Source organism: Poecile atricapillus, chromosome 14, assembly GCF_030490865.1.
Source record: "Poecile atricapillus isolate bPoeAtr1 chromosome 14, bPoeAtr1.hap1, whole genome shotgun sequence".
In the NCBI taxonomy this organism is placed as follows: domain Eukaryota; kingdom Metazoa; phylum Chordata; class Aves; order Passeriformes; family Paridae; genus Poecile; species Poecile atricapillus.
In genome coordinates this window covers 14,387,920-14,527,243 of record NC_081262.1, presented here as the reverse complement: position 1 = coordinate 14,527,243, position 139,324 = coordinate 14,387,920, and the positions used below count along the sequence as shown (strand labels likewise).

General features: G+C 51.7%; 5 protein-coding genes across 13 annotated transcripts; 3 read left to right on the top strand and 2 right to left on the bottom strand.

Annotated features, from left to right (window-relative positions):
- Positions 1 to 21,246: 21,246 nt before the first annotated feature.
- NT5M (5',3'-nucleotidase, mitochondrial) lies at positions 21,247 to 28,871 on the bottom strand. Its single transcript, XM_058849491.1, has 5 exons — positions 27,955 to 28,871; positions 25,189 to 25,289; positions 24,776 to 24,836; positions 24,347 to 24,461; positions 21,247 to 24,195 (listed from the first exon to the last, which is right to left on the bottom strand). Exons 1-5 carry the CDS (start codon positions 28,216 to 28,218, stop codon positions 24,038 to 24,040), a joined length of 699 nt encoding a protein of 232 aa, XP_058705474.1. The 5' UTR covers positions 28,219 to 28,871; the 3' UTR covers positions 21,247 to 24,037.
- A 1,606-nt stretch (positions 28,872 to 30,477) lies between these two features.
- Positions 30,478 to 42,191, top strand: COPS3 (COP9 signalosome subunit 3). 4 transcript variants are annotated; one of them, XM_058849471.1, is made up of 12 exons: positions 30,478 to 30,635; positions 33,406 to 33,535; positions 34,403 to 34,515; positions 34,619 to 34,668; positions 35,519 to 35,611; positions 36,309 to 36,488; positions 37,422 to 37,562; positions 38,584 to 38,757; positions 39,582 to 39,668; positions 39,968 to 40,081; positions 40,637 to 40,717; positions 41,036 to 42,091. In XM_058849471.1, exons 1-12 carry the CDS (start codon positions 30,581 to 30,583, stop codon positions 41,087 to 41,089), a joined length of 1,272 nt encoding a protein of 423 aa, XP_058705454.1. In that variant the 5' UTR covers positions 30,478 to 30,580; the 3' UTR covers positions 41,090 to 42,091. The 4 variants fall into 4 exon arrangements, with proteins under 4 accessions (XP_058705454.1, XP_058705456.1, XP_058705455.1 ...); XM_058849472.1 differs by lacking the exon at positions 30,478 to 30,635 and adding an exon at positions 31,882 to 32,811; XM_058849473.1 differs by lacking the exon at positions 36,309 to 36,488 and having other exon boundaries at positions 41,036 to 42,191.
- A 3,343-nt stretch (positions 42,192 to 45,534) lies between these two features.
- Positions 45,535 to 56,855, top strand: FLCN (folliculin). Of its 4 annotated transcripts, none has more exons than XM_058849467.1 (12): positions 45,535 to 45,556; positions 46,927 to 47,205; positions 48,405 to 48,551; positions 49,198 to 49,419; positions 50,027 to 50,187; positions 50,876 to 50,967; positions 51,688 to 51,875; positions 52,455 to 52,568; positions 52,915 to 53,038; positions 53,323 to 53,454; positions 54,689 to 54,794; positions 55,541 to 56,855. In XM_058849467.1, the coding sequence occupies exons 2-12, from the start codon at positions 46,957 to 46,959 to the stop codon at positions 55,740 to 55,742; spliced, it is 1,737 nt and encodes a 578-aa protein (XP_058705450.1). In that variant the 5' UTR covers positions 45,535 to 45,556; positions 46,927 to 46,956; the 3' UTR covers positions 55,743 to 56,855. The 4 variants fall into 4 exon arrangements, with proteins under 4 accessions (XP_058705450.1, XP_058705448.1, XP_058705447.1 ...); XM_058849465.1 differs by having other exon boundaries at positions 45,545 to 45,671; XM_058849464.1 differs by lacking the exon at positions 45,535 to 45,556 and adding an exon at positions 45,713 to 45,862.
- Positions 56,856 to 57,601: 746 nt separating this feature from the next.
- On the top strand, positions 57,602 to 64,876 carry PLD6 (phospholipase D family member 6). Its single transcript, XM_058849487.1, has 2 exons — positions 57,602 to 59,042; positions 59,150 to 64,876. The coding sequence occupies exons 1-2, from the start codon at positions 58,427 to 58,429 to the stop codon at positions 59,389 to 59,391; spliced, it is 858 nt and encodes a 285-aa protein (XP_058705470.1). The 5' UTR covers positions 57,602 to 58,426; the 3' UTR covers positions 59,392 to 64,876.
- MPRIP (myosin phosphatase Rho interacting protein) lies at positions 64,641 to 138,379 on the bottom strand. 3 transcript variants are annotated; one of them, XM_058849461.1, is made up of 24 exons: positions 137,936 to 138,379; positions 126,977 to 127,054; positions 125,129 to 125,194; positions 106,721 to 106,872; positions 104,710 to 104,794; positions 101,145 to 101,355; positions 100,103 to 100,619; positions 94,036 to 94,177; positions 93,420 to 93,536; positions 91,213 to 91,269; positions 89,991 to 90,059; positions 89,673 to 89,762; positions 89,133 to 89,242; positions 84,292 to 84,877; positions 83,295 to 83,411; positions 76,472 to 80,338; positions 73,682 to 73,829; positions 72,956 to 73,073; positions 71,881 to 72,040; positions 71,672 to 71,791; positions 71,076 to 71,162; positions 70,258 to 70,420; positions 69,842 to 69,927; positions 64,641 to 65,784 (listed from the first exon to the last, which is right to left on the bottom strand). In XM_058849461.1, exons 1-24 carry the CDS (start codon positions 138,053 to 138,055, stop codon positions 65,713 to 65,715), a joined length of 7,338 nt encoding a protein of 2,445 aa, XP_058705444.1. In that variant the 5' UTR covers positions 138,056 to 138,379; the 3' UTR covers positions 64,641 to 65,712. The 3 variants fall into 3 exon arrangements, with proteins under 3 accessions (XP_058705444.1, XP_058705443.1, XP_058705446.1); XM_058849460.1 differs by lacking the exon at positions 76,472 to 80,338 and adding an exon at positions 68,705 to 68,766 and having other exon boundaries at positions 100,460 to 100,619; positions 137,936 to 138,203; XM_058849463.1 differs by lacking the exon at positions 76,472 to 80,338 and having other exon boundaries at positions 100,460 to 100,619; positions 137,936 to 138,203.
- Positions 138,380 to 139,324: the final 945 nt, after the last annotated feature.

Sequence of the window (139,324 nt, the reverse complement as noted above, 5' to 3'; positions counted from 1 at the left end):
GTGTCTCATGGCAAGTCCAGGGGACAGCAAAGGTGTTTCAAAGGTGTCTGGTTAAAGTTTGAAAGACTCCTCCACCGCTGGAGATGCTGCTGAATTGGTCAGATGAGACTGTGGTGTCAGCCTGCTCCAGGGCACAGTAGAGCTGGGGTCTGTAGCCTGACAGTGTGCTTATATCCCTGGTGAGGGCTGCAGGGAGAGGTGAGAGCAGCTGACAGGTCTGACAGGGAAGAGAAGATTTTTGGTGTTGTGGGTGTTCAGACATTGTTCACCTCAGGTGAGAGGCAGTGCTGCTGCACCCAAATCTTCACCTGTCTTTATGGAACTCCAAGCTGTGAGACCTTTGTCCCACGGGGGTAATTTTGGTGACCTTTTTTATTTCCTTGTAGTGCAGTTCCTTCCAAATCCTTTGGCAGTTGTGTTGAGGTCTCCATCTCGGATGGAAGGGCTGTCAGCCCATCTGCTTTTCTCAGGAGGAGCTGGTGATGGGTTACAGTTCTCCCTAATTTTCATTCTGTTTTTTTTCACCCACTATCAGTTCCTCAGCAGAAGGGTTTGAATGAGCAGCCCGTGAAAACTCCATGTGAGGCAGCTAAAGCGTGAACAAAGACACTTAGTGATGAATGAAATGAATAATTTCCCCCAGGATTTGGTAATAAACCTGAAGTGCAAATGATCGACCTGTTCCTCAATTTAATTGCGGCTCTTTGTACAATTCACTTGCTGGACAGGCAGCGTCTGAAATGTGTGAATGTTTCCAAACCATCTGATTTTCTGTGTACATTCATTGCTCACCCAGACATTTCATTAACCCATTATCCTAAAACCCAGCTGATCAAATAATCCGTATCCAGAGTATCTTTTGTTATTGCCTGTTTCTGTGTGATACCAATGCTATTTTTTCTTCTCCTGTCATTTCTGTACAGATTGTACCTCTTGTCCTCTTCCAAAGGGAACTTTTGAGGTATTTACCACCAGTTATTTAATTCAGCACCAGGTGACTCTGTGCCTTTCACTATTTCCTTACAATGACTTGATGTTTTTATATTGATGGTCTGACATTTCACTGGGCTCTGCTTCTTGCTGTTGGACCATCTGGAGCTTGTTGTGCCGTTGCCACCAGCTCTGTTATCATTTTCTACTATGTGGCTATCACCAGCCTGAACTTTATCTCTTCCTCCTGCTCCTGCACTGCATCATCAGCTGAATTTTCTATTTCAGTCTAGCTAAGCTGCTGTGGTGGGATAAGTCTGTATTGCTCAGTCAGTGGGGGGTGTTGTCAGGGTTGTGCCCACCTGGGAGGGGGTGATAGGAAGAAGTTACAGCTCCAGCTCTTGGCTGTGGTCAGGGCACCTTTTTGTTAGGTCATGGCTGTGATCCTACAACTGCTCGTATTTGTGGCTAAGATCTCCCTCATTTTGACCAGATGTGAACTGAGTCTTTGGCTCTGCCTTGTCTTGACTCTTGGGACCATTTCAGGCCCTGTCTCAGTCTTCTCATGGGGGTGCTGATGGGATTGGCAGGTCATAAGCCAAGCTTCATCCTTTGAAACCGTGTTTTACCAGAGAGATTTAGGCCCTGGAGGTCTGTCTGCCCCAAACACTCAGTCCTGCACTCCCACATGCTCCCAGAGCTGCTGGTGCCCCAGGTGCCATTGAGATTTAAGATCCAAACAAGCAGCACCAAAGACATCTACAGCACCCCAGTGCCTCCTGGAGTCACTGGCTGCTGGGGAAACTGGGCTGCTGTGGGAGGAGTGCCATCACCCCATGAGAGAGAGGTGGGTAGGATTTCCCACCCAGGAAAGGCCACCCTCAAGGAGAGCCCAGCATGCAGGACAGAGCCTGGGATAAGAGGTGGCACAGGAGGCTTGGCCAGGCTGCCTGTACCCCACGCTGGGTGTCACTGCAGGGCATTGGCCTGGCCATAGTGGCCAATGCTTCATGCTCTGAGCCTCAGGAGCTGAGTGGGGATGATTCAAGGCCACAGGGAGTGTCCAGTGACCTCACCATGTTCTCCAGTGCCACCCCACTGCTGACCAAACACAGAGGCTGGCTCAGGCCACCCCGGGGAAGGCACCCTTGGCCATTGCATAGGCAAAGGGAGCACCGAGGGCTTCTTGCACAAGATCAGCTACGCAGAAGCACGGATCCAGGAAAACACGCAGCCCCCAGCCTGGCCCAGCTCCAGCTGCAGGTGGCTCTGGATCTCACTGTCTCCGTTGGGCAGCTCTGTGCCCATGCAGCATCCCAGAATGCTGAGTCCTGGGGGCCACCAGTTCCTGCAGAATCCCACAAGATCATCCCACAGCCAGGCTGTTTTCCACCCAGGGCAAAGGGGCAAAAGTCACCTTGCAGGAGGAGCAAGAGAGGAACTTGGAGTGTGAATTTGGGGTGTCCCTGAGGAAACCTATGCCTGCAGAGGGAAGTGCCCTTGTTACCACTGGGCAAGAGCAGCCCTGGATCCCTGCTGGCTCCCGCTGCAGTGTGGTGAGTCAGCAACGTCCCTGCCATTATTTACAAATAATGAGGGAGGCTCCGAACACGTGCCGCCAAAAACATGAGGCAGCAGCAGTTTCACTCTCAATATGCAATCGTGGCCTTGAAGCAATGCTGCAAGATTCTGCACTGGAGGTCAAGGCTCAGCCCAGGCAAAGATTTCTCTCCTGAGCTCCTGGATGCATAACCAGCATGTTGGGAAGGTGTTGGAGTGTGCATCCCTGTGCACACACATCCCTGTGTGCTTGTACATTCCTGGGTGCATCCCTGGTGCATCCTTGTGCTCTTGTGTCCCTGTGCTTGTGCATCCATGGATCTCAGGGCAGCACTGCCCTGCACAAGGACACTGCGTAGATGTCATAGAGGACAGATAAATTTACCTGGGTGCACGTAGCAGACACTCACTAATGGGGCCACATTAAGGATATTAATGAAATCTCAGCTCCCTTTCTTGGAGTCAGTCCTTATTCTCCTAAAGTGGGTCAGGCTTTGTTTGTGTGTTTGTCAGGGTCCCTTCAAGCGTGGCAGAAAAAGCCATTACCTGATGCTGGAGCCCTTCAAAATGTTTCTCTTGGGTTACTTAACACAGAGGGAGAGGAAAGGAGCTTTGTTCAGACTTTGTTTTGGCACCACAGAAAAAGCATCTGGTTAAGATTCTAGCCCATCCTTCACTTGAATTGCAAACAACATTTTGCTATAATTGGCCTAATTACTGAAATGAGACAAAATTTATATGGGCTTTGCAAGATCAGTCAGGTGTCCTTAAAGAATAATTTTACACGGCAGAGCAGTGGGTTTCTGGGGCAGCACTGGCACTGTAGGAGACACATCTTGGGAGGTGGAGAAGTCTCCCTCCAGCTCCAGTGAGGAACCATTTAATCCTTCTCCTGTCCTGGTAATGGTTCGTCTCTACAGGGCCATAGCAAGAGCAGTGTTTTACTGAGCCTTTCTTCTCCTGACCTTGGGTGTTGTGAGCCCTGACCATCTCCAGGATGCTTCCATCCCCCACCTGGAGTAGTCTGTCCCCCTCCTCAGCCACACCAGCAGCTTCCACCCGGTTCTGGAGCTGGCACCCATGAGTGGCTTGTCACAGTCACGTGTCCCTGGCCCCAAGGATACCTGTTTGCCAAGGGCTTAATGTTTAGCCGCTAATAAACAAGGCGTATTGGGGAGGTTTTGATGACCAGGTAGCTAAACTTTCCTGGGAAGTTTGCTGACTCTTGTGGCACAAACAAGGCCAGGATGTGGTGACATTTTTGTCTCAGATAAAGTTGTCATTAGAAGTTTCCCAGAGCAGGCTTCCAGCATTGCTTTAGCTCCTACTCCCTCGCTCCTGGGCATTCCTTGAGTTGGCGATCCAATGCTCAGCCATGTCCCATCCTGCCCAAAAGCTTTCTCTCCATTCTAGCTGCAAACTGATTAATCCAAGGAGGAGTCATTTATTTGGGTTGGATTGGTTTGGAGATTTAGCTCCAAGCAGCTGCAGGGGAATCAAAATAAGGTTTTCAGACAATGTTAAGGGGGAAAAGAAAAACCCTCCTTGTTGTTCTGACTTGAGAAATGAATTAATTTGTCCTTCCTGCCTCTACCCCATGGGCATTTCTCAGCCAAAACCCTGAATTTTTTCCCCAAAGGAATATGCGCTACAGCCCAGCTCAGCAGCTGCTGCCCATCTCAGTGACCATTGGGTGCCCATGGCTTGATCCAGCCTGAAGCCAGCTTTTGCCCATTTCTGCTTTGTGGATTAGCTAAACCCATCCTGGCTTCTCCTCTGGGGGCATCCAGCAGAGAGGGAAGCTGGGGAATCAAAGCATTTCAATCCCTAACACCATCCTCTTACCCCAGTGTGGCTCAGCTTATTCATAACAGTACAAATGCAAACAGATGTCATTAGAGAGGGACATTGACATTCAGGTAAACACTGATGCATCCTCACCCCCAGTCCCATTCAAAACCAGCTCTCCTGGCACTGCAGGAATCTCTTGGGATGCTCCCACTGCCCTCCATGGCAATGGCAGCTGCTGGCAAGACTGGGCACCGCATCTCTCTCACCCAGGGATTACACTGGGACCTGGCTGCTGGCCGGCCCATTCCAGCATCTCTCAGCAACTGCAGAGATAATTGCCATAAGTCTAATTGTTCCTGCTGGATAATGAGTATTTTGCATCATCATGCCCAGCTGCCGAGAGCATGATCTGAGTTGCTATTTCAGGGCTGGAAAGTGGCTCCTCTGAGCCAGGAAAGGCCAAACCAGGCTGGATCTGGGCACCTGAAGCAAAGTCCGCACGCTGAGGGTCCCCTGACTGCAGTACTGGTTTGCCAGGCTGCTTTGTTACTGTGCAGTCGCTGCTCAGAGTGTGGTGAGCTGTGTTCTGGTGGTGTCCCTGGTTTTGGGTAATGCCGTTGCAGGCAGCAGGGTTTGTCACAGCCTCCCCACGCTGTTCCATCAGGCAGCCCTGCTCCATGCTGCCAGCACACGCGGTCAGCCAGGACCGCAGCAGGAGTCACCCTCTGCACCCACGCGATGGGTTGGATGAAGCAGCCACGTGGCAGGAAGCCCTGACTGGGCATTGATTTTTCCTCCACCAACAAGCACTCTGCAAGACCCGAGGATCCATCACTTCAGTTCGGGGCTGCTCAAGTGCACGAGGCTGGCTTGGCAACAGGGACGGCATTTGAACAAGGCAGGAGCACGGTGCTTCTCTCCCTGCGCCCCATCTGGCACCTGGAATGGCTGCTGGTAATTGCTCCATGCTGCAGGATGTATTGAGCAGCCAGCTGTGGCATTCCCACTCTGCTCATGCTCACAAACACGTGGGTTTGAGAGCAGCATCAGCAGAGGCTGTGCATCCCATCCATCCCATCCCATCCCACAGCTCCCAGCTCAACCCTGGGCTCCACACCTCACTTTTCCTTCTCCACAAACCAGCTGCAAACAACTGTCAAGTGCAAATCTTGTTCTCAGAGCACCCCTCGAATTAACCCTCCTGCCTTGGTGGCTGGAAGGGATTTGAGGATATCCATGTGGCATAATGATGTCAGACAAAAGGGTTTGGCTGCCAGGTTGTCACTTGTGCCCCTCATGTAATACACAAGCCCCTAGAAATGAGTTTGCAAAAGAGGGTGCTGAGTTTGCCTTGGGAAAGGTTGGTTTGGGGTTTTAGATAAGAGTCCTACGAGATGGCTGGGAAAGGAGAGAGGAAAAAATGCGTCAGGGCAAGAAAAGGAAGAGATAAGTGACGTATCTGGGCTGGGAGCATGATGCCAATGGCCTTCCTGGCACCATGGGGCTGCAGGGTGGCCAGATCCAGGCAATGACAGCCTTGGATGGAGCTGGCCCTGTGGCAAAGCCTGCTTGCTGGCCAGGAGGGCAGGTAGGAGGCAGCCCCAGCCAGGGACCTGCTCCAGCTCCTAAGGGCTGTGTGGGGAAAGGGTGATGGGGATGATGTCCCCCAAATTCATGCACCTGCACCCCACTCTCTGCTCCATTCTCTGCCACTGCTGCCATCCCGAGGCACAGGATGTGGTCTGCACCAGGGATTGGGTTAGATGTTAATTTTTCACCTTTGGGAACACCCTGCCTGTTGTACCAGCTCCAGCTTTTGAGGGTTGGGGTAGATTTTCTACCGAAATCGCCTCTGCTGCTGCCCAGAGATGGATTTGGGTGGCCAAGATCACCCAAAGCAGTGTCCTCGGGAGCCAGCTGGGTGCTCGTGGCCGATTTTTCACATTGTTTCCTAATTGTAGTTCTTCATGTTCCCTCAAAGCAAAAGGCGCAATTAGCTGGAGGACGGGAAGTGCGGGGATCCGGCAGCAGTCGGGAGCTGCTGGCGAGGGGGCGGCTCCCGCTTTAGCAGGATCCCTTCTCCCCACCAAACCCGCTGCTGGCATTTCTCCTGCCACCATCACCGTCCTCCTGCCGTGGTGCCACATCCTCTCGGGCATCCTGGCAAGAAAACCGGGAGCTGGCAGCAGTTCCACATCCCAGCACCGCCGCACCCCTGCGAGCACACAAACACTTCTCTTCTGCCAGCTCCCTATTTGCAGCACTGTATATACAGTATAATCCACCCACGGGGAATCCAGGCTGTACTTGGCTGGGAAGGACAGAACATCCTTGTGATTTGAAAGGTCAAAATGAATGTCAATACATTGTGAGCGAGAATGCCAAATCCGCCTTGAGGACACAGGGTGCTTGGAGGGACTTGGCTGTCGGGTGTGCTGCTCCCAAACAGGCATGGGGTGCACAAAAACCCTCTGCTTGCTGCAGGGTCAAGCAGGGCAACTATCCCTGAGAATAAGAATCCCATGGTGTGCTAACAGCTTTGTCTGTTCAGCCCACAGCTCCCTGTACCCTCTTTCCACCCCTGGATAGTGAGGGGGTGAGCTAGTCGTGATGTCCCTTCATGAAATTCTCCCAGTCTCCTGCAGTTTCTGACTCTAAAGCCCCAAACTCTGCCTCCTCCACAGGGCTCTGGTGCACAATTTTCTTCCCAGGGCTTGGCTGTGGTTGAGGTCCACGGGCAAAACACAGCTGTTTGCTCTGGTATCCGGAAGGCAGCAAACCCCACTGAGCACTGGACCGGGAGAAACCACCCCTCCTCCTCTGCCCAGATGGAGTGAAACTGCTGTCATTTCAAGCTGGGCTGGAGGAAGCTCGGCTTGAGCGGATGGCTGGGATTGATTTCCAAGTGACAGAGGCACTCTCGTGTCCCTGGAGCTCCCAGCCCTGTGCCTAATGATTTTCCCTGCTAATAATCTCCGCTGAGCAGGCAGCAGAGGTGCAGGCACAGGGCACAGGGAGGAGTGGGATCATTCAGAGCCTGACATGGCAATGGCAGGTCCATGCTACTCTTCCTGACATATGGATCCTTTCCATTCTTCTCCTGGACACAGCATTCCCACCCACAGAACTATGGAATGGCCTGGATTAGAAAGGACTTTAAAAGTCGTCCAGTCCCAACCCCCTGACATGGCCAAGGACACCTTTCATTATCCAGGTTGCTCCAAGCCCTGTCCAGCCTGGCCTTGGACACTTCCAGGAATGGGGCAGCCATTTCTCTTGGCAAGCCATGCCAGGGTCTCACAACCCTCACAGGGAGGAATTTCTTCCCAATATCCCATCTAGTCCTGCCCTCTGTCAGTGGGAAGTCATTCCCCCTTGTCCTGTCACTCCGTGCCCTTGTGCAAAGTCCCTCTCCAGCTCTCTTGGAGACTCTTTAGGCACTGGAAGGGATTTGATGGTCTTCCTATCACCTTCTGTTCTCCAGGCTAAACACCCCCAGCTCTGTCTCACCCCCAGCTGCCCCCAAGGCAGAGCTGCTCCAGCCTTTAGACCATTTTTTTTGGGCTTCTTTCAAGAACATGAACTTGGGCACAAGATTCTCCGAACACAGACTTTTGAGGACACCCCCAGCTGTCGCCATCCTGGTGCTGCCAGCAAGGAGCCATGTCCAGGAGGAGCAGTGGGACACTTCTGTCCCTGCTGGAGCCGAGGTCGGGGCAGGTGACGGGAGCTGGCAGCGCTGCCCAGCCTGGCAAGGCTCTCGCAGCCCGACCTTTCTGGCTTTGAAAACAGGATGGGAACAAGACACACTTTTGTTTTCAGTTTGGGAGCTGGAACAGGACTTTCAGGCTGTTCCTGGGATGTTACAGCCTCCTGGCTGTGGTGGGGGGTGGGGACCATGCTCTGACACCCCGGGCAGCCTCATTGCTTCTTTGCATCCTTCCCATTTTGTCCTTCATCAGCAGATCCCAAAGCCAGGCTGGCTGGGGAAGCTCCTCTGGGAGCACAAGCGGGGATGAGTGGCTCTCAGCCTTCAGCTGGAAACCCCCCTGGCTCTCACCATGGCTCACGTGCTGGGGAGCCCAGGGAGGTCAGGGAGTTTGTAGTGCTGCTCCATGAAAAATGTGACTGTTGCTCTGGGTAGCACAGGGCACTGAACTAGAAAACCAGCATATAAGGAATTCAGGTGCCTGCACCTTGTGTCACCTCTAAAATCCAACTCGTGGACATCAAGGAGCTGCTGGCAGCAACCCTGGACTGTGCTGTGGGGACAAGGCTGGGGACATGAGGGCAGGGAACAGCTGGGGCTTTCAGCAAGGCCATGCTTATGCTCACAAAATGGAGGAAAATGAGGTTGAATCTCACATCCCACCACGAGCAGGGTCAGCTGGTCCTTACTCAGGGACCAGGGAATTCTGAGTCACAGAAATTAGGGACAATATGACCCTGCACCAAAAGCAGGAAGAACTCTGGGCAGTCTCTCCCTGCACTGGTCTGGCAGTGGTTCACTGCTCGATATATCAGCCATGAGGTGGGCAGGCAGCTGATGATGAGGGTATTTTGTTCCTCTGGTGTGGAAAGGGAGATTTCTAGAAGAAAAAGTGAATCACTACAACCCCCGATGGCAAGAGGGGTTCTGGCACTTTTTTGTCACCCACCGCAAGCCCTGGGACAACCCCAAGGACAAAAAACTCAGTCTCTCTGCTTCCTGGCCCTGCTCCTTATCAACCTCTCCCACCCACAAATGGAGAAATAATATGCCCAGTTCCTGTGGAAGAGATTGTGAGCAGCCAGTGATGAGAAATCACACGGGTCCTGCCACGTTGGTTCACGTGCGGGCACACAGAGGCTCCTGCAGCATTTCCCAGCAAATCCTTGGATTGTGCCAGTAACTCCCAGGAGCCACTTTTGCTTGCCCTCCATGGTTTTCTGCCCCTTTTGTGTGCTGAGATCCCATTTAGTCTCTTCACTGATGAATTCATACCACCATTTGCAGTCTTGGGCTTCCTGTGGCAGTTGTCACAGCAGGGAAACAGGTTGGTTTTTTTGGAAGAAAATCAAGATTCCCACATAATTTCTGCTGTTGGGACCTCTACTAGGAAAATTAAACTTGATCTCAACTGCCTGTACCATGGAAAGCCAGGGTAAGGCTATTTGTGTTTGGTTCAAAAGCTCCCCAAATCTCCCCAAATCCTTCGCCTGGCTGAGCTCAAGCAAGACTGAGTGAAGACAGTCCCCCCCGGCCAGGAGCTGCTCTGGGGCTGGGAACATTGGGGTTTGTAAAGCACAGAGCTGGGAAAGGGGCTAGGGAAGGAGCTGGGACACCCAGGGCAGCTCCATCCCTGTCCCCTTTGGCCACAGTCCCTCTGCAGGGCAGGAATATCCAGCATTTCCTTGAACCCCCAAACACGACGTATTCCTGCCCTGTGTCCCCATTGCCCTGCTCAGTTCCTTTTCCTTGTGCTGACATGAGGATTCATACAAAAGTCAGGTCAGGGACCAAATTCATCTGGGAGTATCTGCCCTGCCAAGGGTTTGTGCCCCGAGTTGTCCCTGCACGGGTCTGGCTGGATCGGTGCCTCCCCGAGGTGCTGCAGTGCCAGCACCCCCTGCTCCAGGGTCTTGTTTGTGCCTCTGAGTGATATTGTCCCTGTGAAAAACATGATTCTTGTTTTTGCTGCCTCAGGGCTGAACCGTTGCCCTCCCCAGGGATGGGTCCCTAAGTGCTGGCAGGGATTTTTAGCCTGCCATGATTTATGGTGGAGGTGGAGCAAGACAGAGCTGTCACAGCCAGCACCAAAGGAACCTCGGCATTAGTCCAGCATGACCTTACCTGGTCATGCAGGACAAAGCTCTGAGGTCAGAGAAGTGTCCCCTGAGGACAGCAGTGGCATCCACAGGACAGATGACAGTGTGCATGTGTTCAGTCACCTGTTCCCCTCATGGAAAAAAACAGACATGAGAATTTAAAATGCAAATTTTTGCCTCTAGTTCAGAAGTTTGCTCATCTGCCACATCCAGGAGGGACGTGGTAGGAGCTGGCACTGCCACAGGGTACACCAGATGACCCAAAGACAAAGCAAGTCATGCAGAATGGCAGCAGATGTGGTGTTGGACTCAGGGAAGTTGTTCAGCAGTAACACAAAGCAGAGGAGCTGTGGAAATACAGGGGTCCCAAATAACTGGGATCTGGAACACCCCTGGTGCCTAGGCACCTCTTCTCCTTACACCACAGCCCTCCTCTGCAGGGAGGCAGGGAAGGGAGAGGGCAAAGCCAGCTCCAAGTGCCAACCCCAAATCCCAACCACTTCTCATTCCTCGACTGTCAGTGCTCCCTTCCCATCCAGCTCCTCCTTATCCATGCAAGGCTCTGTGGCCAGACCAAACAGCTGCTCACGGGGCTGCAACCCAGACAATTAAATACATTCAATACAAGCATCTTGTCTTCTGCAGAGTGTTGAAATCCAACCCTGGGTTCTACCAGGCTCTGTCTCTGGCCTCCTCCTCCCCTCCTGGGTGAGAGGTCTGTGGTTGCTCAGCTCTGTTTACTAACCAGGAATTTTTCCCCTCCAGCTGTTTCTTTATTTTCACTGCAAAGCAATGCAGAACCACCTTGACTGAGAGCAGGTGAAAGCCCAGCACTGATGCCTGCACCAGTTCAGACCAGCAAGGAGCTGGGCATTCTCCTGGGGCGTGGGATCTACATGAAGGGACATGGAGAGGTCCGTGCAGTGGGATCAGGTGTGCAGATTTGGGATCTGCTGTGAGCTGGGGGACACTGAAGTGGTGATACGTGTGGGGTCACACCAAAGCCAGCGCTGCCTGGGGAACTGCTGGGGATCCCTTTCCTCTGAGAACCCCAGGTGGGTTCTGGGGCTGTCAGGATGGAGCTGTCCCCCTTCTAAACCTGGGACAGCATCACCAGCATCCCTCCTGGGACAGTTTGAGACAGTGGCTGGCCTTCCAGACAAAGAGCCTTTGGTGATGAAATGCCTCTTGAGCAGCTCCATACCAGCCTGACAACCAGGCATGCTGAGATCATGCTCTTCCAGCTGGGTTGCCACCAGCCAGTGAGTTATTACAGGAGGAAGGAGAGGATTTAGCCTTAGTTTATCCTTGCTGCTGGGTAGCTCTCTCCCAACCCTAAACATGGATCTGAGGCTGAGACACTCACCCTACTCCCTCCATGGCCCCCACGCATCCCTCACTGCCTTGTTCCTGCAAGGCCTCCACAGCCAACTCTGTGTGTGTGAGCTCATGGGATCCCCCTGCACAATACAAGTGTCTTCCAACACCCTCCCCACTCACCAGAGTTTGGGCAGACCCTGGATCACCCCCATTTTGGGTCCACAGGTCTCCAGGTTGGCCTTGCTGCCAAGACTGGCCGGGCAGAGGAATGTCAAAGAGCTCCAGCACACAAAGGCTGTGCCAGCCCCGTCCCAGCCACCGGTTCTGGGAAATACGCGGTGAGCCCGCAGGATTGTACTGGCAGGAGTGAGAGCCGATCCCTGTGGCTGGTAACAGCCTTTCATGGCTCTTAGCCAGGCTCCTTGGGAGAGGTGAAGCAGCTCAGCCTGCCACAGCCCTAAGGAGAGGAAAGGCAGGTACAAACAGCTAAAAATTAGTCTGGGGAGAGCCAGGGCCATGTGGTGCCAAGCCCTGTTGTGTTCACAGTGGGTATCAAAGCCGGTGTTGCACCCCAGGAGAGCCCCTTTTCCAGCCACATACCCCCCACCAACACTTTCCAACTCCCGTGCTCATTTTCACCCAAATTACACTGGAGGTAGAAGTCAAAAGGCAATTTCTATGCGCATCAGGAGAATTGCTGATGGAGGATAGAGAGGAGAGACAGCTCCTGCTGAGAAAAACGCTGCAGCGTGAGCCCAGCCCTCTACCAGACACTGGAGCAGCCGCCCGGAGGCCAAACTTCCTGGGAAATCTGGCTTCCTTGGGCTGGCCGCTCACGGTGTCGCTGGGTTTGTTTTGTTCTGGGATTGAGATACCGGTGGGATGAAAAAAATGCTTTGTAAGTGTTGAATTAAAAGGATGATGCAAAAGCTGCAGGGTGCTTTGGCTGGGAAACGTGAGCGGCTCGCAGTCAGCCCCGACGGGGCTCAGGCTGTTTGGAGAACATGGGGTTTCTGCGATTAGGCTGCTCATATGACTCAATATATAACCACCAGTTACACACTAGATTTAATCTTGGGTCAAAAGTCATGGATAATTCAAACCACGCAGAAAATGTTGATCGCCTGCTTGCTGGAGCTGTTTTTCTCTGCAATTCTTTGTTTGGGCTAAACAACCTCTGCAAAGCAAATGCAGCCTGGCTCAGGGCAAGAGTGGGGCCTGTCCTGGCTGGAGTAATCCCTCTTCTCACTCTGGGAACTGTCTGCTCTTCCTGCATCCTACATCCAACTTTCTGAATCTCATTTCATCTCTTGCATTCACTGTAGGGGAAAAATAAGGATGATTCACGCCCTAAACTTCCTGTTGGAAGCATCACATCAGTCCTCAGCCAAGCTGTCTCACTGTTTGGGCAGTGAGGGTGCCTTCTTCACCCTGAGGGAGCAAGGTTGGGAATGCTGCCTGCCGTATCCCTGTAGCAAGTTGGATATCTGACTCCCAGCATTCTGTATTTCATTTGGTTCCTCTCAGGGGCTGCCCCAGTTTCTTGTTTTGGGCAGTTTCTTTCACGATCAAGTCACAAAAAACTGGTATCTGAAAGATGACAGTGGGGATGGTCAGGAATGTTCTGTCTGGTTGGGTTAATTGAGCAAAGGATTTCCCAGCAGAGTCTTGGAAACATTGATCAGGTCAAAGATGTGTGCCTAGAGTGGCGAGGGAGTGGAACTGGAACAGCCCAGAGAAGCTGCAGCTGCCCCATCCCTGAGAGCGTCCAAGGCCAGGGCTTGGAGCAATCTGGATTCCTGCCCATGGAAGGGAACTAGAACCCCATGACCTTTAATGTCCCTTCCAACCCAGGCTATTCCACAATTCCAGGATCTCGAGCTCTGAGGTTTCAGTGTGTCTGTGGGGAGCATTTGCTGCTCCATGCACCCGTGAACAGATGGTTGTCCTTTCACTGCTTTCCAGAGGCAGCATCCCTCATTTCTGGTGCATTGCTTCTCTGCTAAAAGCTTCACTGGGCAGGAAAGGGAGAAGCCATCCTTCAGCTTTGCAGAACACTGTCTTGCAGGATGGTTATTTGTAGGGAATGCAGCGTCCCTTCTGCCGGTGGCAGCAGACGTCACTGCTCGGTTATTGCACAGGGACAAGGGCCTGTCATGGAGCATGGCTGAGCTCATCCATCACTGAACTCCTCTGCTCCTCAGTCTCCTCTCAGGTCATTAGGAAGGATAAGTGATCCTCCCTTTCCCTACAAAACCCTTTGCCATGTAGTGACAGAGAAGGATGCAGAGAGCCCCTAAGAGCACAGAAAAGCTTTTCCCTGTGGGAACACGAAGGAGGCAGGGAAGCAACATCCAGTCCATTTTCCAATCAGGAGGGGCACTGAAACAACCACCTCACCCAGGACTGGGCAGGATGATGCTAAACCCCATCTCTGGGCAGAACCTCCTGGTCCTTGGCTGCTCCTGCCCTCCCCATGGAGCCGGTGCTGCTGGCACAGCCGGAGGCTTTTACCGGCAAACCAGGGATCTGAACCTGGGGAAGAGCCAGCCAGAGCCTGAGAGGGCTGATTCCTCTTCCCATACATCTGCACAGGAAAGAGGCAAAGCCCTTGGGGATGAGGAGAGAAAGCACTGGAACAGGCATAAACAGCTTAGTAATAATACTAATGATAGCAGTTAGCACGTCGGCAGCGGTTTGCAGCGCAGAGCACTGTACAAACATTAATTAGTGCAGGCAGACAATTCAGCGATATGGTTCCCATTTTGCCAACTACGATGAGCAGAGAACCGACCATCTGCTTAAATCCTCTTTAATTTAATCCCGGGGCCTTCACAGGAAAATCCTGAGCCCATTTCAGCCTCAGATGAAACCACCGGGGAGTGGATGGGCCCTTCAGACTCTCCTGGATCTCATCAAGGGATGTTTGAAGGGTGTTGGTGGATGTGGGCTGAGCCTGGAGGTGGAAAACACACAGCGGCTGTTTTCTATGTCAATAAATACACGTGGTGTAGCCATAGCCAGGGCACCGGTGGTTTTCCTTTAGACACGTGTTGCTGGAGTCTTTGGGGTTTTCAGGTTGGAGATATAGAGTTGGCTTGGGCTATTCTCATCATTTGCTGCCCTACCTGTGGTAGTTTTTATGACCTGTTGGGACAGCTGGTTCATTAATAAAAATTAAAGCAGGTATCAAGAAGGTCTGGGATGTGTCAGATGGTTAAATCTGTAACTGGGGTTCAGCCCTTTGGGGTGTCTGTCCTGGCTCCATAGACATGTGTGGCTGAGACTGCAGGCACTGGACACCAGGATAAGCTCAAACTGCTGAAATTGGGGTATCCAGGGCTTTTTTTCTTTAAGGATGCTACTTTGTACTGCACAGCAAGTACTGACTGCAGCAGGGTTTGGCCAAGAATGGGGGTCAGCACTTGGGGCTTGGCCACAGGGCTGGAAAAAAGTTGAAGCCCAGCACAAGCCAGATGCAGGAGCAGCACCCCAAAAATTCCTGGGGGAATTGCAGATATTGCAGGAGGTGGGTGGGCAAGCAGCTGGAAGCAGAGCTGTGATCACACCTCAGCTCAGCAGCATTGCAGTGCTTGGGGTACAGCCATGCCTGGGGCTTTGTGCAGCCCTCCCTTGCTCCACAGATAACTCCTAGGCAGGAAAAGAGGCAGATGGAACTACAGGGGATGGGAAAGGCCAATGCTCCCACAAGGAGATCCCCTTCTCCTTCAGCAGCAGGAAAACATGTTTGTCTACTCTTAAGCTAATATTGAAACCACTGAGCTTTCCCAAACACTGGGTCTGAATTTCCCACTGCACGTGAACTCATCAGCCCTACACATGAAAGAACGTGTTCAGCTACAGCACAGGCTGGTTTTCCTAGGCTGATTTATCTGGATTAGTGTTTTTTTTTTCACTAGGTATAGATTTAAAAGTCTATAATGGTGGAATTTTCCCTCCTCTCTGGGCAGATGGGTCCTAACACAGAGTCAAAAAGGGTTTGCAAAGAATTTTATTTTTTTTTTTAGACAAAAGAGCTCCTGAATCACTTTGTCCCTGACTGAGCATACCTCATATTTCATCTAAATCCTTCACTGAGCTGAGCTGGACCTGCAGCTACATTGCAATTATGCAGGTGTTCAAATGCTTGGCTAAATCAGGGCTTTCCTCCTCTCACCATCTCCCAGGGCCTTTTCAAATTATCCCCCAGCCCAGCCATGTTTTGAGTCCAGGATGGTGCAAATGGTGCAGATAATGCTGATTTCAGCAAGATCCTCCAAGCTTGGGCTCTCTCTCAGTTTTGTCTTCTGAATGGCATCCCCAGGCAGCTCCTGCATCCCATCTCCACACCAGGTTGCCTAGTTAAGTGTCTGTTTTTAATTTCTCTCAATCAGGAGCTGGGCCCGAGCAATTACGTAGTAACAAGCAATTCATCCAGGGGGAGAGTGTGGATCTAGGTTAATTGGTCTGACAACTGAACCCAATCCTTTCCGGTTTTTCCCAGTTTTCCTTATTTTTCTCTCCTTCTGCACAATCTCTGCAAAGCTCTCAGCCTTGTTAATTAAGGAGGTAGCTTCACCCCAAGGGCTGTTTTGTTCTCCCCTCCCTCCTTCAAACACAAGAATAAAAAAAAGCAGCAAGAATTAGCTAGTTTGGGATGAAACAACCACCTCGGAGCAGGACGGAGCCGGCTGGCTCTGACAGGAGTCAGACTGTGTGGAGCTGTTGCTGTTCTCCAGGGCTTTGGGGAAACAATGGTGCGTGGGGAAAGCAGGTGCTGGGCCAGAAACGCTCCTCCAGGCACGTTTGATGTGTTCCACAAGCACACTGCAAAGCAGGACAAGGTGGAAAACAGCAGGGTCCCTAGGGCTGGGTGGGTTCTGGGTTGGGGCTGCAGTGCTGCAGATTTGGGGGGGGGCAGGTGAAGAAGGGTTTATGGCTTCTTGGGAACACACAACCCAAAAGGTCTGTGCACTTCTGAAACAGTTTTTGCTACAAAACACTGTTAAAAGCTCCCTCCATGGGGGTCTCTGCCCAGTGACTACACCAGGAAGAGTACAAATGAAGCCTTGCCCTTTTTTTTGTGGACTCCTTGTGGTCTCTTTTTATGAATTCCCATTACAAAGCTGGGCTCTGCCCATGCCAGGCAGGGTGGGACACTCAGCTCCCTGTTTTCCTGTATCCCTTAGGTGTGGGTAGTCCCAGCCCCACTACACAGGAAGGAACTAGAAAATATTCTGTGCCTCCATTTTCATAATCTGAACAGTCATGGGTAACCCAGAGATCAGTTTTGGAGTGAGGAGATGCCAGTGACATTTATAGTCAGACATGTTTCCCTGCAGACTGGTATGTCCTCCAGAGAATAAACTGGCCCTAGTGTAGGGAATCAGTCCCAAAACATCCCCTGTGCTCTGAGGGTGGCTGAGGCTGCCACTGGCATCTGTGCCTATCCCCAGGAGCCACCCAGGAGCACTTTCCCTGGGATAAAAAAGGATGTGCACAAGATGCATAAGCAGGAAACACAGCTGTGAGACTGCTCTGCTAGACTGGAAAAGGAAAATCTGTTATAAAACAGGCACCCAAAGTATGAGTTTGCTTTTCCAGAGGCTGTGAGAGCCAGAGGGTCTGGAACTGAGAGCAAAGGAGATGCCTGCAAGAGGAGGGGTGATAACACCTGGAAAGCTTCAGAGGTTGTTCCTCGGGGCTCATGGAGTCATTACCTGGCATGGCTGTGACTGGGAGGGGGAAGGGAGCAGGGCTGGGACATTGAGCCAAGGGGTTCCCAGCTGGTGCCTGGCCAAAAGCCTTGTGCAGGTGGGCACAGAAAGGGTAACACAGGCACCAGGAATCCCAGTCCCACTGAGATGGGGAGCTGGCTGAGAGCTGGGACTGGCTGCTGCCCACACCTGGATGCTGCCTTCAGCAGTGATATCGTGAAATGCTCTGGGTTGGAACCTTAAAGACCATCCAGCTCCAACCCTGGTGACAGCATCGAGCCTTGCCTGGGCAGCACCAGTGCAGTGTTCAGGTGCTCTGCAGCACCAATTCCCTGCCTTTCCCATCCCTTCTCCTGGAAAGGGCTCAGCCCAGCAGGAGCTGCTCCTCATCCTCACACATTCCCTGGCACTGGCAGCAGGGCCCTCTTGCCTCACTTTTACTAAACAGAAGCCAACTCCCAGCCTCCACAGCTGCTGCCAGTGTATTTCCCAGCTCTTTTGGGATTTTCCCTGAGCCCTCTGGTGTCTTGAAGCCATCCCCAAGGTGACTCATGAGATGGATGTGAAGGCAGCACAGGTGCTGCCCTGCTGAGGCTCCCACTGGGATGGCACAAAGGAAAAATGCCATGGGCACACAGGGGCTCACAGGCTTGATTACAGCTCCATAGATTCTCAAGTGCTCTCACCCAGTACCTGAACTACAGCCCTTCAGTAATTGCTGTTCATCTCCCTCCCCTGGATCTCAGAAAAACAGACCCAGCTCCAGCCCTGGTTACCTGGAGATGCTGAAAGCAGATTCAGGGACATGGGGTATTGGACCCAGACACAGCCAAGGCAAGTTCACCTCAAATCTGGCAAGTTAGAGTTTAAAATAACATGTGTTCAGGGTGAGTCTGTTCTGGGAAAGGAGCAGCACCGTTTCTCCAGGGCACCTTCCTCCCAGGATCATTGCTGGCACCCACCAGCTGAGGAGAACTGGACAGGTGAGGGATAGGGATGAGCTCAGGGAGGCTGTGGGGTGTGCAAGCTCAGCTCCACTGGTCTCTGCCCATGGTGTGGCCTGACACCAGTGCCCTCCCCTATGACGGGTGTTTACAGAGCTGGACAGGATCCCTGGAGCCCTTGTGTCCACGTCCCTCTGGCTGCAGGACACCAGGGTTCTATGAGGTCGTGGTCAGACCCTTCCCCCAGCTGCATCCATGAGCTGGGGACCTCCAGGAAAAAGCCATGAGCTGGGAACCTCCAGGAAAAAGGCATTGGTGGGATGTTGCTGGCAGGTTTGGTGGTTGGTGGGAACAGCAGGCGAGGTGGCCTCGTGCTCGGGGTTGCTGGTCCCGGCGGTGCTCCGAGTGCAGCGTCAGCTGGATTTTGGCAGCTCTGAGCCCTGGCCCCTCACTGCCCACAGTCCTGGCCCAGGGAGGCAGGGAGAAGGTGGCATGCTCACGTCTGAATACAACATGTTCCCCAAGCATGTTTGTTAACATAGTCACAAATAAACATTTTGCAAGATTGTTGCCAAGAGGACGGGCTTAATGTGTGTGGAGCCTTGAAGGACAGGAGAAAGCCAGTGAGCCTATCATGTGGGCTCTGGTCTGGCCTCCCCAGCACTGCTGGGGCAAGGGAAGTTGATTTCTCTCTGGGGAGTGCATTACTCAAGTCCCTGTGCACAAACTGAGAAGCAAATCCCATTAATCCAACCAGGAGTGAAATAATATCATGGTGTTGGGGGAGAATGGAAGGGCAAGCAAAACCCATCAGGAACCACCCCAGTCCCCCTGTCCTCCCCACTGGGAGATCTGCCCCCACTCTGCTCCCCAAAATGGGCTCCAGCTTCAGGGTGAGCAAAAGGAAGAGGCAAAGTCACGTTCCAGCTCTTTTGGGGATTTCAGGCTTTCAGGGGCAGGATGAGCAATCTCAGCCCTGGGAGAGCTGTAGGGTCCCAGGGGGAAGCAGGGCCAGAGCCAAGCAGGGAAAGGAGAGATGTCCTGGGCTGTCAGGGGCCTTCAGCCTGTGATTTTTCCATGGATATTTTCTATACAGACCCTATAGGTTGCCTAGTTCATCTTCTAACCCACAAGTTCGTGTTTTTGCCCATTCCATTCTCTGTCCCATCCAGCTGGAGAGAGAGCAAGTGGTTGGGAGGAGGCTCAGCAGCTGGTAGAGGCCATCCCAGCACAATTCCCCATCCTCAGAAGTGTCCAAGGCCAGGTTGGATGGCTCTTGGAGCAACCTGGAATAGTTGAAGGTGTCCCTACCCATGGCAGTGGGTTCCAATGAGCTGGTGGTTTTTAAGATCCCTTCCAGCCCAAACCATTCCTCGATTCTCTGATTTTCCTGGCGCCTGCAGCTGCCCCTCGGTACCCCCTGGTTCATCGGCTGGTCCCGGTGATCTGCCTCGGGCGGGAGGGATGCAGAGGGCATGGGAGCCTGGGCTGGGATAACTGGGCTGGAAGGAGGGCTGGCACACGGTGCTGAGCACAGGCTGGCAGCTCCCACACGCGATCACACAGTCCCCTCTAGTGGATATTCCTCTTCCAGCCACACGGATGTCCTGCCCACACTGCGCTGGCACCACCGGGCTCCAAAGCCTGGCACCGGCAGTGACCCTGAGGCACCGCCCTGCTCCTCTCCTGAATGTGGGCACGGTGGCAGGAGCAAAGCCCCATCCAGCTGCCTCCAGCTGCTCCATGGCTTCCTCCGCTCCTTCTCCTGCGTATTTGTGTGATTCATCCTCCCTCGCCCCGTCCCCTGCCCTGCCTTTGTCCCGCACCACCCGCTGCCCTTGCGTCAGGGCTGGCCCCGCTTGGCCCCTGCATTCCTGGCTCTCCGCTCCGCTGGGATTTCACACCGCTCGGAGTTATTTGGGCAGTGGCCAACGTGAGAACGAGCTAATGAGCACCCGCATGGCGACTGCTGACTGCTTCCGAGGATCCAGGGCCGAGCATCCCTCGCTGCCAGGGTCTGCTACCTTGGTCCAGCTTGGGCTGGGGATGCTTTCAGGTGCGACTGCCCTGAGGGGGGTGGGTGTTTGCACATTTGTCCAGCAGCTCCTGCCCATGGGAAGGGTGCAAAGGTTCCCACCAGCACGGGCTTTGAGCACTGCCCTGTGCTCAGGGCCAGAGCACTACCATCTCCTTACCCCTCCTCTCTGCCTCTGACTGCTTTGGAAACTGGTTATCATCTGGAATCTATGTGATATCTGCAATCTGAGTCTTTTCAAGGGGAAAAAAAAAATAGAGGAAAGCGTGGAAGAACAGACACAGCTGCAAACCTGGAGTTCATCATGCTACATCAGGATTCCATCCCTCCAACTCGCCCCATCTTCTACTGCAATCATGACCCTGGTCCCAGTGCCACCATCCAGCAGCCCCAGGTCAGGGCAGAGCTGATGTCAAACCCTCTGCCTCCATCCCTGGGCCAGGGAAGGACGGTGTCTCCTCTGGGGAGCTGGGTGAGGGTAGTGGGGATGGAGGAGGAGCTGTGGCCCAACACTTGCTGCCAGGAAGCCCCAAAAAGCAGCCAGAAGGGCAGAGAGGTGCTCGTTGCTAAACCAGCCCTGGAACAGCTTTATGGGCCCCACAGCAGCGTCCTGGGGAGGTGTGCACCCAGTGCAGGTGGTGCTGTTTGAGCTGGCAGCTGAATCACCTTGTCTCTGTGCTGGCCAGGAGTCCCTTGGTGTCCCAGCTCCAGCAGGACTACACCTCCAGCTCACAGATGTGATCCTGGTAACACCTTGTGTCATGTCCACAAGGAGCACACAGTCAGGTTCTGTCCTGTGATTCTGATTTTCCCATCCCTGCTAGGATGGTCCCACAGTCCTCCCTCCCTGGCTCTGGTCCCGTGTGTCCAGCTGGGCTATGGCATTGCTCACAGCATGCAAGTTCTGGTCATGCACAAGGATTCTCATGGCACAGCCCCACAGCAGGCAGGGGAGTCCACAGACACCTCACAACCTGGGTGTGTGGATGTGGAGCAGCCAGCAGTGATGGAAAAGGCATAAAATTCCACAGAGAGCCAGCCCTTGATAGCCCCAGCCCTTTTTATAGCTTCTGCTCTGTGGCCCAACAGGACATAGACTTCACAGCTCTATTTATTATAAAAGATCTTTAGGAAGATGAACTCCACCCAAAACCACCCCTTGGCTTTATTTCTGCCCACAGGGTGATGGCACTGCCAGAGCAGCAGGGCTGGTTCCAGGTTTTCTGGACAAGGTGACATTCCCAAAACTGGAGGTGAAACTCCCCTATCCCCACACAGAGCCACGGCTGGGAAATTTCAAACCCCAAACTCCATTTCTAGGCAGCTGGATGCCAAACAACCCAGTGTTTATTGCAGTGCTCCTCATTTGCCTCGGGTTTATTAGATGTATATTCAAAAATAAAAGCTCTGTGTATCTCAGCTGGACACAGACAGGCTTGAACAACGAATGAGCCAATCACCTCCCGGTCCCGAGTGTGGGAGCAAAGAGTCCAGCTACCAGCTCAGGATCTCTGTGCATGGAGTTGGAGCCTCAGGCATGAGAAACTCCAGCTCTGCTTTCAAGTATAGTTGGTGTGAAGCCACATGGTCTCTCTGGCATCACATCTCACCACAGGGAAAAATCCTGCTGGCCCCAGAGAGCCACATCCCTCGGGTCTGCCCCAGCCTCAGGGGAAGATGACAGGATGGGGCAGCTGCTGGAGCAAAGTGCCAGCTTGTTTTGGCTCAGTGAGCAGGGAGAAGGCTCTGGGGAGCTTGGGCAGCTCATATTTACATGGTACCATTAGAAAAAAATCAGCTTGGACCCCATGAAGTCACCCTGGCTGCACAGAGAGGCCAACAGCCAGTGGAGTTCTGGTGGAGCCAAGGGGTTCCTGATGTTCAGCAGCAGCCCATGGTGCTCCCACGCTGTCCCAGTTCCCAGCTTGCAAACCCTCCAGCCAAGGCAGCTCTTGGCCAGAAGGCTGCACCTCAGGCAGCTGGATGTCCCAAATAAACCCCTCCAAACCAAACCTACCACCCAGAGCAGCACACAGTGGTTTAAACAGGAAAAAAAAAAGAAAAAAAAAATAGAAAGAAAAAAAGCATGCTTGTGGTATGTAAGTCCCACTGCCTTGGATCAACCATGCTGACTTTGTAAACTCCCATCCCAAGAAACAGGGCAAGCCCCAAGTTGACACAGGCCCCATCCCTAGCCCTGCAACAACCAGGGAAGGCACAAGTTCCAAAGCACCAACTTCAGAACCCCTCCAGCTCCTGGATACAGGAGGGGTCTGGCTGCCTCTGCTGAATTCCATTATTTGTTGGTTGTGTCGCTTTACGTTCATGTACTTTTGTTGATGAACAGGAGAGGGGAGAGGCAAACCACAGGTGTGAGTATGGAGTGCAGGGTGGCAAACTCCAGCCAAACCCTGGCTGCCACCCCTGCCTGTGGGGCTGTGTGTCCAAGTGGGGAATTTTACTGCTGCAGCCACCAAGTCCTTGGGCCAGGAGGGCAGTGGGATCCTGGACAGCGTGGGGACACACAGCAGTGGGGTGTGATAGCCTCTATGGTGTCAGCAGCTCATCCTAACACAGCTCATCCCTGGGGCTTTGCCTGGGCTGGGCCAGCACCAGCTCCCACTCGGGACAGCCAGGCTGTGGCTGCCCTGTGGCAGTCCCACAGGCAGGGAGGGGATGCCAGGCTCTCCCAGCAGCTGGGATATCTCTCTGAGGCCAGGAGCAGGAGCAGCAGCACTTTTGTTATGCCAGACAGGTCACTGAAGTTCAAGGCTGGACTGGTGTGGGCTTGGTGAAGCAAAAATGAGACAAACAAGGCAGGAAGGGGCTGTGGGCACAGCTATGCCAGAAACATCCCCCTTGGAGCTGCCCCTTGGTCTAAACCCTCACTTTTTGGTGGCCAACTGCAGCTTCCCAGCAGCACTGGATGCTCCCAGAGCTGAGCAGCCCCGGCACTGTACCCTGGCAGAGGTGGCTGGTGCAGCTGCGTGTGCTGTGAGCCCTTTGCACCAGCCAGGCACTGAACACCTCTCTGCAGGGGCCCAGAGCCAGGGTAGTGGGGCTGGAAGCACACTCTGTCCCCAGACATCCAGGGCTGGGACCACGGTGGAGCTGCAGAACAAACTACCCTGTGATGCAGCTCGTGGGCACCTCTCATGGGCTGCCATGCTGCTTTTGGCCAGGGTAGAGTTAATTTTTTTCATAGTGGCTTGTATGGGGCTATATTTTGTGTGAAGAAAATCAACTCTACCCTGGCTGAAACCAGCTCCCCAAGCCTTTAGTAGCAACATCCCCCCAACACCTTCCCTTGCAGTATGTGAGAACTGCAGACAGCATCCATGGATGTGTTTGTGACAATCCTCCACCAACAAAACCCCAGCACAGGGAGCTGCACAGCACCTGCCTGCTCTCCCTGCCCTTCCAGCCACCCCTCTCCCCAGACCCAGGCACTGCCAGTGGGAAGGACCTCCTGAGGCAGATCCTTGGAATGAAGCCTTGCAAGGACTAAACAAACCAGATGCACAATCCCTGACCATGACGCAGAGGGAGGATGGAGAGCTGGTCTGTGCCATGCAGTGCACCAGGCAAGGGCAGTGACACGCTGAGGGTGACCTTGTCCATCAGAAACGCTGGGCTGGCCCTGTGGGAGGTGCAGATGCAGCACAAAGACCCCAGGAGCCAGTGGGAAATGCCCTCCAGCCAGGCTGTCAGGTCCACAGGCACAATCCTGCTGTTGCTCCCTTGTGGCAGGGATGGGCTGGGATCTGTTTTTCAAGTCCAGGTGACTCTGGTGCTTCAGCTCACCCTCCTCCTCCTCTCTGCAGCAGAAACAGCATCTGTCTGTCTGTCCATCCGTGTTTCTGGCCTTCAGCAGGACTCCACACGGACACAGGCAGGTGGCTGCAGCCCTGGGTGGCCATGGGGGCTGATGTTTAGGTAGCCTGGCCGGGTGGGAGGCGTTTGCTGTCCAGAATGGCCTTCCAGTCATCAGACCAGGAGTGCAGCCGGCGGCTGGGGGGCTTCAGCTGCAGGTGCTTGTTGTGGCAGGCAGTGAAGAGCACGTGCTCCCAGGTGGGGTTCTGCTCTGCCCCTGCAAAGAAAAGAAGGTCAGTGGTCTGGAGAACTCTGAGACACTGAAGTTGATTTTACCCCAACATGAAGACCCCAAAGTTACAAAACCCAAACAACACGGAAAGACCAACACCCATCCCTGGCTGCCTCCTTCACCCCTCAGCTCTTACCTGTTATATCAGGTCTGTCGTCTATAAGCAGATCAGCAGAAACCACCGTCTTATCTCGTGTCAAAACAATCTGCTCAAGAAATTCAGGGCCAAAGTGCTTCTCCACCCAGGCATACTGGAAGGCAAGAGATGGCTGGTGAGCTCAGGGAAGGCTGATGGATGGGGCAGAGGGTGCTTGGTGGAGTGGAAGCAGCCCTGGCCCCCACACAAGGAGGATATCTCTCTTAATAAGTTCATTAATGGGATGGATTTGGATGCTGCTGGAGTAAAAGTTCTTTGAAAGCCAAGCAGCTTTTGATGTCATGATGAAAGACTAAGACCAAGAGCCTCAGTGCATGCAAATGGATGGAACAGGTACATTTTACAGCCAGGAGTCAGACACCTTCCACGGGGCAGCGTGGATGGGAGGGGGAGCTGAGATTTGCTCACCTTCTCGTAAGGGCAGTACCGGTACTTCTTGATCGGGCTCGTGCAGATGAACACGTCAGTGCTGCCACGAGGAGAAAAACAGGGCCAGAGTGTCATTCTGGGCCAGAGCAGGCAGCAGCCCAGAGCCAACCCTCCACCACACAAAGATCAAACAGATTTAAGACATTAATCCCCCATCTCACAAAATCCCACAGCACAATCGTGTTCGCCTTTTCACAGCCTTTGCTGGGAGCAGAGAGCTGAAGCAAAAATGTTCTAGGTGACTGCTCCCTCTCTCCCCTCCCTTCCCTGATGGCTAGGAGATATTTATTTTTAATGCTGTTATTGTACCAGCACTTCTGCCAAGAGGTGGATGTGAAGCCGCAGCTGCTCCTCTGTCCATCCCCACACACCATGGGCAGGTTCATACTCACTCTGCCAAATTTGCCATTTGCTTCACAGCTTCCACAGCCCCAGGGAGAGGGTCCAGCTCAATGAAGAAGTTCTTGGATTCCCAGATGCTGATGGCTTTCTCCTGTGAGGAAAAGCAAGCAGTTACTGCACTTCTTGCAATTTTTCCTGCGTGTGCGTTCTCCTCACCCTTTGCTAGGACAGAGGATCGGTCAGGGAGAACAGTGGGAGCACCAGCTCCGGTCCCCTCCTGCTCACTCCCCTTGTCTCTGTGGGTGCCTCTGCTCCCCACCTGCCAACCTGCACCCACCCCATACAATTCAGATTGGAGATGCTCTGGAACAGGCTCGGTTTTGCCTCTGAAGCCCCAGACACGGAGCAGCATGTTCCTGTGAGGCCAAACACCAGAGATTATCCAGATCCAAAGCAAACCCATCCAAAGGGATGGATCCATGTGGATCCAGCTAACGTGGCCTAGTGGCCCTGCTCTACCATGATGCTGTTCAGGCACAGATACTGTCTGGCCTATTTGTCTCCATGAGATCACTTAAAATAGCAGCCAGGCTGCTCTCCCAGGAGAAAGTACATTACAGGATGAACCACATGTCACAATGAGTGCAGATGCTCTTCCTCAGGGATGCCTGGACAAGGACTAGCAGGCAAATAAAGTATCTCCAGGCAAGGATTTGAAGCACAACATCCAGGACAGCAGCCTGTACACTGGTATGGTACAGGGAGAACAGAGAGGAGACCACAGGGAGCAAAACCTTGGGGTGAGAGCAGAGTCCAGGAGCTGCCTGCAATGGGTCCAGCACAGCTCAAAGGAATAGCAGCCCCTGCTCTGCCTCAAACAGGTTAACAGCTTGTCAGGTGCCAAGGAAAGTAATTATTTTGCACAAACACCATGTCCTAGGGGAGGAGAGCTGGGAAGAAGCAGAAGCAGCCCAGCCCCAGAGTTGTGATGTAGCTGAGGAGCTGCAGATGCAGAAATGCCTCCAGGCTCCATGGCAAGAACAACCAGTGTAAAAGTTTGCCACATTCAAACATTCAAACTCAGGTTGCTCTGCCTCAGACTGGGGAGTAGTGATGTTTTAAGATGTTGTCTGTAGTTGCACGAGAGACACCTGAGAGACACAGCCTCGTGCAGCAGAGCACTTCAAACTGCACTGAAGTGTTTTCTTACAGCAGCACTTCCGCAGCTATCCCACTTCCAATTATGTCAAAAAGCATTTTGCAATCAAGCTTGAGGAGGGAAGAACTAAGCTCAACTTGAGGAAAATGCCCAGAGAACACTCCCAGAGCCAGAAAAATTCCCTGTGGCACCACAACCAGCATGCTACCCAGCAGATGGAAAAATCCCCCAGGCTGGGAATCTCACCAGGTGCCAGGACAGAACCTCAATCCCCATAAGGAATTTCCCTGCCTGTCCAGGGCTCTCCATCCTTCCTGTGTGCTCAGTGCATTGCTGAACTTTCTCCCTTTCAGAGCTGGGACCTGCAGCTCGTTGGACTCTTTGGCTCCTATTTTCTGGTCCCTGAAGCAGGTCAGTGGTGCTCTCTGGTCAGAGACTGGAATGGCTCAACTGAAGCCATAGCGCAGCACCCACTCACTTTAGCCCTGCCCTGAAACCACAGGGAAAACCAGAACTGCCCTGAGGTCATTCTGTGCAAGTTTTGCTGCTTGTTCAGCCTGAGGTTTTGGTGGTTTTACATGATCACAGCAGACACGAGATGAGCTCACTTCATTTAACACATCCAAAGTAGTTACGATCAAGAAAGAAAAAAATTGTTATCATGTGTTACCCCTGCCAAACTTTGAGCAGCTGCTTTACTGCACAAATGATGTCCTGCACTTCCCTTTCACCATTCCCAGCCAGAAACAACACTTTATTCCTTCAGCTCATCAAGTTGTTTAGGACTTTGCCCATGGCAGAGCCCTGGACCTTATTCCCACTCCTTTCCCTGTAACCATCATACCCCTAACAACAGGAACACTTTTATTTGCCATAACACATTTCAGCCAGTGCAACTGCAGTCCATGGATGAGACCACAAAAATCCACTGGGATGGGAAACTTGTAGAGGCAGAAAACAACTCTCTGCAGCAGTCAGCCTGTTGCTGAATGATAAATTACAATGGAGAGACAGCTTCTGCTTTTAAGCTTTAATTATTAAACTGAATATAATAATTTCTGGCATGGGAGGGCTTAGGTTGTTTTAATTTTAAGTAAGCCCTCAAATGAAGCATCAATTGCATGGTTTGTTCTGAACTGCTCTGCTGCATCCCACCCCTCATATTGCTCTTGGGGAGATAAATAATCCATCTAGGAATGGTACCAATCCATGTGGCCAAATCAGTGCTAGAAAAACACAGCTATATAAGCTGGGATATTTCAAGACAGATGTTTTGAAATACCCCCTTTCCTTGCATCTGTCTCTGTCCAAGCATGCAGAGGAAAAGCCCACAAGGCCATCTGATCAGCCTGGTCTAGTGGAAGATATCCCTCCCCACGGCAGGGGGTTGGAATGAGATGGCCTTTAAGGTCCTTATCAACCCAACCCATTCCAGGATTCTAAGAAAAACACAGATGTGCACAAGAAAAGCTGGGTTTCTGGGGAAAGATGCACCGCTGGAAGCCCTCCTGTGTTCCTGTGCTTTCATGGGAGCTTTTTGGTGGCCCCCACAGCCCTCCCCAGCGCTGCCCCCATGACCTGGGGGTCACAGGGTCCCTGAGAGCCAAGCTCTGGCCAAAGCAAGCCCATGCATGGAGCTGGGGGAAGCACAACTCACACTCAGCTCGGGTCCCAGGCGCCCGTACTGCTCCGACACCCAGAAGCCCCTCCGGTCCTCCAGGGCAATGTAGGGCTTGTCGGGGTACCTGGCCCTGAATTTCTTGAGGAAGCCTCCCTCGAAGTCAGCCAGCACCCCGTCCATGTCCACCAGCACCCGCAGAGCCCTGCGGGGCCCCGCTGCGGGGCCGAGCCCCCTGCCCAGCCCGGCCAAGGGGCTGCAGCGCCGGGGCCGCAGGTGCAGGAAGCAGCTCAGCAAAATCATTGTAGAGAGCAGGGGATGGGGGGCTCCGGGGCAGAAAATAGGGGATTTGGGGAAGGGGGCTCAGGGGAGGGAATGAGAGGCTCAGGAAAGCAGGTTCAGGGCAGGGGATAGGGGTTTGGGGCAGGGAATGGGGGCTCAAGGAAAGGGATGGGGGGCTCAGAGTAGGGAGCTCAGGGAAGGGGATGGAAGCTTGGGACAGGGAATGGGGCTTGGAGCAGGGGATGGGGGCTCGAGGAATGGGATAGGGGCTCAAGGAAGGGACTGGGGAGCTTGAGGAAGGGGATGGGGCTTGGAGCAGGGGATGGGGCCTCGAGGAAGCAGATGGGGGGCTTGGGGAAAGGGATAGGGGGCTCAGAGCAGGGGCTAGGAGGGCTCTCCAAGCAAAGAATGGAGTCTCTATTTCAAGCACGCACCGAGCCAGCGGGCAGCCCTGTCAAGCGCATCCCTTTGCAGCAGAAGGAAGGAGCGGCGGGGGGATGCAAGAGGGGGAGCAGAGGGGCTACCGGGGGGCGCAGGGGGGGATGCAAAGGCTCGTCCTGGCCCCCAGCGCGTCCTCCCCCTGCCCGCCCCATCCCTCCCCGGCAGCGAGCGCGGAGCGGCGGCGGGAGGGCAGCGGGGGCAGCGGGGCCGGAGCCCGGCGCGGAGCTCGCCCCGACCCGGCAGTGCAAAGCCCAGTTCCTCTTCCCGGTGCCTGCCGAGCCCGGAGCGCCGGCACCGCCTTAAAGCGGCACAAGCGCCCTGCGACAGCGCAGCGGCTCCGCGCCGCCCGCCCGCCTTAAGGCTGCCCCAGCCCCGCTGCCCTTCCCCTGCCTCCTTCCCTGCCTCAGTTTCCCTCGCTGTCAGTCTTTGGGATGCCCGGTCTCCCCGCCCGCTCCATCCCCATGCCCGTCCCTGCCTGCAGAGGTGGTGGGTGTATCTGGGGGCACTCGTACGATGGTGATTTTCTGCGTAAAATGCGCTCGTTTCTGGCCGTTCTTGCGCCGTGTGATAACTCTGTCCCCACGAGTGACAGGAACCCTTAAAAGCCAATCCCCGGACCCCAAAGAAGCACCAAGAAGGGCTCGATGTTCTGACCAGAGACACCAAAGATCTGCTCAAAAACACTTTGGGGGTTAAAACTGATGAAAAAGAGGGAGTTCTCCAAGTGATACTGACAGGATTAGGCAACCGCTGAGCCGGGAAATAAAAAATTTATTTATACAGCAATAATAAGGTTCCAAAATATTTAATTTTTCAAGTCCAGAATGTTTTCAAGTGGAATGTATTGCCCTTGTTTCACAGAGAGGGCAAATTTGCTGTTGGGATGGGGTGACCTGGGGAAGGTCACGGAGGGAAGAAGTGACTGGACACGATGGTGATCTCAGCTGAGGCTGGGAGGGGAATGTGTCAAGTTCAGGTCTGTGTTGTGCTTTCACTTGCACCGCAGGCACTTTGCTTCCTGCAAGGAATGGGATTTCGACACAGCTGGATGTTCCTGACTAAGCAGGGAGGGAATACATGCAAATTTATGGCTCCCCAGGGCAGTGGTCAGGGCACCAAGCCTGAGAGAGCTGAAGGAGCATTTGGATAATGCTCTCAGGCACAGGGTGGGATCTCGGGCTTGTCCCGTGCAGGGACAGGGGTTGGACTGGATGATCCCTGTGCGTCCCTTCCAGCTCTGGATATTTTATGATTCTGTGATCTATGCTCAGGCTTCCATCATCTTCATGGATACTGAACACACTGCTTCAGCTCCCGAGGGACGGAAAATACAGATCCATGTATTAACCTGAGGGATTCAAATCCCATTCCCTGATACCAGAGCAAGCATTCCAGGCAATCAGACAACAGCCACCACATTGAGTCCCCGTCAGAGGGGACAAAAGGGATTAAACCTCTGCTGGTGCAGGGCAGCCATTCGTGTGGGCTTCAGCCCCTGCCCCGCGCCGGCCACCCGTGTCGGGGAGGGCCCGGTGTCACGGATGGCCGAGTGTCGCTGGGGTCCCCATACCGCAGGGGTCCCCATGTCGCAGGGGTCCCCATGTCGCAGGGGTCCCTGCGTGTCACACGGGCCCGCGTGTCGCGAGGGCCCCGTGTCGCGGGGGTCCCCGGTGGCGCGCAGTGGTGACGCGCCACGACGTCACCACCGCCCCCCCTCCGGCGCTGCTGAGTCACGGCCCCTCCCGCGCCCCTGACGCGGGGCCGGCGGTTGCCATAGCGACCGCGCTTCTCGCGAGAGGCGGCGGAAGTGGCGCGCGGGCGGCGGGCGTCGCGCGGCTCCCGCGGCGGCCGCTCATTGGCGGGCGGCGGGCGGCGGCTCCCGGCGCGCGCCGCTCCCCCGCCCCGCCCCTCAGCGCGCGCGGCCGCGGCGCGAGCCGCCAAGATGGCGTCGGCCCTGGAGCAGTTCGTCAACAGCGTCCGGCAGCTCTCGGCCCAGGGTGAGGGGAACGGGGCCGGCCGGGGGCACCGGGAGGACGGGGCGGGCCCGCGGGGCCGAGGGAGGACGGCGGAGACCGAAGGAGGTCGTCAAACCGCGCGGGTGTCGGGGCGGCGGGCCGGGGCCTGCCCGCTCGCACGGCGCTCCGTCAGGCGCGGGTCCGGGGTGCTGCAGTCCCGCGGTGAATTCGGGGCAGCCCCGAAGGGATCCCGGCGGTGCGACAGGGCCATAGGGGCCAGTGGTACTCTCACGGAGCTCCGTGCTTCTCCCAGGGAGTGGTTTCGGTAGTGGAACCCGCACCGCTGATCCTGCCAAATCTGAGCCTTTAAAAAAGGGGGAGGAGCGAGCATCGCTAAGGCTTTAACTGGGATTGTGTGGCCCAGCCTGTCACCTCCGTAATAAACGGGCAGGTTATGATAAGTGTGGTTTAAACTATATTTCTGAATTGTCCAAGTGTCCGTGCTCTGCATTCCCAAGCAGAGTGTGAACAGAGTCCCGCCCCACCACTGTGTGACAGATCTGAGACTAACCACGTGTCCACAAAGGGTTTTAATCACCACAGTTAGAATTCCTTAGTTTCACTGCCAGACTTCTAATTTTACTGTGTGTGGGCGCAGCGTTTCCTGGTTCTTGAACTTTCTCTCTGTGTTGATGCTCTGTGAGATGTGTTCTGACTGGTCTCTGCCTGGGATGTTTCCTCCCAGAAGCTGATGAAAAATTGTTTTTTCCCACCATGGCCCCAGGTTTTATCTCTGACAGTTCTTGGGTTGAGCTCCAGCTTTCTCTTACTCTGGTTTTGCTTAATAGATACCGAGTATTTCTACTTTAGAGACAATTTATATCAGCAAGGTGTGAGTACAAACCAGATGGAAGATGGATCTTTGTTCTCCTGTAGTTGAGCTGGAGAACTTTCTATCACAGAGTTTTGGGGATGCAGAAAGCTCAAGGGGAGACTGGTTGGCTTTATGGAACTTCTCCCATTAGGGGTGAGCCAGGGAAATGTTCTCTGTGAGAAGATCTCCATGGACCTGTTGGAGCAAGTCCAGATGAGGCCACCAAGATAATTGGAGGGATGGAGATATGAGGAAAGGCTGAGAAAATTCTGGATTGAAAAGAGAAGGCTCTGGGATGGTCTAATTGTGGCATTCCAGTATCTGGATGGGGCTACAGGAAAGATGAGGATTTATAAGGGCCTGGAGGGACAGGAAAGGGGGAATGGCCTCATAATAACAAAAAAGTAAAGTTAGATTGGATATTAGGAAAGAATTCTTCCCTGTGAGGGTGGGGAGGCCCTGGCATAGAATTCCCAGAGAAGTTGTGGCTGTCCCTGGATCCCTGGAAGTGTCCGAGGCCAGGTTGGACAGAGCTTGGAGCAACCTGGGATAGTGGGAGGTATCCCTGTCCATGGCTGAGGTTTGGGATGAGAGGAACTTTGAAGTCCCTTCCAATCCAAGCCATTCTGGGATTCTGTGAGAGTAAATCCAGAGCCAGACAGGCTCAGGATGTGAGAGCACTCAGGAGCAATGTGCGTACTTGTGGTGGTTTCTGACTGTCATTTGGCCACCTGGGAGGTGACTGAAAGGGACATTTAGTTGGGCCTGGTACTGGAATTTCTGCTTAGATTGTAAAGTTGTTGGATGTATGTGTGTGTAGAAGATTAGGTCGCAGAATCCCAGAATGGTTTGGGTTGGAAGAAACCTCAAAGGCCATCTCTTTCCATCCCTTTCCATGGACAGGGACGTCCTCCACTAGACCAGTTTGCTCAGAGTCTGTTTGGGGTTTGTATTATTTTTTTGTTTTGTTTTTTTAGGGAATGCTAAGTGATACAACTGTAGGAGGGGTGTTTTTCTGGAATAGGGAGGACACCAGAACTAGAGGTTTGCAGTGCCTGAGCACCGTTATCAAAACACAGAGGGTTTTACAAGCCCCATTCCTTCCCATGCTTATAGCTTTTATTTTTTTATTCCATATGGAGGGGAATAGTTTTGGAGGCGAGTTTCTGGGCTCTGGTCCCCCATTTGGAACTTCTGATCCCTCTGTCACTTCAGAGCTAACATTGCATTGCTAAAACTTTCCAGCTTTTTCATTCTCAAAGGAAAAAGGCAGAGACCTGAGGGTAATGTAAATCTTTCTGAATGGAGGCACTATTCCTCGTTTTATGAAGACTTTTGTTAAGGGTGAGAGAACCTCTGTTTTTTCTCTCTAATCTGCAAGGATTGAACATTGAAACAATACTCTGCTTGAAACAATACTCTGCTTGAAACAATACTCTGCTTCAGAAGGACGTTGAATTCATTCAATTAATTGTGGGGGAGGAAGAGTTTGAAAGCAGTTCATGGGAATGGATCTGCTTTCTTTATAAGAATTTGGGGGCTTACCATACCTTCCTCATTCAAAGTAGTCATTTTTCATGCTATATTCATAGCTCACAACATATAGAATAGCATTGTAGCTTTAATTATACAAAGTAAACTTAAGGACAAGTTTTTAAATACTTTTGTTGTAGGTACTTAGTTGTAAATTTAATGTCTACTTAAAAAAAATACTTGAGTGCTTGAGGACCAGCAAGGAACAAGCTCGGTATTTGTTTTATTAAAAAAGCGAAACATGTGGTGGATAGAAAATTAATGCCTGTGTTATTAAAGAAAATTAAAACTTCTGGTAATACTATTATTTCCTGAGGGTACATGGGGAAGCAGGCTATAATGAAGTGTAGGAAAGGTCGAATGTTCTCTAATTAGGCTTTGACAACAATGCTTTTTGTTTTTCAGGGCAAATGACCCAGCTTTGTGAACTGATCAATAAAAGTGGAGAGCTGCTAGCAAAAAATCTTTCCCATCTGGATACAGTGCTCGGTGCCCTGGATGTACAGGAACACTCACTAGGTGTTCTTGCTGTCTTGTAAGTGTTGCTTGCTTTTAATTAAATCTTAAAACTTCAGGCAATGAGCTGAACTATCAGCCAGGCAAAGTGTTTTGTTCTGGCACTGGCACAAGAGAAGCTGTGGCTGCCCCTGGATCCCTGGAAGTGTCCAAGGCCAGGCTGGACAAGGCTTGGAGCAACCTGGGACAGTGGAAAGTGTCCCTGCCCATGGCAGGGATTGGAACTGGATGGGCTTTAAGCTCCCTTCCAACCCAAACCATTCTGGGATTCCATGATAGGTGTTTTTCCATATGTGTTCAGCAAAAAGAGAATGAGCTTTTAAAACTTTATTTTCAGGGCATTAATACATTGAACTGTAAGCATGGAGCAAGACGTTTTTTTCCAGTAAAAACCAGGCTTTTATTGTGGGTCTTGTGTGTTTGTCTTTAGACAGCACTGAGGGTTTTGCTGCTGTCTGGAGTTTAAGATAAAACTTGAGTTGCCTTGGGGGTGCTGACCTAAAGTAGATATTTAGTCTTGAAGTTCAAGCTGGCTATATCTGACTTCAAGTGAACTATCTGCAGGTTCCACTGCTGTTTTTAAATTATCTTTTAAGGAAAAGATCAGAATTCTAGTACTTGTTCTACTGCTCTTTTGAAACAAAATAGTGATAATACTGAAAGTGCTCTTTGCCATTGTAGTTTGCACTAAATTGAGAATTATATTGTTCACAGAAAGGTGTTTTCAGGTGTTGTTGTGCAGCTACGGGGGAAATCCTGTGCCATGTCTCATAAGCACTTTGGATTTGTTTGCAAGCACCTACATGCAGAGACTTAGCAGTGAAAATGAATCTTTTGTATGAATCTCCAAGCAATAAATGCTAAACCTTTTGTTTCTTTATTTCAGGTTTGTGAAGTTTTCTATGCCCAGCATCCCTGACTTCGAAACGTTATTCTCACAGGTGCAGCTTTTTATCAGCACTTGCAATGGAGAACACATTAGATATGCAACAGACACTTGTAAGTTAAGCCTAATTGCAGACTTGATTTATTTTTGGATAGTTTGGTAATACTGATTTTTCACTGAGGTGGTTTTTTTTTGTTTGTTTTTTACTGTGTTTAGTTGCTGGCCTGTGCCACCAGTTAACAAATGCCCTTGTGGAGAGAAAACAGGTGAGCAAGTATCATCTAGTACAAATAAGCTACTCCATACCCGAGGCTTAAAGGGGGTGTTACCAGCCTCTTACTCCATATTTGCCACTAACTTCACACCAAGTGTTTCTGTGCAGCTCTTTTTGTTTAAAGTTTACTGAAAGGTAATGAACCAAACTCAAAATTCTAAGATTTCTCTAAGGAAAACCTAAGGAAGATAATTTTGCGGGGAGAAAAGTCACCTAAAAACATGTTCTCCCACACAAAATTGAGATCTCTGGTACCAAGAATGTTCTTCAGACGATGTGTGCATGAGTAGAGGAGAGAGCTGCAGGGGTTATTAACACTGGTGAGTCAGTGATTTTAGTTTCAGTGTTATTCTCACTGGTGTTATATAATGTTCTTAATGAAATGCCTTAAAATGTACAGGAAACTTGATTAAGAAATATTTGACCAGTGGCTTTGTTGCTAAAATCCTGACTTTTCCAGGCCACTTGGGTGAAGTCTAGCCTGAGACAGACCAGATTTGATCTCTACCTCTAAATGGACTGAAGTGAGAACCTTGTCTTTAGTATTTGTTGGGAGTTTAGATGCAGTCAAGGAAGGTTTTCTTATTGACACAGATTACTGTATTCCTGGTGAGATCAGCTTTGTGGAGCAGAATTGATGACTTTATCAGGAGAAGTTGTATAGCCAAGGTTAACTTTATTTTCCAAGACACTGCGATATTCTACAAAAAGGGAACCTCAAGTTAACTATTACTTAATGGAACCTGTCAATTAGTGTTATTTTTCATTTGTAAGTGTCAACATAAGATCCAATGTGCTGCCATCTATGAGAAATTATCTGAAAGAGATGTAATTTCTGACAGCCCCTGCGAGGAATTAGCATTCTCAGACAAGCCATAGACAAGATGCAGATGAACACAAACCAGCTGACCTCAATACATGCAGATCTCTGCCAGGTAAGGGGATCAGAAGGGCTTTTTGTGAGAAAAAAAAAAGCTTATAAAATGCCTATATATCTTCAAGGAAATGCATGTTCACATATTGTAGTGTGAGAATGGATTTTCAACTGGATTTTTGTTTGGCTTGTTTTTTTTCTACTAGTAAATAATACGATACACTGAAATTAAATCAAAATGTGATACACAGATTAATTACTAATTTTAAGTGTTCAGTGCATGTCCTCAGATCTTTGATTTTGTTGATGACTTCAGAAATTCCTTTGACATCCCTTCTGAACTTATCTTAGGTAGTATCAATGTAATATCCAGCTACTGTCTGCTCAAGTCTGACAAGACATGTTTGTCTCGGTGTCTTTGGCCTGGATTTGTATTTCTGTCTCATTCTTGGCTCCTGGGATTAAGGGTCAGGCAGGAATGTTTAGAGCAATATTTAGTGCTGCCAGCACAGTAGTCTGGCAGTCCTGGAGCTCTGTCAGAGTTTATTTTCTTTAGAAGTCAGATAATTTTATAACAGTTCATAGTCTGTGTTAAAGATTTTCAACCTGTGTTACTCTACTACTGACATGCTCTGTTTTTTAACTCAGGGGAGAGTGATATTTATGCAGTAGTACTAATTAATTTAGTTTCAATTCCTTCTCATGGAAACTTGAATGGAAATGGCTAATTTATGAAAACTTGATTTATTTTCTTGTAGCTCTGTTTGTTAGCAAAATGCTTTAAACCTGCCCTCCCGTATCTAGATGTGGACATGATGGATATTTGTAAAGAGAATGGGGCATATGATGCGAAGCACTTTTTATGTTACTACTACTATGGTGGGATGATATACACTGGGCTAAAGAACTTTGAAAGAGCACTCTACTTTTATGAACAGGTAACTTGAAATGAAATTATGAAATGTGACCTCTGGAAAGGCAAAAGTAGATGTGTAACAGTGCTGAGAAAACACAGCACTTTTGAACTGGCACAAGCAAACTGTCTTTGGAGGTGTTTTCCTTTAAGAAAGTCTCTCACAGCCTCTTTGCACCAGAAAGCTGTGCAGTTCAAAGGGTGATGTTAAATTTATCTCACTATAAATATTTTTCAGCTGCCTGCTTAAAACTGCAGCACAGAAACAGGTCGCAGGCTGACACACAGTTTTGTGTCCTTAAAAAATAGTCCAGTGGTTTTGCTAAGGCCTTTGCTACTAAATGAGAGGAGTTTTGCTTCTTCAAGGCTGTTATAATATTTGCTGGTTTTGCTTTATCTGGGAAGGAAATAAAAATAGTAAAATTGGGAAAACTTTGTATATGAGGGAAGTGCTGTGAAATGTGCAAAACAAATTGGTGTAACATTTTTCTTTTTTGTAAACTAGGGTCAGCTCATTAATAGTTCCAGTATCATAGTGAACTAAAATCCCTTTTCCATATTCTGCAGACCTCTGATAATGTAATAGCTTTATAAAACCTCTTTGAGGATCTATGTAAATCTGGGTTCACAAGTAGATACAGGTGATTTCTGGTACAACTTTAGATATATTCCAAAGAAGGAAGTTTTCATTTTATCTGAGCAGGTCTATTTTAAGACAGGCACCACTCTAATGTGATATGTTTTGAGTAGCTTGTATAAAGTCTCCCTTTTTTTGCGTATGTCTGGATAATTAATTTTGACAGAAGTTAGTTAAGCTTCAGCGCTCAAAGGAGAATTTCATATGTCACTGTATTCTTTCTCCATGCAGCTTGAAATTGAGTTTCTTGCTCATGCAGTAGCTGCCAGGATCTACCAGTAAGCAGACTAAATTTCTGTTCCCTTTCTTTCTCTTGTTTAGGCAATAACTACTCCAGCAATGGCAGTCAGTCATATTATGTTGGAATCATATAAAAAGTATATCCTAGTTTCTTTGATACTACTTGGTAAAGTTCAGCAGCTACCAAAATACACTTCCCAGATAGTTGGTAGATTCATTAAGGTAAGTATTGCAAATGCATCTAAATAATAGATCAACAAATCTGAATTTGTAAATGTGTAACAGTGGAAGGTGTCCCTGTCCATGGCAGGGATTTGGAGTGAGGTGAACTTGAAGGTCCCTTCCAACCCAAACCATTCTATGATTGCATGATGTCAGTGATACGGGTTTTTAAAATTTGGGAAAACTTTGGTGTTGAATAGTGCTAATCAATATTCCTTTGGCTGATACTGCACATTCCTTTATAGCTTTTTATGTTAGAATTTAAAAAATACTCAGATTCAATTGGCTTTCAAGCAGCAGTGCCATTATGAGAAGATTTGACCTGTTAACCTCATCTGATTGAAGCACAAAATGTTAAACAGTCCATTCCCAAACCCAAGCTTTTTAAAGAATAAAATCTTCTGAAAAAACTGTGAGTTTGGAGTCTGTAAGCATTCAGATTATGAGGTATAGGGTGGGAGACAAAACTGAAACTGAGAGAGTTCTGATCCTAAGTAACACATTTCTAAAAGTTAGTTCTTTTTAACACTGGGCTTGTTGATTTGTGACCAAAATTATTCTAACTTCAGAATCTAACAAACAAGCTGAAAACTTTAAGGTAGTTTAGGTGAACTTGTTTCACCCTCTGCTGTCAATGCTGTGACCCAGTGTGGTCAAGGATGGATGTCTTAGAGGACAGAACAAATATAATGGATGGGCAGTTACTGGCAATACTTACTCAAACTCAGCTGGTCAGTTGAGAGAGTTTTTTCACACTGCTGTAAGTAAAACTGTCACACAGATGTCCTGGAATGATGTTTATTAAGTAAATATTATGCAGTAATACAGATTTAGTGTATGAGGGTCTGTCATTGCCATAAAGGCATGTATGGGCACTCTGTCTTTTTTAAGAGAAATGCCCAAGCTACTTAAATTTATTTCAATGCCTGCATAACTTCTAATATTGGAGCACTGAATAGGCTTTGTGAGGCTGGATGAACACTGTGTTCTTTAAGAAGGGTTCTCATTTTTCTAATTGCAGCCTCTTAGCAATGCTTACCATGAATTAGCACAAGTTTATTCAACCAATAAACCCTCGGAGCTTCGAAATCTGGTGAACAAACACAGTGAAACTTTCACAAGAGATAACAATATGGGGCTGGTTAAGCAATGCTTGTCATCCCTCTACAAAAAGAATATTCAGAGGCTAACCAAGGTAAGAAAAACTGGGCAGTTTTCCTCTAAGAGTGTATTTCTGAAATATATTCAATTTAGAGCTAAATGATAACAGTAACGTGGCAGAGAAATTACTGGAACTGAGATTTGTGTCTGAAACAAAGGAGACTAGAACGCCCTGTATAGGAGAACAAATCAGTTGGCTGCTTATGCATTATTTAAAAGGTGATTCAATCTGTCAGGGGGGTTTGCCCATGAGGTTTTTGTAGCTAATCAAAAAAGTGAGCACTGCAACCCAGTGACCTTCATCCCTATCAAAAAAATAGGAAAACTGAACTTTACAGGCCACTTCCATAGAAAAGAGTGAGTGAATAGGACAGATTTTGGAAGTATCTGAAATAAAAGGAGAAACAGAAGCACTGAAGTGATTTGCTCCTTCTGCTGAGAGTTCAGATCAGTCCTGAAAAGTGATTGGGGAAAGCTGCTGTTTTGGCAAGCTCAAATGATATTTGTAGTAGGAAAAAAATCTTACAAGGAGCTTTATATTTTCATCTCTTGAAGGAAATTTGAGGGGTGGAGAGTCACCTTTTTTGTATAAAAAGGTGAGAGAAAGAGGTTGGACATGGTCAGGAGTGTCTGGTGTAAAATTGCAGGAATGAGTAATGACTCCATACGTGCTCAGTGTAACAAATTAATGTCTGGAGGAAGAACTGACTCACTTTCATGAGCCCTTTAATAATTGTGTGTTCTACTTGTTCCTTCCCATCAGACTTCCACAGTCTGATAGGTTACATAGGCCATGAAGCATCAAGGGGAAAATCTTTAACATCTAGTTTTAACACTTTAAAACTTTATAAATTTCAGACATTTTTAACATTGTCATTACAAGACATGGCAAGTCGAGTGCAGCTGTCGGGGCCCCAAGAAGCAGAAAAATACGTCCTCCACATGGTAAGACCTCTGACTTGGTTAAACTATCCCAAAATTAATGTTTGGGTTGGCAGTACACATCCTGAGCAGCTATTTTTCAGGGTGGAGGAAATGCTGGAAGTCTGCTGTGCTGTTGACACTTTTCAAAAAAATCTAAAAAGCTATTCTCCATGTAAGATAAGGCTTGAGTTGTGTTTTTGGGAACCTGTGGGAAATAAAAGCAACCAAGTTAAAGACAATTCCACAAAGAGTCTGTGTGTTGTAGTTACCTGAAATTCTGTTCTTGGTGATAACTTCTGTTAAACCCTCTGTCATTTCAGATAGAAGATGGTGAAATCTTTGCAAGTATTAATCAGAAAGATGGTATGGTCTGTTTCCATGATAATCCTGAAAAATATAACAATCCAGCTATGCTTCATAACATTGATCAGGAGGTAAATCTCTTCCTGCTTTTGAAATTCTTACCAAAGAACCTTAGTCTGTAATCAGAGAGCTGCTGGCAGAAGCCAGTGTCGTAACTTAGATATAGAGAGTGAGGACTGTAAATCATTATTTGACTATTCCACAGTATTTTCATGGGCTTTGGATTAATACTGTCTGTCAGTGTGTTCCCTACACATATTGAGCTGTTTCAGGAGACTGACTGCTATTGGTGATGGGAAGGTCCTTGAATAGATTAGAAGGATTGTTTTTAGAGTTTTAAACTTCAGGGATTGCTTCAATTGGCTCTCAATAACCTGCCTGTAGGTTAAGGTGGTTGAGCCTCATGAGACTCAGTGGCCTTAAAAAGGGCTGTTAGGAAGACAGGGATCAAATGAAGGGAATAAAAAATGGTCTGACACTTTTGTTTGGGAGGTGAAGGATGGGAACATTTTGATGTGGAACTGTAGTGGTGGCAAAGTTATTTGTTCTACATGGTACAACCATGAAACGTTCTGAAGATCAGGTACAAGCTGGACAAAGTAATCAATTTCATACATATTTTTAAGATGCTGAAATGTATAGAGCTCGATGAACGACTGAAAGCCATGGATCAAGAGATCACTGTGAACCCTCAGTTTGTGCAGAAGGTAATGGATTTAATGTCTTGTAAGAGTATGTAAGAGATTGATTCAGTGTGGTGAGTATGTTGTACTGAATGTCAGTATTCACAGTGTTGTTATTACACATTATTAATAATATGTGCATAAACATCATAACACATCATAAAGATAATTTATTATTTTTGAAAGTGCTTTTTCCTCATTGATCCTGCAGTGATTTCAACGAGAAAATTAAGTGCATGTTATTTCATAGGCACTTTATTTTCCTGCCTGTTCACTTCAAAGAACTGTCTTTCTTAAGCCTGCAGACCTGTTTCTGAACAGAACTAACTCTCTCCCTTTCAGAGTATGGGCTCTCAAGAAGATGACTCAGGGACCAAACCATCCAGTTATTCTTGAAATTAATGTTGCTCACCACTCCGCTTTCAAGTAAAAGCTTATGAAAGAATCACGCCTGGAACAGGGCATTGAGGAGTTCCACGAAGAGAGCAGAGAGAACTGAGCTTTGCTTTTCACCTGGACATTAAGAAAATAAAAGAACACCCTCTCAGTACTGTATAATATCAGAAATATTCTCTGCAAAGAAAAAGGAAATCTCAAAAGAAACTTGAAAGTCTGTTGTGGATTTATTTATCTTCAGATTAACATTGTTAATGCATTAAATAATCTACCTTTTGTTTTAAAGGGTTTGAATGTTGCCGTGTTTCTGTAGCAGTCCTCTTCTGCAAAACAAGAAGTGTTATTCAGGGAAGAATACAAACTAGTGTTGGTTCACTTATAAGATAATTATTGGTTCATTATTCTGTATGTAAAGGTGGCTCAAAGAGCAGATTTATCATATGTGTGGTGGGGGCAGAAGGGTGGAGTTGAAGCAAATCATAATGTAGAGAATTTGCATATGCCCCGTGTAGCTGTTAAATGAGGAAATAAGAACTGTTCTTCCCAAAAGGATGAGGATATCACATGTCCTTGTGAGGAAGTTTGCTGCACAGTAGGAATCATATATGGAAAACATACATGACAGCTGTTTATGATTTTAAGTTTCTGGTACAAAATATCTGCTAATATTATTTGCTCTTAGATGAAATTTATTAGACCTAAACAAAAGGATATTTGGGAAATGTTGGTGTTCTGGAGGATTCTAGACAGGAAGTTGTTTACACTGAAAGAAATTTGTTTGTTGCTCTGCAAATGGCATGAAGGTATTCAACAGGCTGATAGCTTCCTTGGTGGAAACCAGCATTTCTGCATGGAACATAAATAGAATTCTATACAGCTCTCAAAGTGCAGGATTTTATTCAGCTATAACATGTTGGAATGGTACCTGTTTTTTAATTTACTATTTTAAACTTTAAAACTTTGTTATTGGATTTTTTAAAAGTGCTTCACCCCTTAAATCAATAGGCTGTTTAATTTTCTGTCATTCTCTTGTATCTGAAGATTCTCACTGTTCAAACACCTTCCTGTCAGGCAGAAATAAACCTGTCATCAAGTCAGAAAACGAGAAGCTCTGCTTCCTACTCAAACACCTGACCAGGAGCTGTTTGCTCCTGCTACCCTACCAGCTTGTTTCCAAGTGGTAGCTGAGCATTCCTGGCTCTTGCTGTGTGAAGTTTGTATGTATTGAGGTCACCTGTGGTTGAAAATATTCGATTTGTGCTTCCAGTGTTGATACAGAAATGGGGTTTTCATTTAAAACCGGTGTCAAGTCTAGCAGAGCCTCTGTGACAGCAGGGTGCTGCTTTCTGGTGAAGAGAGGTGTCCCAGGTTGTGGTTGGTGATGAAGGATGTTTTTAAAAGTATAAAATAGCAGTTTAGTATTGAACACAGTGGAGGTCCATAGTGTGAGCAGCTCATCACTTCCTGCCAGAGAGAATTCCACTGGGACAACTTTGATCTTTAGGCAAAATCATAGGGTTGTTCATAAATCGCCTTATGGGTCTTGTAACTAGAAGAGATCTATGATTTTGAAGGTTTTTATCCTAATTAATCCTGCTGTGATTTTAATGCTGAACATACACCATTTTCCCCCCTGGTCCCATGGAAGTGTTAAATGAGTAATTAGCGATGCTGTGCTGGAGCCCAAAAAAGGGTGGTTGTTACTACCACGTGTGGCACTCACAGAAGGGACTGCAAACAACTGACCCCAAACCCCACCCATCCAGAAATGTGCCTGGCTCAACTCTCCTTGCCACTGGCTCCCTTGCCAGGGAAGAATGTATTCAGGATGTTGTCATGGAGTTGGAAAAAATCCAGGAATGTCCATTTTTACATTACTAGTTCCTATTAGTGAGCGTGGATTTACCTGTTGAGAGCTGCAGGATAGTTTTCCAGCTGTGGAATTAGAAGGAAACTAATCTGTGCAGCTGGTAAATAGCTCTAGATTTTTATCTTCTTTTTTCTTGACTGAAGTAGATAAAACAAATCCTTGCTCACATCAAAAGGATGGCAAAAATAGCTGTGCAATAGTTTCAAGTGATATATTCCATTATGTATCTGATTTTTAAGAGAGCAAATTTTAGAGAACTGCTGAGATTCCTTTTCTGGGGTGGATAGTTGTGCTGTTAATGTCTGAATTCTGTTATAAATTCAAAGTCAGGTCCCACCTGTAGAATCAGTAGATAAAGCATTCACCAAAAGTGCTCCAGGGAAGGGCTTTTAAGTCCTAGTTTGATAATCACACATGGTCTGGCATCTGCATATCTTGAGATAGCGCTGAAATTAAGTCAGATTTTTAATGAAGCAGTTCCTTTTAAGTCTTGGAACTAATTGTCTGGGCTGTGGTCAGCTGCAGGGCTTTGAGAACACTTGGGCTTTCTGGTTTTAATTTGTATTTACTGCAGGGAAGGACTTTTGCTCAAATCTAGGAACACTGCGTGCTGTGCTGCTCCCAAATTGGACTCTCAGAGGTCCCGTGGCTGTTTCTTCCCATCGTATACGGTCACAAGATGTGTCCAGGGAATTCTGAGTGCATGCTTCGATATCTGACTCCAATTTTGATGCATTTTAATAAGCAAAGACACAAAATGCACTTCTGAAGGCAGTGTTAGATGTGCAGCTGCAGATCATAGCCACAGGAGGGGTCTCTAGGCCAGTCACTGAGATTTTGAAATGTTTCTGAGAAGGAATGGTTGGAAGTTGTTTGTGTACAACCCCCATTCCTGTTTTCGTGCCACTGAGGAGCCCCAGTGCGTGACCTCCGCTGAGCCATCGCTCCATGGCATAACTCCAGCTGCCTCCTCCTCCACAACTTCCCCGTGTGTCCCACAGCACAGCCACAGCCCCGTGTTTGTGTTGTCGTAGGCGATCTGTTTAACCTAGGAAATGTTCTCCGCATGGTCACGCTGGCCTGGGAGCTTAGTCCTGAGAACTTGTTTAAATGTACTATTGAAAAATAAAGATAACAAACGAGTCATTCTTAGTTTGTCTTAAATGAGATTGTAGGTCTTTTGTATTTGGGGTTCCCTTCGTTTTTTGGGGGGATCTCTTCTGGTTGCTTCTCAGGAGGTGATTTTGGCTGACTGGGGAGGCTGCTGGCTGCGTGCTGTGTGTGGCAGTGCGCTCTGCTCCAGAGGTGTTCCAAGCCCTGCTGGTGGCTTCTCAGAGCTCTCCCGAGCTAGAAATCCCAAGTAGAAATAATCTTCCTTTAGTCTCTTTCTTGAGAAGTGCTGCTGCAGGTCCTTGTCTGAGATGGGCTTTGGGATTTTGGATGGAACACACTTATTTTGAGCAACCTGGTCTAGTGAAGATGTCCCTGCTCACAGCAGGGGGTTGGAATGGGATGGTCCATGAGGTCCTTCCAACCCAAACCATTCTAGGATTCATGTCTGAGCTCTGTGTTTCTGTAATAATCTGTCTTGCTGACCATCTGGCTATTGTTTTAATCAGAGACATAATTATTAGTCTGTGTGTGGCTGCTTGAATCCAGAGGTGTGTCTTGTAGTGCTATCAGCAATAGCTGCTCTTTCTTGGGATTAAAATACTAATTTTACTCCATTGAATAATCTATGCTGTTACCTTCTTTAAAATTTAATACTTTTGTTCAGATTCAGGTATTTAAAACTCTGTACGGGGCAACTCCAAGGGGCAGGGAGGTATCTGGTACTTTATTATTTTGAAGCCTAATAGTTCACATGGAATTTGCTTTAGCTTTCCATCATAGACTCCTAGAGGTAAATAATCCATTACTACTTAAACTTGATATCTTGAAGAGAAACAGGAGTAGTTTAATGAAAATGAAGAGCCTATACAGGTTTAACTTGGGCTTTTGCTCCCCTGCCCTTCCAGGGCTCTGCCTGTGTGAACATCTCTACAGAGCTGCTTTATAAATCAGGAAAAGACAATAATTCGAAACCTTCACCTTCCATAATCTTACATTCTAAGCACTTTAAGGAATTAAGACAGACGGTGGGTGCTGAGTCTCCAAGGGAGAAGTAGCGCCGAACCTGCGGAGAGCACGGCACCGCCCCGGGGCGAGGGAAAGTCCCGGGAAGGGGCTCTGCGGCAGCCGATAGCGAAGCTCGTTAACGCGGCAGACTCCAGGCCGGTGCCGGTGCCGATCCCGATCCCGGTCCCGATCCCGGTCCCGGTCCCGGGTCCTGCGGGGGCTCCGCCCGCGGCCACCCCGGGTCTCCTCCCAGAGCCCGCAGGTCACGTGATCCACCACGCGGCCCGTACCACCCTGCGGGGGGAGCACGGCCTGCTCCCGGTGTGGTGTCCGCGGGTCGCTGGCTGCCGCTCGTCCCTTCTCGTGTCCCCGGTGATCGGACAGCACAGTTCCCATTCTGCGCTGTGACAGCTGGGCAGATGTAGCGCAGGAGGGGAGGAGTCGCGTTCCACACCTCCTCATGCCCCCCCTTCCTTGAGGTAATGACTCCGCCCGGCCCCTGTGGACAGGGCGGTGCTGGGCCGAGCCACTGCGGCAGCCGGGGGGAGTGGCGGCTCCCCGGGAGAGCGGCGGGACGGCCGGCTCAGTCCCGCGGTACGAACGGACTTCTTATTCCTCTGTCCTACCTTGTTCTCCATCTTCTCGCTTCTCCGCGGTGGCGGCGGGAGCGCGGGCGGGGAGCTGCCTGCCCCTGTTCCCCCCCCAGCTGGCGGTGGAGGTGGTACGGGCGGTGGGTCAGTCGGTGTCAGGTGCCCGCGGACACGGGACGGGCCGGGGGAGCCGCGGTGAGCGGGGGCTCCGGGCACGGGGAGCCGGGACCGGGCCGGGGTCACCGGGCACGGGGAACCGGACACTGGGCCCGGCGGGACGGGCCGGCCCGGGTCCGGCAGGGCCTGAGGCGTTCGGATCCGTGGGTGCTCAGTAAGGCCGGCCCGTTCCGGCCTGAGGCTCCGGGCACGGGGGTCCGGTCTGTGCGACCTCAGCCTTGATCCAGAGGAGGCCACCAAGTTGGTCAGAGGGGAGGAGCTCCTCTCCTTTTAGGAAAGGCTGGAAGAATTTGTATTGTTCAGCCTAGAAAGGAGAAAGCTTCGGGGCGACCTAATTGTGGCCTTCCAGTACCTAAATAGAACTTACAGGAAAGATGGAACAAGACTATTTACAGGGGTCTGGCGTGACAGGAGAAGGGGGAACGGCTTCAAACTGACAGCAGGGTTAGATGGGATATTGGGAAGAAATTTTCCCTGTGAGGGTGGTGAGGCCCTGCCTCAGGTTGTCCAGAGAAGCTGTGGCTGCCCCATCCCTGGAAGTGTCCAGCTTCAGGCTGGATGGGGCTTGGAGCAACCTGCTCTGGTGGGACGTGATGGCCATGGCATGTACTGGATGATTTTCCAGGTCTCTTCCAACCCAAACCATTCTGGGATTCCCTGAACCTGTCCCTGTAAGACTGGAGGTATCTGGGCACGAGGAATTGGTCCAGTCACCCCTGTGGGGCCTGAGGTGTCCTGGCTCAGTGTCCAGGATCTGGGCATGGCAGGTTGGGTTGCTCGAGGCCATCCCATCAGCAAACAGAAGGTTGGTGCTGGATTAGTGGAATGCCCAGGGAGGTGTTGGAGTCACCATCCCTGGAGGTGTTTAAGGAAAGACTGGACATGGCACTCAGTGCTCTGGTCTGGGTGACAGGGTGGGGATTGGTCACAGGTTGAGCTGGATGGTCTTGGAGGTCTCAGGCTCAGGCTGAGCTTAAGGCCAGCTGCTCGCGGTGGGATGCAGAGCAGGACTGGCACCAGTGAGGCCTGAGAGATGCTGTGATATCCCCTGTGCTGACTGTGTGCTCTGTCCCTGGCTGCAGGAGGCCTGGCGGCTGTGCTGAGCCCTCACTATGAACGCTATCGTCGCCCTGTGCCATTTCTGTGAGCTCCACGGCCCTCGCACCCTGTTCTGCACCGAGGTCCTGCACTCGCCTCTCCCGCAGGGCGCTGGCAGCGGGGACATCTCTGGGCAGAATGAGCAGGCGGAAGAGGAGGAAGGTGGGATTCAGATGAGCAGCCGGATCCGCTCGCACAGCCCGGCTGAAGGGGCCAGCGCCGACTCCAGCAGCCCAGGGCCAAAGAAATCAGACATGTGTGAGGCAAGTGTGCAACTGTGTGTGTGGGCATCGGTGTCCTTGGCTTGGCTGAAGGGCTCTGGGATTCTCTGATGCAAGTTGAATTGTTCAGAGACAAATAACAACATGAACAGCACTTGTTTTGTATGTGTCAGTGCCAAAAGATCTGCAAGTCCTCATAAACTGCAAGCTAGCCCCAACTCTAATCCTAGTGATCCATGACAAGAGGATGAAGGAGCTGTTGTTGAATACATACACCTTGACAAAAGGACCTTGAGGTCTCTTTAAGCTGTGTGATCTATGATTCTCCTTTGGCTGAGAAATGCTTTTCTCATCTTCTACGACTGTTCACTTTGCTAGATTAGATAATTTATTAATAGTAATTCTAAAAGCAGTATTGGTTAGGAAACAACAACAAAAAAAAAACCCAAAAGCAATTAAAACTATAGGAAAAATGTACATTCTCAGTCGTTCAGGGCTGTTTTGCCTGGAGAACAGAAATTTGTGTGGAGACCTTGCAGCAGCCTTCCAGTTTCTGAAGGGGCTGGCAGGGAATCCAGAGAGAGACTCTTCATCAGGAGCTGCAGTGACAGAAAAAGGACTAGCATGTTAAAACTGAAAGAGGGGAAATTTAGGTTAGATACCCTAAAGAAATTATTCCCTGTCAGGGTGGTAAGACCCTTGCACAGGGTGCCCAGAGAAGCTGTGGCTGTCCCTGGATCTCTGGAAGTGTCCAAGGCCAGTTTTGATGGGGTTGGAACCTGGGATAGTGGAAGGTGTCCCAGGTGGGAGCGTGGTGGGGTGGAATGCGTTCCCTTCCAACTCAAACCATTCTGTGATTCTCATACTTGTCTTCTATCAGTCCTTCCTCTGACATATTTATTATTTACTTTGCCTTTGGTTGTGGCCAGTTTTGTTTGGCCAGTTGGTTTCACAGCTGCTGTAACTGAACTTTGCCAGTTACAGAGCCAGCACCAAGTTTACAGTGGAATTAAATTGTGGAAAATGAGCTTAAGAGCAGAGGAAGTATATCAGAGTTTTGTGCGAGGAGCTGAGTTCAGATCCTGACCCTGACTCACCTTCCTTGCCTTCTGAGTCTTTGAGTTCCTGTCTGTGTGTGTAAATAACATTTTATGGTGTTTTGGAGTGAACAGTCAAAGCTCTTTGGAAACCTGAGATAACTGCACGCTCATTTATGGCTGGATTTGCTTTTCTGCCTTCAGGGCTGCCGCTCTCTTGCAGGAGGACACCCGGGGTATGTCAGCCACGACAAAGAAACCTCCATCAAGTACGTCAGCCACCAGCATCCAAACCACCCCCAGCTGTTCAGCATCGTGCGCCAGGCCTGTGTCCGCAGTCTCAGCTGTGAGGTACCTGCCTTGGAGGACAGGGAAACGCTATTTATGGCTCCTCTATCACTTCAAACCCAAGACATTCCATTGCTGATCCCAGCTGCTCTGTGCAGACTGAAACATGGAGGGAACCAGGTGGAAAGACAGGCACAGAAGTCTGTTTATTCCAGGATTGGTGGTGTTTTTTAGGCTTGATCTTTGATGGCCTCAGGGGTTCCTTCCTCTCACCTTGTGAGGCTAAAAATATTCCCTTCTTGGTTTGGTTCCTTGTGCTTATTATTTGTCGTTGTAAGATAACCTGTTTTTTGTAAAAACCTCTGAATGTGGTGTTGAGTGCCCTTTGTAGACCATTAATAATCATCCTCTAACAGACATGAAGGAAAAACCTTACAGATTAATAAGCATTTGTGTGTCAGGATCAGCAAAATTCCTTCTGGGTTCTCAATATTGTAGTTGAATGGAGCTGAATTCTTAAAATGTGGTTAAATTGAAGGATATGGAGTGTTTGTAGGATACCTCTGGAGGGCTGTTTGACCACACTTTTGGAATAGTTGTGTAAAAGGGTTTCATTTATTCACCAAGTGGGTGTTAAAGAGCAGGAAGCTGTTCAGTTGGTTACTCTGTGATGTGTTTAATGACTTTGGTGTGTGTCCCTTGCCTTCAGGTCTGCCCAGGACGTGAAGGCCCTATTTTTTTTGGAGATGAACAGCATGGTTTTGTGTTCAGCCACACCTTCTTTATCAAAGACAGCCTGGCCCGAGGTTTCCAGCGCTGGTACAGCATCATCACCATCATGATGGACCGGATTTACCTCATCAACTCCTGGCCTTTCTTGCTGGGAAAAATCAGAGGCATTATTGATGAGCTCCAGGGCAAAGCACTGAAGGTGGGTCAGTGCACAGAGTCCCTGTCACTCAATGTCAGTGTCTCAGTCATGATCCCTGATTGACAGCTGAGTCAAAAAAGCTGATCCAGCTCATGCCAGGGTGGTCATTAAGATTGACACAAGGCCCAGCAAGATGGTGTGTATCCCCATCCCTGGAAGTGTTCACAGCCAGGTTGGACAGGGCTTAGAGTATCCTGGTCTCGTGGAAGGTGGCAGGTGCCTGTGGCAGGGGGGTTGGAACAAGTTGATCTTTCCAACCCTAACCATTCCAGGATTCTGTGTCTGTGGTAATGTAGGAGGGAAGGAACACAGGGTGGTTTTGTCATTTGAAACACTCAGTGCTTTTTACAGGCCTTGTAGACAACAGCTTTGTTACAAATGTAAGTAAATCTAGGAAGGACAATGATTTTGGAGCACTAAGTATTACCTAGTGATAATTTTAGTCTACCTGGGAATAAGATATCCCTTCTCTTTGTTTTCCCATGGTTGGATGAGTGTGTGTGACGCACCCTTTTCACTTGCTAGTTTTGTTGTGGTTTTTTGCCTGAGCTCTATGCAAGCACTGAATCCCTTTCAGGCTGTGACACTGCCCTTGCTGTGTGTGCAGGTGTTTGAAGCAGAGCAGTTTGGGTGTCCCCAGCGAGCCCAGCGCATGAACACGGCCTTCACCCCCTTCCTGCACCAGCGCAACGGGAACGCCGCTCGCTCCCTGACATCCCTGACCAACGACGAGAACCTCTGGGCCTGCCTGCACACCTCCTTTGCTTGGTAATGCCACTGCTGTTCTCAGCTTGGACAACTCCTTCCTCAGCAGGATATTGCCATATCCTGAAGGAGTGGGAATGTCATTTGAGTTTTTAGGTTTGGGGTTGTTTTTTTTTTTGAGTTACTACTTAGATTTTGCTAAGTAGCATCTGAATTGGAAGGAGCCAACACTGATGTCTTTAGGACAAAAAAATGTCTTTTTGCTGTGAAGTAAAACTAACATGGCAGCTAATGGAAAGGTTTTGAGGTGTGGAAGAAAGGAATAAAAGATGTTTCTACCCCTGGTGTGTTGCACCTCGGATTCACACGTGACAGACTGTGATGGTTCACCTGGGAGTGCCCCTGTGCTGGAATCACTTGGAGCTTTTGGGCTCCAAGAGAGTCCAGTTGCTCCAGTGCTTGACTGGCTCATTAAACTTCCCAGGAAAGACACCACAGGGAGGGTTGCAACACTGTCATGTGATTTGGATGGGGGATAAGTGTGCTGCACAAAGAAATTGCAGAATGCTGGGATCTGGGTGACTTTGCATGGCAGGGATTGCAAAATGGGCAGCACAGGGATGTGCTGCAAGGTAACAGAAGTGGTTAGTGGTTGGATGTTTTGTTTGACATCATGACATCAAGTTTCTTACTGGGTTTTTGCACCTGGCAAGCTGCATGACTCTGCTTCTCTTTCTTTCAATGTCTCCAGGCTTCTGAAGGCTTGTGGTAGCCGGCTTACAGAAAAGCTTCTGGAGGGAGCACCCACAGAAGACACCCTAGTTCAGATGGAAAAACTTGCAGGTAAGACAGAGGTTTCCAGAGCTGCAAAGACCCTCTGAGAATGCTTTAGATGATGAAGCACTGAGTGCTTTGATCAGCATCTTAAACACAGCCATTGCTCATCAGCTTTACCTTCCTGGTAGTCTGTGCAGCAGCTGATGCACTCTGGAGACAGCTCTGACAGGAATGAAATCCAGGCACCTCAGAGGCTCTCTGCACATGGTGTTTGTCACTTGAGTAGCAGTGTTGAATCATCACCATTATTGTTCTTTGTGGCTGGGCTGGCCCTCCCAGTGAATCTCTACAGCCAGAATGATTTGCAGTCACAATATATGGATTTCTTGCTTCTTTTTCTACAAACATTCTAAAAGTAAAGGATCATAGTTTACTGGGTTTTTTGGGCTTTTTCCTGGGTTGAATTATTTTATTAACCATGTAGACTAGAATCTACAAAGCTTTGTCCATAATCTTTAAAACAAGAATAAAGAATAGACCAAAAAATACAACTTTCTGTTCCATAGAAGATGAAAATTCCTTCTTGACCCTTCAGTAGTTATTTTTTAACTGAATTAACACTTAGGTGTGTCTGTGCTGCTGCCAGTACTTTCAGTTACTGTGTTCTGAACTCTCTCTTCCCACATACACCCAAAATCACATGGCTGCAGCATGTGAGCACTTTCCAGTTTCCATTCCTAGAGAGCAGCAGTTTTTATGACCAATCTGCCTAATTTTTTTTGCTAGATCTGAAAGAAGAGTCAGAAGGCTGGGATGGTTCTGAGGAAGAGAAGCTTTCTTCCCAGCCAGACGTTGTGGAAGGGCAGGAGCTGTCCAAAAGCTCCCCTGAAACATCTCTGATGCCAGATTGCAACAGCTGGAATGTAGCTCACAGAAGGTTGTCTGTCTTTCGCTCTCTCAGGCACATGAGACAGGTAAGAAAGTCTGCAGAGTTCACAAGCTCTTTTCTCCTGATAATATTTTTTTTTAAAGATACATTTATTTCCTGCAATCTGCACATTCCCTGGTGCTGTGTTCAGCACAGTGCCTGCCCAGCCAGGAACATGATGTGAACTGCATCTCTGGGCACGCTCCCTTCCTCACATGGGCCTCTGGTGATCATCAGTCATGTGGGATGGGGTCAGATGATTTCTCTCGAATTCTGCACTTCTCCCCAACAGCAGTAGCAGTAATTTAATACAGAAGTTGTGCAGTATCTTCAAAGCCAAGTAATATTTGCTTTAAAAAATAGTGTTTCAGAGGGAAAAATAATTTACAAATGGAATAAATTATTCTGTACAGATCTTGCTTTTCTCCTATACTCCCAGTGACCTGGCTGAGGAGGAAGGTTCATGTGCCCAAGATTCATGTGCTAAATTTCCACATCCATTCCTGCTGTTCATATCTAGCCATATTCCTACCTGTCACTCATGTTTTTAACAGGGCAAACTAGACATTTCACATATAGGCATTTTCATAACCAATGGAGAATGGTTTGGGGTTGTTTTTTCCAGGTTCTCGGGGCATCAGCATTCCGAATGCTGGCTTGGCATGTTCTGATGGGGAACCAGGTCATCTGGAAAGCTCGGGATATGGATCTTGTCCAGTCTGCCTTTGATGTCCTACGGGTAGAAACCTTTTCCTTTGTTTCTTGGCTGCATATTTTCACATGTATTTCTCTACTACTCCAGCCATTATAGTGATCTGCCCCTGACATGTAATCTTGTGAAGAGTGTGCTCTAAATTACATGGTTTTGAAAAAAACAGCAACCAAAAAAGCCCCAAAAACAAAATCCCCTCCACCTTTGGATGTACTGCTTGTCCTCAGCAACTGCAGGGGCTCTGAGCTGAGCAGGTTACTTTGATCCCCCAAATCAGGAGCATCTGCCTAAGCAATGCTCCAGGTCTTGGTTATCCCTGGAAGTCAGGGAGAGAATTGTGCTTGTTTAATTGCAGGTTTCTTTCCCCCTGCAGACGATGCTGCCCATCGGGTGTGTGCGGATCATCCCCTACAGTGACCAGTATGAGGAGGCCTATCGGTGCAACTTCCTGGGCCTGAGCCCACACGTCCAAATCCCACCCCACATCCTGTCATCTGGTAAGAACCTGTTGCAGAACCCTCTCCCTGTCATGTCATGTTGAAGGACACTAAATTTATTTATTTTTTTTTTAAATAAGTATTCATATTAAGGGTTCATTCATAATAAGGGTTGCATGAAACAAAGCCCGACCCACTTCATTTTGTTTTCCCGGTGTCTTTGCGTGGTCAGTGACTGAAAGGTGTGACACCTTCTCTAGGCATTGACCATAGCAGGGTCTGTAGCTGTGTTTTGGAATCTGGGCTAGCACAGCTCATGCTCTTTTGGGCTCTTGTTGCTCCAGAGTTTGCAGTCCTTGTGGAAGTCCGTGCTGCCACCCGCTCCAGCCTCTACCCAACCCTGTTTGATGATGAGCAGTCCCTCAACAAGTACGAGTTTGTTGTCACCAGTGGGAGCCCCGTTGCAGCAGATCGAGGTGGGTGATTTGGAAGCAGAAAAAACCTCTGTCCCTGAGATTAAAAGAACATCTTGGTCTTTTACTGGTTTTCATGTCCTGCCCCTTAAGGAGGTTTGAGTAGAAGCCAGCTGGGGTTTAGCTGTTTGAGGTGAGGTTTGCCACAGATTGCTCAGTAATAAAAGATTTGCTCTACCGGGTCAGCATTTTGCCTAATAATTTTCATAAATGAGAAATGGATTCTCTAACATAGGTATAAGAAAAATTGTAGGGAAATTCTGTAACCCACAGTGAACAGTTTCAATCCTGGAATACTTGTGTGTTTATTTTGTATAAGACTAACTTGTAAGGATCATGACATCACTAATTTTCCATGTTCCATTTGGTAGCCAAATATGACTGATAAAGAAAAAATCAGATTTCTTTATTTAATTTTACCTGCTTCCTTCCAGCAGTTGAACACTTGCACTCAGAGGTGATTTGAGTCAGGTCCATCAGTTTTGTCTTTTCTGGGAAGTCTTAATTTAGATGAATTGACCTCACTGAGTGTCTCAGAAGACATGCCAGATGGCTCATCCTTCCTCTCTGTCCCTGAAGATAGAGATGCAAAGGCTTGCTCTTCCTGTTGTTGATCCACATGTATAAATACACCAGTTTATTTTCCATCCAGTCAGTGGCATGTCCAGAAACTTCTTGACAAAAATAGTCACTGGAAGGTCTTTTCTCCACCACAGCATCAAACTTACTAGGCCATGGACTGGGAAAAAAGCCTCCCAGGGACTTCCAAAAAGTGGTCCAGGAATGCCTTGGGCTGGTTGCTGGTTTATTTATTCACTCATTATCCTGGAACTTCCCTTAACAAGAGGAACATTCAATCAAGAATAAGTTGAGGGTTTATATTTTTATATATGTTTGTATATTGTACAACGAAGCATGAAAGTTTTTCCATAACCTTGTGTTTTTAATGATATTTTGATAAGGTCACAACAAAAGCTAAGCAGGAGTTTAAAAGTGGGTCTGAAGAAAAAACAAAGGACCCTGTTTGGATGTCGCAGGGTCCTTCACTAAATTCCATTTTGCTTCTTGGATCAGGTATTTTTCTAATGGGATGATCTTTAGCTCTTCCATGGGGATGAAATCCCAGCAGGCCACTGGGGGATATATTTAACAATTATTAGTAGTAAAGATGTAAGCAGTAACCTTTAGCTTGTGCATCCTCTTTCTCACCCTTTCCCCCTTTTCTCTGCTCCTGCAGTTGGCCCAACAATCTTGAACAAGATTGAAGCTGCCCTGACCAACCAGAACCTCTCTGTGGATGTTGTGGATCAGTGCCTTGTTTGCCTGAAGGAGGAGTGGATGAAGTAAGTACAGCTGCCTTGCTTTCAGAGGAGCTTTGGTGCTGCTCCTGGAGCAGGAACAGCAGAGTGCAGGACACACTTTAGTCAGGTGACTTCTGCTGCAGTTCAGCAGTAGTTGAATTTACAGGAACAAATTAAGTCAGGAGTTAATTTTCTACTCTAGTCCTAACTCTCTTTTTGGCTTTCAGCAGTTCTTGACCTTTATGCTTGAGCTCACACATCTGTAGGTTACCTGCATGGCAACACCTGTCTGCCTGTCCTTGGTGAGGAGGATTAAATATGCAAATCCCTCTCTGCCTGTCAGTGTGGCCATACCCCAGCACAGGTAACACCCAAACACATGCCTGGGTTCTGCCTTCAGGCACTGCATTTCAGAGGTGCAGGTAGCTGTAAAGGAAGACCAGTCAGTCATGTGAAATAATTCATGGATCATCATGACTTTGTGAGTTTACCTGAAGGCAGGTGGGCACTGGATTTGTCTCTCAGTTGTCACAATTAATTGCTCTGCTTTCTGCTTGAATGAAAAAATCAAACTAGAAATGTGCCCATTATTACTGAAAATGAGTCATCTCCCTAACTAATCACCCTCCTTCATCAAAGCATGAGAATAGTCTCAATAAAACACTGGTTGAAGCTTTTATTAACATTTAGTTGCAGCAGGTGCCAAGAGAAGCTGCAGTTCCTCCTTGTTCCCTGTCTTACGGCACGTGAGCCCATTTGATAATGACAGGAATCTCTTGTTCCTGCAGCAAAGTGAAAGTCCTCTTTAAATTCACTAAAGTGGACAGCAGACCCAAGGAGGATACCCAAAAACTGCTGAGCATTCTGGGAGCTGCAGAGGAGGACAATGTCAAACTTCTCAAGTTCTGGATGACCGGCCTGAGCAAGACCTACAAGTCCCACCTGATGTCAACAGTTCGCAGCCCGACGTCCTCAGAGTCCCGGAATTAAAGGGTGCCCAACCTCCCCTGCTGCCTTCAGAGAAGGGCAGGGAACCCTGGTTACCTCTGCTGAGCCTGCAGCATGTGCTTTAGGTGGATAGTGAGGCTTCATCACTATTCTCCTGGTCCTCAAACCAACTTGAAGAGTGACTTGAGTCTTTTCTACTTGCTGTGAGACTGGACTAATAAGTGCTAATCCACAGTGCTGCTGTCTCTCCTGGAACTCAGCTCTCAATCTAGACGTGCACACTCAAGACTAAAACACAGCAACGCTCCAAGAATCAGTTAAATTAATTAAAATCCCGTCCTGTCCTCATTAAGCATCATGGTGTGGCAGCTGGCCTCACCTTTAGATTCCTTGGCAGGCCTGTGACAACATCCAGAACTCCAGGGAGTGGATATGGTTAATCTCACTGAAATCCCACATAAATCTCCTAAATGCTTGAGAGAACAAGAACCAAAAATAAGAGGCACGTCACAGGGTATGGATCACATGTAAATTATTTCAAACCACTTCGTGCTCAGATTTAAGAGACTATTTTCTGCTGTAGCATAAGTCAGGATATCCCATGGGAGTCCTGTCACTCCTCTTTATTTATTTATATCTTAACTTGAGACGGTTTTAGCATTTGCTTTGGAAATCTTGTCTGGGAGGGCAAATTGTAAAATAAGAAGCCTCAAAATGCAGCCTGCTTGCCTCTCAGAGGGGAAAATACTCGCCTTGTTTTGCCTGTGGTTGCAGAACTTCCAGGTAATGAAGATAACCTCGCCAGGATAAGGTTCTCTTCTGTCTTTTTTAGCTTCCTAAGTTAAGCAGAAGAGATTCAACCTGTAGGTGCTCCCTTATATAACTCTATAGTAGCCATTTTTGCTTAATAGTTCATGAAAACATTGGTGCATTTTTTAATTACCTAACCAGATATTCCTTATCTGTACTGTAAGGAATCACTGTTTCTGTTGTGAAGTCTGGGGTTTATGTCTTTTTTTTGGTTGTTTTTCTGGATCATTATTGGGAACACTTGACATTACTTTTGAACAAGCTAAAGGCAGGTTTTACCCAGGTGACCTTCTACACTCACTCAAGCTCAGAGAGAATGTTCCAGCTTGTCACGAGTTCTGTTCTTATCTATAAAATACGGAGGTTGAATTTTGTCTGGAACATCTGTGAAATGGCGACAGGCATTAAATCTCGTAAGAGCTATTTTTGTAAAATGAACAAATCCTGGTTTTGTGTATATTTTCAGTGTGTGTGTGTGTGTTGTGGTAGGGGAAAGCAGCAACTGATCCACAAAATTCCTGCATCCTTAGCCTAGATCTAATGTAGAGAATTCAATACAGGTCTTTTCCTCTTATCTTTGTATTAGTTTCTTGTAGACTGACCTAGTAATCTTTATTTTAAAATTATTCTGGTGCAGTCCAGAGCTGTGTAACAGAGCAGGTGAGACATCATTTGGCATTGAGACCTTCTTGATTGCTGAACTGGTTTTGTCTTTTAAAAAACACAGCTCTCCCAAGCAATCCAGCATCAAAACCTAACCTAGTGCTTCCTTCCAAAACAGCAAAAGGGTTGGTCACAAGGTCAAGCGCGAGGCTGCTGCTGCTGCCTTGCTCTTGGTGAGTTGTTCACGATGTTGATCCCTCTCCATCCTGACCTCAACAAGGCTGTCATGGACAAGCAGACTCGGTTTTGAGCCAGGACAAGGAAACTACTAACTTAACACTTATAAAATGCCCACAGGAAAGAAGGGGGAGAGCTGAACCCCAGCTGTGCTTGCCTGCCAGAACACATCCAGACGTGGGATTACAGATGATTGCCTGGGCAGGTTCCTGCAGCTCGCAGGTGAGGCCGCGGCTGCTCCCTTTGCCGTCAGCGAGAGCTGGAATGTTCACAACTTAATTAACAAAAAAATCATGTCTGCAGACATCTTTCACCACGCTCCTTCCCTCCAAACGATACGCCTTAGAGACAAACTGATTGAGGCAGGATAATTCTTTATTCCAGTGTGGTTTCTGCCTGGCTGAGCAGGGTGTAGCTGCGAGCAAGGTGGGAGCGGTGAGTGCTGCAGCTGCCGTGAGATGGCTGCAGTTACAGACAAAACCTTTTTTGTGCCAGTTCTGCCACCCCTGTCCCCTCAGCCAAACCGGGCCCAGCAGGTGATTGTCCCCCTCTATTCTGCCCTCATGAGACGCCACCTGCAGAGCTGCCTCCAGCTCTGGAACCAACAATATCACAAGGACATGGAGCTGATGGAGTAAGTGCAGAGGAGACCACAAAGATTCTCCAAGGGTTGAAGCCCCTTTGCCCTGGAGCCAGGCTGGGAAAGCTGGGGGTGTTCACCTGGAGAAGGTTCCAGGGAGAGCTCGGAGCCCCTAAAGGGATTCTAAGAGAGCTGGAGAGGGACTTTGGACAAGGGCCTGGAGGGACAGGACAAGAAGGAATGGCTTCCCACTGCCAGAGGGCAGGGATGGATGGGATATTGAGAAAGAATTCCTGGCTCTGAGGGTAGGGAAGCCCTGGCACAGGTTGCCCCGAGAAGCTGTGGCTGCCTCTGGATCCCTGGAAGTGTCCAAAGTAGGCTGGACACTGGGGCTTGGAGCAACCTGGGACAGTGGGAGGTGTCCCTGCCCATGGCAGGGGGTTGGAACTGGATGATTTTTCATCCCTTCCCACCCAAAGCGTTCTGTGATTAAAGGATGTGTCGCATCCGCTGCAAGGGCTCGGTGTGCGGTGCAGGGTTCGCTGTCAGGGTTGCGGTACCTGGGGAGGGGTCGGGGTTCGGGGAAGGGTTCGGAGCCTGGGGCAGGGTCGGTGCCGGGATTTCGGAGCCCGGCCCAGCCCCGTGTGGCGGCCGCTCCTCCCCACAGGCCGCTCCCGCCTCAGCCGCGGCTGCGCGGGCCGGGCCGGGCCGGGCCATGAGGGCGGCGGGGGCGGCGCTGGCGGCGGCGGCGGTGAGCGTGGTGCTGCTGGCGGTGGCGGCCTGGCGGCGGGCCCGGCCCGTCAGGGAGGTTCTGTTCTTCCCTTCGCGGCCCTGCTGCATCGAGGCGCTGCTGGCCGAGGCCGCCGAGCCCGGGGCGCCCGTCCGGCCCTGCCCGTGCCCGCTGCCGAGCGGCGACACCGCCCTGAGCCGCCTGGTGCGCCGCCTCCTCTCCGCCCGCCGCTCGCTCGACCTCTGCGTCTTCGCCTTCTCCTGCCCGCAGCTCGCCCGCACCGTGCAGCTCCTGCACCACCGCGGGGTCCGTGTTCGCCTGGTGACGGACGCGCAGTACATGGGCATGCACGGCTCCCAGATCGGCCGCCTGCGCCACGCGGGTGAGCGGGGCCGGCGCTGCCGGGACGGGCGAGCGGCCCCGCTCCGGGGGTGGCCCCGGGTCACTGCGGGGCTCGGGGCCCCCTGAGCAGTGTCTGTGTCTCTGCAGGGATCCAGGTGCGCCACGACCAGCACAGCGGGTACATGCACCACAAGTTCGCCATCGTGGACCGGAGGATGCTCATCACAGGCTCCCTCAACTGGACCGCCCAGGCCATCCAGAGCAACCGGGAGAATGTGCTGGTCGTGGAGGACGCCGAGTATGTGAAGGCTTTTCAAGATGAGTTTGAAAGGATTTGGGAAGAGTACAATCCTGCCAATTACAAGTTTTTTCCCAAAGGCAGTAAATAATTGAGCTGCCTTACAGGGCTAGTGGAGCATGGTAACACCCACAGATTTTATTATTTTGTATAGACACCATTGTTTTGTCTGTCTGGGTGTAACTTTGGTAAATGTCTCCAGAGAAGTGAAGTGTTCTCTGCCCTAAAATGCCACAGATCCCTCGCTGTGGGTCATTCCCGTGCTGGAGGGAATGACACAGTGTTTGGTTGTGAGGGTGACAATGACAGAGCTCCATTCATAGGCATTAACACTTGGGCCAGGCTCATTGCTGTGCCCTGGTGCAGACCGGGTGTGTTCATACAGAGCATGTTTCAGTGGTAAAAGGAACATTTTCCAACTCATGGGATGGAACTGTAGCCTATTCCAAAAGGAATTGTAGCCCAAGGGCTCCTCTACACCGGTTACTAAAGGACATATAAGGGGGCTACAGCAGAGTTAAGAGTTTCTACAGATTAAGTGCCTCAGTTACATTTCTTGTTGGCATTAATTGTTGAAAGTTGGTAAAAGGAAATTCGTGGGAAATAGCAAAAAAATTTTAAGTTTTGATTGCGTACGCGTTCCTTTTGGTTAAAGGTTAGCAGAGCTCCGGTGTAAAAGCTTGAGCACCGATGGCAATTACAGCTTTTCTTCCAGCAAGGAAGAGTAGGGAAATCTGTAAGGAAATGAGAGAAATGGTTCTCTGGGATTAGTGTTTATCTGGAGAGCAGACACAGCTGGAGTTGGGTTACCTGCTTCAGGTGAGGTCTGGAAAGCCTGGTTCTTCCAGGTGTTGGGACACCTTGTCACGGGCTCTGCCTCGCCTGGTATCACCAGCCTGGGGACAGCGAGGGGAGGGAAGTGACATCTCTGTCCCCACAGCTCAGAGTGGAACAAAGATAATGTAAACCTAAGAATTTCAAACTCCAAATAGTGTCTAAGTAAGAATTACCTTACACTGAATAGAAAGTGCCTTAATACAGCTCAAAATGAAATGAGCTTTGATATTCTGTTACCAGTAGTGCTGTGATTGCCACTGTTAAATAAACCATTTTTCACAGAAAACATCAACAGCCTCATCTGACTTTTGCATTCCAGTTCCTGTTCCTTATTAAGATATTTATGCTACATGGACATTCTCAGATTTTAATCTATTCTGTAATGAGAAAGTTTGCATGGGGAAAAGAAAATTATGTTACCTGTATGGAAGCACCTGGGAAAGGTCATTCTCCAGTAAATCCCATTCAGCAGCACTAAACTACTTAAAATATATTATTGCTGTCAAAATTCTGCCTGCTGCATTTCCTTTGTGAAGTGCAACTATAAAATCAAATCTCCCTTTTCATGCTCTGACCCCTTTTTCTTCTTTTTTAGAAATAAACCTGTCACACACGGCATGCAAAGGGTGGTGCAAAAATAGTTTATTACCATATAGTTAATGTAAAGTTAGGTAATTGTATTTACAAAGTAAAAATGATCAGCTACATCTTGGGGAGCCTAGCATGTCACACAAGGTTTGTAAGGAATAAATACAGTGAGAAAAAGTGACGTTTCTATTACAGCGAGCAGTTGGTCAGGAATGGTGGCTCTTAAAAAAGCACTGAAATAAACTGGGAGTGGAAGGGAGAGGGGACAGGAACTCACACACATGGAGAAACAGGAGCCTTCCACACCCTTCCCCTTTGCAGGGGGGAAAAAGTGATGTGTGAGAGCCCTGAGGCTGCAGCACCCCAGCGCTGCTCTGCTGCTGCTCGGTCACATCCTCACAGAAACCACTCTGGGACATGACTCCTTCACCCCCAGTGCTCACAGCTGCCCTGGGCTGTTCCCAGACACACAAGGCAGAGCAGAGTACCCAGATCTGACCCAGAATTGAGTCCCCATCATTGGTCAGTTGGGTGAAGCTCTGCTCAGACATAGCCAGGGCCAGGTGCTGAGGGCACTGGAGGAAGACTGACCATTCATGAATACCTGCACTGCCACATCAGACACCACCCACAGCCTCACAGAGCTTCCTTCCCTCCCCCCAAACCTCCATCCTTCCAAAGGATTCTTTAAACTCTCAAGCCATCCAGAACTCCAGGAAGGTGGACACAGGTCAAGTCAGAGCATTCCTGCTTCTTACTTACCACAGTCTCTAGCATTTCTCATGCTTTGCTTTCTCTAGGTGAGAACAGTGTTCTTGTCCTGCATGCAGGGTGAAGAAAGCATGAAGAAAATAATGCTAATTGCACCCATTATTGTGAATTCAGGGCCCAGCTGGGTTAGTTCAGCTGCTACCAACTTGTCAGGTTTCTCTAGTAAATCCCACACCTGGTTTCCTCAGCAGCCTCACACTGAGCTTGTTGTTCCCAGCCTGGTGCTCCCTCCCTGTGTCTGCAGCACTGCCTCGGATCTTCTTGTCGTGGTTCCACTGTGTTTGAGGTTACACAGTGAGCCACAGCTCGTGGATGTGCAGGGGAGGCTGTGGCTCCCTTGGGAAGCCCAAGAGCATCCCAAATGTGCTGCACAGCGTTCCTGGTGTTTCCCAAATCCAGGGCTCACTGTGCTCACTGTACAGCCCCGGGTGGCTGTGCAAGGAGAGCTCAGCAGGGAGATGTTGCTGCTCTCTGTAGCAACAGGGCACAGTTTGCACATGCACAGCGTTGATCAAACACGAGATTATTGAGTCCTCTGACTGGAAAAAAATACCCCAAATTTATAGCAAAGTCAGTTACAGTGGTCAAACAGACTGTACACAATCTTTGGACAGGTACTTTCAAAGCTGAAGGCATAGATCAGCAGAAAAGGTTTGAAAAGGTATTTTTAACAGTCCTCAAACCCCCAAAAAAGCAGTTTATCAGGGCAGATGGGGTGGGTTGCTCCTCTCCCAACCCACATGTGGGGCCTCTGTTCTACAAGACAAAAATCAAACCCACAACTCAGTCACAAAAGAGAACCCTCTGCAAACTGCTGAGGAATAAATATTTACACTGCACGCTTGGAATACTATACAGATATTAAATTACTTTTGTTCTTAAAAAAGAGAAGAATAAGAAAGCTTTTTTTTACCTAAAAAAAAATGGAAAAAATTACAGAGCAAAGGCAAACCACAGCAAGTGCTTGAGTATACACAACAAACTGAGTATCCAAACCAGGACAAAAATGCAAAGATCCTGTGGAAGTGCCATCAAATAGAGTTGATACAAAAGTGACATATTTTGCAGTGTGACCACTTTTACTATAGCCCAGTTCTCTGGTATCAAATAAAAAATAAAAAAATAAAAAAAAAGAATTTTCTGGTTTGCAAGTCAGCACTAATTCTAAGCAATTCTATTTTTGAAGCAAATTAACACAATTTGCTTCTTTTTTAATACATGGGCAAAGAAAAGGTGACATTTAAAGAAGGATTCAGTCTGGCTAAGGGGAGATGGTGCAAATGGAAGGAAAATTTTACTCAGGAAAAATAAGATTACTTGGAACTGAGGAGACACCTGTGCCTTCATTGCACTTGACTTTGCCTAAACCTCCCTTTTTGGTGTTATCAACAGTGTGGAGTGATGCAGAATGCAGCAGCTTGCCCACACACTTTCTAATTTAAATAGCCACTGATTAATCCCAAAAGGTGGAGGAAGCCTGGAGCAGGAAGAAGCAAGAAGATAACTGAGGATCATTGCTATGAGTAAAAGGACTTGTCCCTTTATTTTCAAGTACTGGGCTCTGCAGGAGTATTTCAGTTTGGGGATGTTTGGGTGCTGCAGGTTCTTTTTCTTTATTCTAAAGGCAGGTAAAGTGCTGCCCCTTGCCCTGGAGAGATGCTCAGATTCACCAGAATGAGCCCAGAACCCTTAGCAGGGGCTCAGAACATTTGGCTGCATAAGGAACCTTCCTCCCTCCTCTTCCTCTCAGTGACCCCCAGAATTCACAGCTCCCACTGTAAACACACCCCAAACATCCTTCCCAAGCACTGCCCCAGAGGGTGCAGCTGATCCTGACAATGTCAAGGCCACTGCTCAGCCCTGTCTGTACAGCAGACCAAGATTCTCCATTTATTTTTCCAGAGGAGCCCATGGAAAATGTCTGCTCCTACAAGCCAGAGCATATGAGCAGGGGAATCTAAGGTAGGTCAGGGTCCACATGGCAAGAAGGAGACCAGAATGTTCTGCTTGGTGGGCTAGAAAGGACAAAGTTCCATCCTAAGTCTAAAGAGAAGAGGAGGAGGAGGAGGAGGAGGAGGAGGGTGTTCTCCTAGAGCCAGTGACATCTTGCAAGGGAAGAGCAATGGCAAGGCCCACGTGCCATCCCAAATCCATGCTGCCTCTCATTGCTGGGAGATCAGAGCTCACCACAGACCTGGAGCAGGCAGGGATGAAGTGGCTGGAGAGGTGATGCAGGTGGGTCACGGTAGGAAGGTTCCCAGGTCTCAGATGCTGGGACTGGCTGCAAATCCACACATCCGCGGGCACACGCTGCTGACGAGGGAAAGGCTTTGTATCTGACAGGCTGAGCATCTTTCCTACCCTGCTCCCATCTCCAGGACCTCCATGCACACCCAGGCACACAGAGCATCCCAACAGGAACAGGTGCTCTGGCCCCTGCAAGGTGCTGGCATCCTGCCTGGGCACAAACGGGGCTCCTCCAGCCAGGACCGGCTGCCAAGTCCTGCTGTGAGGTGCCAAGCTGGACACCTGGCCATGGCAAGGCCACACAAGAGCCTGATTCCCACTGTGGTTCAGTGACACCGTGTCCTGCTGAGGCTCTGGCAGCTGGAAAAGAGATTCTGCTCCCAAGAGGATGAAGGTAACTCTGAGAGCTGCTGTGGTCCAGCCTGGCAGGACTGGGGGTGGCTTCACCAGCCCCGTGGGCTCTGAGAGCTGCGCCTGTACCAAGCACCAGACCCAAAACCAGCAGGGAAGCACCGGGATCTGCTGGCCTCAACCTTGGCTGAGTGCCCAAAGCACAAGAGGAAGCTCTGCTCCATTCCACATTCCAGCCTGAAGTGGTCACTCAGCACCTCAGCAGGCTGGGGAGCCAACGTGCCAGTCTCCTTCAGCCTTGGTGACCAGAGAGGCAGGACCTGGGATCCTTCCAGGTGGCATCTTGAGATTTATCCTGGGATAAAGCCCCACATCTTCAAAGCAGCACAAGCTTCATCTAGGAAGCCTCTGCTCAGCTGGCTGTGACCATCTAAGTGCTACCAGTTCCTCATCCCTTGGTTTGTATGCATTTATCTGCCTCACGATGCTAAATTATATGTTTTAAATAGAAAAGCTATTAGGACTGAGAAGGTCTGAAGCACATACTGGTTTTGAGATTTTTATTTCAGGAAAAGATTAAAGAATTAAAATAGGAGCTGCCCTGCTGACAAGAAGAGTTGAATTCAAGAAGCTGGTAAAAAAGGAGCATTATATGCATTGAGCACTGTGCATTTTCAGTCAATATTGGCTCTACTTTCTACTCTACTTTCCTTTGACTAGGAAAAGGGAGTTTCACATGCGCACAGACCCTGGGATACACAGGATTCAATGAGAGGAAGGGAGTAACAGCAAAAGAAAAAAAAAAAAAGAGAGTGCTGGGCTTGATCTAACAGAGGCAAGAAAGTGATCTTACAGCTCGGCCCCTGGAACACCAACTCCGACCAGCAGCGAGACGGGAGCGAGGACGCGCTGACGGGGCCGACTCGATGGTGCACGTCAGTAGCTGCAGCTCCCCATCCACAACCACCTGGGCAGCCACCAAAGCTTGCCAGGCTTCGGTGGCACCTACATTCAGGATACGGCACAGTCACGGGGCAGGAGAATCACTTCTTGCATCCTTCTCCAGCGAGATGTCAGTGTTGTACCTCCAGGCTGCGGACGCCGGCACGGACTCGCGCTCCCCGACAGCTTCCCCCGGCTTTCCCCCCTTGCAGGTGCAAGAAATGCAGTCGAGATCAATGGTTAGATCAGGCTCCTGGTGTGCTCTGAGCACGGGGTCTCTAGACAGCAGTAAGAGCTCGGTCTGGCTGACACCACCCAGGCCCTGCTCGCTCTTCCCGACAGAGCTATAGCTTATTAACAGGCTACTGAGCCTTAATACTGACACTTAGTGTAATGGTTTACAGTAAAGAAAGGATTCTCCTACAAAGCGCCGAAGAGAGGGGGGGAAAAACCCCACTCCAATCCCTTCCTCTCCCTCTCAGAGTCTCTGGAGCATCTCACAAGCAGGGAAAGGAGCTGGGGAGGCGAGGGGGGGCACCGCCACCGCGGCGCCGGGTCCCGTCGGGGCGTCAGGACGAACGACAGCGAGGACATCGTAAGGAACGAGAGACAAACGGTGCTGGTGCTGTGCTGCCTCAAGCTGGGAGGTGCGCGTGGTCAAGCGGAGCGGGGAGAACTAGTCTTTCTTCAAGTCCCTGGATTCAAAAAGCTTCAGGCGTTCTTGCACAGTCAGGCCTTCCTTCAGACTCTGGGAGAGACAAAAGACAGAGAGGGTTGGGGCACGGGCCTGGCGCGCGGGCGGGGAGCGATGCTCAGGCAGAGACGTGGCAGCGAGGAATGGGCTCCTTGGAGGAGGATTAGTGGGACATGCTGAGAGAACACACGGTTATGGTGCCTTGAGACAGGGTGAGATTGCAAATGAACCAGGCAACGAACCAGAAGCGAATGAGAGGCACATCATGCTGCAAGCGGGATTAGCTGATTTGGGAATGACTCTGGAGCTCACAGGGCACTGCTGGATGGGGCAGTTCCAGCTGTGGGAGCCCTGGGCAGGCCAGCTGGGATCTGCTATGCTGAAGCCCCAGGGTGCTGAGCAGGACCTGCAGGCTGGTCCTTCTCTGCCTTCCACACCACTGCAGCATCCATGGGGACAGTCCTGCCTCCACTCTGTGCAGGATTTGCTCAAGAAACCCTAAAAACTGCTGTGTGCTGCCAGAGACCATCCCAGCCCTTCTCTCAGCCCACCCTGGACTCTCCCAAGCCAAAGATGTCTTGATATTCCAGGTTTAGACAGAGGAGTCCTAAATGCTGTTCAGGTCTGGCATGCTCTGATGGCTGATCCAATTCAGATGCAGCATTCAGATTTCAAAGCACAACTCTCAGCTGGCCAGGAGCCCCCTGGCATTTGGAATTGTAAAACCCATCACCTACACATGGGGACTCAGTAGAGGGGGGCAGAAACCCAGAAACAAATTGCCTGAATCCTGTAGGACAGCTTTAAATTGAAAGCAGCCTGAGGGGATGCACCAGCCTAAAGCCAGCACCCTCCTTCCTGCAGCCCCAAACCTGTGGCATGAGAGATTGAGGAAAGCAAGGCATTAGGTGGTGAGTTGTCCCTGTAGATGAGGAGGCACAGCCCACCTCCCATCCCTAAAAACAACCCCCACAGCCAGGGCTCTGCCCCTCTGTGCCCCACTGCCTGTCCCCACCCCACAGCTCTGCCTGCCAGCCTGGTCCTTGGAACTTGCAAGGAATTCGTGCTGCAGCTGCATCATTTGTTTGCTTTACAGACCAAGACTTGGCACCTTCAAAGGCAAAGACTGAAGGGATGGAAATCAGCTCCTAGGAGGAAAGTCTGAGGGAATTGGGATTGTCTGGCCTGGAGAAGAGAAGGCTCAAGGTGACCTTAGGGCCCCTTCCAGAGTCTCGCTTCCAGGAGAGCTGGAGAGGGACTCTGGAGTGACAGGATAAGAGGGGATGGCTTCCCATTGCCAGAGGGCAGGGTTAGATGGGACACTGGGAAGAAATCCTTCCCTGGAAGGGTAGGGAAGCCCTGGCACAGGTTGCCCAGAGAAGCTGTGGCTGCCCCAGGATCTCTGGAAGTGTCCAAGGCCAGGCTAGACAGGGCTTGAAGCAACCTGGGACAGTGGAAGGTGTCCCTGCCATGGCAGGGATTTGGAACTGGATGACTTTTCATCCCTTCCAACCCAAACCATTCTGGGATTCCATGATCCTACTATCAGGCAGCCAGCTCCCCTTCTCCTTTCCCTTCCCTGGCTGTGGTGCCAGAGGACTGTTCTATCACAGCAGCAGGTTGGACTTTCGGGCTGAGTTTTCCTTCCCATGTATTTATCAAGGCAGAACTCCATGCTAAACTTGCCCCAAGGCCGTGCAGATTCCCATGGTTACTGTATTTCTGGAAATGTTTTTCCTCCCACAGGCCCACAAACACAGAAGGGCTTTGCCAGGCAGCATGGAAATGAAAGCACTAAATTGGACTGAATTTCCAAATGCTGTGTGCTCTCTTTCCAACGGGCAGCAGAGCCTCCTGGGAGAGTTCTGAGCACACACTTCCTAAAGGAAGTTTACTTTGGGCCTCTTTAAATGGGAGCAGCTCGTGCATTCCAGTTCTCGCATTTGATTTCTCAGTGGATGGAAAGAGACACCAGGAATCATCAGACTGTTCTGCCTGATGGCACAAATTCCAGCAAATTCAGCCCCCAGGCAGTCCCACAACCATTTCAGTTGCTGATGAGGAGAGCCTGATGAAGTGAGACTAATACAGGATGATATCTGTGATAAAGGGATTTTCCAACAGACTTCCTGGGGCTCTCCACCCAGCGTGCTGGGAGCTCCCCTCTCCTAACCTGCCTCTGCAGGTGCTCCCACCTCAGTCTTTGCCTTGGGCCAGGAAATTCATTATTGCTCCAGGTAATGGAGGTATCTGGCTCATTAGAGTCAGCCCTATTTCTTATCAGCTCCCTCCTTTTGCTGGATGAGCTTGGAAGCCTTAGAGGCTCAGGGATGGAGAGCAGGAGGAGAAGGTTACTGGGCAAGGAAGATTCTTGCTCAGGCATGGATCAACCTGGAAAAGCAGCAACTGTGGGTAAAGGAAATTAGGGCAGTCCAGGATATTCCCTCTGCAGCTGAGGTGGCTGACACCATTTTCTATGCTCTGGGCTGTTATGGGAAGCACACTTAAAAGCATCCCTGACTATTCCTGCACCTGGCTAACAGCAAAACAGGTGTTTTCCTACGAGACCTGGACGGTGCTGGAGTTTAGTCTGAGGCATGCAGAGTCATTCAGGCATGCACACTCAGTGTCCCACGCTCCCAACACAGTAAACAGGAAAACGTGCCCCACCATGTCCAAATCCTCTCCAGGACAAGCTGTGTTGGTGAGGGTGGGAAGAGGAGAAAGACAAAAATCCACATTCCCAGGGAAGAGGCAGACAGACTGCGTTTCACATGGATCTTGGGTACACTAACTTCTCCCCTCCCCTTTGCTCAAGAGAAGAGTTAGCAGTGAATAAACCCATCAGTCAGTCAGTCAGTCATTAAGAGAAGGAGGGCTCTGGTTTGGCAGGGAGGTGTGAGCAGTGCATGCAGAGGTTGGGCCGCTCCCGTGGTGGCTGCGGCGCTGGGCGGGTGCCGGTGTGTTTACCTACGTGGCAGGGAACCTGGACTCGGGTTCATTTCAGTTATCCCATGAGACCTGCTCAATAACGGACTGTTGAAGGAAAAAGCAAAATAAAACAAAAAAAAACAAAAACAAAAGAAGCTTATAAATCCCAAATGAATTTGCGCTGGCGCAGCCCCAGCCCTCCCGTCCCACAGCGACTCCCTGGCACAGCCCCTGCTTCCTCTCCTCTCCTTCCCCACCAAGCAACACACATGGGGACTACACAGAAAGTGATCTGAGTTGAAGTGGTAAAAGGAAACACAACATCAGAGTGGCCCAGAAGGTCTGGGCTGCCCCAAAATGTGCAGAAGTCTCCCTCTGTTCACTGGGTGCAGTGCAGACACCCCGAGCTGAGGAGCTGCTGCTCACAGAGCTCCGAGTGTTTCCCCTTGTGGGCACTGAGCTCAGAGTATTTTGCCTGCCCTGCAAGGGTCCAACCACTTCAAACATCAGCACGAGACACCAGGTGAGAGGCAAAGCAGGTTTGCTCATGCTGAGCTTCCTCCCAGCTGCCCTGTGTTTAATGCTGACTCCTGATCAGCATTATTTGCCCTTCCTTATCCCTGTGGTCCCACATGATGTAGCTGGCTGCCAAGGAGAGCTTAGCACAGCATCACTGGGCTTTGGGACCAACAGCAAGCACAGAAGGACCACAGAAGCACAGGGCCATCTGCACTATGTTAACACAAGAGCAAAGCGTGTGTCACATATGCCCAGGACTCAGGCACTGCTGATACACATGAAGACAAAAAAATCTTGCAGTGATGAACACTAAAAGTAGAATGATGTACACATTTCCACCTATATTTCAGCTGAAAAGAGGGAGCAGATACTGGGATAGTCCTCCTGTGAAAGACCAAAGAACAAGGCAAACTTCAGCCTTTTTTCCAACCAGGGAGCGGCTTCATGCCTCCATCTGAGCAGGGTCCAGAGCTGGGGAGCAGACCCTGCCTGGCTGCACAGTCAGTCCTTTTGCAGTAAAAAAATATCCAGGCTAGCACTAGTGGCTGGGAAATTCTTAGTTTTGTTCTCTTGCCCATTTCTTCCCACTTGGGGTCCCCACCAAAGAGAAATGCTGGGCATTCCTCATTCCCATCCCACTGGGCAGGACATCTGAGCTCACCTTTGACCTGATATTCCTTAGTTGCCGGCTAACACTGGATCTGTCTTTCTTCAAGAAATCAGGGTTGCTTTTTGATTTCATAATATCTGGGAAGAAGCAAAAGAAGTGGGATTAGCCTGGTGCCCACTGCCTTCCTGCAAGGACAGGGCTGGGGCTTTGCCCTCCCAGCCCAGGAAAGTGCCCCGATGAGCCCGGCTCTTAGCGCTGCCCCAAGGGCAGAGGGGGCTTTTGGGCATCCCTGCATCACGAGGTTTTCCTGATGCAAAATCTCACAAGGCTTTCAAAGCTCATCAGCTTTGGGTTGGAAGGCCAAGTCCTACACTCAGACCCATTACTGCACAAGGGTTTGTACTCTAGGATTCCCGTGTTAGCTCGGGACACCCAGGACTGCTTAGAGCTGCTGGAGGAGGACTGACCATATCCCGATACAGTGGTGTTCACAGGGGATTTCTCTCCCTGAGCTTCTGTGGCTGCTTTCAGCTGCTCTTTCAACCTGCTGATATCACAGTCTGCCTTGGCCTTGACGATGCTCAGCTCCGTGTAGATGTCTTTGTACTTGTCGCTGGCGTATTTCTTATCCTGGCAAGGGAACAAGAACAACCCGATGGAGCCAGACAGACAGCTGGAGCCGAGGGGTTTGTGGATGCACTGAAGAGGAGCTTGGCAAATGCCGACGGAAGAAGCGCCGGCAGCGGGAAAGAGGCTTGGCCAGGGCAACACACGCCCTCGGAGCTGCTTCCAACAGCGATCCGGGACTGCGGGAATGGAGACAGGCGGAGAGCTGAGAGCCAAGGGCCAGCACACGGTGCTGCCCATGCGTGCAGCCCCTCAGCTACAGGGTTGTTTGTGGCTTTTCATTTTAGCCAAGAGACAGAATTCAAGCAGAATTCCCAGAAATGGCCTTGGCTTGTCCAGAGCAAACCAGTTCCACCGCTGCGAGGCTGGGCAGATCTCTAACACTGATTGTTTGTGCCATTTAAATCTGATCTGATGTGACAGTAAATGGGGAAATCACGCTGAAGGGGATGTTTTCCCACACTGTCTCCTTTGTGGGGTAAGTCTTAAGTTGATACATGAAGTGCTTTACTGATGACACCAAAATGGGGACGGAATTACATTCAGGGGAAAAATTAAATATGGTTTCAAATCTGGGTGTAAATGGGCTGGAATCTAAGCACAGACACTCAGGAGCAGAGCACAGCAAGAGGATTTGCAGAACCACCCCTGGCATTACCCTCAGTGCTGTCTGCAGCTCGTCCTTGAGGGAGCTGATCTCCTGCTTCAGGTACTGGATTTCAGATTCTTTGACCCGCAGCAGGACCTGTGGGAACAAAAAACAGCATTTTTGCACCCGAGCAGATACAGTTTTACACCTGCTGTACTCAGTGGTAATCAAGTACAGGGCTGGAGACTCAGCCCCATGCCAGCACAACAAGGCCTCTGGTGCACTCTTCTGCTTCTCACAAGAAAACTCCTCCAGGTTCTCTTGGGAACTTGCCCAAGCTTGCAGTGCTGGTATGGTCCCTGCACACGCCAGTTTCTGTCCCCAGTGCTCTGCATGGATTGGATCCCTGGGACAAGCAGGGGCTGCAGAAGGAAGAGTGAGTGTCTGGCACGATGTGGTAAGAAGATCAGGACACCAGAACCTCCTGGCCTCATGCAGCCCATGACAACAGTGCTGACCAGCCATGAGAGGTGACTAGGGGACAGATGGCTACAACACCTCCTGGGCTGTGACACCTCCTGGGCTGTGACACGTTCCCAAGCTGTGACACGCTCCCAGGGTAGGCAGCACTTGTGCCCCACCATGTGCCTCCCTGCAGAACTCACCTCCAGCTCGTAGGCGTCCTTGCCCTGCGTGAGAGGCGACCCAGCAGCCTCTCCCCCGCCCTCCCCGGTCAGCAGGGTCCGCAGTCGCGTGATCTCCGCAGCCAGGCGGTTATTCAGCTCCTGGGAAGAGGAGGAGAGCCGTTGTGGGAAGGGAGAGCATGGCCACAGCTCAGCATGGAGCCCATTGTCACCAGGACAGGGACCCTCACCTGGTTGTGGGCGTTGAGCTCCTGGTTCTCCCGCTGGCACTGGCGGAGGGCCTGCCTCTCAGCCTCCAGCGCCTGCGCCAGGTGGGCGTTCTCCAAACACTTCTGGGAATACTGCTCCGAAAGCACCTCCAGCTCCCGCTGCACTGACTGCAGCTCCTCCCTGCAGAACACACATGGGGGTAGTGCCCTCTCCACACACACACACACATCCCCATGCCCATTCTTCCTTCAGCATCCCAGGACAACCCATCAGGGAGATAAGCACAGATAATGAGGATTGTGTTTCCCTTTGGGAAAAAAAACCAAGCCCAGAGCAAGTCAACTTCCATCTCCTGGCAGAGCCATGCTTGGGCTCTAAAGGGGACAGGAGGTCATTCTCTCAGAGGTTAAGTGGTAGAACTTTCTCAGGTTTCCAAATAACTGAGCTGAGATCTATCAAAATCTACCTATGAGAAATTCCTTCCTGTGAGGGTGGGGAGGCCCTGGCACAGGCTGCCCACAGAACCTGTGGCTTCCCCATCTCTGAAAGTGTTCAAGGCCAGCTTGGACGGGGCTTGGGGCAACCTGGGATAGTGGAAGGTGTCCCTGCCCAAGGCAAGGGGCTGGAATGAGATGAGTTTTAAGGTCCCTTCCAACCCAAACCATTCCAGGATTCTAAGTTTGCTCTGGACACCTGAGACCAGCTGTATTTGCACACCTCCCCAGCTTATACAGATGTATCAAGGTTGATAAAGCTGACAGGCTGCCCTGCTCAGTCCCCACGGGAGGACAGCCTTGCCATGGAAAGCTCAGAGCTTCCTCCTCACATCTGAATGACCCTGCTGCAGGGTACTGGCTGCTCATCTGCTACTTCTGGGGACCATAAAGCAGCTATTCTGGGTAATGTGGGGACATCGATCTGGAGCCTGGAAGACCATGGGCAACCAGGAGGCTCTGATGGATGCAGCTGAATCAGGACCAAGGGAAGAGGACCCTGAAATAACCCCAAACTCATTGCCAGAACGAAATGGGAGAGAAGGGTCTCCCACACATGATCTCCGTGCAAGATGGCAACAGAGGACAGTGATGGTCTTACAGGTACTGCCTTCGGAGGGCCTCGATGTCGGCGTTGACGCTGCTGATCTGGGAGCGCTGGGACTTCTCCAGCTCCCGCTCCAGCTCCTCCCGGTGCGCGTTCTTCATGGCTTCGATGGCTGTGAGGGCCAGCACAGTGTTAGCACCCAGCACCCTCCACACACGGGTGGGTTTTTGAGGTTTTGTTCATTTCTTAAAGGAGCAAAACCAAAGACATCCCTGCAAATCTCCCACTGCTTCACGGCCCCCTTCAGTCTGTGCCCCAGCTGTAAAGGGGCTTCTGGAAATCCCACTTTTTAACAGAGTCCAAATGATTGTCCACTTCACACATTGTTTCCTGGACTGTGGGACTCCTAATGCAGAGCCACTGAACTCCAGTGTTTTAAAATTCCCTGTGCCCCTGACAAATGAATTCAGTGCGGAATTGGCAATCATTTGACAACAGGAATGACTAATGCCCTTTGGAGTTGGAATGGAAAACAGATCAGACCGTGTAACAGCCAAAGAGGGGTATCTACCCTGGAGAAGGACCAGGAAATGGGCACCAAACCTGGATGACCAGGAGATAGCCCTCCATCTAAAACATCTTTCCCACAAGCCCATTCCCATCTCCCTGTGCAGCCCACCCAGCCCTCATCCCATCCCTGCTCTGCTCCTCAATGCAGCCAACACCACCCCCATGTCCCCATCACCACTGACCCACCCCACCATGGGGACCCTCTGGTACCTGAGATGGTGGCAGCCGTTTCCTCTGCCAGCAGGCGATCCTTCTCCTCCCGCAGCTTCTCCAGCTCCCGCTGGTGCTGCCGCTGCAGGTCCTCGATCTTCTTCTGGTGTGTCTCCTCCATGGCTGCAAAGCCTCTCTCACATGTTGCCTGCAAAGGGAGAGGGGAAAGGGTCGGCCCAAGTTCACAGGGCCGGTGCCACAGCGGTGGGGAGCCCACCAGGAGCCACACACCAAGGGGCAGCTCAGCTCCCCAGGTCCAGCAGGGATCTTCTGCTTCCCCAGCCATGGAGCAGGATGGACCTCGCAAAGGTCAGGGCTTGTCCTGTGAAGGGATACACAGGGCAGACCCAGTTGGGGATTGAAAACATATGTCCAAAAAAACAACCAAAAAAACCTTCTGTGCCCCTTCTGTTCTTTTCAATGCCTGTTTTTTCCAGCCTCTGAGTGGAAAGAAGATGACTTAACAGCAACAGGATCTCAACTCCCAACCGAATATTGCTACAAATGCTGCAGGGAAAATTACTTGCTAATTGAATTACTAGGAAAGAACTTGGGCCAGGAGCAATTTGGGGAGTTGGGATTCACCAGGGGTGAGGTCCTGAATTCCTGCCTGGTCCTTCTGCCCCTGGCACAGCCCCCACTCCTGCCTTTGCAGCAGACAAATGCGAACGCCTGTTCCCAGCTCAGCTGCCAGCCCAAGCATATCGGGATCCTGGATGGACACACGGCTGCAGGGCACAGACAGGACCAGCAAAGCCACAGGCAGGCCCAAGCCACGAGGGAAGAAGAGGCACACAGTGGGGACAAGGTGCTGAGCCCCATCAGGCAGCTTGGGACAAACCTGATGCCAAACACTGCACAGGGCTTTTCCCCTTAACGACACAGGCTGGCTTTATTCCCCGATTTCAACTGAGCTCACCTTGATTAACACCAGTGTTTTCTGTGGAAAGTGAGAACTGTCACCTAGAGACCTCTGGGACCCCATGGGAAATTTTAGGGGGACAGATTCACTCCCCCAGTGGCAAAAGTGCTCAGGACAGTCCAACACCACTGATCCTCACTAACATATACCCATCAGCATCAATTTCTTGGCTAATGCTGTGTTACCTACACCTAATCCTCATTCCCAATTTTCAGCTTGGTGGTTTTTTCCCTCCCATTTAATTTTTAATCTCGAGGCATTTTTCACTTTCCCAGCCTTGTTTGTTTATTTGTTTTTTTAAACTCCTTACTCAGTGCCAGAACCTGCCTGGACTTGGCTGTGGCACAGAGCAGCCCTGCAGGATTCTTCATTACACCCAGAATCACAGAATATGCTGAGTTGGAAGAGATCCACAAGGATCATCAAGTCCAACTCCTGAAACACCTCTAATTTTGGAAGAAAAAGGTGCATACTCTGCCACAGGTCTGGCTGTAGATTCACTATTTAATGTATTGTAAATGCATTGCCATAAATCCACATATACAATTCAGTATCTCATAGAATCACAGAATGGTTTGGGTTGTAAGGGACCTTAAAGTCCATCCTATTCCAACCCCTGCCATGGGCAAGGAGCCCTTCCACTATCCCAGGTTGCTCCAAGCTTTGAATCTGGCCTTGGACACTTCCAAAGATGGGTCAGCCACAGCTTCTTGGGGCCACCTGTGCCAGGGCCTCACCACCCTCACCAGAATGAATTCCTTCCTAATATTAAATCTAAATCTACCATCCTTCATCTAAAGGCCATTCCCCCTTGTCCTGTCAATTCATGCCTTTGTCAAAAGTCCCTTTCAGCTCTCTCAGAGCCCCTCTAAGCAATGGAAAGGGCTCCAAGGTCTTCCTGGGGTCTTCTCCAGGTTGAAGAGTTACTCTTACACTACTGATGTCATATTCTCCATCAGGTTCTTAAGAGAAGAATGGAGCACACTTAAACCTCTAGTTTGGGCAGGTTTCCAATCCCTGCATCACTGCCCTTTTGGCTTCCCCTTCAACCCGGCAGCCTCCCTTGGTGCTGCCAGAGTCCTCTACAACCCTAAACTCACTTCTGAACTGGGAATGCTCTCCTAGGAAAAGCAAACCACCAAACCCATTTTTTTTTTAAGATGCTGGATGATCTCAAACCAGTTTTATAGCCAGTCTGACTGGTGGGGCAATTTGAATGGTGGCATTTCATTGCCAGTGAGTTTCTCTGAACCTCACCTGGGTGTTCCGTAACTGTGCACTCTTTGTTGTATACAGAATTACTGTGTCCAACACCAGCATGGTCCTCACAGCCTCCTGCAGAGGAGCTCTGCTTTGCTACAGAATTTGGCATCTGTTTGCAGCTACTTTCCCTAGGAACATACATTTTGAGAGCATCAAGTTTCCATTTCATCCTGCATTTTTGAAGGCAGCAGAGACAGACTGGAGATTTGATCAGACTGGAAAAGACAGAGCTGAGGAATGCTTTTAAAGGGAAGTCACAAACAAAATATCTGTGTTGGGTACAAGGAGAAACACTGAGGTTTTTGTGTTGAAGGAGAGCGTGATGTTATTGAGCTACTTTGGAACTCTCTCTCCCCTTCTCCACACAAAGATCACCTCCAGAAATCCACCCTCCCAAGCCCTCAGCAATGCATTTAGAATACCCCAGCAAGGAGTAAAAAGGAAACATCATGCTTTACAGAAGCCTGGCTAATACTTTGGGGCTTGTTTCAGCATGCTAGCTCTTTTAGGGGATGGCCCTTGGTTCGGCAAACAGACCCTAGGACTGCATGCGCCCTCCCGCACGCTCAGCAGCAGAAAGCAGAAAGTGTTAAACATATCAAGACCTTTAGGTTTTCAAAGTCTTTCTGGTATTTTTCCCTCAAAGTGGAAGCGTTCGCCTCCAGATGTTTGTTCTCCAGCTCATCCCTCATGACATTCATCTGGGCCTCCAGCTCCTGGATGCGTTCCCTCAGGCCGTGCATGGAGTCCGGGTCGCTGCCGGGGTCCTGCCCGGTGCCACCAGCCTCACCGGCTGCCCAGGTGTCCCCAGCGCCTCGGGTCACCGCGGGAGACACCTCTGGGTGCTGCCTCTGGTACTCATCGAGGGTCTCTTGCAGGCGCTGCAGGTTCTGGCTGTAGTGCTCCTGCAGCGCCTGCAGCTCCTCGCCGTGGATGACCTGCAGCTCCTTGATCTTTGCCTGGAACTTTTCCTCCAGAGTTTGCATCTGCTCCAGGTGACACCGCTCCATGTTCTGCTTGTCGCGGACAACGGCGTCCAGCTGGTTGAGCCCATCCATCCTCTCAGCCTTCAGGGCATCCTCTGTCCTGTTGAGCTGCTCTATCACGTTCCGGATCTCCTCCTCGTACCGCCCCTGCAGCTCGCTCAAGCTCTTGCTGTGTTCATGCCCTTCCTCCTCCAAGAGCCTCCGCTGGTTGTCCAGCTGGGACACCTTTGCCTTGAGGTCAGCGTTCTCCCTCTCCAGCACGGCGATCACCTCGCTGTACTCGCCCTGCTGCTTCCTGAGCAGCTCCTCATACTCGTCCCGCAGGAGAGACACCGTCTTCACGCGCTCCTGGCACAGCGCATCCATGCTCTGCAAGGACTCCTTGTAGGACTTCATCTCCCTCTCGTGCTCCAGCCGGACTTTGCAAGCGGCGTAACAAACCTGAGCCTGAACAATGGCATCGTGGACTAACAAAGACGAATACCGCTCCAGGTCTCCCATGCACGAATGGTAGGAAAGACTCTGGGATATCTTCAGGAGCTTCTGACAGTCTCTCATGGCCTCCTCGGGAGGCAGAGAGAGTAAGGCAACAGATATCTCCTTCAGAACATTGGATTTGTCCTTCAGTTGCTGGGCAAGATCTTCCTGAATGGAAACAAGAGCTTCACTACTACAGTCTGGTGCGCTGCCAGTCTCCTCTACCTTGGCTAATTCCTGGCACGGCACCATTTGGAGACGGCTCCCATCCCAAGAGATCTGGGTTCTTTCCGAAGCATCTTTTTGTATTTCAAGTGCTTCAGAAATCTGGTGCATAACTCTGTCAAGCTCAGGAGTCCTGTACGCTTTGATGATCTCCTCCAACATGCATTTGTGCTGCTGGAGAGCTGTTTTGGTATTATGGAGCTCTTCTTCGATTGTTTTTAACCTCTGATGAAAAGATTCTCTCATTTTCTCTGCAACAAACCCAAGTTCTGCCTTGATCAATGTAGCATCTGCTACAGCACTGAGAAAACATGGGGAAAAGCCCAAATTTGTTTCTGTTTTACCCTCAGCTTCTCCTTCTCTAGTGCTCAAGTGTGCTCTCAGCTCCTCTACCTGGCTCCAGAACTCCCCCTCCAGCAGCAGCTTTTTAGACAGGACACTGGCCAAATCATTGGCTGTATGAGAAACACTTGCTGGCTCCAACAAAACCACCTCGGTCGTTCCCTGGATCTCTCTCAGAAGCTGGGCTATCTCAGAACTTGCATTTTTCAAAGACTCTGCTATTTGGTTGATGAGAGAGGCCTCAAATGCCACCCTCTCAGAAAGCCACCTCAGCTGGCCGGTGTCAAACACATCTGCTTGCTGCTCCTTGGGGATGTGCTCCTCTTCCCCCAAATCCCCTCCTTCAGGAGCGGGGCTCTCCGTGGTGAGGCTTTCGCTCTGCTGATACTCTGATGGGACTGGCGCCCCGCTCAAGGCTTGGATTGCGTTTGATAAAGTTGTTTCCATGCTGGACAGAGTAACAAGGAACAAATCACCCTCTTTTTCCTTGTCTGATTTGGGCAAGGATCTTAGCTGCTCCCTGCACTTCTCTAAGCAAGTCAGCGCTTGATCGTTTTTCATCTGGAAACCTCCCAGCTCGCTGACGTGACTTTCTATCAGCTTGAACTTTTCCTGCCTCTCACTCTCCAGCTGTGAGATCAAAGCATTGACTTGGGACAGGCTGGTCTGAAGCTGTTCCCGCAGCTGGGACTCCGTGCTGGCCCACTGATGGTGGAGGGCGATGAGTGTCTCCTGGTTATGGCCGTGCTGGCTTTCAAGCTTCATTGTCACATCTTTGAGCTTTTCCTCTGTAATATACAGTTTGGTTTCCAGGGAATGGATGATGGACAGATAAGTCTCAGAATCGCTCGTCCCTGATGAGGGGTAACCCAGAGCTGGCTCTGAGGACATGCTTTCTTCAGACAGAGATCTGTCCTGGCTTGTGTCTGAAGACGTACTGCTGGTCCAGTTTTTCTCTGATCCATCTGGATGGATGTATTTTTGACACTGGATGCTTGAAAAACGGATCCTTTGCCTCTTGGCCCCCATGATTCCTACATCAGGCTTTGCTAAGGCTTTCTGAATCAACTCTTGGTCCTGGAGCTCTACAACTTTAGATGGGGAGCCAAATTCCTCCGCTTGCCTCTGACTGGTCTCAAGAACCTCCTCCTCCTCCTCCTCCTTCAGTGCATAATTCAGAGCTGGGAGGACATCCTGAGTTTGCAGAGCCTGCCCCAGTTGGGATGGATGACTTTCGTCAGCCTCAAGACTGGGGCCAAGGTCTTCTGCCTCCTCAGCACATGGCCCTGTGCCCACACTAGCTAATTTCTTTAAAGCCTCCTCCTTGGCCTTTAGCTTTACTTTAGTCTCCTCTAAACTGCTATCTAACGCAACCATTTTAACCAAAGCCTCACTGAGATCTTGATCTTTCTTCTCCACAATTCTCAAGTGCATTTCCTTAACGTGTCTCAGCTCTTCTTCTTTCTCTTTCAGGACCTCCTGCACCCCCCGGAACTGATCTGACACCTCCTCGAACGACTGCTCCAGATTGTGGTAGTTGGTCTCTTCCATTTTCAACTTTGCTTGTAGCTTCGCAACTTCGTTATCCGACTCGGCCACCTGATTCATGAGCTCTTGGAACCGGCACTTGATCTGATCCCTCTCTCTTTCGAGCTCCTTGATGTGCTCTGCAAGTTTTTGGATGCTGGCCTCCTTCATGGCCAGCTGCTCCTCCAGCTGGTGGACGAGCTCGCTGCCTTCGAACTTGGCGCTCAACTTCTCCTTCTGCAGAATCTCCATCTGCTGCTCGCTGTTCTGCAGCTGGTTCTCGTACTCATTGGCTTTGTCCTCCACCTCCTTCAGGCTCCGTATCAAAACCTGCTTCTCCCTCTCACAGCTCTCCAGCAAAGCCTCATAGTTCTTCTGCAGCTTCTCCTCCATGAGGACCCGCGCCTGCTCGCTGGCATTCAGCTGCCCGCTGAGGTCTGCGATCCTGTCCTGGAGCCGCTGCACTTCCTTCTGGTGGTCCCGCTGCAGAGCCTGCTGCATCTCCAGGTCCCGCAGCTCCTGGGTCTTCTCCAGCAGCAGAGCCTCCGCGCTCTTCAGCTTCTGCTCGCTGGCCTTCAGCTGGGAGCTGAGCGCGGCCTCGCCGTGCTGCCACTCCTCCAGCTGCTCTTTGGCTTTCTCCTTCTCGCTCCTCAGGTCGCTCTTGAGCTTGGCCAGGGTCTGCTCCTTGATGGCGAGCTCGGCCGCCGCGTTACTGAGCCTCGCCTGCAGGCTCTGAATCTCGGCCTCGTGGTGCCGGATCACGTCCTTGGCCTCGGCGTAGCTGCGCTTCAGCGACTGAATCTGCTGATTGATCACCTCTTGACGCTGGCATTGGGCTTCCAGCTCGCTTTGGAGGTCTTGGTTGACTTTGTGGAGCCTCTGCCAGGCACCTGATGGCGAGGCGGCCACCTCGGTCTTAAAAAAATTGATTAAATACTAGATTAGTAACACTCTTGGCTCTCCCTTCTGAGTGTCACACCTCTGGCCAGGCAGGCCATGGAAAAGCTCCTCGCAGCGACTTGGCTGCTACCCACTGCTCCAATTGGGATGATTTGTTCTTGGCACAATTTGGTTTGTTTAACCAGCTTTTTTTATTTGCTTTTTTTTTTTTTTTTAAATGAGCGACAACTGCTTTCCAGTAACAGAAAACACTGACCACGACATCAAAACAGCTGTACAGTAACAGGCTAAATGGAAAAAAAAAAAATAAACCCAAACTCAAACAGAATCAAAAAAACAATGAAAAAGAAACACCGGCAGTAAAACGGAGACAGACAGACAAAAGAAAAATGCCAAGGATGAGGAGGAGATGGAACAAGGTGGAGGAGAAAGGAACTGGTTTGTTGTTTTTTTTTAGCGAGTTTGTTTGTTTGGTTGTGAAACAAAAAGTGCACAGTTCAGGTAACACAGTCCTACCAACCAAAAGCAACAACAGAAAGTGAGGTGACAGCAAATGACATCACATCCCACCCAAGCACAGGGCGACCGGCCAGCCATTGTGGTGGCGATGTCATTTCTGTGCCTGCCAAACAGGACTGAGTGGCTGCTCATCGCATTAGAGAGATGCTGTTATGCTAAAGCTTAAGGCTAGGGAGGATCTAATTTATCTACCTGCAAAATAAACCAACAAAGGACAAAATAAAAAGCCCGACAAATGGAGGGAAGGAAAAGGTGTGATGAGAATGTAAAAATGAAAGAAACCAACCTTTGTGAGATTCAAACCAAAGCAATGGAGCATGCAAAGAGAAAACTCACAGAAAGCGTCATGCAAAAGGCGACAGAAATTATGTATCTTAAAAAAAAAATAAAATACACAGACAGGAAGAGGCGAGAGAAGCACAGCGTTAAGCCTAGGAATTTGGCCTGCCTTGCTGTACTCTGGTTGCTGATTAAGGAAAGCCCACAGATGTGACACTCAGTTACGTTAAGTTAAATTTCATGCTTTACACCAAAAACATGCAAGAACATCCGCCCAGGACAGGTTAGTACGTGCCCCCTCCCACCCACCGTGGCCAGAGCTGGGGGATGGCTCCAGCCCATTTGCCAGGAGCAGGAGCTCCTGGTGTTCCTCCCAGTAGGGATCAAGGTTAAGGGTGTCCCATCCCAAGTAAGCTCAGAGCAAGAGAGGGGTTACACGAGGCCAGAGAGGCTTCGGTGCACGGCACATGCATTTGGAGGGGTGGCTCAGCACTGCCTCACAGAACAGGCGGTGCCTGGGGGTCCGTGTGGGGCTGGTCAGGCTGCCAAGGAGGGGTTGGTGCCTCCCAGGCAGCTCAGGAGGGAAGGGCTTGGCAGCAGTCAGGCTTCTCCATCAGCACTCCTCATAGACAATGCAGGAACCTCCCCAGAATCAGGCATGATGGAAGGTGGGGGGGCACATGAAATTCAGAGGGTTTGTCCAAGAAAATGCTGTGATGTTTGTCTGCAGTCTGGGGCTGCAGAATTCACCCAGCAGCTCCACTCCCTCCACCCCAGCAGGGTTTGGTGGGGTTATTGCCTTCTACAATAGGACTTTAATCCCTCTGGCTCCCAGAAAACACAAGGGAAATCCCCAGAACAATTAGACTGGAGCTGGCAAAAGCCTCCAACCTTTCCAAAAACCCTCTCCAACTTCCAGGTCCAAGTTTGGGTCACTTCTCACTGCAGCTCAGCCTCTCTGCAGGGCTTCCCCTCTTGCCACCCCTCCTCGTATCGAGGCACTGTGGCCAACTTCAATCTGATGGTGGATTCAGCATCCAGCTTTTATCCTCATTCCCTGATTTTTCCAGGCTCCAGGCAAAGGGAGGTCAGACACCTCTGCCCCAGGGAAGTGGGAGTTAGTTACTCTTCCAGCTCTGCCAAGTGAAAATGGAACTCCTCCAAGCAGGCACTGTCAGCTCGGAGACTTCAGAAATGAATTAATTGCTCCTCCTGGGAGCTCATGGGCAAGGAAGGCAAGATGTCCCCCTCCCTGGGCTGGCTCCACTGCCTGTGCAACTTCTTCAGGGAAAATTTTCCTGTGAGAAATAAGGATGCAAGGTTTGGCATCGACACTGGATTTGCTGCCACGGGAGTGCAGCGTGCTGCCACACACGTTGACTTTGATCCACAGCCAGTTTGGTCACGTAGATTTGAGCAGGTCAAAATGCTGCCCCTGCACAAAACAAGACTATGGACCCCTGAGAGCAGCCAGAAGCTGCCCTGTAGGTGCCATGACTTCCTCCAGGCATGGATGTTCCCAGAGGAAACGCTCGGAAAAACCTGCTTTGTATGGACAAGGGGAGGAAAGGTTTCCCCAAAGACCATCTTGTCTCTTTTGCCAGATCCTCCAAAACTCATTTCTAGGCTTCGCTAAGAAATTTAGTGACGGCAGAAATCACCAAAGTGATCTGAGGCAACAGGTCATTCCAGTGAAAATCCCACTCTGGCTGTAAGGAACGTGCTCAGGAGATACATCTGAGTGTCCTGTGTTTGCCCATGTAACACAAAATCCACAGCCAGGAGTGACTGGTGAGCTTTAAGATGCTTGGAAAGCTTTGTGTACACCCCACCGCCTGAGGGGAATATCTGGGGCACAGAAAGGGGGAAACAGCTGTTGCAAAGGCAAACACAGTATGGGATGGATCAGAGGTGGACTTTGCTGAGGTCCTGTTCTGTCTGGCTCTGTTTTGGGAATGCTAACCTTCTATTCCATCCCAGATCAGAGGTTTCCATAAGCAGATGACTCTGGTAATGCTACAGAATTAGCCACATTTGCAAGAAGGTCGAATCTCTCGGAGCTCAGTGGTGGTCACCCAGGATGTCCCCACGAACACCGCAGACGGAAGCCCACCAGGGATCCCTCGGGCACAGGGAAGAAAGATGGATCTCCCTCTCCTCCCTGCTCTCCTACCTGCAACACGTAGCCCTCCCGGGCGCTCTGCTCCCGGCCCAGAGCCACTTTCAGCTGATCCTGCAGGTGCCGGTTCTGCTCCAGGAGCTCCAGGGCCTCCTTCTGCTTCTGCTCCAGCTGGAGGGACACGAACAGAGACAGGGTCCAGGGAGTGGGCAGAGGATCAGCCATAAGGAACAAGTGACTCGGAGGGGACACAGAGCAGAATTAACGGAGCTTTTGATGGCACTGCTGCTCTGCTCTGCTCTGGGACCTGGATTTCATTTTTCAAAATCCCTCCCCTCTGAAAGAACTTATTTATGCAATAGTGTAATTAGTAAAGCTCACTGCAGCAAAGGATGAACGGTACCAGCTCATTCCAGGCACGACCCTGGCAAATCCTAGCCCAGTTCAGCTTGGTGATATTCCTGGTTACTCCATAAGAAAAGGTTACCCCTTTCATTCCCACTAATACACCTTAATTCCGACTCACAACAACCTTTGTTACCCCAGGCACGGAACTCTTCCAAGTGAGCTGAGTCTCCTCCATTCTTTTCCAAAAATCTTAAAAGCTATTTTATGTAGGCTCCACAAAAAGTGAGCCTTTGTGGTGTGTGCTGCAACTCAAGGCAGTTTGTAACTGCAGACACAAATCTCCACAGCTGCAGAGACACAGAAGATTAGGAGCTTGAATTTGTAGTCTGATTGAAACACCTTGATTGTACCCATTTTGTCAGAGACAGGCTGGCTACAACCACCACAAATCAGGCTGTGTTGGCTGGGAGGGGTAGGAAAGTACCAGGCTATAAGAACAGCCCTTTCTGCAGCTGGCAGGGCTGAACAGGAATGGATGCAGATCTAATGCCAGCTCCAAGGAACCTATAGCATCCCTACTAGCTGCTGTTATGAAGGAGAAATATTTATGGCTATTTTTAAGCCTATCTCAGGCTCCCTACAGTCACCTCAGTGGCCTGAAGGCCATTCTGGCAGGCAGCCTGCACCATACACACCCCTTTACCTCCTTCTCCAGCAGCGTGGTCAGGTGCTGCTTCGTCAGCCCCTCTTCCCGTTCCTCGGTGTGGGCGAGGTGCAGGGGTGTGATGGGGATCTGCTTCTCTTCCCGCAGAGGGGTGGTCTCCACCTGGTGCCAGCGCTGCTCAATCTCCACGTGGACGTTCTGTGGTTTGATGTCTGCTGGGACGGGCAGGATCCTGTCCACCTCCATCCTCAGTGCCTCTTCTGACCCTGCCCCATCCACGGCATCGATCATCTCGAAGCGTTTGCGCCGCTCCTCCCGCCGCCGGGCCCGCTCCCGCTCCAGCTCTCCCGGGTCGGCGTCGGCGGCTCCGGTGTCCCTGGGGAAGGCGGCCGAGCTGCTGCTGGAGGAGTCTGCAGCGTTTGCACGCTCCTGCACCAGGGCCTGCTGAATGGGGCGAAATTCAGCCCAGTCAAAGGTCTTGGACCGTCCTTCTCGTCGGCGTTCCCGGGCACGGCTCCGCTTCTGCTCCGTGTCCAGCTCGGCTTGTTCCACATCCGGCTTCTCGCTCGGCTTTGGACCGGTCTCGAAGGAAGAACTTGTTTTGCTTTTCTCTTCCGGCAGCGAGCTGCGAGGACAGAGAGAGGGTGAAGGAAAGTGTCAGTGGGTGCTGGAGACAGCCAGGCGCTCCCATGCATGCCTCAAAGAGCCGGGTGGAAAAGGGCTGCTGGAAGCCCAAGCCAATGCCACGTGGGTGCCCCCTGCCCCTCCGTCTCCCCTCGGCCCTCGGGTGCAGGAGCTGTTGCTGCCCTTCCCCAGGCTGTGCTGGTGTGCAAAGCCTTGGTGCAAGCGTTCCCAGCTGCTCCTGGGACACCCTGGCACACGGAGAGCGGCTGATCCCAACCTTGTTCCTCCTCAGCAGCCACACTGGGGCCAGTGACCATGACCAAGCAGCAACCCATGGCTGAGGCAGCGACCCCAAACTGTGCTGTCAGAGGCTCCAACAGCTCCTCCAGCCCCCCGGCTGTGAGGCTCCATGCACTCCCCGGCTGGCACGGCCACAGTCATGTGCTTGTGGGAAAGATGCCACCAATCCCACCAAAGCCAGGCTGGCTTCAGAGGTGTGGGGCAGAGAAGCACAGAGCAGCTCTGAGAGTCTTGGGAAACAAGGGTAAGGTTCCCCTTCAGCTTGGAAAAGTATTAATGGGTCCATAACTTCTCTGTGCCACTATCTGCACTGAAGGCACAGACCTCCGCAGGGCACCCAGCCCCCCTGGCACTGGGCAGCCCCCTGACACGGGCAGGGGTGAGTGCAGCAAGGAGAGCACGTTACTCAACACACCACAGAAATCACTGAAAATGCCAATTTCTCAAGCAAGGAATTATTTTTAATGCTGAGTTAGAGGGTGGTGGGTTGAGGGGGGAGACACTCATCAAGCAGGGGAAGTTAATACAGGAAGGCAATACCATTTCTAACCTATAATCCACAATGCAGTATTAGCTTTTTAAATACAGACATGCCAGCCCTGTAACATGCAGATCAAAATTAAACCAGAAAACAGCAGTATGCTAAGTCTGTGGAGGAAGCCTGTCCCAAGGGAGTAGTGGGCACTTGCTGAACTCTCTTTGCTACCCAAAGCTCCAAAAGCTGCCTCCCAAGGCACAGTCCTGCTGACTCCTGTCTCTCCCTGCTTCCAGCACAACCACAGCATCCCCAGCCTCCAGCAGAGACTCGACAAGCTTTCTGCAAGAGCTGGAAAGCAGCTCACTGGGCCCTTCACTACAAGCTCTGACCCACGGGACCACATGCATGGGGACTGCCGTGATCAGGAACAGCAGCAGCAGCAGCAGCAGCAGCATCACGGCTTCTCCCACCTGAGAAACACACCCCAGCCCCCAGCCAAGAACCTCATGGATGTGCACACGCCCAAAACAAAGGATGGAGCAGAAGAGATGGCTCTGCATGGGCTAGTATCTTCCGATGCACTGTCATCCAGCAGCAAACCACACACTCAGTAGAGCTGGGTTTTGAGAGACTCTAGCAGTTACAGGCTAAAACCAGCTCAGAGATAATTCCTTCTTCAGTGCTGTCACTTGCAGCTAATAAAATAAACCCAGAAGGCACGACAACAAAATGTCACTGCTCCTCACCCATGATACTGCATGACTCCAAAGCCGGGCTCTCAATCTGGAGTCAGTTAGTCATTACAGCTGCATTTTGAAGTAAAGCAGGGATGAGATTGACTCTTAAAATGGAGAGGAGTGACAGGAAAGAAATGAGGGTCCTGGGGCCTGCCATATGGTGTTGGGACACAGAAATTTTGTCTCTTTAAATCCCACGTGGGAGAATCTTGGCATTTCTAGAGGTGACATCTCTCATGAGCTCATTTCTCCTCTGCTCCTTTCCTAAGGGCAAGGGATGTGGGTCAGGGAACAGACAGCTGCTGGGAATGAAGACACTCAGAAGGTTGACCCAAAGTTTCTCATTTCATCTCCTGCAAGTGCCCCATGGCTATTAATTCTGCTCAACCATTTCACATCTCCTCCACCACAGAAAAATTAATTCATATCACACAAGAAGGGAGTGGTCTTTGCCTCCAAGTGGTATTTATAGGTCAAAATAAAAAGGCATTTTTAAATAGGGGTGGGTGTGGAAGTGGTGCAAGCTGCACGCTGAGCACGATGCGGCAGCAAGGGCACAAAGGTTGCAGGGAACTGGGGAGCACTGGGGAATCCAGCCTCACAAGGGCTGTGAGCTCAACATGTATCCAGTTCTGAAGCAGCCCCTTTGGTTCATGGGGGTATTTTCTATCTGCCCCATCATCATTAGCGGACTGTAATTAGTGCCTCTGCAGACTGCAGGGCACTGCTGAGGGCAGGGAGCAGTGCAGCATTTGTTCCCCATGCCAGGAGCTGACACATGCAGCAATGTAAACCATCATTAGGGCTCAAGAAACCAAGACAAGGAGCTTTGGCTGGGTGGAGCCACGGCAGCAGGTTAATGAGACACGGCCAAGGGCTGCAGGGGTGTGTGGGGTGGAACCATCCCCGGGGGTGGGTGAGCACCGCTGCCCTCCTGGCACACCGAGCACAGCACCCCGCCTGCCCCCGGCCACACTGTGCCTGGCACCCCTCCACACTGAGCCTTGGGCAGTCTGTCCTTCAGCCTTCCAGCAGCCCCCTTCACCCGCTGCTTCCCGGCTGAGGAATGCAGTGACATCCCAAAGCCAGGTGGGATGGGCTGCTGCACACTGCCCACACTGCTGCACAGGGCTGCCAGACAGGCACCAGTGAACACAGCCCCGCTCCACACACAGCACAAGACTCCTAACCCACGCCAGCCTCTACCCCATCCGACACCAGCTCGGTGGGAAACGACAGAAGCACACACATCATTCACTTTTCCCAGCTCAGGACTGGTTCAAGATCTGTTTGTGCAGCAGAACAAGTTCCTGCCCAACCAGGACCTGCGCCTGGACCCTCTCAGAGAGAAAGCCAAGTGAAACCACTTTGTGTGGGCTCGGAGCAGGTGCAGACAGTGAGCACAGGGCTATCGTGCTGCAGTAACCTGTGAGCAACCATAAATACATCTGGCTCTTTAAAGGCAGAGAGGTCCCCTCAAATTTCCTTGGTCTTCATCTTCGTATCTAGTCACATCGGAAGATACCAGTGGGGGGAAATCAAGGGTCAAGACCAGGTTGCTTCTTCCCTTCTCTCTGGCTTTTATTTAAAGGAAAAAAAAATTAAAAAAAAAAAAAAGAAAGGGGGGAAGAAAAGAAAGAAAAATAAATGGAAACTGCAGGACTTCCCATCCGAGGTGCAGAAAAGGAGGAGCATGCAGTGAATCACGAGATATACAAACCACAGAACGTTAATACAGGAGAGAACACAGTTTTCCAACCTGGGCTTCAGCACGGATAGTTTCAAAGAGAAGTTTTTCCTGGGATTGCATGGAAATCAAACATACACAGGAGTAAGGAGAGAGGCGGCTTCCCCGAGACCCCTGTGAGATCCACCAGAGCTCGGGCAGGGCTGGGAAAACAGTAGCTGAGGGCTAAGCAGGATGGGGAAGGAGAGGCTGGAGCATCTCCAGGTCAACAGCACTGGGTGAGAAGAGCCATTCCATCAACACAGGGACAAACCTGGCAAAAATCTGCTGGCTGCAGCTACAATAAGGACAGGAGATGGAGTTAGTGGTGCAGCCATGTCCACGCAGCCTGTAAGAGGTGGCCTGTACAAGTGTGGCCAGCACAGACAGCTGTGAGGAGGCCAAACACCCTGTACACACAGCCAGAAGCGCCCACAGAAGGTACTCTGTGACGCAGCAGGTCCCCTTCCTCTGGCACTGACGCAGAAAGAGACACCAGCATTACTACAGCTTAAGGGGATGAGCTGCAGCAGCTTTCTGGAAAATCAGAAGAGGAGGGAAGACGATTTCCTGGCTGGAGTTTAAAATAGATCAGAGCCAAACAGTTTCTAAACTGAACCCTGGGCTCCTGCTGCTGTGACCCATAGAGGGGCAGGGCAGCTCACACTGAACAGTAGCCAGAGGAAAGGGTGAACCCAGCACAACTGAATCCAAGTGGTTTCACAATACCTGGTGGGAATCCAGAGGAGCCTTGATATAGAAACAGTATTTCATATTCCTATGCACAAATTAAAACCACATTTTCAACCCTCTTGGAAATCTGCACACATAAGAATTACTCGGCATATCAGTGTCCCCACAAAGTGTATCCAAATTAAGCTCAGAGAGGTGTGAGAAAGAGCTGCAGCTTCCAGGAACAGACAGACTCAGAAAGAGGAAAGAAAAGGGATGAGGGACGAGCTACTCCTGCACAGCAAACCACAGAGCTGCAGGGGCTGCTACAGCCCCTCCTCACCTCGTTACATCGGGAGCAGTGGTGGGGCGAACGTGTTTCATGATGGTCTGGATCCAGTTGCGGCGGATGCCCGATGTCATGGCAGAGAGGGTGAACTCCCCTTCCTTTGTCTACAGAGAGAGAACAGTTCACAGCACGTGATTGCACCCACCAGCAGCTTCTCAACTCCCCAAGACCACCCTGCACCCATCCCCAAGCCCCCAGTGCTGGGGCACTGCTTGCTGGCTACACAGAGGTCAAACCCAGCCCCTCCATCCCCCAGCACACTCCTGGTGGGAATTGGCATTTCTCAGCAATCAGGCTGATTCTGCCAGAGGTGAGACCCTAAGGCTGTGACAAAACCTTCCCTTTCCCCCTTCCTTTTCTGACAGCCACAAAAACTGGCTCACAAACCCAAGGCCACAGCTCTTCTGGAGCACTGCAGGGGGATGCTGAGTGGTCTCTCTTGGGTGTTTGGGGAGATGTTCCCCTTGTCATGGACAAGCATCCCCATCAGCTGTCCTGCAGCTAGACTCCTCCTCCTCTCCACATTCTCCTTACATGGATCTGGAAGCCATAGTTCCGCTGAACTGGGTACTCAGTGACATCGTAGCACGTGGATAAATCGATTTCTCCATCCAGGTCAGCTGCCTGCAGAGGGAAGAGGTAAAATAAGCCACAAAGCTTTGCAGCCCCAAAGCATGGTGGGCTCACAGGGAGGTACAGCAGGTCCCTGAGAAGCACAAAGCCCTGAAGGGGCTCCAGGACTTTGGCATCTGGGAATGGGGGCGCTGAGGGAGGCAGTGACCTGCCCAGGGTCCATTTGGGAACACCAGGAGCTGCCCTGTAATGGGTTGAACACTGACAGAAGACACTGACCTCCTCTGCCACTGAATCCCTGTAGTATCTCAGGCTCTGGTCAGTCAGCACAAACCAGTGCTTCTTCCACTAGGAAACAAAAAAATGGAACAGTCACAATCCTGCTCCTTCCCCACCACCATATTCATGGCTGCTCATCACAGGTCGACCGGCAGAGACGCCGTGCAGGAGGCATCTCAATGCCTGCCCCTCCCAGCTCCACACATGGCTTCATCAAGGCCCCTCCATGGGAAAGGGAGACCCAAACAGGCAGCAGCGCAAGGGACAGTGATGATTTGCTGCCACCCTGCAGAGTACCAGACCCTGCATGTGACAGTGACACAGTGAGAGCCACGGGGCAGTTGCAGCCTCCCCATTAGCTCCACTGAAAGATGAGGCTTTTAGGAACTGCACTTAAAGCCTTTTAGGACAAAAAAAAAAAGTAGTAAAGCATTCATGTTTTATCTGCAGTACCTAGGAATTGAGCTGGGAGTCTATTCCTGGCCCTTGCTCTATATAAATCTGCCTCCTGAACGCTTCCAGCACTGGCTCACCCAAGGCAGCTTTCAGTCAATAAAGCACTTGCTCCAGCTGCCAATTCCCCTTTGGCTGTCTATGGATGTGTGCTGGGACCCAGGGGTACCCACAGCAGAGCCTGGGCCACCCACAGCCACAGGCAAATTGCCCTCATTTTCCCTTGACAGCTGAGTAGGAGGGAAGGAAATCCAGGGAAGGGGTGGTTTGTGAACAGCCAGGACCATCCACACTGCCTTGGCACCAATGCCCACTCCTAAGGCTCCAGTAGAGCAAAGCATCCTGGATCCCTCTGGGAACTGGCAGCAGGAAAGTGGCACCAGCTGCTTTCCTCAGAGGCATTAATTTATTTATTTATTGTCATTTCCCTGGCACTCAGGAGACTTTACCTGAGCCTCATTTCTGACACCAAAGAGGGCGCTGGGTCACAAGGGAGACGAGGCTAATAAATATGGAACAGGAACATGAAACCAGTGCTGTCATCCAAGCTGCCTTGGCTCCCTAGAAACCCACGATATTATATCCACCTTTGAAACATCCCCAGGACAGAGCACCAGCAATTCCCACTTCAAGAGAAGCCCAGTACTGATCTACCCAGGACACTGGGGTTCCATCAGCACAGCCAGCACGTTGGAGTGAGCTGCCAGAAACCAGGACTGACCACAGCACCAGACACTGACACAAAGGGCAGAGCGCTCTCCAGACTCACCTGCCCATCCTCATATTGCTTTGTCAACCAGCCCTTCTTGAAGTTCAGCAGGTCAGGCTGGAAGAAAGGAGAGAGGGATCAAGAGAGGGAAGAAGTGTCTGCACCCAGAAGGCAACAGCAGTGAGTTGATAAAACCAGCAGAGCAATAAAAGAGACCAGCAACAGTTAAATTCATAGAATCATAGAATAGTTTGGGTTGGAATGGCCCTTTAAAAGTCATCTAGCACAAACTGAATTATTACACTGCATGGTGGCTAAATGTTTGCTCCCAGGAGGAACGGAGACCTCTGCAGTTTATTCAGGCTGTTCCCTTCCTACCATTTCTCCTGCAATTTCCTACTGCTACACCAACATTACAGAGAAAGGACAAACAAGGAATTAGCAAGACTTCAGGCAGTTTTACCTCTATTATATATTATGAAAGAAAAGCTATGTGCTATTGATGCAAAGCTGCAGGGCTCAAAACAGGCTGAGTTCCCAAGGCTGGAAATACAGGGAATCCAAGCCCTGCACCACCCAATTGACACCTGCTTTTTCCTTCAATGTGGGTGCATGGGGATGTTGAATTCCTGAAAAAAAGCAAGCAGGACAGCGTGGGATAACTGCTGCCAGCCCCTCCTCCCAGGCCTGCCGGTGTGCAGGGAAGGATGTGGTGGAAATGCTTTCACTCCCCCGAGGCTGAGCTCCTCCAGCTGCTCCATGTGCTGCAGAGTGGAAGAGGAAAGCACAGCAGTGTGTGAAATCCAGCTGCAGCATCTGAAAAGGGCTACAGCAAGGGCAGCAATGGAAATTGGGTCTGGGAGCCTATTCAATCACACCTGTGGGGCAGCACATCCCACATTTGAGTGAGCCCATGGTGGTGGGAACACAGTCCTGCTCCACAAAAACGCAGGGGAAAGTTAAGTACTGAATTATAGAATGTTTTGGGTTAGAAGGAACAGTAAAACCATCCTGTTCCACCCCCTGCCATGGGCAAGGACACCTCCCACTACCCCAGGCTGCTCCAAACCCCATCCAACCTGGCCTTGAACACTTCCAGAGATGAGGCAGTCACAGCTTCTCTGGGAAACCTGTGCCAGAGCTTCCCCACCCTCACAGGGAAGAATTTCTTCCTAATATCTAATCTAAACCCACATTACTTTCTTCCCTTCATTGGATAATGTGCATTGCCACTTCATATGTACTTGCACTTTTTATTCCCACCAGGAATTTAAAAATCACTCTTGTGGCTGTACAAGTCTACAGGAAAAGCTCCAGAAAACACCAAGCTACTGCATTTTTCTGATAAGTCCTTGAATAGAAGCTGTCCATCCACAAAAAAATGCAACTTGTGTTTACAGTAGCTCTGTAATCTATTTGAGAGATTAGCAAGTGTATTTATTTTGTCCCTACAGAAGGGTGATGAGGGAGAGGAGAGCACGTTGTGTTTATTCTGTACTGTTTGCCTCCAGGTCTGGTGAGCATCTCAAATATGCAAAGGGAGGAAAGCTCAGGAGGAAGGTTCAGCCCTTCCTTGCAGCCTTCATCCCACTCACACCCACTTCCAAATGCATAAACATCAAGGAAATGGTATTAGAAAACTGGGACATGTGTTTGCTCAGCCTGGTCTGCGTCCCTGCCCCTGGCAGGGGAGTTGGAACAAGATGATCTTTAAGGTCCCTTCCATCCCAAACCATTCTGGGATTCTGTGATCCTATGAAAATACCTCAGTCATGATACAGCAGCTGGTCTGAGTCCAGAAACTGCACTGACCCTGTGCTGAGCTGGAAATGCCCTGCTGCAGCCTCTCCTGGGGGACACCATGGGACAAAAAGGGGCTCTGAGCAGCTGAGGTGACCCCAGCACTGCTAGGGTGACCTACAGCATGAGTGTCTGACACATCACACAAAGCATTGAGGAAAAGGGGTATTCTAGGGGAAAATAACCAGAACAGGGTTGGCTTCTCAAGCTGCTGCTGTACTTTAAGGAAATGTGCTCCTCACAAGACTCCTGAGTTTTAATTTCTGCAACAGGCAAAAGGTGTGGCCCTCCTCCAACTGAGCCCCTGACACTTCCAGGATTGGTCACACCTGAGCACACAAAACTCCAAGTCTGAATGCATCCCATATCCTACGTGCTGGCTGTGAGGAAAGCAGCCAGCAGACCAGTTTTTGTGGGACCTTCTGGGAAGGGCCTCTCATGTTCTCCCCAAGGTCCTGGTGGCTCACCGTCATAGAGGACTCTGTGGACCTTCTGTCCAGTGACTTTGCCCGGCGGTGTGGGGACAGAGGTGACGCAGACACATCCAGGATGGAGCCCACAGCTGCTCCTTCACAAGTGAAGTCCTGTGTGAACAGCATTAGCCCAGATCAGTGCAGGAACTAGGACAGAGTCCTGCTCTCTTGGCTCATGGCATAAAAATCTGCTTTATTTAATGGGCATCTCAGGCTCAGAACAAGTGTCATTTCCTTGGCAATACATTTTTTTGTCCTTTCAGGCATTAATTTGTTCCCATTATATCCAAGCATATCTGGGACTCTCAAACTTGTTTCTTTTGTTAGTTCACCCTATCCTGATGTGTCCTGCCGTGCCAGATCTGAAATTTCCCTTTGTATTATGGAGAAAGAAGAGACAGCCTGGTTTTCCACTCTGATCTACACCCAGGCCAAGGGAGCAGAGCAGGAAAATTTGCACAGACTGAGCACACACAGAGGTTTGGCTCCTGTGTGAGCTGCCTGTGACTTCAAACCCACATCCAGGGACAAAACCTGTAGCTAAACCCTCTATCCTGGGCTGCAGGATTCCAGGTTTCATCTTCCAGGAGAACTTGGCTGAGCATCTTACCCGTTTCCGTGGGAAAACCCTCTTCTCACTCCTGCCCTGCCGCGTCTCGCTGGAAAGGGCAGCACCTCCCGACGCGTTCGTTTCCATGTGCTCCGCGTTCTCAATGTCCAGTGCCTCGAATTTCTCAATCACCTGGGATCTCCTAGAAAACAGAGACAAAAGAAAAACCAGAGATGGTTTAAACACAAGAGCAGCAACTCTGTGGAGCTGTACAACCCCACAAATTTAAGGTCGCAGAATTGCTCGACCCAGAGTTCATGCACACCTGGCTTTTGGTCCCTGTTTCTCTGTGAGATCCAGCGTGGCCAAATCCAGAGTAAGAACCCTGATCTGACATCATTTTACCCACAAAGTGGGAAAAAACCTCACATTATTCAGCTCTGCACCTAGCATCTTCCTCAGTAACTAGAAACCCCTCACAAAACCAGCAATAACTTTTTATTTGTGAATTTTACAGCCCCTTGGGAAGCAGGAATTATGGAGCAGCTTTGGCTTAAGCTTTGCCTCTACCCTCTAGCACTGGAGCTCTCAATTGCTCCCCAGAGCACTGATACATCAGACCAAGTTGGGGTGCAGAGGTAATGGGTGGGTCTGGGTCCCCCAGTGTGTTCACTGCAACAGGAACCCTCTGAAAACTCAAGCCTCACACAGGGAACAGCCACAGGATGGCACAGAGCAAGGGGTGTCCATAGGTGCCCCCAGACCACGGTTCTGGCTCACAGCACGCACCAGCTGAAAGGGTGTGAGGAGATGAGGAGCACCTTGTACCATGGCAGGACACTCCCTGAAGAACCTGGGGCCTTTCCCTCCTCTTAACTGGGCTGAAAATCCAATCTGGACATCAGAGGGCACAACCTGGGCTCTCTGACACTGCCTTGGTGGCCCATTGCACCACGGCACTTGTGTCCCTGAGAATGGAGAACTATGAAGAAATGGATGGAGAAGGAACCAACCCTGGATCAAACCCCAAAGGGATTCTCTTAAGGACAAGCAAACAGGTGGAATTAGAAGTGCTGTTTCAGCATGAGAAGCTGCTCTCTGACCCACAGGAGAGCGATTTCCAAAGAATCTGCTCGTGTCTAAGTCTGCATTCCCGGGGCTTCAGGAGGAAAGTATCAGCCTCAGGTCTTCACTCACAAACTGGGAATATAAAGCAATAACCCACCACCAGCACATGCCAGCTGTGCTCTGAGCTGTGAGGCTTAAAATTTCATTTCAAACCTCCCCAAAAAGCTCTGTCCAGGTGGTTTCTTGACACGAAATTTGGACCCACATGTGCCACATCTAAACTTGGGGCTGCTTGCTCTGTGTGAGCCTCTGATGTGCATGAAAAATCACAATGGTAACCACATGAGGGAGAACAGGTTATCCAAAATAAAAACATTTTTAACACTTCCCACAAAGAGGAACAGCAGGATAAGGGTTCAAAAACCATGAGATGTTCAGTATTCAACCAATATTTGCACCAAATTCTATAAAGGAGACAACCAGTCTGAGCACATCCCATGCCCTAGGGGGCTGGGGCCTCCCACTGCTGCTCAGAGCCAGGCTGCCAGGACACAACCAAAGAGGAAGAGGTTGCTTTGTAAATTTAAAGATCTTTGATGCTTTTAGGGGACATCAGTTCAGCACCTGGTGCCTCCCAGTTTGCAAACTGGGAGTGGGCAGATCCTGGGCTCATGCAGAGCTCCCAATTTCCCTGGGATGTTCTGCTCATGAGATGCCTGACATAGGCCAGGCTGTGGAGCATAAATCCATGTTCTGTATTCATTGACAGACATGGAATTGTTTTGGAATCACATTTTTTTAACCCTTTTTATACTGGCCCAGCCTTCTCTGAGTCTCAGTTCAGGAGGGAGGAAAAGGTCCACGAATTAACATTGTCTGTGCCCTATTAGGTGAAGGTCTGAAGAAAAACAAATCAAGAGAATAAAAAAAATAAAAAATAAAAGAACAAAAACCCAACCAAAAAAACATATAAACAAAATCAAAAGCAGGTTGATTTCTCATGAAAGGGGCTGCACCACCAAGTTGTTCTACGGCTTGAGATTGAGATGAGATGGTAGCGAAGCAGGCGAAGTAAAGGTGGACACGTCACACAGCAACACAGCAGGAGAAGGTGGAGAGCAACAAGACCTGGAAGAAAACAAGGCTGGAAAATGAATGAACAGAAGAGGAAATTATATATCTGCATCTACATACAAAACAAAATCAAAATCATTCCAGTCATTCGTCATTGAAAAAGGGAGGAGAAAAATAAATCACTGCAACCAAATCACAGCCCCAAGGGTTAATATCATCCGGATTACAGGAAAGAATCTTTTTTTTTATCCCATTAGATCAACATTTCAGAGAGATTATTGCCAGAGATCCTGGAGGGATGGGGAAGGAAGGGCTCTCCTCCCCTCCCCATGTGCTGGATAGAGCTGCTCCCTCCATACAGCAGCTCTGTATGGACTAAACAAGGCTGGGACAGGTACGAAGAAGCTTTATATAAAAGCTGCAGTGCCATTTAGTGCTTTTCAACTACAAAAGCTCATCCCAAGGAATTCCTTGGCCATGCAGGCTGTTAATCTTTTCCAGGCCACTAAACCCAGGCTGCAGATCTCAGCTGTTAGTGGAGGGGGTGTGCAGTGGGAAGGAAAGCTCAAAAGACCAGCACGAGCTGTCATTAAAGTGATTTTCTTTGATTGGAAGAAAGGGCTTTGTTTTTATTGGATTCATTCATTATTTAGCATCAAGAAAGATAGCAAGTGTCAGGAAAAGGAAGAGGAATTTCCCAAGAGGTCCACAGGAATTATGAGGATAGTTTTACAAGGAAAAAACCTTTATTTGGAAGAGCAGGCACTCTTCTGTATAGTGAGAAGCAGAATTCAGAGCAGAGCTTTACACCTCAAAAAGTTCCAGAGAAGGAATTTGAGTGAGAAAAGTCTTTAAAGCAATTTCAGGCAATTCTGCTATTAATTGATGCTAGAAATAGACCTCAGCCCCTGACCACACTCCTCCAGCAGATCTGGCTGACACCACAGTGAACTCTTGCCACTGTGAGAGGAACATGGGGTCAGCTGGGAAAGCTGTGGCTTTACAGGCTGTGCCCCTGCAATTGTGCACAAAAAGCCAAGTTTGTCAAACAGAAATCCCGAGATGTGCAGAGATTCATCCCTGCAGCTGCAGAGTCCCTCTGGGACATGGGGACTGCTGTCTGAGGATGTTCCTGCAGCTCTTTTCAGCTGTGATTTCTGTGTGCAACACCTCGAGATTCATCCATGGGCTTTCCAAAGAGCTGCCCCTGCCCTTCTGCCCTAAGGACAGGTCTGAAAGGGGAGACTGCAGATGGCTCGATCTCTCTGGCCTCAATCCCTGTCCCCCAGCCCAGTGTGACATCCTGGTGGGTGCCACAGCCCTGTCCTGCCACGTGCCAGCAGAGGGAACTCGCACTCTGCTGCTCTGCCAAAATCACGGAGATTATCTCCTGTTTCCCGATTCCTGGTTCTGAGTGGCTGCAAGCTCCGACGTCTGCATGGGGCGTGGAGGCGGTGTCAGGTATAAATGGTCAACACAGAAAATTCCTGGACATGTAATTCCAGAATTCCAAATCATGTAATATTTCTTGTGGTAAGGAAACAGGATGAGAAGCCTCGACAAACGGCTTTAACTGGAGCTAAGCCTGCAGGTGCTGCACTCAGTATGCAACACCGGGTACCTAAAATAATTCTTTTCAATCCACAGCTCTGACACTTGCACTAATTTACACAAAAAGAATGGGAGGAAGAGTTGAAAATACCAACAGAATCTGAGTGAGTTCATTTGGCTGCACTGAAGGGCAGATCTGCATCATGCCTGGCTGGTGCCTGTGGGGTTGGCATGGGACAAGTGTTCCCAGACATGTTAGTGGGTTACTGAGAAGGATTATTACAAATGGTGTTAAACCAGGGGAAAAAGCCAACCACACAGCATGGAAATTAATTATTGTATCTGCCCAGACTCAAACAGCACAGTCTGAGCTCAGAGGAGAAAAATGACGGGGACATGGGGACTAAGTAAACTCAAGTTTAAAAGGCAGCCAAGCCAAGCTGAGCAGGGTGCTGGGGAATGTTAATTCTCTGGTGCAACACTAGACAGTGTCTCTGTGCCCTGTTGAGTCCACTGAGCTCCAACACGGCTGTCCCAGATCCAGGGCACAGGCGCTCTCCACCCACAGCACCTGCACCGAACCAATTCCCAGGTTACCGGAGGAGAAAACAAACGTGCCCATCCCTGAACACCACTGAGCCATCCCTGCTCATGGCACACTCCTCCAGCACAGGGCTGTGATCCATGGCCAAACCCTCTGGCAGGTGGGGATCCCTCCCTTTTCTCTCTGCCATCACCTCCCTCCCAAAAGCTGGACCAGGTTCAGCCCTGTGGGCAGGAAGACCCCAGTGCCTGGTGCAGCTCCTGCTCCTCTCCCCTGCACCAATTCTGCTGGGATAAAAGCCCTGGGCTGATACAGGGGAATTGCTGCCAATACTGATAAAGCAAAACAAACTGTTAACAGCCCTAGCCAGGCTGGGGAAAACAGACTTTCCCTGGGAAAAGGCACCCACCAGCAGGCAATGAGTGGAGCTGACATTAAAAAAGGACAGACTCTGGCAGCAATGTCCTCTCCCAGGCCCTGTTATCTGTTATAATTCTGCTCCCCAACTCTGTGCAGGATGATCCCAGTGCTGCAGGACTGGGATCCCAGGGCAAGGGTTTGTTGGCACTGGAGGAATGCACTGTCTGTTCTGTCACTCTGGGGACAGGCACTGGCCAGGGCATCCTGTGCAAGCAAATGCAGCAGGGACACAACCCACAGGCAGTACCAGCTCAGCCTGAAAACCAGAGCCACCAGCCTTTTCTCAGCCCTGTCCCCAGCCAGGATGGCCAAGGTGGTATCTTCCCCCTCCATCCTGGGGAAAAGCCAATTCCCAAGGCAGACAAAGCCAAATCCAAGCTTTCCTCATTTATTCCCAGCCCAGCACTCCCTGCACACACTGTGGGCCAGGTTTGGGATCCTCCTGCTGACTGATGGTAGCAGCACAAGGCTGTGTTGCACATCCCAGACTGCTCCCAGCTCTCGGAAGCCAGTCTGGAAAACAGTCCTTTAGGGGCTGGGAAGAAACAGAGGAAAAGCTCCTACTGAAACTGTGCGAGAGAGAACATGCCTGGAGGAGAACCAGGGCAGGAAAATCAGACTGGCAGGCAGCCCTCTCGCCCGGGGCCTGTCTCCCAGTTTGCTCTACTGCCCTCACTGCACAAATGTGTCTCTCCCAGGGCGAGTGGAGCCCGTCCTTGGCCTCGCCCAGAGGGCACCCGGCGTGCGCTGCGGACGCCCTCCCCGTCCTCCTCCTCCACACTAAGCTGTTTTGCAGCCCGCTGAGCTCTGCCTTGGCACTGCACCCGCCTCTCCCTCCCCTCCCAGATTAATGCCGTGACATTTTGAAACCTCTCTCAGCTCATTAGGCAGTTGCGTAAGGCACCTGGCACTAATGCCACTAGGAGAGCTAACCTAATTAATGGTGCCGGCTGCCAGCGTGTGCCGCGCCGGGAGGGGCCGGCAGGGCGGGCTCGATGGCAGTGAGAGCATCCAACACCACCCAACACCAGGCTAGGCTTAGATTAAATTGTAGGAAACATTTCTTCCCTGTGAGGGTCGTGAGGCCCTGGTACAGGTTGCCCAAAGAAGCTGTGGCTGCACCATCCCTGGAAATGTCCAAGGTCAGGTTGGACATGGCTTAGAGCAACCTGGAATATTGGAAGGTGTCCCTGCCCATGGCAGAGGATGGAACTGGATGAACTTTAAAGTCCCTTCCAACCCAAATCATTCTATATCCCCAGAGCAGCCAGGCAGGGTGACACCTGCCCACTACCACTATTAAAGACATCCCACCATCTGCTCGGCATGGATGGGCACCCTTAAACCCAGGAGCACTGAAAACAAAGAGGATCCACCCAGCAAACTCCACCTGCTCCATCCAGGCTGCACTGGGGACGCAACCTCACTGCTGCTAGAAGCATGCAAGGAGATGAGCCACTCATCCCTTACCTTCTCTCATTCCCAAAGAGTCGGGCCACTTCTTCTCTCCCAGGGCTACGAGCCCGGGTTCTCCGCTCTAGCCGTTTCCTCTCCACCTGGAAGGCCTCACGATTACTGATCCTAATGGCCTTGGGAACGTCGGCCAGGGTGGTGTACTGCCGGCTGGCTTTAAAAGAAAGGGGACGCCCCGATTTCTCAGCTCCCCTTCCTACATCTCTGTTGCTGGAGTCCTTGTTCATGGGACAACTGCTCTTCGAGTCCAAGGAGTTCAGAGAGGAGCTGTGAATCATTCGGTCGCCTGATCGGATACCTGGGGAAGGAAAGGGCTGGGCATGCTCCTCTGAGGGCGATTTGGGATAACTGTACCTGTTGTTCGGGGTGCTGGGGCTGGGTGGGCTTGGTGGGGGTGGCAGTTGCTGCTCTTCCAGCTTCGAGTCTTGTTTGGTCTTCTCCAAGGAGAAGTACCCGCTCTCGACACGTGTCTTCCGCCCGCAGTCTATCCGGTCTCCGTTCATGGAGCTCTCCTCTAAGGGACAGAAAAATCACCGTGCTTGGTTTCAAGTCCAAGTTCTGCTTTTAAGAAACAAACACCCTGATTCCACCCAGGACAGGGGCAGGTGTGAGAGCAAAGTTGGTCTTGGCAGCAGCCCCATGAGGTGATACCTCTCCTGCACCCTTGGCTCTTCCACCCTGACCAGCCCTCACACCCATGGAGATGGTGGGATAGTCTGCAGAGAGCTGGGGATGCTGATCCAGCCCTTGGGCCAGGTTTGTAGAGGTGAAAGATCTGAACTTTCAAACTAAGAAAGGGGCAGCTGCAGTCACAGCTCTGCATCCATTTCCATCCCTGTCCTTCCCAGCCTGGCAGCAAGCACAGCTCCATGGGTGCAAGGCAATGGACACCTCACTGCAGAGAACATTCCCCATCTGAGTAGCAAGATAAGGGAAATGTCTCCAGCACTGCGACCTGCCCCCAGCTCCAAATGTTCCAGGGAGAACAACAGCATGACCACCACAATGTTACAGCAGTGCTGGCATCCCCATCTCTCACCTTCCTTGCTGTCCAGCACAGGATCCTTCATGGAGCTGGCAGCCCCAGCCTGGCCTTGCATAGGGCTCTGGGCTGGGCCAATGCCACTGCCCCCATCTGCTTGGTCCTTGCCCCTCATTTCTTCCTGCCAGAGCGTGGACTTGGTGGCAGGGATCTTCTCAGCGCTGGGAATGTTGCTGCTGGTCACAGCCATTTTAGCAGGACCAGGCTCCTAAAAAAACAGGAGACACAGAAAGTTGGAGAGTTTTTCCCAACTCCATACTCAGGGTCCCCAAGGGCTTGGCCCTGAGGTGTGAATTCCACATAGGATGGGTGCTGCCCACGACACCTCACAGCGGGACAGGGATGGGACAGTGACATGAGTCAGTGCTTTATGCCCTTTTAAAACATTCCCCATCATCTTCAGTGCTTCTCTGCTAACAAGGAGCTCTGAAGTCCATCAGATGATGGATGATGCCCCTCTGGTGGCCACAGCCCAGGCAGCCCAGGTTCAGAGTGTGACCCAGAAGAGGCAGCAGCTTTCTCAACTCCTTCCTTGGCTTTGTTCATTAGCAGATGTTTTGCTGCTGTCATATTAAGCTTCTGCATTCACAAATTATTTTTCTTAAAGCCACCAATAAATCAGTGACAATTAACTCCCCTTTGGATTGTGGGAAGTTTTCCAGCTGCTTTCCAGGGAGCAGGGGGGAATACAGGAACTGGTAACTGAAAGCTGGGAACAAGGGCTGCAAAGAGCATCCTCTCTATCCTTTCCTCCCACATCAGGTGGGTTTTGGCCCTGCACCTCCACTGGCATTTGCAGGGCTGTGCTGGAGCCACCAGGGATCTCCCAGGGGGTCCTGGCTCCACGAACAGAAATGACAAGCAGCAAATGACCTCCGTTTAAAAAAAAATCCCCTTGGGAAATTTCACACTAAAGGAATGCAGTGTTGGAGGTAAATGATCCAGAGTTCATGGGCATCTTGCTCAAGGGGACCCTGCTCAAGCAGAGGATCAGGCCAATCTCCAAGGTCCCCTACACCCGCCTTCATTGATCCAAGCCCAAAGCTAATCACCAGCTCAGGATATATATCTTTATATATCTCTTGTACACACCCCCATGTAATTATTTGTAGATATATATTTAATTAGGCAGAGATGTGGGCCAAAAAGAAGTCTGTGAGGAAGCAGAGACATTAACTCTCTGCTGCTCAGGGGTATGAACAACTCCAAGAGGCACAATGCACCAAAATCAGCAAAACCAGCCTCAGGTTGCATGAGGTGTGTCTGGGCACGCTCTGCTTACCTGAGCCTGCCACACCCCTGTGCAAACCCAGGGCAGAGCCTCAAATCCCACATTTCAGCCCCAAACCCTGTCTCAGGTTCCCATCGGCAGCAGGCAGGCACACAAAAGCAAGGAGCACAGCAAAAGCTGCAGAAGAAACCTGCCTTTTCCCCCCTCAAACTGCAACCTGCTTGCAAAGCAAAGTGAAAACATCTAACACTCCCTGTCCAAAAGTCTGCAGCAGGAGTGGCATTCCCTGCATTGCTCCTACCCTGCTGATTTTGCAAGGGGATGATGCAAAATGATGGGGGGAGTTGGAAATTACCTTGATGCTCTGAAAGCATCCAGTTGTAAACAAGCTTAGCTCTACCACAGGCAAGCAAAAACTATGTGAGAGTGAGAAAAAGCAGGAATATCCAATTGGTTTTTTAATATCACAAAGGTATTCATCCTTCCCTAAGCAGCTCTCATGATCTCCTGACTGATTATTGTGTGGCCATCTTTAGGAAGAGTGCAAGCTTTCTCCACCAGCACATGGAGAGCAAGCTGAACAGCAGCCAACTTCAGGAGAGGCCATTTCACAGAGGAGAATTTAGTGCTGATTTTCTCCTCAGCATCCTCCTTCCTTCTCTGGACCAGCCACCTGCATCAGCAGGATCTGGGAGACAGAGGAAAGATGCTGCTTCTGCCTTTGCAGGTTGCTCCTAAGTGCCTGACACAGCACAGCATCCATCCAGCAGTGGAGGAGGTTGGTTTTGCAAAGTGAATTTGAGCCTTTTTCCAGCACCATGGGGCTGGAAGCTATGGGATGGAGCAAGTGGAAGGAGGATACCAAGCAAGACAGGGTGGTCTGTCCCAGGACAAGAAGGCAGTGTGTTACAAGGGTCCCTGGTCCCCATCCCCAAGCACCTGGGGAGCCCATCTGCTCACGGGGAGCCAGCATCCTTCCCACAGCCGCTTCCCTTATTTGGTGCTCAGGAGCTCAGATCCTGTACGGTTTCCAAGAAGTTGCCATGGTGATGAAATGTAACCCAGAATGATGTTTTTCTGGCTCTGCGCCTCTTCTCATCTCCACCCCGTCCCCCTCCTGAACCCAGCCTGGGTTTAGTGGTGCACTCCAGCCAGGGTGAGCATCCCTGCCCTGCTGCATCCACTCCCTGGGGTACCCCAAATGCAACAGTCCTCTTCTTGAGAACTGAGGACTGACAACTCATAACGTGAAGGGAGGAGACATTTTCCCTGGAGCATCATCACCAGAGCCAGCACTTGAGGGGCTGTTCAGGCTGTGAGGACCCCAGACTTTGGCAAGGGGTGGCTCAGTCTTACAGCTTGGTATGCAAAAAAGGATCATCTCCCCACTGACTTTTTTTCCCATTGCCCAGAACATCTTTATCCAGTGGAGTGATGAAAACTTATTCAAACAAACACTGTACAAAACCCATCCATGCCCCAGTTTGCACCAGAGCCATCCTTGGAACTTTATCAAAGAGGACCTGAAAACCAAGGCTCAGGGGAGCCCTGACAAGGCTCAGAGGAGCCCTGATGCTGGTTTTGGTCGCCGGCACGGCTGGAGGAGCCCTCCCAGCCAGTCCCCTGTGGCAGTGGGATGAGTGCTCAGAGGTCAGGCAGCCTCAGGGACACGGCTGTTCTCAGCCTTGGCGAGGGACAAGGGTGGCCTTGGGGTCACGTTCCCCATCTGTGGGATTCTCCCCCATTCCGGCCACGTGGGAGCCAGGCAGGAACGAGTGAGTCACGGCCGGCCCCACTTTTTACCATTTATAGTCAAAGTGAGCACGAAGCCACTGTTGGGTCCCTGGAGAGCCCAGCTCCGGCCCCCGGAGCTCCCAGCCTGGCCCTGGCCTTTAGTATTTTCCTTTCATTCCCATTATCTCTGGGGTCATCTCAAAGGGAGTAACTGGAGCCCGATGGAATTTCATCCTGTTTCTGACGAAATGGCCCATGAACAGCACCTCTCCATGGTCCCCCATGGGGAACATATGGCTTTGTGGCCACTCCCAGGACTGTGTGCAGGGGTGGCACCACAAAACAGCACACAGAGGGCAAAACATGTCCCAAAGCAGACAGAAAAGCAGGAGTGTGTGACCCTGGAAGTGAGACCAAGAATTAATTTGAACTGATCTGCTGCCCTGGTTTGCCCCAGCTCTCACCCTCCACACAGGCATCAGAGGGCTGCTGATCCTGACGCCTTGGGGGGATCTACCCCAGGACCAGAGCAAGACCATGGCCCTGAGAGGGAGGCAAGGGACTGGGTGACAGTGTGTGTGTGTGTTCCTGGGTTACCTGGGGAGTTGGGGGCTCTACCTTCCTCTTCTTCTTCTGATTCTGCTTGTTTGTCCTGGGATAGACGATGAGCATCTCCAGCCACCTGCAGGCAGAGAAAGCAGAAGGTGAGGTCTGTGCCACAAGGATAGGAGTGATGCTGACCTGGTCAGGGTCAGCTTGGTGAACAATACCCAGAAACCATCCCAACCAGCTCCTGGGGGCAAAATACGGCAGGAGAAGAGGGATGACCCCAGGGTGCTCTGTTTCAAACCCCACACTCTGCAGAAGTGAGGCCACAGCCAAGGCTACCACAGGGCAGGGATTCAAGGATCCTGAAAGACACTGGAGAGGGACAGAGCCTCCAGCAGGAGCGTCCCCCCTTGAGCAATGCCAATACCCGCACACTGCAGACAAAGCGCTTTTGTCCAAGGAAGAGCAGCATGAACTCAGCATTGAGAAGTCCTGTGTCCTCCCACCGTGGCCTGACAACCTGCCCCCACATCTCTGAGAACTCCACAGAGATCCCTGGACCACTGGGAAACATTCCTGCTTCAAATGTCCTTGCTCTCCTTTCCTTCTCCCCCGGCTTTGCACGCTGCTGTTGTAAAGCGTTCAGAGGTGACCACATCAAGTGGGGTTTGGTTAAGCAATAAACGCCAGAAGCACAGAATGAACGTAAAACAAATTCTCCCCCAGCCAGGGAAATCTTCCTGTCGTGCTGCAACTGCAAACGAAACCAGCCTGGCTCAGCCCCAGAGTGGGACTGCTCGGGGATGATTAATGCCTGCAGTCAGGAGCAAACGCACTGCTTCAAAACCCATTGCTGGGCTGATGAGCAATAAATCAGCCCCACCTCACTCTGCAATGCCTCTCCCTCCCACGGCAGGCAGGACTGGCAACAAAGGCTGAGCTGGGAACTGGAGAATGGGGAGAGGGTGGAGAGAGCAGACCATGGGGGCTGGCCACGGTTTGGGGCACAGTCACTGCTCCTGCCAGGAAGGAGAGGAGCTTGCTCCCCTGTGCTGTGATTCCCACATGGCTCTGCATCCCCGCTCCACTGCAACACGTCGCTGTGAATGGGGTTGGGGGGACAGGTTTGCCAGCCCAAGGTTCACCTGTGCTCACTTGTCTCAGCAGGGCAGGGAGGTTTCAATGTGTGAAAATACTCATCTGGACAAAATCCCAAGCTCTTGGTAGAAAAATGTCTATTTCAACAAGTATTTACAAAACAAGGGGAGTCACAATGAATGCTTGGAACCAGGAATCTCAGCAGAAAGTGCTGACTCTGCTGCTGCCACGGCTGGGGGAGGCAGGAGATGCTGTGCCTTGGGAACAGTGGGAAAGAGTAAGTGTTCATCCCTTTAACTTCCTGCTGGAGTTTCAAATGTTGTCAAATTCTGGGAGGGAGGCACTGAGCTGTGGGCATTCCGTGTGGGAAGGGCTCTCAGGTGAGCAGCAGCACAGCCACATTCCGTCACTGTGTGCTGGCAGCTCAGCTCTCTCAGGGTTCTGTACCTTCACCAGCACCAGCTTCAACCCCAGCTGGCATGTGGGTGATGGAAAAGGATGTTTCTAGGTCACCACCCAACACCTGGAGTTGGGAAATTTACCCTGATTTGCTCATTTTAGTGGTCAAATCTTCAGTGTCACTGAGCCACTGCATTCCTGTGATATATTAATCATCCTTGGAGGAGAGATGCTCCCCAGGGACCAGGGAGGTGGAGAACATCCACCCCAGGGTTCCACATCTGCCCAGGGATGGATGAGCAGAGCGTGTACGGCACTCAGGGTCGGACATGCCAGCCCCAGAATTATGGGACCTGCCACTGGTGTGGGGACAGGACCTGTGCCAGTGGGCTGGGTGCCAGAAGGGATCCCTAGAAACACTGTGGAGTCACCACAGCAGCCACCATCAGCCTGGGTATGCACACCCATAGCAGCCAGGCTTAGTCAAGGTCCTACCCACCTTCCTCTTCCTCCTGGCTAATGGAAGAGCCTGGGAGTGGCTCAGCCCCAGATCTGCACTCACCCACTGATGATCTCCTTGTTCTCAGCCCGGATGAAATGCTCCTTCTCCGGCGTCAGGATGCACAAGGAGAACTTCTGCCCTGTCCGGCTCTCCCCATCCACCACATCCGTGCACTGGTTCATGTTGATGGTGCCCTGTGGGAGGGTGGTCGGCTGCGAGGGAAAGCAGAAAGGAGCAACTTTAAGGAGAGAAAAGCAGAGGAGTGCAGAGCTGAGCCCTAAAACCTCTCCTGGAAGACACCAGGATCCTACACACCAAGATGCTTTGCTCACAGGTAACCAGATCCATCTGTGTGCCAGTGTACAGCAAAGCTCTGTACCATACATGTGGGGACACAGACCAACAGGTACAACTCCTGCCAGACCAGTCTGGTCCACTGCTGCCAGTGAGGTGCTTCTCCTATGCCAAATACCCAGGGAAGGATGGCTGCCCTGCTGAGGCACCCGGACACCAAGGAAGGGCACCAAGTGGCCAGCTTTGGGTCTGCAGCTGCAAACCATCTGGGCTGGTGGGGTGGCACCTGGGGACAGGGATGACAAAGTAGCAATCCACTGCCCTCAGCACAGGATGGCTCAGGGATAAACAGACAGACACAGCGCCAGGTTTTTTTCATTACAATTTTTAAAAACCCATGCAGTTTGCCAGGGAGGGACTGCAGCATGGAAGGAACCTTGCCTGGTAGGTTTTCTGAACAGTAACACCTCTCAGCCCCATAGCTCCAAGGAGACCTGGTGAAGTGGGACAGGTGCCGGCCCCTGTGGCCCAAGGAGACATTGAGGGACACCCAGAGGGGTGTCAGCACTGACAAGAGCTGACAGCTCCATCTGGAGCAGCGCTGGCTCATCCGATTACAGCGTATCCACCCATCCCCAGTGCCTGCAGCCCTCCCCCCTGAGCAATTCCACGGCTCCCATGTCCCCAGCCAGGCTCGGTGACACCAGGGTCCTTGCAGCAGGGTAAACCTGCACCTAGAACATAAATGACTAAGGGAGAGTTCCCTCCAAGCTGCCAACAGCACCGAAGGAGGACCTAAAGCAGCCTGTGGACACCTCCTCACCCTGCCAAAGCCTCCTTGTGCCCTCCAGATGGCAGGGCCAACAAGGAGACGGATTTCTGGCAGATGCTGTTAAGGTTTTTACCATGGAAACCAGCTCCCCTGCCAGTAAAATCCCTCCAAAAGCAGCCTGTGCCATGCAAAGAAAGGGTGACAGGGGACAGCTCAACGGCCCCAGCCTACAAACCCAGAAAATTCAGATCAGAGTCCTCAGTTTAGCCATCTGCAGGTAGTGGGAAAGAACCCCTTTCCCCAGGAAAAAGGCTTCCCCTGCAGCTGTGTCCCTGGGTGGAAGCATCCTATGACAGTGCAGGGGTGGCAAGGAACCATCACAGGTGCTGCAGCATTGGGTACATGAACAGGACCAGCTGTACATCAGGGACACCAAACCCTTTTCTTTTCCTTGTGAAAATCAGCACCCAGAGACCCCCCCAGGATGAAGGGAGAGAAAGCAAAGGCTGGCCCAGACCCCCAGCACAGCGCATGCCCAGCCTCCTGCCCTGCACACCACGGGTAGTCAGCTCCTAAGAGGATTTTTTGTCTTAGACAACAAAAATAAAACCCCGCTTTCCGGGAGCTATAAAAACCCAACGGAAAAACTTTCTCCTGTTCCAAGTGGAGTCTTAGAAAAGTTTTTGTCTTGCTGGCCTCAGGCACAGACAAGGCCTCCAGGACTGTAAGATCCAGGTCCAACCTCCTTCCCCTCCCAGAGCAGTTTTGCACCAGGGAATTCAACAAGGGCAGGGGGGTGACGAGGAGGGAGGGAGCCCCAGTCCCACAAGGGGATCCTGGATCCCACAGGCCACTCAGTCCCTTGATTCACTGTAAGGCCCCAGAAGGATCTGGCAGGGAGCTGGCACAGGAGGAGAGGAAGAACCAACACCCTCCAACCCCATGGCAGTTCAGGGCGGCTGCTCCTGCTGCCCACACCCAGCCCTGACCGAAGCGTGCCGGGAGCAGAGGAGCCGGTTTGGGGCCCTCCACTGTCAGGCTGGCCCTGCAAAGTGGTTTTGCCACTCAGCCCTCCTTGTGAAGGGTGAATGCTGGCATCTTGTACAGCCTGACACATGGGTCTACATCCACCACTGCACCTCTGAGCCAGGACACCAGGAGAGAGCTGGGAACAGAGCTGGGAATGACCCTCTTCCACCTGTGGCCCTAGGGATGAATCCTCCATCCCACAGCAACTCCCCTGCACCTCCACACCCCTCAGCAGCAGATGAAACCTGACAGACCAGCAGCCTCACTCACTTGGGATGTAAATTCCTTTACACCATTTCTTTCCTTCCTCAGAGGCAGCACAGGCACTTTGAAGTGAAGCAAAATGCAAATAGTGCCTGGTGGAAAACCATGTGCACAAACACAGACTCCACCAAGGAAAAGGAGATGGCTTGGACCCCTTCTTCACCTCTGAGCACCTGTTTCTGGGCTGTGGGTTTCTCAAGGCCAGGAAACCTTGGAGAAGGATGAGCAAGGTCGCTCCCTGGCCAGGTGAGGACTGTGTGGGTCCAGCAGTTGGAAGGGAATAAACAAATGCAGAAGCAGAGGCGTTGCATGGCAGAGACACCAAAACAACAGGGCTGGAATTTCAACCAGGCCTTGGAAGAGCAGAGGCTTTGATACAAGGCTGAATTCAGCATCAGACCCCAGGGTGGCTTCGTGTCTGGGTGAGGCAGGAGTGGATGCTCAGGCTCGGCTCCTGCTCCAGCTGCTGCCAGTCCCCAGCTGAGGGACAGCCTGGTCCCCTGGCACTGGCCCTGCCTTTGCCCTTTCCCATGCTGCTGCCAATGATAGCCCACAGCTATCCCAGAACGGGATCTGGTGGCTGGTGTGTCATTTAACTAGGGGTAGGGGTAGAAACACAGCAGGATGTACCTCTCTGGAAGTAGAGGACACCATTACAGCCACCATCACCAGCAGCAGCTCTCCTTGATGCCGCCAGTGCCACCAGGTGCCTCCAGCCCAGTCACTCGAGCAGTCCCCATCCCTCAGCAGCACAGGAAGAGGAGCACTTGCATCACACGAGCAGCTACAGCTCCCCAGGCTGCCAGTACCAGCAGAGGAACCAGAGACAAGAAACAATTACATTGCTGTTTCCCTCTGGAATGACAGATCCCTATTGACACACACACGTGCTCACAGCGTCCCTCTCCATAACACACAAAGCCTGTAGAGCTCTCTCCTCCTCCTCCTCCTCCTCCTCTCCCTCCCTGTGTGCCCAGGGCGTGAGTCATGCCAGGCTCTCCACATCAACACCAGCAGCAGCCTCTGGATGAGATGCAGGGATCTTTGGATGGATGCTCCTAGGATGCAGAGCTCAGCAACCGCAGCAGCCCTCTCCTTGGGCAGTGGAAAGGAGGGGAAGAAAAAATGGGGACCTCTTAGAAGCTTGAAGGAAGAAATCTCAAGCAGGGCATTACTGCATCCTCCAGCACAGTGCTGGATGCTTCACAGGTGATGAACTCCCGGATACAGGAGTTGATGCTGTAAATCGAAAGGGTTTATCTGCAAAGCCCCTCATTTCCGTAAGACATTGCAGGGCTGAGGCAGAAAAACAGGATTATTTGAGGTAGAAAAACAGGATTATTTAGATTCAAAAATTTCTGAATTTTTTTCCAAGGATCTTCCCTATAATTTCTAACACATGGGGATCATGTCAGTTTGATACAAAATACAAGGGAGCTTTGCTCAGGAGCTGTACACAAGTGTTTTGGAGCAGGTAACCCCATGGTCAAGCTCATGGGGACTCTGCCATGGCCTCCATGGGACATGGCCAATGCCCAACCCGTTCTCTGGGGCTATTACACAACGTGGGTTGATGAAATCTGGAACACAACCTTTAGAGAAAGGCGATGGGGCAGGGGGAGGAGGAAACCAAACAAAAGGGACATTTTACTTTCTGCCAAGAACCAGGAGGGGAAGAGGAAAAAAAAAAAAACAACCCACAACCATTTGTCTATCTCACATGGCGGGCTGGTTGCCTTGGCACCAGGGCCTGGCTGTCCCAGGGGAGATCACAGCTCTGCTGTCCCACTCTGGGCTCAGGATCTGGCTGGCTCTGCCCTGGCTCCCAGCACTGCCCTGGAGCAGCAGCGAGCCTGCGGCGCCTGGGGAAGAGACATCCGTGCTGCCTCCATAAATGTGTCTTGACAAATGTTCATTCTCCCAGCTAAAATATTCATGAGGGTGGCTGCCGAGTGCTGCTCACTCGCAGCACTCCCCCAGTGCTCTGCAAAGGCAGCTCCTGTGTTTGTTAAAAGCTTCACCCAGCCCAGTGCCTGGGCTCAGCTGATCACAGTGCTCCAGGCACGGTGCAGACAGAAGGCAGCAAGGCCTCGCTGTCCCATCATCACATCAGGGCAATGTGGAGACAACCACGGCTTCAACAAGGGCACAGACAGAGCTTGGACACGCAGCTCCCAGCACCAGCATAGCACTGGGAGCCCAAACCAGAGCCACATCCACCATTCCCACTTGGAGGCCATCAAGAAAGCACCAACTCCTTGAAAAGTTAAAGAATTGTAGAAACACCTCCAATCATTAACCCAGGGCACTGCCAGGTCCTCCACTAAACCATGTCCTGAAGCACCACATCTGTGTCATTTTTGAACACTTCCAGGGATGGTGACTCCACCACTTCCCTGGGCAGCCTGTTCCTATGCTTGACCACTCTTTCATTAAAGAAATTTTTCCTGATACCAAACACAAAACTGCTCTGGAGCAACTTGAGGCTGTTTTCTCTTGTCCTATCACTTGTTAGCTGTGAGGAGAGACTGACCCACATTTGGCTACCACCTTCCAGGTAGCTGCAGAGGATCCCTTTCCAGAGGCACAGTCACCCCTTTCCAGCCATGCAAAGCGAGACATGACCTCCTAAATCCCAGCAGGGGATGCAGTTTCCAAACCCCAGCTGAGGATGCTCTGTGCACACACCCAGGGCTGGCTCAGCCTGCCCTGAGCTGCCCAGGCACCAGGCAAGCACGGCTGGCACAGCAGCAGGGCTTTAATGAGCCTTTTGGGCTCCCTGCCACCAGGCACGAGGCTATCGATAGGGCCACAGCAGGGCTGGAGCGCTGCGGTGGGTGGATTTTATTACACTTATAGATCAGCTGGCAGGCTGAGCATCCTGGATTTATTAAATTAGACAAAGGCACTTGAAAACAACCTCTGTGAGCTCTGCAAAAGGATGGACTGGAGCAGTCACCCATCAAAGGGCAGCAGGAGGTTGTGCTCCCACATCCCAATAGCAGCTCTGCTTCCCCTGTGCCATCCAAGCAAGAGGCAGGTATCTTCTGTTGGCCACCTGAGCACACCTTTCTCACCTGCAAACATCCTGTATCAGCACCTACTGCTCAGTGAAAGCCACTGAGAAACCTCCAGCCACGCACCAGGTGATGGAAAAACAGGTTTTTACCACTGGCAGGGGAAGCACAGAATCATAAAGGTTGGAAAAGACCTTTTAGATCATTCAGTCTAACCATCAACCAAGCACCACCACCATATTCACCATTAAACCACGTCCTCAGGTGCCACAGCCACAGGGTGGTATGAAGCAACACACATCCCCTGCACTTCAGTACTCACACCTTGTATCCCTGTGCAAGAAACAGGGGAAGATGCTCCCAGATGTCACCACTGCCTGGATTCACCAGCCTGCCAGAAGCCATTGTCCCTTTTCACAGATGGAGGCACAAGCAATGCTCTGCAGATGTGGCCTTGTCACCTGCCAACATGCCTCTGTACTGGCAACAAACCTGAGCCAGCACAAGAAGGGGATACAAGAAGGACACTTGCCCTGGTGTGCAGCTAGCAATGCAGAACATCCCCCAAATGGATAAATGCCACAAATGCCACTTCCCCCAGCCCCATCACAGATTTCCCCACTGTTCACCCTGGGTTGTTCATCATAGGTGCTGACAGCCAGCTCCTGAGATGTGTTTTGCTGAAGGGATTCCCCATAGCCCCAGATCACCCACCCCAAGGAGGATAGGGTTAGGGATAGATTAGCAAGTGCCACACACTGTCCCTGCATGCCAGCCCCTGAAGAGCCCTCCTGAGCCTCCACCAGGACATAAAACAACATCAGCTCCCCTTTTGCCAGTGGGATGGAATTTTCTTCTCTCAGGGAACAGTTTGAGAAGGGGGTGAAGAGCAGGGGCTGGGCAGGAGAGTTCAGCCAGGGGCCGCTTTTAAGCAGAGTCGGTGTTTATGTCCACAGACAGCGAGTCTAAACACTGAGCGAGGCCGGGAGCTGCCTGCGAACTGGCTGGGTGCACCCTCGGGCTCCTCTCCCACCCAGTGCCACCTCAGCCAGGCATGGGCAGCACCCATCCCAGGGGTGCCCAGGCAGCAAGTTTGGGGCCACACATGGCATTTGTAGCCCCGTGCCCACGGGCACCCATCCGGCGAGCGGGTGCTGGAGCGGAGCGAGCCCGGCTGGGGCTGTGCAGAGGCTGGAGCCGGCTTGTCTTGGCCTTATAAGGCTATTTTCGCACTGCTCTTGCTGCTCCCAGCTGCTCCCCACTCCAAAGCAGGGTCGGAGTTGGCAGCCAGAGCCTAGCCTGCCTCCTTCCTGTTAACCTCTTTCCTGCTGAACGGCCTCTGAGGGGTCTGTGCACGGTGGGAACAGCCGTATCCAGTCCTGGCACACCACCCGTGCCGGGCAGGGAGGGGGAGCAAACCGGGTGGTGGTCACCAAGGGAGTTCAACCTCCCTCAGCACTGGTGTCTGACCCTCCAGGTCCTCAGCAGCATCGACAAATCCAGGAGCCAGCCTTCCAGGGAAGCTTGCACCCATGGATACGCACATTCCACTTCCAATGCTGCTGGAGAGGAAGAGGGAGAGAGACGCAGAAAACGTTGGCATCATGATGGGAAGGACAGCAAGGTCCCACCAGGATGGGGTATCCTGAGGTTTCTCTGAGTTGCCATCCTGGCTGTTTGCAGACCAAAGCAAAAGCCAGATGTACAAAGAGCTTGGAGTATCCACTCAAGCCTTATCCCAACTCTTTGGGGACCAAAGCAGAAGCCCAGAAATGCACAGGCATTTGTCAGTCCTGCAGTGCCAAAGGCACCACCTTGCAGCCCTGTTATTCTTTCCTTTTGCTCTATGGGATTTAGATGCATTTAAAATGCAAAATGTCCTCCTCCCCTCTGAGGAGGGGGGTGGGAGGAATACATGATAACAGATCCAACCCCATCTGCTTGCAGCTGCCAGCGTGGCATCTTCCCTGCTCCCGGATGGAAACAGCCAAAGGGGAAGCAAATATCTGCAGCCTTCCAGCAAGCTGTCATGGTAATCAGCCTGATGGCAAAAATCCGGCAAGACCACGGACAGGGCAGAGCTTGGTGCAGGGATCATGACAGGAGTTTCCTGGAGAGGGAACCACAGTCGTTGAGGGGTGGGAAGGAAAAATGGGCTTCATTTGCATCTTGATACTTGAATCTTAAATTGCACTGTTCCAAATTGGCCTTGTCAACTTTATCCTCCACCCCCTCGGTGTAGGAGACGAGTCCCAGGTGGTCCCTGCACGGCGTGCCAGGCACACATGTGCAGGAGCTCACCACCACCTCTGAGCTCAGGGCCCTCCACAACAGCAAGGGGCTTCACCAAACACCAGCAACCACATCTCCCTAAGGTCACCCACACACAAAGATGGTCACACACACAGTGATGCCAGTCTTGGACACAGCTCAGGAGGAGGAAAGCTTGGATAGAGGCAGGATGACCTCTAACCATGTTGGCTAGCCCTGTTCCACCACAGCTGGACCTGGATTTCTTCTTCATGGGGATGAGGGAACATGACCAAGGTAATTGTCATCCAAGGAAAGCAGCAAATTAGATCAATCAAATCCCTGTACCTCCCACTAAGTAAACCCATTTCCTTTCCAGCCTAGAGGGGAAGGAGGGACATGTCTCATCTTCAGCCATCCCACAACCTCTCCTGCAAATGCAACCAAGCAGAGGAATCAGTGCAAAGACACAGGGACAGACCAAGACATCAGCAGCATCACAGCCATGAAGAGCCACCTCCAACAGCCATCATCTGGAGCTCTGGATAATTTCAGGTCCTGCAGCCACCATGGTGGGGTATCCCACCTTTACTCCCCACGACCATCAATACAGGGTCTTCTACCAGCACTCAACAACTGCAGAGGAGGAGAGGACAACCCAGGGGATCAGCAGCACCAGATCCACCGGAGGCTCGGGCAACTCCCACGGGCGCAGATGCCTCAGTGGAAGTTCTTAAATCCGGCCAAATTAGTCTGGAAATCCCATTATTCCCCAGCACCGCTCTTATGAGCTTTGCAGAGCTTCCTGCTGGGCTGGGAATACCAGGAGGCTGGGCTCCCAGGGTGCTTGGGGTCTGCAGCTGGAGGTGCAAGGGCCAACCCAAACCAAAGAGCTTGGCTTGGCTTGTTCAACCAAGCAGCAGCCACATCCTGCGCCCCACACCCCTACAGAAAACTCCACGCCCACTCTGCGTTGCTTCCAGCAGGTCTGTACCCTGCAGACCTTCCCAAAAGCCAAGGTGATGGCTGGAAAAGGTTTTCCAAACTTTGGTCATTGGCCATCCCACCGAATGGCAAAAAATGGGAGCCTTCCGGGCAGTTCCAAGAAGAAAAGTTCCCAACAGGCACACATGGAGAAAAGAGATCACCCAGCAGTTGCTTGAGCTGGGCTTTGCTGCTACAGGCACAATGTGGTGGAGGCACTGACACAGACAGCAAAAAGCCATCCTGGCCAGGCAGGCACCACCAGGTTCACAGACAAGTGGTACCTGGGGTAAAAAGTGCTTTAAATGCCCAGGAAAAAATTGCCACTAACACACGAGGCTGCTGGAACTGTCCCATGGTAGAAGCATTTTCTCCCTAAACCTGCTGCTCACGTCTGGCTCCTGTAGAGGAGTACAGGGAGAGGAGCGAGCTCACAGCCATGTGCTCCTTTGGGAGCAGCTGTGCAATCCCAGCAGAGAGGAGCAATCTGGGGCTAGTGCACGTGAGGGAGACGAGCACAAGAGGTTTCTCCATCCCCTGGGATGATTTACTTCACTCCCCCCAGCATTGGCCTGTACATGGCATTAACCACCCAAGCAAGCCGAATGTCCCCTCCCTCCACACATCTGCTCCATCCATAATCCCTCCTGTCCCTCCCCTAACAGGAAAGCAGCCAGGAAAGTGAACCAAAACCCTAATTATATCCCAGTAGCTCCCCAGCGCCCTGGTGATCCCTGTGACTTTACTGATGCGATCGCAACAGGGCTGATGAAATGTGGAGGAAAGGGCCAAGGCTGGGTGTGCTCCAAAACCCCACCTTTCTCTCCAGTCACACCATCACAACAGGTGGAAATCCCGTATGAGCTCAGGATGCTGTTGGGACACTTCTAAAACCACCCTGTGTGCCTGTTCCCTCTGCCTCCTCTGCCCAAGGACCAGTCACCCACAGCAAAGGGAACTGGGAGGAGAGTGGTGACAGCCACGGGTCACAGTGGGACAGCAGCCCATGGCCTCACTGCAGCTTCCCAGGGCGATGTTTGGCCATAAAATCACAGAAAGCCACAGCTACGGCACCTTGAGCCACAGCACCCAAGGCTTGAGGGGGGTGGTGCAAGAGCCAAGACCCCCAGGATCATGCCACAGAATCCAGAATGGTTTGGAAAGAACCTTAAAGCCCATCCAGTTCCAACCCCCTGCCATGGGCAGGGACACCTTCCACTCTCCCAGGTTGTTCCAAGCTCAATCCAACCTGGCCTTGGACACTTCCAGGGATCCAGAGGCAGCCACAGCTTCTCTGGGCAACCTGTGCCAAGGCCTCCCCACCCTCACAGGGAAGGATTTCTTCCCTACAGCCCCATAGCAAGGAGTGCCATGGCAGCAGAAGACAGGGCACATGTGAGGCACATGCCAGGCAAAGACAAAGGGAAAAAACCTCCATGGAAGGTGGGACCTTTCCTGCTTTCCCCAGCTCCTGGAGCACCCAAAGCTCCTCATGCAGCACCTCTGTCCCTGGACCTGCTCTCCTGTAGCAGCACAAGAGGAGCTGCGCTGCCTGCGGCGGGCGGCAGAGCACAAGCCTGTTAACACACTCCCACAAACCAGCTCCTGGATCAAATCCTGCAGGAAGGAGGTGAAGGGTAAGTGAAGTTGCTGCACACGTGATTTACCTATGGTAATTTCAACTTTCTGCAAAGCTGTCTGGCTGTTTTATCTCGTTACCTACTTGCAGTCAGACTTCAGTGACTGCAGGGAAGAGCCTCCTCTGTAGCTTTGAATAAACAGGGCAAAAAAAGATCTTACAAAATACACATTACCACAAGCACATGAACACGCTGTTACCTGGTCTAGCATAAAGGAAAAACAGTATTTTGATGGCTTTTCTTTTTTTTTCTACTTTCGTATCTTGTAGCCCGTGATAAGCAAATGAGCAAGACCAATAATCAAATCTGCCTGGAAATTCTCATTTGAGAATTTGCCTCATTTGAGAGATGTCTCAAAACCTCAAAACAGCAGACAAAAGGGGGAAGACTCCTGCAAAATCCCTGCGCTTGGTAACCCTGAGAAAAGCTGTTTACAAAACCTTACTGAAGACCTCAGCATGTCTCCACGCAAGTTTTAACCTGACGTCCCTTTTACAGCCTCCAAACCTGATGAATAATTCATACCCAGGATAAAGCAGAAATATCATATTCACCAATGCTTACCTAACAGAGAAACAAGGACTGCAAATAAGTAATTTATTAACCCCAAACCGTGTTGCTGCTTGAACAGAGGGCACACCTCAGCTTTTGGTGGAAAAATCGCTGCTGAGCCGAGGCAAGAGAACGTTGAGACCCCAGCTCTCACCACAGCTCCAGCACCAACACGCCTTGTCCTGGGCTCAGGGAGATGCCAGTGGGGGGAAAACCTCCCAAGAGCAAAGCTGGGAGCTGCCACCCTCCCTCCTCCATCCTCCTCCTCCTCCTCGGGGGTCGCAGCTGCCCCTTCTCGGTCGGGTGGGAAGCCCACAACCCTGCGCTCGCCCACGGCTCCAGCCGCTTTCTCAGGCATTCCAAAATTTGGCCGGAGTCTCTTTTTGCAGCACGCCCCCCTCCACGGCTGGACGCCTGCCTAATTGCGTATTTATTTATTTCTGCATTTTCCCAGCTCCCTGCACACACTGGCGCAGGGTGGGGGGGGGAGAAGCCAAGGCCGGCTCCCAATGCGGACCCAAAAAAAAAAAAAGAAAAAGAAAACCAAAAAGGAGGGGGTGCAGCTCCCCACATTCCCCGGAGGGTGGGAGGAAGCCGGGAAGCGCAGGGCTGGTTGGGAAAGGGGTGGGAGCGGGGGGCAGGAAGGGGGGACGCCGGCGGCATCGCCCACCCCCTTTGCTTTTGTGCGCGCTTGGGGAAATTAAAAATAGCTGCGTCCAAAGAGTGGCTGCAAGCGCCACAAAGAGCGTGTTGAGCGGAGGCAGCTGCAAGCTATTTGCTGGCCCTGGTAATCAGCATCTCGGCTTGCAGAGCCCCTCTGGCCCCCCCAGCCCCTTCCTCCCCTGCCAGAAGCTGCCGCTGCCTTTCTCCAACCCACATATGTCATGTCAACAATCAATGAATGCGGGATCTCTGCCGGGGAAAAACAGGGGGAACGCGCTTTGATTTTTGGAGCAGCTTTGTTGCCTTGTTCCATTCACGTCCTCGTCCTCCTCTCTGAGCTGTCACTGAGGGGTTTGCAGCACTGAATCCCACCAGTCAATGCCAGGATACCTCATGGCCCTCAGCAGGAACAGGGATGTGCCAGCTGCTGGGATGCTGCTTCTAGGAGCAGGGAAAGGGATGCTATTACCCAGCATCACCCAACCTGTAGCCCACAGCCCACTGGTGGTCCTCACTGACCTGATCCGGTGGCCTACGACAGGGCTGGAAAGAATTAAACCCTACTCCAGCCCCACCACATGGCTACAGCTGTTGGGCTCAGGGTTGTTCTGCAGGCACCTCATTTCACATTCCCTCCCTAGCACCAAGCAACAGCAGGGAGAAAAAAATGGTGTTTGTTGGTTCCTTGGGTGGTTTGGTTGTTCACGTGTGGACTGGCACGGCCACCCAGGAACTGGAGGATGCTTGGGAACCCAGCGTTGCCCTGGCTTGGGAAGAGTTGGGATCAGGCACCCACTGCTGCAGCCCCTTCCTCTTCTGCCTGGGGGGACCACAGGGCCCATGTGAGGGTAACTGCTCAGCCTTAGCTGTGTCATTTCACTGACAGCCCTGGCATCTCCCCTCCTAAATGCCATCAGTGCTCAATTTCCACTTTAACCTTTTACAGTAGGTACAACTTTTCCTTCATCAAAACCACAGGTCCAGGAGTCACAAAGGAACTCCAGCTGCTACAAGTGCCTGTTTTGCTCTGCCCCACCATGAACAAGATAAATGCAATCTAAACTCCAACTCAGTTCCCTCGCTGCTCTGGCACACACCTACAGAAATGTCTTTGCTAGGTCCTGAGGGACGAGGAGTGGGGAAAAAGCAGAAGGATGGAGCCACTTGAACCTGTCCTTGCTGCTCAGCCTAAGAGCAATTCCAGCTTTGTGGCTCACCCCGCAGAAGACAATAGAGGCTGTGTTTTTTCCAGGAAGGAAGCACCTGGGCCAGGTCATCAAAGCAGCTTGTGTTAGGAGGTCACTGCCTGCATCGAGCTTTCAACTCCACTTTCATCCTCTTTCTGCCTGTTAACTCCCAAACCTCCCACCACGGACTATTTCTCACTGGGGCCTCTCCCTAGAGGGTCCTGCAGCCACAAAATATCCTTCTTGGAGGGCTTGGATGTGGACAACGGTGTTCTCCAAAGCTCACAATAAACTCAGGCACTTTTGGGGCCCTGATGACAGTCCCTGGCCATTGCCAGCTGCCAGGACTCGTGATGGAGCCAGCCCTAGAGAAGACCTTCCTGTTCCCTCAGCCCCCTCCCAAATCCTCCTTCTGCAGCTCAGCAGTTTTACCTTCCCAAACACACTAAGCCAAACTAAAAAACATAAAACAGAAGAGGGTTCAGCAAATGAACTCCTCATTCCTGGAGAAGCCCACAGGTCTCCTTACAGCAGGACCCACCTCATGCATCAACTGGGGCCAGACACTTAGAGCAGAGAGAAATGGGAAGACATGAACCCCCTAAAGTCACCATTATGGGATCTCCACACCCAACCCCAGTAATGACCCTTGCATCAGCATCAAGACAGACATTAATATAAAACCACAAGTAAAGATCTGTGTATCTTCCTCTCACCCCCTTCAAGGTTTCAGCAATGTCCTGGGGAATTAATTCCCAGGGCACCCTGTAGGTTCTTGGATATTTTTCCCCCAAATCAGTATTGAAAATAAAACACAACAAATTCATCAAAGATCTCTGAGCTCTGTAGAGAGTCACCAGCACTTATGCTGTTTCTGCATCTTTAGAGCAGTCACAAGGATGTATGTGTCCCTTCTCCCTTGCACCCTGATTTCAGATGTCCCTTTCCTGCCCAGCTTCTCTGAAGGACAAAGGATCTCTGCTTCCAAATTTTCCCATAACTTCCTTATTGCTAGTGCATCTTCTGTGAGATACACACCAAACATCCCACATAAAACCTCCTCACAGATCACTGCCCACCCTGACTTGACTACATCCAGTCTTGGAAAAAAACTGGGATAGGGGTCCCTGTTCATCTGAGTCGCACGCAGCCACTCCCACCCAGCCTTCCTGTCCCTGCTTACTTTAAATTTCAAACATGCTTTGATTCAAGCAAAAAGCTTTTTATGCTAAACAGAAACTGAAAGTCTTGATCTGGCAAACAGAGGCACTGGCAAAATTGTGTCCATGGGGGGAAACCACTGGGAATGAGGAGAATGGGGTTTGTAAAGCCTGCTGCTCCCACGGAGGAGGGGGCAGGGAGAGCTTGGAAACACTAATGGCAAAACGTGTGGAAAAAGTAAGGACAGAGAGGCCAGGATGTTTAAGGTTCGTTTTTAATCCCTGCCAATGAATTTCAATTCTGTGCCAAAACTGAAGTAAACTGCTTTGATCTAAAAAGGAGGAAAAAACCACACACACGGGTTCTTGGCTTCTTAAAACAATACAGATGACAAAGGAGGTAACTACAACGAAAATTAACGCAGCACAGCTCTGCTGACAGTGACATTTTAAAATGCCCCTTTCCTCCACATAAAGAGATTTTTGGAGGGGGGTGAATTAGGAAACAATAATTACACAGGTCTGTGGATCACAGAATCAGCAAGCACGCATCCCTTCCTCTGATCCCCCTCCAGCTGCCACCAATGCTTACACCATTCTCCTTTTTTACCCATTTATCAGTTTCTTAGGTTTCTGTGGCCAGGACTGGGGCCTGGGGCAGAGCAGGTCTCCAGATGTGACCCCACAGCCCTGCTGTTTAGTGCCAGACCTCCCACCTCTGAGCTGGCCTCTCTTCTATTTATACACCTAGCCCAGGGGTCCCAGTGCTCCCCTAACCATTCCCAGATGCCAGGCTGGCCTCGCTCTTCATCCCATCCCAGTCCCATCAGCTCCTGGCTCCCTTTGGACCTCCCTCCCTGCCATCACAGGCTGGAGCAGGGATGTCTGCTCCATTGTACAAAGGTTAATGACATTATGATCCATCTGAGTTCCTGATTTAGGAGCAGGACCACCCAGCTGTGAGCTTGAGAAGGGTCTGCAACACCACCATGGAGGACACAGCCACTCAACCCCAGCAAACTCTGGTATTGAGGTGGCTGACTACTGGCTCAAGCATCCTCCTAGATCCCTTTCCAACTCCACAAAACAGTTTGACTCCAGCAAGTAAGGGGCAGAGTAGAGATAGGGCTCACACATTTCATCACCATCTGGCACTGGGAAGTGCCAGACACTGACTGAGGTCAGTTTGTTCCAAAATGGGTATGTCATGCCCAGGGATGCTCCTCCTGAATCCTGCAGGGAAACTAAAAGCCCATCCAGAAGATGCTCTCACCTTCCCTCTCATCCACAGCACCAGCGAGTTTGAGATGCTCCCAGACAGGCCTGAATTTTGTCCTGTTTTCAAACCAGCATATGCACAAAGCAAAAAAAACCTCTAAATTAATAGTCTCACCTACCAAAAGGAAGCCTGATGTGACACAAGAATATCCTCAGGGAGGATGCAAAATGCCAACCTAGTATAAATCCCAGCTTAAGAGAAGTAGCACAGGGATAAACTGAGGCACTGGCCTGGCCCTGGACATGCAGTGACTCATTAAGAAGCTGGCCTGGAGATCCAGACCCACTCTTCTGACCTGCCCCAGCCACGGGGCTGGATCCACCCCCAGGCAGTGCTTGTGGCCAGGGGCCCACCTGCAGCCCCAGGGAGGGACATGGCAGCGCTCTCCAGCCCTACAAACCCCCTCCTGCCTTTCCATTCCCATGCAGACGGGCTCTATTTATAGAGACCTCGGCCGCTAATTATAGATCACAGCAATCAAAACAAAAGGAGGCAAAAGCTCTGCACTTGCCACTCGCTGGCTCTGGCCCCTGAGCCCAGCACTATTCTTGTGGCAGCTCCCATATCCCAACCAAAACCTCCTGGACCACCCCAGCACCGCAGTGCCGGGCTGCTCTCCCACAGTAGCGGTTTCACTGGAGACCTCAGGGTGTTTTACCAGGAGAACTGAAACTTGTCCTTGGACACTCACAACACAACAGCTCAATCCCAAGCCTGTTCTTTCCTGCTTTCCTTCAATAAGGGTGGCTTTGTCATCCTCCAGCTGCTGCAAAGAAGCATCAGCCCATCATCATCAGTCTCAGCAGGAAGGTTTATCAAACAGTAAGAGCAAGCCACCTTTGGGGTGCAATTGTGGATGTTCAGCATGGGAAGGCAACCCCAAGTGATCACACCACCCCCACATCCACCCACAGTTGGGAGGCAGGAATTTCTGCACGTCTGAGCAGGCTCGGCTTAGCCAGGGCTCGGCAGAGCTGGGAACAGCTGCTGGCACAGTCCCTGCAGAGGGGAAGGGGGTGGGATCTGCTGGGCATTCCCGGTGGCCAGGCTGGATCTGGGTGCCACCAACTGCACCCAGCCTGGAAGAGGGAGACCCCAGGGAGAGAGTCTGATAGCTCATCCTGGTCAGAGAGGATGAAGGTCCATAGCCTGTGCAAATTCTCCCCATCACAGCCATCATGCAGAACTAATTTTGTTTTCAGACTGGAACTATGGTAGAGAGAGGACAAACAGAATGATGGACACACAGAAAGGTGACCAAGCATGGAGTACAGATTCAGGATCAGCTCTGGGCAGGTCTCAGGTGAGAGCTGGATGCCAGCAGAGCAGCTGGTGCCTGCTTGTCCCACCCTCCATGTCCAAAATGCTCCAAATCCAACAACAAACTTGACCACCCCATGGCAAAAGGCTGTTCCCAACACTGCCCAATCCCATCACCTCTGAGAACCACAGCACCATGATCTCTGGGGACTCCCTGAGGTCTCTCCAACCTGGGGCTGGGCTTTGAGCTGCCCCTCCACACCCCATTGCTCTCCAACCTGCTGGCACCCAGGAGGAGCACAGGAATGTCTCCATCAGCATCACCAGCCCAGGACTCCCCTCCCAGGCTCACCCCTCCCTCCAATTCCACTTTTAATAAGAGCAGAAATTGCCAAACCCACAAAATTTAATGTCTGAAAGGTTCAAGCAGAGCCATTCAATCCCAGCCTGCAACTGCCTGGGAGGTCTCTGGCCAGCTGCCGCCCGGCTCCCGCATGCTCCAGAGGCTGCTCCGCACTGAGGCTCCCACGAGACCCCCACCCAGCTCCTGCACAGAAACTGGGGCACACTGGGGGGAGATCATCCCTGAGTGAACTGCAAAGTGGATCCCTCATGGAAAAAACAGTGTCTCTGCTGGCACACTCTGGGTGAGGCCCCAGCTCTGTTACTCCTCTCCAGGCCACAGAGGTGATGGGGACAGGGCAAGGAGCCGGCACAGCTGGAGGGGTGGAAAGGTCAGCAGAGTATTTTAATAACATGTGGCAAATCCCAGTGAGGAGGAAGGATCCATGACAGACTTCTCTATCTCTGACTATGAAAGGACAGACCCTCCTGGGACCCATGGCCATGGGGCAGCGAGTCCAGGAGCCAGCACAGTGGTGTCACAGTGCTTGAGACATCATCCCATGCTGCACATGTGCACTTTCCCTTTTCGTTTGTATTTTTCCACTTTCTCCCTTCTCAAGGACAAAAAGCCCAACAGGTGCCTGGAGAACTGTGGGATGCTCCTGCTGTCCTCTGGGTGCTCTCTGGCCCCTGTGGCAGGTCAACCTCCTCAGGATGCAAAACAGCAAAAAAATATTCCAGATTGTGTTTCCCAGCATCCTTGCACCTCTGCCTCAGACTAGGGAATCTCCCTACTCCACCCAGACAAAAAGCACCCTTCTGTCAGTGTAGGACAGGAAACACCAGCCCAGTGCAGAGCCAGGTTGCTGACACTGAAAATGTATTAAAGCCTCCACTGCTCCTACCAAAGACATTTCAATTATTTAGGGCACTTGGACCAAGCCCAAGTAAAAATACAAACAAACACAGCATGAAATCTGAGCCACACTCACCGTGCCTCCTCATTCCACGGTGCCCTCACAGGAGGCACTGGAGGAAGACCAAGGCACACTGACCTCACAGGGAGCCTCCCTGACACAGACACAGGTCCCCATGTGTCCCTGTCCCATAGGTGTGCTCTCTCCAGCTGGCTTCCTGAGCCTCCTGCCCACGCAGATCCCAGCACATGGGTGTCTACTGTGCCAGCCTTGGGCACTCTCCCACAGGCTTTCTGTAGCCAGCAGGATAGATCAGCAGTCCTGGGTGCTCCTGGGATTGACCTACTGGACTCTTCAGCCCCACTTTGCAGCTCACAGTGGATGGGTTTCCCTTCCTTTGATCCCGTTTCACAGATGGGAACAGTGCTGGTGACAAGCTGCAGCTCCAGGGCAGGCAGCAGTGGGAAGGCGTTCCAGCTGACCTACTTTCCACGGGCATCGCTAGGCAGGGCCTCCTTCTCGGACACTGCCAAGGTGATTCACCACAACCAAAATCCAGCTGGCACCAGGAGAAAGGGCTGAAAGCAGGGAGAACGACCTTGGGGACCCCCTCCAGCACTTCCTGCCAGTGTGGGATTTGTCAGCAACTGATGAATCCCGTGCCAGGCAGCACTTGCACGCCTCTGAAACACCCAACGTCCTCTGCAGAGTGTCCACTGAGCTCCCACACAAACCCAGCCTGGCTCAGAGTCAAACCCAGCAAGAACAACTCTCCTTCAGCTTGGCAGAGCACTCCAAGGGCAGCAGATAACCCAGCTGATCCCCAGAGCCTGGACACAGCCGGGCAGCACTCACCATCTCGTCGAGGGCATAGCGCAGCAGCCCGTGCTCGTAGAGGATGAAGAACCGACGCTGCCATTTCTGCAAGAGAAGACATTGAGGTAGGTCATGGCAATGCCCACCAGTCCCTGGGCCTTGCTGGGAGCACTGGAGCTGCACATCAGCTAGCAGGGCTCTGCCAAATGTCTGTGTGCACCAGCCCACATTGCCCAATGCTGACTGCCTTGAGTTCTGGCAGCTTTGGGCCCTTGACCATTCCCTGGGGAGCCTGTTCAGTGCCTGACCACCCTCTGGGGGAAGAACCTTTTCCTAATATCCAAACTAAACCTCTCATGATTCAGGTTCATGCCACAAATGCTGGGGACACCAGAAGGATCCCCAAACTAAATGTTCTGTGCCCTCAGCTTCATTCTGCATCATCTATTCCAGCATCCAGTGCTGGAGGGTGACAGGATGCCATGTCAGATGTCCCCCGGCAGCACATGAGCTCAATTTGGATGGTGGCTGCACTTCTGGCATGGCACTGCCCAGGCAATCCTGGCAGCACGCTGCCTCTGCAGCTGCACAGCAAATCAGATTGGAGAAGTGATCTGGCTGGAAAACTGACTTTTTTTTTTCATGTGTGCCAGGTTGTTTTCAGCCAAGAGCAAAAACTGGTTGAGCAGGCTGAAATAAAAAAGTCTTGGATTCATAGCCCCAGTGCAGCAATTCTTATCTCACTTTTCTCAGCCCTTTGGGCAAAGTCCAGGGTGCTCAGGGACAAGCAGAACTACAGAGGACCTTGAGGACCTCCACAAGCCCCAGCTTAGCAGGCAGCCTGTGTTCTGGGGAGACCCAGGTCCCATGTCCCCTTTATGTCAGGGCAGTAAGCCTATGACTCCAAATAATGACCCATATACCCCAGGCTGAACTCAGAACCTAATTCTTGCTCATTCGGGAGCAATTTTTTTATTACAAACAGCTCCCAGAGCATTTTGGCTGCATGACAGAGGGTTCACGGACCATTGCCATCCCTCCCACGCACAAGACAGCCCCATCCTGGCAGCCTCAGCAAGCTCCCTGCAAGACAAGCTTGGGGACAAGCTGGAAGTCTTCGTCACATGCCAGCAGTGAGAAAGGACATCAGCCTGGCCACATCCTTCTGAGCCTCACACCACCTAGGACAGGGAAGTGGGGGATGCTCCGACCCCACAGGATGCTGCTGCTTCTGCCAGGCATGAGAAAACCCATTTGGGAAGGAGCTGAGGGTGTCCTGCTCTGTCTGCAGGTCCCTGCTGCCAGCACTTGGCTTCAGAGCTCTGCAGGGTTATAGCAAATGGGAACCACCTCTCAGTGCCTTCCTTGCTGCAGGACCTGCCTGACATTGGCATATCCACACTCGAGGATAGCATGCAGCCTCCCTCTAGAGCTCTGGGCACACTCACGATGAGCTACAGAAAATAAAGTAGCTGTTTCCAAGCCCCAAAGGAAAACTGGGAGTCTTTCTGATGGTCACAGCACAGCTCAGAGTCACACAGCCCACACCCCACTGGCCTGAGCATCCTCCTGGCAGCATGGCACGTGTCAGGCAAATCAGGGAAGTATCAAAACATCAAAAAGCAAAAGCAACAAGCAACAGAATTGAGCCTGACCCGCACCTGCAGTGCCCCAGGCTGCTGCCCAGCATGGGAGACCTTGCATCCCAGAGAAGGCATTCCAGCCTTGCTGCCAGAAATATCTCCCAGCTTCCTGGTTTGCACAAGGGGATGGGTGCATGGAGGTGTCTTCGGCACTCCCAGGGTCACAGCCACCCCCATGGGCAGGGACAGCCCCTCCTGTTCCTCCTGCCACACCCCACAGAGGGGATGTCTCAGCTTCACTTACCCGAGAGCGATGGACGGGGTTGTCAAAGTCCGTTCCTTCCGGGGCCAGCAGCAGCCAGCCACCATAAATGGGTTTGGCCTGCAAAGAAACAGCAGAAAAACACTCATGCACAGCCAAAAATGGCTCAACATAGATCAGCACCACAGGGAATCGATGGTCAGGGACCACGGGAAACTGCAGCAGCCCCAGCACGAAGGCAGCTGTGTGAGCTCAGCCTCCTGCACGCAGGCAAACTCAGCCTTCCCAGTGCAGGGAACGTGGTGTCTGATGGCAACCCGTGGTGTGACACACACTGTGTGCCAACGGGACTGAGATGAGGACTCGGGAGGAGGCAGAACCCCAGCCACAAACTCCAAACACAGCTGCTCCTGCATGGCACCGTGCCCAGAGCACCAACCTCCTGGGTACTGCCGAGTGGCAGAGCCCATCCCCACAGACGGCTCTTCCCGTTGCCATCGGCAGCGTGCCTCTACTCCAAAGCAAAAACACACTCCAAAGGAGAGCTCGATGTTTTCCGTTCGTTAATTAAGAGAGGAAAAACTACCCGGCGCTGGCAGTTCTCCAGCTCCCAGCCGCTTCCCGTGCCGTGCACATCCAACTCTTGCTTCCCTGCAGGGGCAGCCCCTGTCAGCCCTCTCCCCCCCCCAGCAGCATCCAGCAGCCCACGGCCGAGCACACAGGAAGGTCAGAGCCAGGAGAGGGGAAAACAGCTCATTCAGCCAAGCCGGGAAGAGAAAGGGAAAGAATACTCGGAAAGAACCTTGCGGCACTGCCGTATGTCAGTGGGAAAAATAATATCCAGGCACTTTCCACTGGTGGCTTGGATGCAGAAATGGCCAGGGTGAAGCTGACCCACTGCATGGCAAGCGCTGAGATGGGGATGGGCACCGGGCATGTCCTCCCACGCAAAGTCCTGCGGGCACCGCTCCTGCTGCCTTGACAAGCTGTAAACGATGAGCCAACACCTGGCAAGGGCTGGGGCCAAAGCCTGCTGCAAGAGTGGCAAGGCATTGCCACACCAGCAAGGTGGCTCCACAGATACCAAGACAGACCAGGAGGGAGGAAATCCAGAGCAGATCCAGCTCCAGGAGACCCTGGGTCTGGGAACACTGCTTTCCACCATGGAACATCCATGCACGTCTATCCTGGCCCAGCCAAAAAGTCACAAGGACACACACTCCCAACTCTCCTCTAACTGATTCAGTTAATCTTGTTGCTTTCATTCTTTTCTGTTCCTTAAAGTTTAAAACTGTTTCCAATACAGTACCTCCCCATGATTCCTCCTGCCAGTTTCTGTGGTTTTGTAATGTTAAAAAAAAGTTTCCCCTCTGGAAAAATCCCTGCAAACAATAGAAGAAACTGCCTATGCACCAGAAACTGTCAAATGCATGAAGCACTGAGTAAGCAAACTGGAAACACGCCGGAGGAGACCTTTTACTGTTTATAAAGTGAAAAGAAATAACAAAATCTCTTATCCCCTCCACAATACGACATACCAGCTCGAGGTGCTGCTCTCCCAGCAGCTGGGAAAACATGATTTGAGAAGACCTTCCTTCCTTCCCCCTTTAAATGAGATTTCAACCAATGAAAATGAAGCACTGGGATTTGGATCCAATTTGGGGGAGTTAGGGGGGCCCAGGGCACCCCTACACCTATTCCCAGACAACACTGGGGGCGCAGAAAGGCACCTGTGTGCACCACAACCCTCCCTGGGTTTGGCAAAAGGCCCAGAGCCCCCTGTCACCCCTGCCCAGCTCACCTGGATGCTGGTGCCCTGCTCGCCCATGGCCCCCATGCCACCTCCAGCTGCCCGGCACCGCTCCGTGCCCGGCTCTGTGCCCGTCTCGGTGCCGCCCACGCTGGCAGCGCCCCACAGGTGAGCCAGGCTCTGCCACTCCCCCGGCACACCCCGCCCCGCGCCCCCACCCAAAGCCGCCCGTGACGCATCCGTGCCCACGCGATGATGGGAGGACTCTGATGGAAAGTCTCCAGAGCGGGAGATCCCAATGCTCACCATGCTGGGATGTGGCCACGGCCACCCGTGTGGCCTGGGAAGAGCCAAACATCGCAAATTTCTCTTGTGTTTTACAGGGGAAAAGCAAAATTGCAAATGACTGATGATGACCCATCAGAGACTCTTCAATGGGTCACTGTGACAGGAAACGGGGTCCCCAAATTCCCGTGAGAGAACTTGGGGTGGGTGCAGAGCAACTGGGGCATGAGAAGATCTTGGGAGTGGCCTCCACCATGCAGGAACAAGAGAATGACAGTGACAACAGCATGTGACGTCCCCAACGCTTGGAACCACTCCAGCAAGGCAGTACCCGGGTGATGCTCTGAACAGCCGAGCTGAGCCAAGCTCAGCCCTCCTCCATCCCCCAGTTTTCCCCTCTGTGGCCCTGCACAGTTCCTGACCAAGACCAAGTGCTCAACCCAGCAAAGCTCCATGAGCAAAAACTCTCCCTGACACAAGCCACAGCACCGAAGCCACTCCAAGCACCCCACAAAATCCAGCCTGCATGACAGTGAACAGGCATGTCCCAGTGCCATACCAGGGACAAAGTAACCATAAAACCAACAGGATCATCATCACCAGAACCAGCAGCCCTTCCACAGTATTACAGGCATGAAGTCCTGCCCTACCTCAGCCTGGCTCACATCCCCCAGCAGACATTATTTTGCCCTCAGCCATTCCAATTTTAGCTCAAACTGTCTGTAAATAAACACCAAGCACCTGAAATACACACCCTTAACACGGATCACGGTCATTTCTGTACGAGCATCATAAAAAACCACCAGTGGGCTACACTTATTTTGGCAGAAGCATCCAACTCCAGATATTGAAACCAAAATAGCTGAAAGGTATGAATTAGAGCCAGGCAGCGTGGGCAGCCTGGTTCCACCCATCAACAAAGGAACACGCAGCAGCGCTTTTTAAAGCCAAACCAAAACAAGCTCCTGCTAAAACCAAGCAAATGCCCAGATAGGTACAAGCCTAAATGAGAGGGATATGAAAAAATACACAAAGTGTCTGAAATAAGCTCATCACACCTGCATTGGAATGGTCTTGCTGAAGCAAGGTTTAAAATAAACCCAGTGTGGGAGGCAGGTCCAGGGGGTGTTGGAGCACCAGGCTGGAGCTGGAATCACATGTCCTTTCCACTGGCTCAGCTTCCTCTGGAGAGTTCCTCCAGAGGAGGAAAATGCAACAACCACCACTGAGAAAGACCTCAGAGCAAAAAATTCCCTCTTCAAAGGAGATCTGTCCAACCTCACATTCAGGGACGGCATTAGAGCAATCCCAGGGCTCCCAGGATGCCTTTGACCACTCAGGGCCCTGTCTGCCTTCTGGCAGCTCTGGTGATACCCAAAGGACAGCTCCAAGTAGTTTCTCCACAGGTAGAAGCCACACAGAGTGCTCAGGCACTGGGTGGGTGGCTTTGCTTTTAACCAGAAGGTACCTGGCTAGAGGGTGAGCCACAAAACGCTGTGGGAAAGCAGAGTGGATGGAGAGCAACTGCTGATGGAGCTGGGGTGGGGTAAGGTGACGCTCACCCCACCATGGCATGAGAGGTGCGGCCGGTTTGCAGCCCCACAGAGCCCAGTTCCATCCGATCCCGTGGGACTGCTGGAGGCTGACTCAGGCAGAAACACCCCCATGTCACCACTCCGCTTCCTGTCACACCTCTGGGAGTGTCCAGGTATCCCATCCCACCTTTGATCCGACACTGGGGCTGGGCTGTGGGGCACCCGCAGCACCTCCCCTGCCTCTCAGGTCGCTGTTCCAGCCACTGCTTCCATCCCCTCGGCCCTGCAGTGCATCCAGGGGGAGGACGCTGCCTCCAGCCCAGTGCCGGCAGCACGGCGGGTGGGAGGAAGCAGAGAAGGAAGTGGCCCCAGCTGGGTTTACACAAAGCTGTCAGGCTGATGCTGCCCAGGCATGGACAAACCACCCCAACCAGCTCCACCAGCACCGGGAACACAACCCCCAGCAGATGGGGAACTGGGCTTGAAGGACGTGCAGAGCCACTCAGCACTTCCCAAAGCCCAGGGTGATACAGGAACCACTGCACACCCTCAGGGCTGCAGGGCACCGGCTTCCAGAGGGCAGGATGGGTCACAGGAGCATGGCAGCCCATGGAGCACCAGGTCACAGGGCTGGAGGTGGGCTGTGACACCAACCAGCTGCCTGTTGGACAGGCTTTCACACCTCCTGTGTTTTTGGTGGTACCTTCAGCTCTTCCCTCCCCACACAAACCAGCCAGGCACACAGGACCCAGCAGAGTCACACCGTGCCATCCCCACAGTGCTACAGGACCTCATTGCACAAGGTGGCACAGCAGAGCTGTACCAACATCCACATCCCCTCTTAGGGTCCAGGCTCAACCCCACAGCAGAGCACCCACATCCCTGCTGGGGTGCTGGACACCCGGGTGGGCTGGGATGCCCCCACAGCCAGTGCCCACCCACCCCCACATGTTCCGAGGGAAGTCCGAATCCATTGCCGGGAGAGACTCCTGGCTCCGAGCGCGTGGCGGGAGGGATAATCTGTTTAGGCTGCCGGCAGACGTAATCAGCCTGTCTCGGGTGGAGGCAGGGCTTGTTTTGTTCAGGCTGGGCAACTGAGCGGGAAGGGGAAGAAAAATGGATTGTTGCATTGGAGCTTTAGGCTCTGTCTCCAGCACTGGGAGCAGGGAGCCCTCTGCACCAGGGAAGTGATGCCAGGGCTTCCAGTAGCCCCACAAAAGAATGATGTACCCAACCTGACCCATGCTATGGGTGAATCCATGGTGGAACTTGTTCCATCACCTTTATGGATCAGCCTCAATATTCAGCAAAGCAGCCTCTCAGACAGTAGTGCCTGCTGTTCCCCTCACCCAGGGGAGCACAACGGGGTTACAGCTCTCATCCAGACCCAGAGAGGCGGGACAGTAAGGTCATTGTTGCCTGCACGCCATCTCCTGATCCACCCAGAGCTCCCCAGAGGCAGGGACCCGTTTCTGGCACAGTTCAAGGAGAAAGTCACCACAAATCCTGTGGTTGCAACCTGAAAATCGGAAATCTGGGCTGTTTCAGCTCTACTCTGCTCTCAGTTTTGCACACCTTGGAGCCAAGAGAACATCGCTGATGGATGAGTCGGAGCAGCCGTCACTCGGCAGGAATGGGTAAGGTGACACGGTGCTCAAGGAGGGAATGGGATGTGATACCCAAGCAGGCATTCCTGCCCACAGCACGGCTTCTAGGAGCTGAGAGACAGGCATCACTTGACGTTCTGTGTACTCCCAGTGGGATGGCAGATGGAGACCCACCAGAGACCCGTGACTACAGCTGTCGGGTGACTACAGCAAACGCTGCTGTGCAAATCCACGCTCCAGCAGCAATCCCAGAGGCCAGGATAAAGCCCAGCCTCAGTAGTTAAGCTGCTTACATCCCTGTTTCCCTGCCTGTACAACGTTTTCCCTTTGCTGTCTGTCACCTGGTGACGCCAAACCCCAACGCGGAGGCTGCAATGCTGCCTCTGAGCATCCACAACTATTCCTGAAGCAAAAACACTCTCCCATCCCCCAGCTCCTCATCCAAGTGGCTGCTTGCTGCCCCTGGGCTCAGCCCAAACAGTACTTTTTCCAGAATGAGACCTGGGCAGCTCCTGGAGGCCACCTTGGATGATGGGGAGAGTCCATCCATATCCTGCTCTTCTAACAAAACACATTTGCACGAGGCAGGCACAAGTCGGCCACTGCCAGAGCTGCAAATCCCAGGTCAGAATCTCACCACCAACACATCTCATGCAGCACAAGGCCAAACCAGACTGGACAGACTGGATCTGGGGCACAAGGAACACCAAGTGCCACTGCCATGGGCCAGCTGGTGGGCACCATGCATGGTACAGCCCTCCTGGCACACCGCTAGCACCAACCCAGGCATCGGCAAATCCCAAAGGACAGAGCTGCCCCAACAGCTTTGTGGGCAGTGGGAGTGACTGACCGACCAGAGGAACAGGAAGGGGAAAGGTTGAATTCACCCTTCATGCAAACAACCGGCCTCCTACTGCAAACAGCTCTGGTCCTAGGGCTGTGCTTGGGTCCGAGCGCTGCCATTGCCTGGGGCAGTCAGAGCAAGCGCTGGCCGAGGCCAGCTGGGGCATGCACAGGAAATTTGTCAAGCAGCAGCAAAATGAAGCGGGACAGAATGGACTTTGCAATTCCAGCTCCTCCTCGAGCAGCCCTGAAGCCGGTTTGCCTGGCAGCAAGCAGGAGTATCTAACCACTTCCCACCACTGGCCTTCCTCAGCGCCTGGGAGAAGCCACAACATTTCTCCACAGTGCTGGAGAGGGGATTTATCACTTTGTCGGGTGCCAGCGCAGATAAGGTGCGGCGCCATGTAAAAACCCAGCAGCAAGCGAGCGTGCAAAGGGGACGGTTCTCCAGCACCCAGAGGCGCCACCACGTCCCTTCCCTTGGGCCAGGCGGAGGTTCAAGTGCACCCCAAATCAATGCCAGCATCCAAGTCCCTGCTGCCCTCCCTGCCTGCACGCCACTGTCCAAGGATGGGATGCTGCCCATAGGGCAGAGCCACTATGACCTTGCCCCCCAAGCCCCTTGGCTGTGGCCCCAAGTCCCTGCCCTCCAGGGACAGAGGCAAATTTGACATTAGCAGAGAAATCTCTCCCTGTTCAGTGCTAATAATCAGTCAAGTAGAGGCGGATTCTTGCAGCATGATACAAGCAGCAGGGAGCAGGGAATGCGAGCGTGGGGGCTGCTTTCCAGGAAAATGGGGGCTTTTCCTCCCAAAAGGAGCAGGGCTGGAGGGAGAAGTGTAGCTGGGACATGACCCTTCACCCTGTCACCCTTTGGACAATGCAAGGAGCCAGGACAAGACCCCTGCAGCACAGGGCACCCCAGCCCCATGGATGCAATGTCCCAGAGCAAAGCCAAGCCTGTGACCCAATGCTGACACACTCCAGCCTCAGGGCTGCTGGCCACCAGCTGCTCAGCATCCAGAACAGTAGGAAAGTGATAATGTCCAATGGAGAAGAGATGGAAATAACCACCCCCTGTCACTGGGCAAGGGTGTCACGGGAAGAGGCAGTGGGAAAAGTCTGCAAGTTCTATTTTCTAACTGGGTGGTCCTCTGGGCATTTGTGCCATGATCTCTAATAAAAAGGAAAAAAAGGGGGAAAAAAAGACACTGGTAGCTGGAAAGACGTCCTCAAATTCCTCTATCTGTGCCAGTCCCCATGCCCCGAGAGAGCAAATGCATGGAGAAAATTAAAAGCAACTGCTTTACACTCTGCTCTTCTTCCAATTCAGGCCAGGCAAAATTTTTAGGTTAATTCCCAGCCTGTCCCATGTTGTTGGGGGCTTCAACTCACAGACCAAGGGCATGTGTGTGCAGACAGCCTGGAGTAGCCAGTGTGGAGAGCAGGGACCCCATGAGAACACCCACATGAGAGCCTTGTATGGCTGCTTAGGAAAAGGTCCCACTGGACAGGCTGGCTTTCTCTTGGAGACAGGAGGAGGACCCTAGGAACCATCCATCTTCCCAGAGCAGGTTCTGGAAAGCCCAGTTCCATTAGAGGTTTGCAGGCAGTTACAGGGGGACCGTGCAGTGCCAGCATAGACATGTCCTACCAGGAGAGTGGGAAATTCCCACAAAAAGGGAATTTCTCCCTGGATGGGAAAGGAGCAGTGTAAGCTGGCAACAGGTGGGTGGCACAACCAGCACTGAGCCATCAACAGCACCGTGTCTGCCAGCAGCCAGATGCTGCCACCACACAGGATCAAGGGATCTGACAGCCCACGACCCACAGCAACAGATTTTCCCAAAGGGAGAACAGCCGCGCTGACTGACCCAGTTTTCCCCAGGCTGTGTGGGCACCCTGGAAGGTCAAACACAGACCGGGGGCAGGGGACAAGGGCACATCACCTCCCACCTGCAGCCCTGGGAGGGGACAGTCACATCTCCAACAGGTGGTGGGATCGCATGTAGCTGCCCCAAATCACACCGAGCCTCGTCTGGCAACACAGCCACGCACAAAAACAACTCGTGAACGCAGCTCTCCCGGGATTAGGGACTTAGCGTCCGCACAGCCCTTTGAAGTTGGAAGCGCTAAGTCTGATTATTATTAGAGAGCTCCAGCTCATTAATCCTGATGTTTGGGGCTGGATTTCCCCCTTCCCAGCCCCATTCCTAAGCCGGTTCCCGAGTATGACGGAAATCCACTACTACCACTAAATATTTGTGTCTCTTTGCAAACACACTCTGGGTCTCTGCCCCAGCAGCACCCTGGGAAGCAGCGGGGGCAGTTCCTGACACCCACACAGGTATTTTTATCGAATAAAAATCCAAAAGAGACACGAGTGCGTAAGTGTGAAGTACCTTCACCTTTCCTCCAAGCCAAGTACAAAGGTCAGATGACTCCGAAAGACTTTTCTAGCCTGACTCCAGGTAATCACCAACACTGTCCCTGTCCACGGGGCAAGCAGGACACACTGAGCCCCCATGCTGCAGAGTGGGACCCCCAAACCCAACCCAAGCTTCAAATGTTTGAGTTAAAAAGGCAGAACCATTCAGAGCTGCTGTTAAATGAACCGTTATTCCTGGGTGTGCTTCGGATGGAGCACACCCACATGCAGCCAGGCTGGGAAACGGGGCACAAACTGGGAGGGGAGGAGGGCAGGGTGGCAGCGGTCGGGGGGCTCCCGGGCACGGGGAGCTGCGGGCAGGGCGGGAGGTGCGTGCGTGCATCTCACGCTACCACAGCCACCATCTTATCTGGGAAGCGGGATTACTTCACCCCAGCTGCACGGGAGAAGCCGAGCAGGATTGTGCCGTTTTCCCAACCGGAGCCCCCCGTGCAGGGCCTGGATCCGGCCACGGGGCTGACCCCGACCCCATGGGAACCGGACGCGGGGGCAGCCCCCCAGGGCCACCCACCACCCCGACGGGAACAAAGCCAGCGAGGGGCTGCCTGAAACACGTCCCTGGGTCCCCAGAGAAGTGGGTGGCCCCCGTGGCAGGGCAGGCAGGCACTACGGCGGGCTGCGTGCGATGCTTTGAGCCCCTCAAAGAAAGTAAATAAGCTTTGCACCAGGAGGCAGCGCAATCCCCGGGCAGCGGGAAGGGGCCGGCCGGGAGCGGGGGGCTCTTCCCGAGCCCCCTCAGGGACGGCTCCTTTGTCTGGGCACGGCCGCGACGCTCCGCGCCGCCCGCCCCTTTCCCGCACACACCACGGCATTTTTTTCCAGTTACATTTTTTCCATATTAGCCCTCAGATTTCACGATGCCCCCCCCTCCGCCGCCCCCCCAGCGAGCGCAGCAATATGTCTGATCTCATTGCCATAATAGGATCGGGAGCGGGGATGGCAGCCCTGGCCCAGAAAGGTGTGGGAGGAGGGAGGGCGGCCCTGTTCCCCTCACCCCAACACCACGGACGGGCCGCCGCACCCCAAAAATGCCCCCCAGGCCCCAAACACCCCCTGCCATGGGAGCGCCGGCCTTGGGCCTGCGTGAGGCCTGGGAGGAAGAGGAGGAAGAGGAGGAAGAGGAGGAAGAGGAGGAAGAGGAGGAAGAGGAGGAAGAGGAGGAAGAGGAGGAAGAGGAGGAAGAGGAGGAAGAGGAGGAAGAGGAGGAAGAGGAGGAAGAGGAGGAAGAGGAGGAAGAGGAGGAAGAGGAGGAAGAGGAGGAAGGCCCTGGAAGCCCCCCAGCGCTGAACTCTCTCCGGAGAGGGGCTGGGGTCTCCTTCCCATGTCCCCGGGAGAGCAGGGGGTTGTAGGGCATGGGGGTCATGTCCGGCACGTCCAGGAGGGGACGTTTTGTTTTCAACCGAGTTTTTCCCAGGACTTTCTGGATTGCCTGATGGAGCTCACGGGGCACCCTCCACCTGCTGCCGTGCACCCCAGGAGGGGACGGGATCACCCCAAGTGCTGGTGCCGGGCCCCACATGGCCTCAGGGGAGGTGGCACTGGGGTGAGCCATGGCCTCAGGGACCAGTGGGCACTGTGGGTGCTCCGTGAGACACCTGCGAATCTGTGGGGTCAGCAGGCATCCTATGGGATCTCTGGACACTCTATGGGACCAGGGAGCACTCAAAGCACTCCTGGACACCCCACGGGCTTCACAAATACCTGTGAGTCCCTGTGGTATCAGTGGCATCAGCAGGTACCCCAAGGAACCACATGCTACACATGGGACCAGCAGGCAACCGCCAGAATCACTGGATGCCCTATGGCACCAGACAGCAACCATGGGGCTCCTGGACATCCCATGGGATCCACAAATACATGTGGGTCCCTGTGCTATCCGTGGGGCCAGCAGGCACCCCATGGGACTCTTGGACATTTTATGGGACCAGAGTGCATCGGTGGGGCTCCTGAACACCCCACAGAATCCATGGATACCTGTGGGTCCCTAGGATATTTGTAGGATCAGCGAACACCTCATGGGGCTCTTAGATACCCTATGGGACCAGGGAGCACCTATGGAGCTCCACAACACCCCACAGAATATAGGAATACGTGTAGGTCCCTGTGCTATCCACAGGACCCCAGAGCATCCCCTGACCTGATCCCACGGTACCTGTGAGAGCAGCAGGCACTCACAGGACCCTACAACATCTGTGTCCAGCAGGCACCCCGCGGGACTCCTGGGGATCCCATGGGATCCTGTGCGAACCACAGGGACAGCAGGCACTCGTGGCACCACCCTGTTCTATCCGTGGGACCCCAGGACGTCCCTGAGACCCTACACTATCCATCGGATCCTGAGCTATCCATCGGGACACCCATGGGACCCTAAACTACCCAGGGAAGCTCCAAAGGTACCTGTGGAACCCCAGGCTACCCACGGGGCCAGCGGACACCGCACCGAGACCCAGGGCGCCCTAGGGGCGGGCAGGGGGGCGGGACGCCGGGGTGGATTTTAGGGGAAAAACAGTGGGTTTTGGGGCAAGATCCCACCTGGTTGAGATCCTCGTCGTTGAGCAGGTGGGACTCGCGGGGCTTGAAGCAATTCTGGCACTTGCTCTTGTTGAAGATGTTGGCCTGGAACTTCCTGCAGGGATTGTCCTTGGCGGCCATGGCGCGGCCCGCGCCCGCTCAGCGCCCGCTCAGCGCCCCGCGGAGCGCCCGCCCGCCGCCGCGCCCATCGCCGCCGCCCCGCGCCCGCGGGGGGCGTCAGCCGAACGCAAAAACCAACACAGAACCCCAACGAATACTGCAGGAAAAAAAATCAAAAGAGGGAGCGAAGCGCAGAGCGGCCGCCTCTGCTGCGGCTCAGCGGGCGCGCATGGCCGGGCGGCGGCGGAGCGCGGAGGGGCGGCGCTGCCCGCGCCGTGCGGGGCCGGGCGGGACGGTGAGGGGCGGCGCGGGGGTCGGTGCGGTGCGGGACCGGGGGCCGGCTCGGGGAGGGCCGGGCGTGCGGGCGCTGCGGGAGCCGCTCCCGACTGCGCCGGCCGCAAAGTTTCCAGCGCCGCGGAGCCAGGCGGAAAAGGGGGCGGGGCCGCAATGCGGACGGACGTGCTCGCCCACCAATGGGAACGCGCCTCCGCCCCGAGCGAATGGCCGCGCTGGCCAATGGGAAGCAAGAAAAGGGGCGGGCGCGGCGGAGCCGCCTCGGCCGCGGGGGAGGGGCGGTGCGCTGACAGCTGGGGCGGGATCGGCCCCATCGGCCCGGTTCGGCTCTGTTCGGCCCGGTTCGGCTCCGTTCGGCTCGGCTCGGCTCCTTTGGCCCGGCTCGGCTCCGCTCGGCCCGGCTCGGCTCCGTTCGGCTCGGCCCGGTTTGGCCCAGCTCGGTTCGAATCGGGTCGGCCCAGTTCGGTTTGGTTTGCAAGGTTTCAGCCTTGCACAGCTCAGCTGTGCTCACCATAACTTGGTGTGTCAGCTTCCTTTAGCCCAAATCAGCTCAACCTGACTTGGCTCAGCCTGGCACGGATAAGCTCGGCTCAGCTTAGCCTGGCACAGCTTGGCTTGGCTTTGCTCATCCCAGCTCAGCTCACTTCAGCCTGTCTCAGCACGGCCCAGCTCAGCCTAGCTGAACCGGGCTTTGCTCAGTTCAGTTAGTCCCGGACCAGCTCGGCTCAGTTCAGCCCCTTGTAGGAGCAGTTGTCTGGTGCCCCCCACCCTTGGTCCCCATAGAGCACATTGACCTCCCCAGCAGTGGGACACGCGGTGACACAGGGTGACAATCCATGACCCCTGTCCCCAGCCCTGGCACACGAGGGTCACCAACCCTTGGGTTTGGTGAGGACAATGTCCCTCACACTCCTGTGGCACCTCGGTGACCTGCAGGGGACAGAGCAGGGATGAAGCAGGGACTGGGGTGCATGTCCCACCTCAGCCACATCCCTG

Excerpts from the sequence above, each read along its gene's own strand:
- NT5M (XM_058849491.1), bottom strand. The coding sequence starts at position 28,218 with ATGATTTTGCTGAGCTGCTTCCTGCACCTGCGGCCCCGGCGCTGCAGC. Across the intron at positions 24,837-25,188 it reads CAAATGGCAAATTTGGCAGA|CACTGACGTGTTCATCTGCA; the intron begins GTGAGTATGAAC and ends TCCTCGTGGCAG. Across the intron at positions 24,462-24,775 it reads GGTACTGCCCTTACGAGAAG|TATGCCTGGGTGGAGAAGCA; the intron begins GTGAGCAAATCT and ends CTTGCCTTCCAG.
- COPS3 (XM_058849471.1), top strand. The coding sequence starts at position 30,581 with ATGGCGTCGGCCCTGGAGCAGTTCGTCAACAGCGTCCGGCAGCTCTCG. Across the intron at positions 33,536-34,402 it reads CTAGGTGTTCTTGCTGTCTT|GTTTGTGAAGTTTTCTATGC; the intron begins GTAAGTGTTGCT and ends TCTTTATTTCAG. Across the intron at positions 34,516-34,618 it reads TAGATATGCAACAGACACTT|TTGCTGGCCTGTGCCACCAG; the intron begins GTAAGTTAAGCC and ends TACTGTGTTTAG.
- FLCN (XM_058849467.1), top strand. The coding sequence starts at position 46,957 with ATGAACGCTATCGTCGCCCTGTGCCATTTCTGTGAGCTCCACGGCCCT. Across the intron at positions 48,552-49,197 it reads TCCGCAGTCTCAGCTGTGAG|GTCTGCCCAGGACGTGAAGG; the intron begins GTACCTGCCTTG and ends CCTTGCCTTCAG. Across the intron at positions 50,188-50,875 it reads CTGCACACCTCCTTTGCTTG|GCTTCTGAAGGCTTGTGGTA; the intron begins GTAATGCCACTG and ends CAATGTCTCCAG.
- PLD6 (XM_058849487.1), top strand. The coding sequence starts at position 58,427 with ATGTGTCGCATCCGCTGCAAGGGCTCGGTGTGCGGTGCAGGGTTCGCT. Across the intron at positions 59,043-59,149 it reads CGGCCGCCTGCGCCACGCGG|GGATCCAGGTGCGCCACGAC; the intron begins GTGAGCGGGGCC and ends GTGTCTCTGCAG.
- MPRIP (XM_058849461.1), bottom strand. The coding sequence starts at position 138,055 with ATGGCCGCCAAGGACAATCCCTGCAGGAAGTTCCAGGCCAACATCTTC. Across the intron at positions 90,060-91,212 it reads AGCAATATGAGGATGGGCAG|TGGAAGAAGCACTGGTTTGT; the intron begins GTGAGTCTGGAG and ends TTTGTTTCCTAG. Across the intron at positions 71,163-71,671 it reads AGGACGCCTACGAGCTGGAG|GTCCTGCTGCGGGTCAAAGA; the intron begins GTGAGTTCTGCA and ends TTGTTCCCACAG.